At 42.4% G+C, this 144,179-nt stretch overlaps 1 protein-coding gene across 3 annotated transcripts; it reads right to left on the reverse strand.

The window, feature by feature from the left end:
• Positions 1-26,251: 26,251 nt before the first annotated feature.
• On the reverse strand, positions 26,252-80,838 carry LOC147441827 (LMBR1-like membrane protein). 3 transcript variants are annotated; one of them, XM_086528219.1, is made up of 14 exons: positions 80,539-80,837; positions 80,367-80,443; positions 74,737-74,898; positions 73,918-74,128; positions 73,678-73,764; positions 73,430-73,569; positions 61,191-61,271; positions 60,702-60,766; positions 28,232-28,407; positions 28,026-28,156; positions 27,843-27,933; positions 27,529-27,742; positions 27,300-27,406; positions 26,252-27,211 (listed from the first exon to the last, which is right to left on the reverse strand). In XM_086528219.1, the coding sequence occupies exons 1-14, from the start codon at positions 80,704-80,706 to the stop codon at positions 26,675-26,677; spliced, it is 2,247 nt and encodes a 748-aa protein (XP_086384345.1). In that variant the 5' UTR covers positions 80,707-80,837; the 3' UTR covers positions 26,252-26,674. The 3 variants fall into 3 exon arrangements, with proteins under 3 accessions (XP_086384345.1, XP_086384348.1, XP_086384347.1); XM_086528222.1 differs by lacking the exon at positions 74,737-74,898 and having other exon boundaries at positions 80,539-80,838; XM_086528221.1 differs by lacking the exon at positions 61,191-61,271.
• Positions 80,839-144,179: the final 63,341 nt, after the last annotated feature.

Below are 144,179 nucleotides of genomic sequence, written 5' to 3' on the forward strand. Positions count from 1 at the left end.
TTGAACCCCTGCAACAAATTGAGAGTTGTGTGGTTGTGTACACACACGCACGTGCACGCACACACACATACACACACACAATGCAATAGTACCTGCATCGCTAAAATTGAGCTTGCTTAAACAAACCCGCAACACTAAAATTGAGCTTGCATAGGCAAAAACAAGTAGTGTTGGAAATTTCAGAGGGCATTGAAGTCAATCAAGCAAGCTTGGGCAACAATACAACAAGAAAGGACATTTAATTAGGTAGCTTTGGGTAGTGTTCAACCTCCTTGAAGCGAGCACTGTGTAGAGAAAGGCTTGTTTTGTTTTTTTTTTTGAAAGCTAACCATAATCAAATCATGTGTATCAAGAGAGATAGAAAAAAGGGAATTCTTGAGTTGTCTTAGAAATTCTATATCCACAAGGTCTTGCAACATTACAATATGCAGGGGGGAAGACAATGATTACCCACTACCATAATATTTGAAACTTAGCAAGGAGGATTCTCCGGTACTCACTGCCTTCCCCCCTGCATATTGAAATGTTGCAAGACCTTATGGATATAGGATTCTTGAGACAACTCAAGAATTCCTTTGTCTTGGCTGTCTTGATACACATAATTCGATTAAGGTTAAATTTCAAAAAACAAAACAAAACAAAACAAGATTCTCTCTACACATTGCTTGATTCAAGGAGCTCAAACACAACCGGAAGCTACCTATTTAAATGTTCTTTCTTATTGCACTTCACAAGCTTGCCCAATTGTCTTCAATGCCCTTTAGAATTCCAGCACTTGTCGTTTTTTCCTGTGTTAAGTTATTTTGATTTTTCTATGATCACTGCATCTATGGAAAACAAACTAAGACCACCTTTTCTATTGAATAGGAAGCATTTGCAGCCACTAGAGCTTATCCATAGTGACATTTGTAGTCCTATGCCGACCAAGTCTCTAGGAGGAGCTAGATATTTTTTGGCCAAGAGAAAGATATGGGTTTATCCTTTGCGCCATAAGGATTTGTTCTTCTCTACTTTTTAGAAATTCTAAGCATTGGTAGAAAATTAGTCTAGCAAGAAGAAGGTCAAAATCTTGAGGATTGATAATGGTGGAAAATATGTCTCCAAGAAGTGAGAATTTTAGTAGTGAGAAAGGTATTAAGAGGCATCTAACTGCACCTTTCGCACCTAGATAGAATGGAGTTGCAGAAAGGATCAATCGAATAGCCATGCTTTCTATGGAAAATCTGCCTCAAGGCTTTTGTTCAGAGGTAGTACTGACAACAATACATATCATTAATCAATCACCTAGTATGTCATTGAAATACCAGATTCTAGAAGAAATGTGGTCCAAAAACAAGACACGTTATGATCCTTTGTCTCTTTGGATGCCACGCATATGGACATGTGTCCAAGATATATATAAAAAACTAGACCCAGAGTCATTTTCCTTGGATATGGTGTAGATGAAGAGAATTGATATCTTCTTTGGCACTTGGAATCTTGTAAAGAAATTTTTAGTTCACATGTTATCTTCAATGAATCAAAGATGCGCAAGAAACCTATCAAATAGATTGAGTATATAAAAGTCACATTCAAGGACATTGCCTCAAAATTTGTGAAAAATATGAAGACTAGTGATGCACCTTTCACTAGTAGTGCTCCACTTGATAGAATGGAGAGTAGTAGTCAGGCTTTGAAATGATCTATTAGATCCTCCCATCCACTTGAGTGGTTTCAACTAGGGTTGGACTCTGTCTGCTAAGTGACTGTGATGAGCCATCTTGTTACAAAAAAGTCATGCAAATGGATGACAAGGTCAAGTGGGAGCAGGCCATGCAATTTGAGCACAACTTGATTGTCAACAATGAGACATGGGACCTGGTTGGATTGCCAGAAAGAAAGCACTCCTTACCTTGAAAATGGATTTACGTAGTAGAGATCAAGGACATGGAACTTGCCCAAATGTATGTGAAGACAACCTTTCTTCATGGGGATCTAGAAGAGGATGTTTACATGAATCAACTTGAAGGTTTTGAACAGCCTAATAGGGAGGAGCCTATATGCAAACTTAAGAAAGCACTTTATGGCTTAAAGCAGGGTGGTTCAAGGGAGTGATATCAAAATTTTGATGCATTTATGTGGTCCCGGGGTTTTAGGGTGTATACAAAGAAGCTTAGTGATGGTTAGTCATTCTCATTTTATATATAGATGACATGATCATTGCAATAAATTCCACTGAGGAAATTGCCAAATTGAAGCAAATGTTGAGCAAAACCTTTGGTATGAAGTATTTGGGCGAAGCAAGTCACTTTCTTGGCATACGTATCAAGAGAGATTAAAAAAAAGGAATTCTTGAGTTGTCTCAAGAATACTATTGGTAGGGTTCAAGCCAATGGCTAGACACTCATCACATTGATCCTACTAACCTTATCTATTACTTTGATCATATATAATAACAAGGATAGTGAGGTAGTTCAAATCCTCACTGAGAGCACTCCGTGTTTGCTCCTCTTCTCCCTCTCACTCCACACACATTGTGCACTCTTCAAGTGGTATCATTTGATTCATTAAAGATCACTTGTGAGTTGCAAATAAATCTCCAATTTTTGGGTTTTAGAGACAATAATCCATCTTTGCATTTGCACAATGCCAATGAAAATGCATTTGCGTGACTTGGGGTCCAACTTCTTTCCAAGCTCTTTAGGCACATGTGAGAATGCATCACGCCCAAAAATACATCATTTTTCATAATTAGTATGCTTGTCTTTCCACATCTCCTACATAATCTTGTAGTTCCATGGTGTACTAGACAACCTATTGATTATATGCACCGCTATCATAATAGTCTCTCCCCAAAACTCTTGAGGTAAATTTGTCATAGATAGCATGGAAGTGACCCTCTCCTGCATAGTTCTATTCATTCACTCAAAAAATCCATTTTGATTAGGCGTATATGGTGTAGTAAACTATCTTCTAATGCCTCATTTGCTAGAGAACTTCTTCAAGTCACTAGAGACGTACTCTACTCCATTGTCAGTGCACAAAGCCTTCAACTTCTTTCCTGACTTGTTTTCTACCATAGCTAGGAGCTTCTAGAAGACATTAAAGACTTTGTCTTTCCTCTTCAAGAGGTAGACCCACACCTTTCAAGCAGAGTCATCTATGGAAGTCAGGAAATATAATGCCAAAATATAATGCCCCCTTATAGACTTATGTGACATAGGTCCACATAGATCACTATGAACCAAATCTAGAGGATTTCCTAACTTCCTATCCAATGGTGAAGTGGTAATCCTAGTCTATTTCCTGTATATGCAATGCTCACACAAACCAAAATTAGAATATTTAAACACATGGATATAGCTAAATGCTACAATTGTTTCATTTCCTTTTGACTCATATGACCAAGTCGGCTATGCCACAACTCACTAGTGTTGGATGCGAGATTGGCTGAGAAAGCTACACGCACACTCACTAAGTGATTGCCATTGGAGCTGCAAAGCACAATAGTCAAAGCAAGAAACACTCATGACAACTATATTATTGAAAAGGAATGAGCCTTTTACGAGGCTTTATTACAAACTAGAAATTTCTCCCCAATCAACGGAATTCTAGCCGACCTACAAAAAGCGGTTTGATTGAAAACCTTCCAAACTTAATCTACCTAATAAACCATTGATATGCCCTAGGAGGACAATAATCTAACAAACCCTCCTTTGAGCTATGTGCAATGCTAGAGGCTCTAGGTTTTGATGACAGAGAGTGAATCATTACAAAAAAGACGTCTTTAAAATATAGATCATCAACAGTGTGAACTCAAAAAACTAGATGGCCCAAAAAAGGCTTACCAATCTCTATTTACAATTCCCATAGGATGATTTGGAGGAAAAATAAGATGCGTAAAAAAGTGTGGACTAAAAAGCCCAATCCTTGTCGACTTCACAAAATTTTGCAATTTCTTGTGAAATGTTTGGATCTTCAATGTTTGATTTTGCTAAACAAGCTTTCTATGCCATCGTCTTTGCACAACAATAATCTTCTAAGTGTCCCTCCTTGCCGCAAAAGGTACATTTGAATTTTTCTTAGTTTTCTGGGAAGTAGCTGGTCGTCCTTTGGTATAAAAAGCTCCTTCAATGACTTGGTCAATCTTCTTGTTGAGCCTACGCTCTTCTTCGAGCAGTGATGCTTTGACATCTGGAAGTTTTGGTGTTAGTACGTTTTTTAAAGTGGTGATGAAATAATCATCTTCAATGAGAAGTACTGCAATCTTAATGTAATTATCTTCAATTATAGCTTGGATTCCTGTTAGCTGAGAAAGTAGGCTTTTGAAATTTCTTAGATGATTTTCCATTGAGATTTGTGGTTGTTTAATCAGTGCAAAAAAATCAATAAGTATGCTGATTTTTTAGTGTCTATAGTCTCCAAAAGAGGCATCTAATATATCCCAAGGTTCCTTTGATGTGGTGCACGATCTAATGTGGTGCACTAAGGTGTCATAAACATTCTCACCTATAATTCCCAAGGCCTTATCAATCTTAACTTCCCATTGTTCACTACCCTCTCTAGAGCTTGTGCCTGTCTCTGTGCCTTTTACAATGTTCCACAGTCCTTTCTTCAACAATTGAAACCTAATCTTTGTTTACCATGTGTGAAAATTAGTGCCAACAAACTTTTCCTTTTTTGCTAAAGGTACCATGACAGATTCTTACTCTTGTTAGAGCAATTTTTATTGTCTTACAATGTGACAGTTAAAATTAAGCAAAAAGTGATGAGAATTTGACAAAATTGAAATTCTAACAAATAGATTTTGCATACATTTTGGATTTCAATTTAACATTTAGTGGACTAGCTTCTAAATGATCCACCACCGCTTGTTGGGTAATATGTGCTTCCTTGCCATCCTTTTAAAACAAACACCTTGATGAACTGAGGGAGACATGACTTCAGGTTGTTGAACGTTTTCTTGAGGATTTGCCGGTGAAGTGACTAAAGCAGTGGACGAATCGGAGGATATGCTTTGAGCCAAATGGTGGTTACTACCTTTTGAAGACATGAAAAAAAATTTCAAGAGCTTGTAGATAGCTACCTAAGTGTGTGTGCTTACTCAACTTTACAAATGAAATAAATGCTCACTTTGTGTGTGAGCACTGACTTAGTTAATTTTACTTCTAAAAGCTCAATACCCTTTCAAAAAAGAAAACGAGCTCAAAGAATATTGCCAACAACCGTCCAGTATGGGATTCGACGGTGTGAGCTTAGCGTTGTAGCAAAATCGAGAGTAAGAATTTCCCAAGCACTCTTAGTGAATCTGTATGGTTGGATTGATCAGAGGTGCTCACCCACATGGCCTCTTCTTGAGCCAGCGCTGCATTTAGAGCATGTGTGCAAAGTTGATTTGCATCAATGTTGCAATGTTGTTGAGAACCAAGTTGAGAGAACCATTTTAATGGTGAGTAGAAAGGCCTTGCTTGCTGCAAAAGTTGAAGGATAGCTTTGAGACAACAACTTCAACAAAGGCTTACAGAGGGAGAATACACGTATTGCTCAATTGCTGAGAAACCTCAGGTAAGGAGGTCACCTGGCTCTGATACCTTGTTGAATGTGAGATTGACTAAGAAATCTACACACACACACACACACACACACACACACACACACACACACACACACACACACACACACACACACACACACACACACACACACACACACACACACACACACACACACACACACACTAAGTGATCGCCATTGGAGCTACAGATCACAATACCAAAAGCAAGAAACACTCACAATGATATATTATTGAAAAGGAATGAGCCTTTACATAGGCTTTATTACAAACTAGAAATGTGCCCCAATCAAGGGAATTCTAGCTGACCTACAAAAAGCGGTTTGATTGAAAACCTTCCAAACTTACTCTACCTAATAAACCATTGATGTCCTAAGAGGATAATAATCTAACAACTAGAAGGCAGCTAGGCTACATAATAGAGTTCTCTTTCACATAAGAGACATACAAGGCGTGTAATAAGCCAAACTTTTGGCCTTTGAGCATAACCAAATTACCTTTTTTGATAACCCAAAAACCATTGCTAAACACTGTAGTGTATCCAAGATCATCAAGCTGTCCTACTAAAACCAAGCTCTTAGCTAGCTTTGGCACATGTCTAACACCTCGAAGCATGACATCAGTACCACTATGTATATGCAACTTCACTTCTCCAATGCCACATATCTCAAGCTAGACTTTTGGCCTAAATTTTGGTAGAATCTCCTTTGCACAAAGATCAAAATTGCAACCAGACAAAATCACTACAATGTCACTGCAAAAGAGTGCTATTTGCAAACTAAAGGACTCATGGGAATAAATCTGGTAGAGTTTCCTTTGTACAAAGATAAAAATCTCAAGAAAAATTGATCAAAAAACTATAAAGGTACCAACAAACAGTGCTCAGAGAAATTGTTGAATAACTGCCAAATTAGCATCAAAGCACCTATACCCATCTATACATGTCCTATGGTGAGGCCACAAATGGGGATCTCTAGCAACCTAGTCCACCTCACACTGGGTAATCCAACCCCTAGTGCTCAGCTTCAAAAAAACTCATGCAATGAACCTCACAAAAGATTACGCAGACACGACTAGCCACAGTCCCAAAAAAAGCTCTTTCAGATTGAGTCTCAAAAAATCGTTGCGAGACTACCAAAACAAGCAAAAATCGGCTCCACAACAATGTACATTAATATTATCCACAACAGAACATAGCACAAAACTAGCTTCCTAGACTCCATACACAATCACTCTCAAGTGCTAGTCACACATAAACCATATGCATCCAAAATCCCCCTGGAGCTATAATTGTTGTTCCTTGCCAAAAGATGTGCACAAATAAATCTGTTGTGTCAAGAGAACTTGTGACTATCCCTTTGCATGTAAAATTGTGTCTAAGATTTGTCTCTGAGAAGCCATCAACAATTATGCATGAGCTATACCACAAAGAACACACATCAATGCCAAGAATGCATACGTCAATCCAAATTTGTTCTCAAAAGCGCATAGAAATGCTACCAATAGCAATCTGTAACATGTCTCTCATTTGTCTCGCTCTCCACACTACCAGAAAGAATATGTGAAAAACTATACTCAATGTCATCAAAGGCTATGCCAATGTTGAGTGTCACTCCTCTATGGAAAAGGTACCTCACCCATGCATGTCGATATCGGAGGAGCTGTTGTCGATGCCGCAAGCCAAGAAAATAGGTTGTCGATGTGCCGAGAATTGGAATGTGTGTGTGTGTGTGTGTGTGTGTGCGTGCGTGTGTGTGTGTGTGTGTGTGTGTGTGTGTGTGTGTGTGTGTGTGTGTGTGTGTGTGTGTGTGTGTGATAATACACACACAATCCCTCCCTCTTTTTGTTGAATCCCCTTTCTCTTCTTCCTTGAGAGTCTGTGTATTCTAAGTCTTCAATGTTGAAGTTGAGATAAATATCTCTCTCTCTCTCTCTCTCTCTCTCTCTCTCTCTCTCTCTCTCTCTCTCTCTCTCTCTCTCTCTCTCTCTCTCTCTCAACCCAAATGAACAACCTGTCACGAGAAAACAAATTTTGTGCTTTTTATGTTTTACATATCTACAGTTCAAATTAGCTGACAAGTTCTTCTACAAAGTTGTAGAGCTCAAATAGATCTCCATTTTGATTTTTTAAAAAAAATTAATCAGAGTTTTGCAGTTCAAGTTATTAGCAAATTAATTACATGCTATCGATATGCCCTAAATTGAGCAACCTACTTCTCTCTCTCTCTCTCTCTCTCTCTCTCTCTCTCTCTCTCTCTCTCTCTCTCTCTCTCTCTCTCTCTCTCTCTCTCTCTCTCTCTCTCTGAGCTCATAGAAAGCTCAATCTCTCACCCATCGTGGCTTGTGAAGTTCAACCCCTTGCCACCTTCATGTGTGAGCTCTAAGTGCCGAGCTCATAATGCCTCCATAACCATGGAAGCTTTGAGATTTGACTCATTACAGATGTAGCCAATCTGAAGCTTGCTTGGAAGAGGGAAATGCTAGGAGAGCCTACTTGCTACCAAGAGGCCATTAAGATGGAAGATAGCATGAAGTGGGAGTAGCAATCTGAGTATAACTTGATTATGGCAAATGAAACTTGGGAATCTTTAGAGTTGTCAGAGGGCAAACAGGCCTTGCCCTCTGGCAAATGGGTATATAAGAAGAAGTACATGACAAAAGATCCTAAGCATAAGTAGTATAAGGCTAGATTGGTTGCTAAGGTTTTCAAGAAAAAGAAAGGCATGGATTTTGATGAGATACTTCTTTAGTAGCCAAGATGACTACATTACATCTTGTGCTTAAACTAGTCGCCACTTAGGACATGGAACTTGTCCAAATGATGTGAAGCAGCAAGAGGGTTTTAAATTCAAACCTAAAAAGCCTACAAGGGTAGAACTGGTGCTACAAGAAAAGCCTACAAGACTAGACTATGTCTTGTGCTTAGACTAGTAGCCATTGAGGATATTGAACTTGTCCTAATGGATGTGAAGCAACTAGAGGGTTTTGAAGTCAAACCTAAAAAGCCTACAAGGATAGAACTGGTATGTAGATTGTGTAAGGCATCATATGGACTAAAGTAGGGCTCAAGGCAATGGTATGTAGATTGTGTAAGGCATCATATGGACTAAAGTAGGGCTCAAGGCAATGGTACATAAATTTTGACAAGTACATTCAATCCCAAGGTTATGTAAGGAGCCAGGAAGATCATTGCTTGTATACCAAGAGGTTGAACGATGGTTCCCTCATCATCCTAATACTCTATATGGATGATATGCTCATTGTTGGGAAATCCAAGGATGGGATTACTTTATTGAAGAAATCTCTTAGCACGCAGTTTGCTATGAAGGACTTGGGAGATGCACATCATTTTCTTGGTATGTGTATCAAGAGGGATAAAAAAACGGGGAATACTCGAGCTGTCTCAAGAAACCTAGAATACTCGAGTTGTCTCAAGAAATGTATATCCACAAATTCTTGCAACATTATAATATGTAGGGGGGAAGGCTGCATTGAGTACCCCAGTGCAAGAATAGGAAAAACTTAGCAAGAATGGTGCTACCAAGTCCGACGCCGCTGAGAAAACAGAAACGACTAGGATGCCATATTCTTTAGCAATTGGGAGTCTTATGTACGCTGGTATAGCCAAAGCGTGTCAACCAGAGTAGAGGTCAGAAGCATGTATATATGTATGTCTACAGGTGCAAGCTAAAGGGCTAAAACAAGTACCAAGATCTTGAGCAGGCAGGTGATAGCGGAGAGGTATGCCTAATGCAATTTTCTAGGCAAAAAGGGCTCCAAAATGGGCCAGACATGATGGTATGTAAAGATATCCAAAGGGCTGGTTTCTTGCTTGGGAATTTAGTGCTTGAAGTGGTCTACGAGCTGGTCTAGATGGCTCACCAAATGAAGCTACAAGGTGAAAGATATGGCAATTCAAAGTTGGAGTGGTTTGCAGATTCCAGACGGATAGGCAGGTGGTGACATATGGTCAAAGCTAGTTTTAGTGAGAAGGTGTGAAGTTCTTGTTATGGGGATCATGTTGATGCTTTTGGCTTGGCAATTGGAGCGAGAATATGAGAGATATGACCACATGAATGTTTGCCAAGGGCTTGTTCTCTGGCAGTTTGGCCACATTGGGAAATGTGTCATATGAAGTTTTTTGAAGATCGACAAAAATTGCAAAGGTAGCTGATAGCATTGGAGCTAGCACAAAGTGATGACTCTTCAAATGAATCCGAGAGCGTGAAGATATTGCAAGTGGAAATTTGTGCCAAAGGACGGTGATAAAGTGCCATAGGGTTTTTTGGTTTTGGAAGCCTCAGTTTGCCAGAGGGTTTTTCAGTTTTGGAAGCTTGGGAAGGTTGAAGTGCAATACAAATAAGGTGGGTTCAAATCGGATGTGGTAAATTTTTCAGGAGGATTTGACGCCTTGGAGATTGGAGCCTCGGGCATCAACTGGCAAAGCAGTGAAGTTGGGGGAAAAATCTTTTTTCTTGCTAAGATTTTAGAGGAGTTTATTGGGGGCTTATGAGGGTAGAGGAGTGTGGTTGCGACACGTGGAACACTACATATCCCTCATGCGGATTTCCAATCCAAGAACGCACTATATGTATAGTGCAAGGCACCCCTATAGTAGGTATCAAGTGAAGTTGGGAGAGAGAGACGAAGCTCTCCATAGAGGTTGGCTATGGTGGCTCTTTGATCGCTACAGTGGACGTTGCCGCGGCCTTGTTGGGCGGCAATATGGCGGGTTTTGGTATGCCTGCTAGTATTCGATGGTGTCGGGCGGCCGCTCTAGGCGGTATTGGGTGATGACATGGAAGTTGGCATTGGGGAGTATTCTCAAGAGGCGCGCGCCCATAAGGGCCCAATCATTTTTATATGAGGAGAAGGTTTCCCTTGGCTTTGTCACGGTGCCATGACAACAAAAAGGGGGGCTCAGAGGTGATTCACCTGCAGAGCTATGAGAAAGAGGAGAAAGGTGGTTGAGGTCCCGAGTCATGCAATGTAATGCTAAATGTGATATGCCAAGTGTGTGTAGTGTGTGGAAAATGCTAAAATAAGCTCAAGTAGAGCTGCACAAGCATGAAAAACAAATTTTTTTCTTTTTTAAGATTAGAGTCTCCTACAAGAGAGTTTTTCTTAATTTGTAAAGGGCATTTTTAGCATTTTGTTTTTTTGCCAATTGGGAAGGTTGTTGACCATGGAAGTTGTGCAAAGCCAGGAGGGCTGTCGGTTTGGGATTTGAGCACATCGATGTGTGTGCCGACAAAGCCTATTGTATATGGTTTTTTGTGGAGCAAAGTGGAACCACCATTGCCATTTTTTGGTGTCGATTCCCATTCTCTTCTCTACTTGTGTGTGTGTGTGTTTTTGGGCGTGTGTTAGTAGGTATGACCATCGTGTTGTGCAAAGAGGGATAAAGAGAGGTGTTGTGTGTGTGGAAATATATGAATTGAGCAGTGCGGAGTGATTTGGGCTGGTTTGTGGTGTTGCAGTGAGTGTGTGCATCAGGCTATGTGCAAATGGTGGTTTGTATGTGGATTTGTGGTGTTTGGTGTGTGTTTTCTAGTGGATTGGGGCGATGTCGAAGCCCTAGGATATAAAGAGGCAACTTTTGTGTGTATTGGGTGTGCTCCCTTTCCATCTTCTGGTGCCTCCACTAAGGAGCATATTGATGCTTCTATTTGAACTTGGAAGTGGTGTTTAAAGCCAATAGATGGCTGATGGTTTGTCAACAAGTGAAATGTGCAGTGATCGGATTTGAAGTTGGCAGAGATGGTGGAGCCAAGATTTGGCCCCATATTCATAGGTGTTAAAGACCCTAAAGACTGGGTAGCGAATTTTGAGCTATGGATGCTATCTATGCATGGCTATGCATATGGTGACATATGAGGAAAAGTTGCGGACGGTACCGCTGCTGATGCACGGACATGCAAAGGTATGGTTTGATGGCCTAAAGAGTGGTGACTGAAGCTCATGGTAGGAGCTACAGAATCAAATTTTTAAGCGGTTTTGGAAGGTGGTTTCTCTAGAAAAAGCAGGTGCAAAGTTGAGGGCGTAATGCCAAGATGTAAGTAAAGAGTTTTAAATTTTCCTTGAGAAGTTTGAAGTCTATTGGAAGCAGTTGGAGGTTGCTATGGGGGTTAAAGGAAACCAATACTTAAATTTGTCAAAGTTCCTAGAGTCCTTATGTCCAAAGATTAGAGAAAAGGTAGAGTGCGGTGCAAACAGCTCCTAAAGCGTGTAGATTATGTGCCTGTGGGGGGCAATAATGTGTCCTGCGGTTCAACCAAAGGTGGTGCCAATTGCTCAAAATTTGGAACCTATTGAGGTAAGACCAATGGTCAATTATTCTCCTTGGAGAATTCCAATTTATGGTGTGCCGATGCTGATGGACAATGAGCTTGTCAACAAGGATAAGCCTCTTATCGAAGAGAACCGGTGTGAAAAGGAGCTAGCCGATGTCAAGGTTCAAGAGCAAAATGAAGAGGTAAGAGATCCTATTTTCATGGAGGTTATGCCTGGGGAGGTAGCAGAGTGTAGCCAGGTTGCAGATACCAAGAGCCTCGAGGTAGATGAAGAAAGTGTGTAGAGACAAGAGGGTGGTCAAGCTTTTGTGGACCAGAAAGAGGATGAGATGCAGATATAGAGCCATCTTATGATGATGAAGGTACAAGATCATGTTTTTGGGAGACAAGCAAGGAGGATAGATCAGATGAGTCCACATCCTATGGCAAGGAGACAAATTCTGATGAGCCTATGTTGGTAAGCATAAAGCTGCCTTGTTGCATGTCTGATAACATGGTGATAGAAATGTGAAGGAAGAGCAGGTCAAAGTGTCTGAGCCCGTGTAGGAAGGTATGCAATTGAAGGTGCTATGCGGCACCATGTTGGTTCATTGTTTTATGGAGAAGGGCAAGGTTGTGGCTATGGATAGCTAAGCGGGCATGCAAGTCAACAAAAGGATGGTAATGAAGTGGAAAACAAGGGAGTTGGGAACTTTTCTTGTGCTCTTGGTGTGTCGGATGTGTTGATCAAAGGGAGCAACTGCAGTTGCCTATGTATTGCACGAGTGATGTTGTGGATATAGATTCTTTGGAGTAGTATGCATTTGAGGACGAGTCTGATTGGGGGTTTGAGGACCCTGTGGTTGCTATGGATGGAGAGTTGTAGGTGCTCTTTGGCGAGGATACAAGTGATGCAAGGGTTTGCCCCTTCAAAGCTATAGTTACCTTTGGATGAGAAATGGTCTGCTACTATGGTTGAGCAGGCAAAGATAGCTGTGAAGGAGTGTTTGTATCAGCAGCAATGCTTTTTGGAGGAGATTTCTTGCATGGAGAGCCTCAATTTATATGGTTGGGAGGGTGGGTCAAGTATGTTACTTATGCTTGTTGAGAAAGGTGGTGAGAACGATGGTGCTCTATTTGAAGATGCTTGTTTGCCAATGAAGGTATGCCATGTGTGGCTTATGAGCATGATGGCCTATGTGCTGGGGTGCAACATTATGGGAAGCAGTTTCAGGTGAATGGAAGAGACCAATGCAAGGTATTTGACACAGGTGGAGACTATGCTATGATGCAGGGGGTGGGGCAACCCACTTGAGGGTTGGCAGTAGGAAGCAAGGATTGCTCATGGTGTTTTCTAGTTGTGCGGTTTGTAGATGAATAAAGATTTCTTTTGGTTGAACATAAATGTTCAACAAGGGGGTTGGGCAATGATGGTGCAGCCAAAGTGTGTCGACCATAGCAGAGGGGGCACACATGGATATGTATGTCTATAGGTGCAAGTTGAAGGGCTAAACAAAGTACCAAGATCCTGGGAAGGCAGGTGATAGCGGAGATGTATGTCTAATGCGGTTTTCTAGGGCAAAAGGGCTCCAAAATGGGCCATATGGGATGGTAGGTAAAGATATCCGAAGAGATAGTTTCTCGCTTGGGAATGTAATGTTTGAAATTGTCTATGAGCTGGTCTAGACGACTCACCAAACAAAGCTACAAGGTGAAAGATATGGCAGTTCAAAGCTGGAGTGGTTTGTAGATCCCTGACAGGCATGGCAGGTGGTGACAAGTGGTCAAAGCTAGTTTTAGTGGATAGCTATGAAGTGCTAGAGATGGGGATCATGTCAGTGCTTTCAGATTTACAATCGGAGTGAGTGTGTGAGAGATATTTCCATTTGAATGTTTGTCGAGGGCCAGTTATGTGGCAATTTGGCTACATTGGTAAATGTGCCATCTAAATTTTTTTACGGCTTGACAAGGTTTGGACAACAAATGGAGCTAGCAAGAAGTGATGACGCATCAAACGGAGCCCCGAGCGTGAAGATATTGCGAGTGGAAGCTTGTGCCAAATAACGGTGACGAAGTGCCAGAGGGTTTTTTTCCCATTTTGGCGTCCTCATTTTGTAGGCGTGAGAAGGTCAAAGTGCGGCATGAACAAGGTGGATTCAAAGCCCATGTGGTGAATTTTCAGGAGGATTTTATGCCTTGGGGATTGGAGCCTCATGCATCAACTGAAAAAGCAGTGAAGTTGGGAAAAAATCTTTTTTTTTGCTAAGGTTTTAGGGGAGTTTCTTGGGGGCTTAAGTTTGGAGGGGTCTGGTTGTGCCACGTGGCACACTACATATCCCACATGCGGATTTCCAAGCCAAGAATGCACGGTATGTATAGTGCAAGGCGCCCCTATAGTGGGTATCAAGTGAAGTTGGGAGAGAGAGAGAGAGAGAGAGAGAGAGAGGGAGCTCTCCATGGAGGTCGGCTATGGCCACTCTTTGATCGCTACGGCCGGCGTTGCCTATGGCATCACTGGACGGCCATTTCGTGGGTTTTGGCGGGCCTGTTGGTATTCAACGATGTTGGTCGACCACTCTGAGCGGAATTGGCTGATGATGTGGTAGTTGGCATTGGGTAGTGTTCTCACACGGTGCTCATAAGGGCCCAATCTTTTTTTATATGAAGAGAAGGTTTCCCTTGGCCTTGTCACGGTGCCGTGACAACAAAAAGGGGGCTACGAGGTGATTCACATGTAGAGAAATGAGAGAGGAGAAAGGTGGCTGAGGTGGCGAGCCTTGCAATGTAATGCTAAATATGATATACCAAGTGTGTGTAATGTGTGGAAAATGCTAAAATAATCTTAAGTAGAGCTGCACAAGCATGGAAAACTTTTTTTTTCTTTTTAAGATTAGAGTCTCCTATGAGAAGGTTTTTCTCAACTTGTCGAGGGGGTTTTGGCCATTTTGCTTTTTTGCCAATTAGGGAGGCTGTTGAGTCATCGGTGTGTGTGTGTGGACAAAGCCTATTGTATATGGTTGTTTGTGGAGCAAAGTGGAACCATCATTGCTATTTTTTGTTGTCAATTCCACCTTCCCCCTTCTCTTCTCTGCTTGTGTGCTTGTGTTTTCGGGCATGTGTTGGGAGGTGTGCCCCCCCGAGGTCATGTTGTGCAAAGAGGGATAAAGAGAGGTGATGTGTGTGTGGAAAGCTATGAATTGAGTAATGCGGAGTGATTGGACTAGTTTGCGATGTTGCAGTGAGTGTGTGCGTTGGGTTACGTGAAAACGATGGTTTTCCTAGGCATTTGGGGTGTTTTGTGGGTGTTTTCTAGTGGATTGGGGTGATGTGGAAGCTTTGGGCTATAGAGAGGCAATTTTTGAGTGTGCCGGGTGTGTTCCCCTTTCCCCCTTTTTGATGCCATGGTAGCCACGAGACTGGAAATTGCTTTTGCAGTGGGAGTGGTTAGTAGATTTATGGCAAATCCTGGTAGAAAGCACTAGAAAGCAATGAAGCACATTTTGAGATATTTGAAAGGTGCAATAAACAAGTGCTTTTCTCTCTCTCTCTCTCTCTCTCTCTCTCTCTCTCTCTCTCTCTCTCTCTCTCTCTCTCTCTCTCTCTCTCTCTCTCTCTCTCTCTCAGTGTGTGCGCGCGTGCACGCGCATACTCACTCACACCCACATCATGAACGTTACTCTCTCTAATCTTTTGTCTTTGTCTTTTGGTTTCTTACACAATGATGTTTCATGCAAATGCAGAATTTCAAGAGCCCATGTTACTCCAAACCTTAGCCTCTAAGTATACATGTTTCAAATGTTTGGATTTGCAAATAAGCAGAGCATGTTGGATAGCCTTACACACAAGAAGCAAAAGTGGCTAAGGTGGAGATGTCCATTGAGATGAGATTCTACCATGGGAACCCCACGGTTGTACAACATACAATTCTTGCTAATATCCCAACTTGTATAGAAGATATTCTCCTCATCTTGATGGTTTATTTGACATTAGTGTTGTGTTTAGATTTTTTGTGACCTAATCTATCATTGCAAGTTCAAGGATACCTCAAATTCCACAAGGAAGTCGCTCAATGAGGCGATTTGTTATTCTGGGGAAAATTGCTCCAAATACAAAGGAACTCTACCCAAATTTTTCAAAACGATGTGTCTCAAGCATTGTGATTTCTGTCATGATTATTTCATCATAATGTGTGCTCCAATGTTTTGAAGAATGTAGGATGACCAATGCCTACATTTTGAAGGATATTGAAAAAATCAAGGGTCAAGGGTTGTCAGAATATTATAAGCTCCCACCAGACCTAAGGAGGAGCCCTTGAAAGACTATGGCTACAAGTTTGTCTCCATTACTGATTCTATGAATGGAGAGGTGTTCTACGAGCTTCAGTGGGATGAGCTAGGGAGGAGCCAACTATGCTAAAGATAACCCATGACAAATTATAGTGCCTGGCATACAATGTTTGCATTCTATTTTTGTAATGTGTCTTTTTGTGAGAGTGGGATGCATTCTACATGAAGAATATTATTTTGCATCTTGTGAGCCTGAACAATGCAAAAGATTCTCAAGTCTCTTGCTTTGGAGATTATAAAACATTCAAGGATACATGAAGAAGGAAGTATATTGGGCCTACATGTACACAGGCTTTCTTGGCAATTCTCAGGCTATAGGTTGAATATCGCAAGCTTCCATCAAATCTTAATGACTATCATAAAGCCTCTATCAAGAACCACACATACTACGGGTTTTACTTGCATGGATGTTTTTGTGATCACAATTGCTTTTATTGCCATCTAGTCTACAAAATAACATTGTGTGCTTTTGGGTTTGTCATGCAGGCATTTGTGCCTTTCTCAAATATGGTGAAGTCAACCAAGGACAAGATAAGTCGCCTAAGTTGAATTTCTTAGCTAGGAGAGTCCTCTATAGGTGTCAGTGTTTTGCTCAAGTATAGCTATAATTCGATCACTTTAGCTAGCCAATCTAGCTAATTCAACAAACACCTTTTTTTTGCTCTATGCTAATAGACAATGAAAGATGGTTTTTATAAAACTGTGTGTAAATTTTTTGTGTTTGCTTATGGTCTTTGGATTGGGTGCCTTAAACTTCCACGTGGAAGTCCCTTACAAAAGGATGGACCTTGAATGTTGAGAGGATCTATGTACAATCAAGCCTTTAAAAACCAATGGAAGGGTGGCCAATTTTGGATTTGTTTTCTTTGTTGATCCACCTTAAATTTATGTGGAATCCCATGGTGATGGTTGGCCCTTGTTTGATTTAAAAAAGTGTCCTTGATCAGGGGGTGCTCTATCATTTTTTCTTTTGAGAAGTCGTCAATTTGTGTTGTGTTGCTAACACATGGTTGCAAGTGGTTCTTACACTACATTGAAGAACAAACACTTTCCATGCTACTCTGGTAGCCAAAGAATGGATTGATGTGAAGGATGAGAATACCATGTACTCCTTGACAATCCAAGAGTGCGGGATCATAGAATGGGAGCAAATTCCTACCCTTGGTGGCTCAACTACCCAATTGGGCTCATCTCAAAGCAAGAGAGAAAATTGAAAGTAAGTAAGGACATTAACTTGTTTTTTTCATCCACCTCTAACCTGTTCACTAAATGGTTGATGCCTTGAAGATGTGATAGCTATAGTTGTCTTTGTGTTGTTCTCCTAGAATTTATGAAAGTGCATGGCAAGGCTTCCACTGACAAAACATGGACCTATAATGTTCCATATCCATCTGGGCTAGAATTATTGAATCATAGGTTGCACCTACTACTCAAAGCAATTAGAATAGAATTAACATTGTTCCTTTTGAATATGTGTAGGAGAGGAAAGGTAAGAAGTCTCAATACCCTCGTGTCTTTCTTGTCCCCTTATGTCCCTCCACCCTTGTATTGATGTCGTCTTTGCTTAAGGGTATGTTCCATTAATTGAATGCTTTTTTATTGTAATTTGCTCAAGTAATAAGCCAATGGATCATTCTTGCATGACTCCAAAGCCTTGGCAAAAACTTTTGGCCTAGTTAATTATGTTTCTTATATGATTTCCAAGCATGACATCTATGGCATTATCCTTCTTAGCAATTGTGCAAGTTTTTAGTGCACTACTATTATTAATGTGTTGCTTGTGGACATCACTTGCATAGATAGATTTGCATTGGGTAGGTATCTTTAGTTTTCCGTTACTTAACCATGTTACTCGCTTACTTAACCATTACTTTTGTTTTCCATTAATTAACTATGGTACTCACTTGAAAATTTTGTAGTGCCTCTAACAGTGGCATGTCTCCACACAAAAGAGACACAAAGATTGACTTTTATAGTGGACATGGCACACTATGTTGTAAAGTTGTGTGATAGATATTTGTAGATTTCCCCACAAGTTTGATGGGGGTATGCATTGGCTTTAGTGTCAATAGATGGTTATTTCATGTGTCACAAGCTAGGTATGTGTTACGGGGCACATGCCACTTTTGAGTTTTATCAGTCTTAACATGTTAGGATACGTACAAAGGGTATGCCTATGCCTAAGTGCAATGTGTTTTCAAAGAACTTGGTGATCATCACCATGAACTTGGCATATGAGTACCCAATAGACAAGGGATTGTTGGTTACTATGTGCTTGGTAGAGCACATTCAAGAGCTCATTATAGCATGGCCTTCTTCTTCATCACATGTGGATGCTTTTTGCAATACTAAGGCCTACAAACACCCTATCACTCGAGAGGAGGTGAGAACTTAGGACTTGGTCTAGTGGTCTAGTATTTGTTATTTGGCTTTGTGATTTTTTATTATGTTGGATGTAAGCACATGCACTTTTTGTAATCTAAATGCAAGTCCTTGACCTCACCATTTTCTTGTGGCATCTGAGGGACAAGCGGATACCTTCACACGACTAGAAGGCTGGTGATTTAGGCACTTCACTTAGCCTATTGGAGCTATATGCTATATGGGCTTCTCTAGTGCAAGGGGTCCCTACAAGGGGTGATGCAGAAAGATTGTTATTGTTTTATAGGTGATGTCTGTTATACTTTGCATGGGAATATTTAGTCTAATGTATTTTGATGAGCTATGTTTTCAATAAGTGACTACTTGCTACTTTCATGGAGTGATGATTGTGAGATGTGGTCGCCTTAGGCAAGCCTTGATTGTGCATCGAGATCGATGACCAATTGCACCATGAGTGCCTCTCGACCATTACATGTGGATTGGTCCCATATAGAGAGAGGCCCTAGTTTAGGGGTAGCACTAATTTCTTTAGATATGTGACTTGAGGCCTTTTACTTTATTTGGGACATTTTTCTTGTACCAGTGGTTGTACTACAAGTTTGTTCTTGGTGTGTTGGCAGACTGCCATACTCTTTTGGGCTATGGTTTATTTTGCATGCACGTCTCTTTCTAGTATCAAATGAAGTTATGTGGTTTCCATAGGCAGTACTATTGGCTTTTTTAATCTCCACACAATTCTAGTTATTAAATATGCATGGTGGCCTCTTTGAATGAAAAGCAATGATTGTTCTATAATGTCACTAGACAACTTCTTCTTCTCCTTCATCCCATTGTTTGCAATTTCTTAAGGTATTTCACCAAATTTTTTATTTGCAAAAATCATGAAAATCTCACTATACAACTTCTCCTTCTCCTTCACTCAATGAGGGATCATGATGGCTCAACTTAAATTTCCATGAAACAAGCCTAACCAAAAGGTTTACAAGTGGGAACACTCATTGTTTAAAAGACTAAAAATTTGCAAAAGCACAAAACTTTAAAGCATGCAAATTTTAAATCTTGCAATATTGCTTGGTAGACACATACTAAAATAATAAGAAGACGTTGGATCATGTGTGGCATGGTTCAAAAGTAATTCTTTGACATACCACAAAAGTATGACACTCATAATTTTAACTAATGTATTGTCTTTGATATCACCATAGTTCCTTTGACAAAACAAGATGTCATTTGATTTGAAGTAGATATGGAAAGTACAGTGATACTAACTCCAATAGCTTAGACTCAACATGCATAGCAAGCAGCTATTAATTTTTAGGCAACAAGTTGAGAAAAAATCTATAAGCTTTAACAAGTTATACATACTCACCTTTATTGAGTATCCCATGGATGAACTCAATAAGATGCATGTCGTCCCAAGTAAAGACAAGAGTACAAAATCATTAGTATTAGCAATTAAAAATATTTGAAATAGCTATGTGGGCAAAGTGTACACACTCACTAATCCACCTTGTTTAGTCATTAGCCCATGAAGATCTATCAATATTCAGTGAAAAGACCAAAGTGCAAGCCTAACGATAGGGGTTAGGAGTTGGCCCTTGATATTTCCTCCTAGCATTCTTTGCAAGTTGTTTACTTCAGGAGTAAATCTGCAAGTGAGACATTCCACGCAGGTTACACGCTATCGAAGAAGCCAAAAGAGTCAACTAGATAAATCATCAAAGGTGTTAGAGAGTGTGATCAAAACTCAATATCCAAATAATTTTTATGTCTACAAGAGCATGTGCAAAGTTTAAAAATGAGGTCACAATTTCATGTACTTAAACACGTTAATAGATATATGATATTAGGCTTCTTATCTCAAAAGATTAGTATCTCCACCTAATGGTCATCCTTAAATCCTCATAAGGTGAGACAAACAATAAAGTAGTTGAAGTATTAATCTTTGTTATTTCCCTCAATTCAATCCCATGTATCATTTATATCAAAAGCTTTCCAATCATCCAAACTTGTTCAGCTTGTCAAAAGGCAGCAATATGGATAGAAAATCCTTAACCCAGTGTCAAATTACCTATTTTTATTATTGTCCAAGAGTTCAAGTAACATAACAAAAATGGTTCGCTAATTCAAATTCCAAGAGGGTTTTGGTTTTTTAAGTATTAAGAATAGGAATTAACTATTCTACAAAACTTACGTAGGTAAAAACATGAGCTATAACCCAAGACGGTACCTAACCCTAACGTGAAATCCAATTTATTACAACAACACAAGTACCAAAAGGGAATAAACTTGGATCCCTCCAAGGAATGATTTAAGTAATTCAATCATTCCATATTAGTAGAAATTATAGCTTTGTATTTATTATTGTATGACAAATAAGTTACCATGTCTCAAAGAATCCTAGATATCAAGTTCCTTCTTATACCACTTCAAAGAATATGACCACGGAAGTTCAAAACCCAAACTTTCCGGACGTGAAGAGTGCATTTGACACAACACTGGGTACCAAACATCCCCCTTGATCAATTGATCAAGTATTGTTTCCATATCTTATTATGATGAATTCATTTAGCTTTACAAGAAGAAATAAGATTTATGAGATTTAAAAAAATTCTAAAGAAGATGAGAGTATATGGATGAAGATTGATATACGTAGAGAAAATCAAAGGTCCAAAAGTATAACTTTTGAACCATTTCTTTGATGGAGATTTTCATTGCTTTGTTGGCTTCAAAATGGGGGTAGAACTCAAGCTCCCTTATAGATCACCTCATCATGATGCCTTTGGGTTGATCATCTCCATTGTGGAGTCTGAAGCAACATGATTACTTCTTGAAAAAAAATGTGCATAAATGATGTGGGATTTTGTGAATATGTTATTTTTTATGTTTGCTTCTAAAATAGAAAAATCAACTTAAGTTTCTCTTGAACTCTAAAAAATAGTAGCTAAAATGGATTTCTATTTTCATGAAGAGTGTCCATCACATAATTGCAGTATTTTCATTGTTTGTGAAAATCAAATGAGTATTTACATATTTGAAATATCAAATCATAGTCTAAATGCCGAATATGATCAAGAATAAGTATATTGAGAACAATTTTCCTCGATAGAGAAACAATTGTCATCAATTGTGGAAATAAGAAAGAAGTGCATGTCTATTAGAATATGTGCCATCACTCGGCTAGGTATACTGAGTTAGTGTAGTGTAGTTCTAGTATTAGTGACAAAGATATGGGTACTAATTAAGTTGTTCCGGTGATAATGATTGCCGTTGATGGTAATCCATGAGTAGCACATATTGAGCCTGGCATCTCAACACTCCCCTTCAAGATCAGTCCCATCTCTTGTACTCAAGCATTGCTCAAAACCACCATAACTTCTCTGCTAGAAGGGCCATCGTGAAGATTTCTTCAACTTGCTACTTTGTCCCTGCGTAACTCAAGATTGATGTCACCTACCAAGACCCTCTTTTGTGATGAAGTGGTATTGCACCTCCATGTTCTTTATCCTCACGTGAAACAATGGGTTTTGAGCCAATTGCATGCTGTCACAATAGATGACAACCGACCTCTATACCCATACCCCAAATTCGTGAAGTAGCAATTGTAGCCATGCTACCTCACATGCCACAACTGCAACACCTTTGTACTCTACCTTTAAACTTGATAGAGCAATTGTGGGTTGCTTCTTGCTGCTCCATGAGATAACATTACTCCCAAGTTAAACCATGAGTCTGCTAGTAGACCTGCGGTCATATCTGCTACTAGCCCAATCTGCATCTATGTAGCCATAGAGATTCATTTGTACTTGATAGAGCAATTGTACGTTGCTTCTTGCTGCTCCACATGATAGAATTACTCCCAAGTGAAAACATAAATCTACTATATGCTACTAGTCCAATCTACATCTATGTAACCATAGAGCTGCAAGTTTATATCAACCCTTAAAGGAATGTATGATCCAAAATAGCACTCACATAGTGTAATGTGTGCATCACTACATCCAAGTATGGGTTCCTAGAAGATTGCATAAACTGACTCATTAATTCAATTGTGTAACTCAAGTTTGGACATGAGATAGTCAAGTATAGATCAAACTACCCACAATCGATAGCATTCTCAAGTACTTGGCTTGCATCACAACTTCAAATTGTGATCGAAAGGAATTGCAATAGGCTAACAGTCAACCATGGCATACTTTGTTAACATGTCCAAATCATACTTGCCTTTGTATTATCCATACTGCTTGTGTGCAAATAATCTCAATACCTAGAAAGTAACACAAATCTCCCAGATCTTTCATCTCGAATTTTGGAATAAATAGAGCATGTACACCCCCTACTTTAGACACATTATCACCACCAATAATCAAGTCATCCATGTCGATACAAATAATCACAACACATATAAAGAATAATATATATCAAACAGGTAAAAAAAACAAAGAGATTGAGGAATGCCACAATCATTTCATAAAAATCTATAGGTGTTTGCTTCAACCCATATAACGATCTCTTTAACATGTAGACAAGGCCACGTAGATTCTTATTCACATAACCTTGTGGTTGCATCATATACAATCACTAGTTGCTTGCTTCAACCCATATAATGCTTTATTTACCCTATAGACAAGGTCACATAGATTCACATTCACATAACCTTGTGGTTGCATCATGTACATGACTTCATTGAAATCTCCATTCAAGAAAGCATCCTTTACATCCGTCTATTTCAACACCCATCCTAAAGCTCCAATCATTGCAATACACACACAAATGAAAGCCATCTTGGCTATAGGTTTGAACATCTCCTCATACTCAATCCCATAAGTAAGTGCATAACCCTTGGTCACAAGCTTTGCTTTTTACTTACTCAAACTGCCATCAAAATTGTGCTTTGTCTTGTAGACCCACTTACATCCAATTGCCTTCTTTCCCTCTAGCAATCAAACCACCTCACATCAAGGGTAGCCATCTCCTCATCCATAGCTTGCTACCATTATGCATCCTTAGAAATATACTCAAAACAAGGGGGTTTTACCTCCTCCATATGTACAATGGCGAGCCATATAAGTGTCATAAGTGTTGGAATTAAGGTTTCAAGGAAACATACATAGCTTGGAGAACAAGAAGCTCAAGGCACACAACAGAGTATATTTTTTAGTTCACAATGGAAAGATAAGTTAGCCCTAGAGTGATAAGCGTATATACAATGCACGGGGGGAAAAACCTCATAGTGAAGGAAAAAAATCCCCGACGATACTATGTGTGTTCACACACATCACTACCACATTTATGGTAACAAATCCCCCCTGGGAGTGATGTGGTGAACTAGAGCTCACACATATTGTATAGGGAAGTGCCATGCCCTAAGGACATGATCAATCCACAAAGGGAAGCAAGCTCCAAAGCTTTGCGAAAAGCTTCAAACTTCTCATGAGGCAATGCCTTTGTGAATAGATCTACAAGGTTGTCATGTGTCGGCACATAAGCCGAGATGGTCTCTCTTGCAGAGAATCTCTCTCTGACATAGTGATAATGCACCTTAATGTGCTTTGTGCGAGCATAAAAAGTTGGGTATTTGCAATTGCCAATGCACTCAAACTGTCAAGGTAGATGATGTTGGTAGTGTCCTCTCCAACACCCAAATCATCCATTAGGCATCTGAGCCATACACACTCATCCATAGTTGTGAAGACTACCTTGTATTCAATTTCACAACTTTTTTCAGCGGGTTGCATCTTGCTCAACAATGATAGCATGGACTGCATAGCATTAAACAAAAACCACTTGTGGACACTCATGTGTCATAAAAACCAGCCTAATTTGAATCCAAAAAGCATGTAAATCTAGTGGCGATGATCCCCCCTTAAGAAGATGTAAAGTGCCACTCAAGTGGTGAAAGCTCCTCTTGATAGCCTACCAATGCTTCCTTGTGTTATGCATAAATCTGCTGACCTTTGAGATTGAAAACTAAATATCTGGCCTAGGCCTTATCTTCTCAAAGAATTATAATTTGGTGCCCTATGTAGAGAACTAAAGACTTATTCACCTCACCAATTAGTTTGAAGAAATTTCCATTTCCAACCCTTCAAATGTATGCTATACTCACTTTAATCAAAGAGTGTTTACCCCTATACATTAGACACCACCCAAATGCAACCATGTATCAAGATATCAACATGGACACTTTGATTTAGTCGAGCCATACAAGGTTGACTGCTATGAAAATTTCATTTCGTACGATTAAGGTGACTTGAGCCCAGTGGAATAATTTACAAATTGGACATTCAATTCTTCTTCTTCTTTTATAAGAACAACTTATAGTTGGGGGAGGTCTCATAAGAGAAATGTTGGCTTTTAATCCAATATCTAGTAGCACAAGGGTTGAGGTGTCTACCGATACAATAGTCAAAATTTAAACAATGGCTTAGTAATGATTTATAAGAACTACGTAGTGGGGTGCCCATTCTTGTTTCAAATTAGCTAAGTCTATCGATAGAGCAATGGATTGATAATCCATGGGTTGTAAGATTGCAACGTAGAAGTGGGATGGAGAATGCCAATCCATGGCTTTGGTCTCACATAAGACATTCAAGCCCTCAAGGGAGTTGCCTCTTCTTGTGTGCCATTGATTAGCTCATTAGGAGTCAACTGACTGTTTCCATGTCCTAAAAGTGATGGCCCTTATCTTGCAATCTCACTCATTAAAGGTTTCAAATTGTTTGTTATCGTCTCTCTATTATGTGTATTTTTTGTAGACCATTTTATCATTTTGAGTAGTGGAGAAGCATCTTTCGAACTCCATCTCCATTGGGTGTTCTCTTGGTTGTGTGCATACTTGAGATAAAGATCACTCCTCTTCTATTTTTTCACAACTTCAAACACATTACAGGACATTAAATAGAAAAGAAAATTACTGCATTGAGATATTTGTACAACTTTGAAGGTTCAAGCTAGAATCCAAGCGATACTAGACCAAGAAGATGTCCAAATGAAAGACCCAACATCAATGGAGAAGCCAACATATGTACATGCAAAGCAAGTCAAAAAATATACCACTGCAACATAGAGAACCAACTCTTACAAATAATATCCTTATCATGAAAGAGACAATTGAAAGGCTTGGTATAGATATCCACAATCAACATAGCTAGTGACAACACGATGCTTTAATGAATAGTAGGCAATATCCTTTCAATAATTAAAAAAATATTATAGGCTTTTATATAGAATATCTGCAACCAGGATAGCTATCAATAACATGATGCCTTAAAGGACAAAAGTCAATTGGTCACCTAGCACTACTTAACTAATGACCAAACTCTACATATCGTTATAAAGATCTTTAATTTACTTGGCTTTGGTGTCATTGCAGCTCAAGAATGATTACTCCAAGAAGAGTAGACCTGCATTATCCAAGCAAGAGGGGAATCTCCCTCAAGGAGGGGGGGCAATGGAGGTATCTAAACAAGAAGTGATTAATAAGAATGAACGTATCCCAAAACATGAGACATGTCCACAAAAAATACGGTGAGCTTCCCAAAGCGTTCATTCAAGCTTCCCAAAGCGTTCATGCTAATTCTACTATCGGCTTTTAATCTGTATTTCCATGCCACCTGGTTCAAAAGTTGTCTCCGTCATCCCATTCTATTGACCCTATCATATGCAGAGGTAACTGATAGGTGCAGATTGTCAGCAGAGACAATATTAGAACGCTCGAGGACTTGTTAGGCGCATGTGAAAATAATGAGTTGTTTATGATACAGTTAATTTCTCATACTTCAAATATATGCAGGAGACCATTACTCTGGCAACTCATTGGTCCGTTTACAAGCTGTCACCTGTGTTGCACCAGCCATGTTTAAATTCATTATAATGGTGGTGCCCAAAAGTCAAACTTAGAATAGCATCGACTTCCCCCCGTGATCATCAGGGTACTATAAACAATTTACAACAACAGGATGAATACCCCGATCACTTGTAAATCTGCTTGCTGTTCGTGCTCCGCTTCCTTAGTGCTCTTCTGGGCACATTTACCTGTGACCAGCAATATCAAATGACAAATGTGTGAGCTTTCTCCACCCGCTATCACAATTATAAATATAGGGAGAACTGGAAAAGTGCTATCTTGGGGCAGAATTTAGAAGGCTCAAATCCATGGCATCATCATCAAAATCTCGACTGCTTGGCTTTCGCTTCAAATTCTCAAAAATACTCTCCAATGTGTCTGCTGAGGAAGGCTGTGGCCTTGCTAGGCGAGGGCGGGTTTCATCCGTCTGTCTTAAAGGTGCAAACCTCTTGCCTGCTAGATTTGATTTTAAATCTTGAAACCCAGACTTCAAAGCATCCCACTTTAATCCGGTAGAGAAAGGGCCTGCTACAGTTGTAGGTTGCCCATTCATGGTCGTTGAAGGGTTTTCCTGGTCGCTCCTCGTATTCATACTGTGGGTTGACCTTGCTGATTCTGAGGAATTTAGAAGAGCCTTGCTCTTTCCTGATAAGTACTTTGCTGCAGTTGAGCTTCTTGTGGCATAAGCACCTCGGTACTCTTCTGTCGGTTCAATCTTGAGATTACCATTGGCTCGTGATCCATTTTTGTCAAATTGTGGTGTCTTGTACTTGGATTGTAAATCCTCTTTCAATTTTACATCAGCAGATTTCTAGAAGGAAACCATAAAAGGGAAAAAAAAGAGATACTTTCAATCGATGAGCCAATACTCCTGACAGAACATTCAAGTAACTACTTACCATCAACATTGCCTCAGCTTCGATGTCTCCACTTAAATTGGCAAAATTTCTTGCAAGAGGGACTACATTCTCGCCGATGCTATGTCCCTGTTCCATCCAACCTCGTTCTGCAGAATGCAAGCAGAAAATCAAATATCCATAGAAAGTACCTTGACCTGTGACAAAACAATAGTAAACCCATAGCAAACCACTAAACAAGACATGCTATTGTATATAGAAGCATTCCTGCCTTTATGAAGAATTATAAGGCCTGATGTGTCAAATCCATCTGCATCTTCAGTGTCTAGCTTAAACAGGAATTTATGCCAACTGCCAAAAAAATTTATTATCCGATCAAAAAAGTTGCTTGCAATGAGGATAGTGTACACCACCATGAACAAGGGATATATTCTATTGAAGCTGTCGTTAAAAAAAGGAGCTGCTTCATCCATCTTCCCCATTCTCTGTAAAGTCAGGACAACTGCATGAGAAAGCCTTCCCTACACTTGTAAGACCAAAAACTGACAATAAATTGCTGGATCTATTTTCAAGTTAATGCACCACCTTTTCAAATGTGGTCTCAGTATTTCCATCACCGAGACGCAGTAAATTCAGGAAATTATAGGCGATTGGAGCTGCATAGCGAGCAACCATTCTACACCAGATACAAGATATGATGACATTCTCAGATCAGTATAAAACGCAAGCAAAAGTCTATTAAACTGATCTTTAGATTTGTTGACTTACGAGCATATCATCAGTAGGCTGACTGAACTTGTGTATTTTGGAGTCAGATAATAGAATGTGAACATCCCCAACTTGAAAAGCGAGAAATATGTGCAAGCGCACATGTACATGAGAGGAATAAATGCCACAGTCTACAGCTTGCCAAATAACAGAGCATAATAAGGAAGCGCAAACCTCAATTAGTACATAGTAGCAGCAACACAAACCTGCACAAGTATCTCTTGCTGGTCCAAAGCCTTTATTAACAGGGAGAAGAGGGACAAATCTACTTTGTTTGGCAGCAATGTCGCTTCCGCAAACAGCAGCGCGAAACTCATAGAACCCAACGCAAATGCAAGTGCACGCTGCAGCAGTTGCTTAAGAGAGCAACGCCAGAACCATTCTGCCAAGAGATAAACAATGATGAGGGGGATTCACCAAAATATATAGAAACCAACAAACAAGTAATTTCCACATTCAAGCTCAACACATACATATTTACACACACTATAACTGACCTTCAGTACCCTGGCGAATGCTCAGATGCATGAATAATCAAACCAACATAGTTGAAAACCAGAATACAAAGCAGAAAGGGTAAAACCCTTATAGAGTCATAAGTCCAGGTGAGAGACCTTTCTGATTCCACTCTGTGCAACCACAAAGGCAAAACCCCTCACAGACATGCCTGCACTCACAGAGTCTTAGTGTGAGACCTTTGCTAATTGCATTCTGTGTGCTCTGCAAGGGGTTCCAAATTCAGCACCAGTAAGCTATTTGAAGGGATACTGTTTTTAGCTGTGATAGCTTTTGGCGCGCCCTGTTTTTGGACTTCTGCTTTTCATCGGACTCTTTATAAGTGAGCCTTGAGGAACCAATCTGTAGAGTCGAGTATGGTTACACAGTTGCAGAGTAGCTCCTCTGGCAGTTGTACTCTGTAATTATCAATTCAAAAGAAGTGGCGCCAGACTTTGGGGCCAGTGCATTTGGAAGCGGAACTCTGCCGCTTTGTGTCAACTTCTCTTCTTCTGCAATTCAATTGTTAAAGTTCTTTTAGTTCTCTTCGTGTGTTGTTGAAGATTCGCGTCCAAGTGTCCAAGCCAGTTACAGTGGTATCAAAGCTCAGTCAATTCTTCTCCTACAAAGGATACTATCCAACTTTGTGGAGCACAAATGGGTTCCAACAATGAATCCAGCAAAGAGGAACAGAGTCCTACTACATTTTTGTAGACGAAGATGAGATTCCCAATTCCAGCGAGGATACATATAAGACCAACCGGGACTCTAACAACGGCAGCAAGCTATCTTACAAGGGGCAAAGAATTATGCCAGTTATTTCCGTCGGAAATCTACTTTTGAGAATCTTGCAGCAAAGGGATCTAAGATAAATAGCAGACGTGTTCACTTTGAAGATGATCCCAACTCTTCGTGTTCTTCCACTTCCAATCCAGCGAGGGTGAGAAAAGACGGTCAAAGAGAAGAAAGAATAAGAAAAGCAAGTCTAGAAAGCACAAGAAGCATTCTAGCGTTTCGGAGGACAATACATCTTCCACCTCTCACAGATCGGATAATGATACTTACACTGTTCGGATGATTTTTGGTAAAAAGAAGAACGATCTGCTACGAGCTTCCCAATATGACAACATGGAGAAGAAGGGGCGAAAGGTTTTCAAAAATGGTGGCCAGCCAATGAAGTTTGATACTTTTTCAAGCTACAAGGATTCTTCTCGAGCTCCTTTCATACAAGAGTTTGACACCACTTTGCAACTTTACAAAAGCTAAAGTGCAAAAGGCGGCATCTTTCCGAAGGTAAATGCTCTCACATGGTGGTCCACTCTTCTGCCTTACAGCAAAGCACCAACCAAGTGGATCAATTTTAAGAAACTGTTTTCTTCAATTTGGTTGACACAACAGTGCGAGACCCGACGTCATTACAGCTCGGAATCATTGGCTGCTGCAAGAAGATGGAACTTTGGCCATATATAGGAAACCTTTTTGGGATACATTTTTGCCGATTTCTTCTTTTCGGAAGGTGTCCTTTATAAAGAAGATGGAGTGGTGGAATAGCTCACTGCTGCTCACGCCCCCCCTGCGCACACACCTGCAAACCCCCCTCGCCATTGCTCACACCTCCTCCCTCCTCCCTCGCGCTGCGCACTACCCTGCCGCTGCCTACTCTGCGCACAGTTGCTCCCAGCGCGCAGCCTGCCCGCCTCAGCCCCACGCCCACCCACCCCAGCCTCGCGCCCGCCCGCCTCAGCGTCCTGCTATCTGCCTTCACGTCACTTTCTCAGCTCGCAAGTAGACGATATTTCAGCCTACTGTGAGTATCTCATCACCATCGCCCTTCTCGATTTAGCAGCAGACACAGAATGGCCGCTTCTGCTCCACCTCAGAAAGACCCCTCGCCCGACACCACGGAGCCGACCCTTCCACTTGCAAGCCGCTTCGGTTATTTGCAAGATCATTGGCACTCGGCCCAGCGGGGGTGAGGTTCGCAATCTACTTCAGGCCCGCCTTCTCTCCGATGTGGGCAAGATCACCGATGTCCAGATCCTCGGGAGAGGGTACTACCAGATAGAGTTCGAGTCTCAGATGACGGCCAAGGTGATTTCGATGAGCCCGCTCGGCATCCGAGCAGCTCGAGCTTACTTTAGACATGGCATCATGGTTTTGACCCTCCTACAGATGTGCTTGGCGAGGAGGCCGACTGGCCGAATTCGGTCAGCTTCCCAGGCCTGAGGCGAGAGTACCTCCCTCTTCTCCCCAGGATTGGTTCCATGTTCGGGACAGTTCTCGAGTCTCCGTGCACTGCAGCTTTAGTTGTGGCCAAGGCCGCAGGCTTACCTACTGTGTGGGTTCTTGTTCGAGACACACACTCCCTCCCGAAGGTGGTACTGCTGCCTCGGGTGAGTGGGGGTTGGATCGAACAGAGTGTGGAGTATTCGGGTCTCCCGAATCAGTGTTTCATTTGCAGACAAATGGGCCATTTAGCAAAGGCTTGTCCTCGCAGGAGATCTCGACCCATAGCGCATACGCAGCCTCCCAAGGCTACACATGCCCAACAACCAGATACACAGGACGCACGGGCTGGTACCTCGACAGAGACCAACGATCAGACAGCTGGCGTGCCTGGCCGCCGCCGACAGAGCAGGCTCGCCCCACTACTCCCCCTGGTGGCCGACCTTCTGCAGCTCAGCAACACTGGGTTCCGACAGGGAACCATTTTGACCCCCTTCAGCAGGACCCGCTTGAGGAGGCTCCGTCCACTTCATATCCTCCGCCTCCACCTCCTCCTCCCTCAGACGTTGCCGCCCCGCCTCCTCCCAATCCTCCACCTCCACCCCCGCTTCCCGTCCCTCCTCTCTCCCCAGCGGGGCCCACAGCCTCATCTCCCGACCCCTCCTTCACTCCTCCTCAGACGCAAGGGACTAGACACGTCTGCCACGAGGCGATCTCTTCGTAGTACTTTCGCTACGAGCAGTGTGGCTCGAGAGGGACAATCCCATCTGAGGCCGCCTTTTCTGGTACAGACATCTCCTTTTGCAGCAATCCCTAGATAGCTTTGAGGGACTTCTTCGACAAGAGCTTCACACGGTTCCTGGGTGACTCTTCTCCTCACCTGGAGGAGACTTGCTTTCGAGTCCACGTCCTCTTTCTTGCAGCTCGAGGCATTGAGGCTTTGGACACAGCGGTGGGTTTCTCCTTCCCGTTGTGGGGTAGGGATCCTACAGAGTGGACCCTGCACACAGTTCTTGACTAGCTCCAGATTCAGGGTACTGAGTTCTCACACCACACTGGACTTAGGGGTGACAGATCTGGTACAGACACTTTGGCCTCTTGCAAAGTTTAGCGTGACGCCACCGGATGCAGCGGGTTGCAGGCACGTTGTGGTGCATCTATTTGCTGACACTCAGAGATCCTTGCTATGTATTTTGTACATGAGGATTCTTGGACAGAGGATGTAGCTCTACGGGCTGCTGTCACAAACCGGAGCGCATAACAATATAAAATACATTCAGATAAATAGAATTTATCACTTATTACTGAAGCAAAGGATATAGAGAGAAATAGATAGAGAGAGAGAGATAGAGAGTGAGAAGATCGACACAATACTGGGGACCAAAAGATGGGCTGGCCCTCCCCCCGTAATAGTATCTTTATTACTGAGGAGAAGTCTATACAAGAACTTGAAGCGAACGTATTACCACGTTCGTTCTAGAATAAGACTTGATGGTTCCCGGAAGCCTCGGCTTCTGATTCCTAGGGCAAAACCCTATTCCAAGGAACTTCCGTTCCTTATTCCAAATCCTTGAGAACCAAGGTTCTCGCCTCTGGATCTAACCTTCTAGACTCAGGGCATGACATCCCTGCAACTCTCTTTTCCAACTCTGTTTCTAGAGTCCTCTTCCCGCAGAACAACTCTGCTTTCCCGGACACGAAGTCCTTACTTGGGAATCCCAACTTCCGGATCACAACTTGAGAGACTACCTCTCTCCGATCCGTGGACCTACTTCCCAAACTCGGGTAAGAAACCCTTGGGCTGATCTCGCTCTAGTTCCTCAAAGCGCTTTTCTCCTACAGAGGCTCATGCCTTCCTCTGCTCCTACTCCCTCAGGAAGAGGAAGTACACCTGCAATCCAATACTCAGAGATCATAACATGAAAATCGTTACCTTCAAAGTCTCGATGCTCGAAACACTCTCGAAAAGCAATTCCCCTGAAGAGGTCTCTACATAGAAAATCCTCTCTTCCAAACCTACACACAAAAGAGGTGTGTTCTCGGGTTCCTTCTCGTGAATCAGCCCCGTCTACAACGTTTATGGGCTGAAAACAGAGCAAAACAGCAGCTTGTCGCGATGTAAACATGCTCCGTAGGCACTTCTTCGCGAGGGAACTCGCGCACTCGGTCTTGGCGACATCGGGTACACTTGGGACAGTCGTGGGCATCACCGGCAAACGTCTTCTTTGCAGGTGAACTCTGCAACAACATCTCCTTCTTGCAAAAACTGATCCTCCTTCCCTAAGTGAGGGCATGTGATGCTTTTATATCTCCTGACCGCGTAGAGATCGTGGCCTTTTTTTTTTTTTTTCCTTTGCGCTGCTCTGCCAGAAAAAGAGAGAGAGAAAACACTGGCTGATCTGTTACCTTATTTATCGATGGCTGCCCACTTATTAAGTGGGCGGCCGGCATATTTTAAAAATAATCTGAATCTGCCCAAAAACTCAATAAAACCTTATAAGTTAAAAACAATGCTTTCACAGCACTTCCCAGGCGTCCCTGGATGTAATCACATGCACAGTTGCAATGCAGACATAGACTTCCTCGCGGGAAAGCATCTGCTTTCCCGAAAAGCAATCCCGCTTTCTCAAAAAGCATTTGTTTTTCCTCAATGTTTCCTTTGAACCCATCTTCATTCACGTGCTTGCTTTTCCTTGTGCACAATTCTAACACAGTCCGGGATTTCCTCCTGACTATGAATATTCCCTTTCCGATGCACCCGTCACCCACCTTGTGATGCATCAAGAATACCCATCACCTAGTCCTTTCCTACCGAACTTACGGTACAATCTCCTTCACGATGCTCTATGTCACCCATCCTATGACGCATCAGAGATGTTCGTTCCCGGATGGTCGGATACTTCTTTCCGATGCTCCCTGTTACCCATCCGATGTGACGCATCAAAAGTACCCGTTCCTGGTGGCCTTACATATATTCCCGTTCTCAGTGCTCCCGTCATTACTTTGAATGATGCACTAGGAATACTCTGTACTCGGATGTCTCCAGTGAGAAAAACCCTCACTCAAAATTCCAATAATTCATTTAAAATTATTTTTCCTGGTGTTCCAAGCGAGAAAACCCTCTCACTTATAAATCCAAAAATTCATTTAGAATTATTTTTATGTCAGATAAAGCCAATTTAGCAGCGTCCCTCTCACTTATAAACAGTTGTCCTCAACTGTAGAGGTCCAAATGAAATGCCGGGGAGAAACTCCAAATCTTGCTCAATGGTGAGTTAAGCTGGTCCTTTCTCAGTAGAGAACTTAAAAAGTAAATTAAACAAAAAAATTCATAATTCAATACTTATCTTACCAATTCATGTCCTTCCTCTAGTACCTCGAAGATATCCTTCACCATTCATCAAACTTACGAGCCATGTAAGAACTCGTCATTCGCGTCTTTCCGAGAATCTGTTAACTCAATTCCACCTTCTCAATCCCGAGAAGAATAATCCTCCTAAAAATCAATTTAGGTCTATGTCCTTGCGCATAACCTTGCGTTATTAGTCCTGAGGATATTAAACCTCTTTTGTCCTCCCGCATAGGGCATGTCGAGAACATTAAGCTCATGTGAATCTTCCTGCGGCAGACAAAGTGTGTCATCTTACCAAAGTAAGTTCTTATTCCGGGCCTTTGCTTTGGGTAGGCCAATTGTTCTGATCCAAAGTTTCCTTGTCTGAGACTGTTAACTTGATTCCGTCTTCTCAAATTCGAGAAGAATAATCTTCCTAGAAATCAATCTAGGTATATGTCCTTACACATAATCCTGCGCTGTTAGTCCAGAGGGTATTAAGCCTCTTGTGTCCTCCCACATAGGGAATGCCCAAGTCATAGAGCATTAAGCTTGATGTCTTTCTTTCACAATTTGTGATCACCTTAAAGAAGGTTCTTATTCCGGGCCGTCGCTCAACGTAGACGGACGGTTCCAATCCGAAGATTCCTTGTGCACGGTGGCACTTCCTTCCAATTTTTTCCTCCTGCAAGTTATTACCACCAGCAGTGTTTTCCAGATGCCCATTAGAGTCTCTTCCTTACAGAATCATAAAAAATGATTCACCTTGCGAGCATCAATGACGCCTTGCAAAATCTCAAGCAGATAGGATTCTAGCCATAGCATTTTCTCAACGTACGTTCAAACCCGGTTCACAATAGAGCGAACCCTCTTTGATTCTCAGGGATGTTCTCCCATATGTAATTCTTACCATTTTGAAACGGTTGGCGAACTTTATTCTTACGAACATAATAGTTCGAATTTATTCCATCAACGTGTAAATGCTACTTGACATGCTCATAGAGAAACATATACCGCAACCAAAAGTTGCTACTGTAATGGTAAAAGCACATAACGTACTCAATGATCAACGACCATCAGAAAACCTCTTCTCCGTAGAGAAACACAAATTCCTTCTACCGAACACATCTCAAATAGAGATTCTTGTGTCGAAATATCCTTGCGCGCAAAAAGGCGCTCAAGAGAGTATAACAAACTCTCGTCCAGTTCCTTGGCATAGGTCTGCATCTTCATGTGTTATCCATGTACTCAAAAGTGTACATAATTCTTAAGTTGTGTTAGAGTTTCGGTGAACCTGGGAAATTACCTTCCCTTCATAAGATCCTTAGAGCGAAGACGCTCAACTTGACGATCCCTTGGCTCGATCTTAGAGCAAAACCCGCTCATCAAATAATCTAGGATTTCAATCCTTGGATTCCTCGAGCACAGGCCGTAGTCATCACTTGTTCCTTCCCTTGTAAGGAGAGTGTTCATTCACTTGTGCGAAAAGCACTACATGTCTTCCCTGACCCGGTAGGGGGTGTTGATTCATAAGGTACTCAAGCTTAGTGAAAGCTTTTCTTGGTTGAAATCTTGAAATGGTTCCTTCCTTTTTGCCGTCCTACCCGCAGTAGCAGGTAATTTGTTGGTGAACTACCGGATATGAGATCAATAGTTGACCTTCCGAATATTTGAGCAGACCAATCCATCGCATAAAGCAATGTTTCAACTCAATTCTACTCTCATAAACACTCGAGAGTGATTGTTCTGGTTAGACACATGCATATCTCCTGCATAAAAGCAATACGCAGTTTATGAATTCCTCAAAGATTTAACTTTGATCAAAGACCTGCCCTCTCACTTAAAATTTGAGGGTCTTCTATTCAAGAACTCAGGAGTTAGATTGAATTCCCTTACTCCAAACTTTCTCCGGATAGCAATGTATCCTTCGAGAAGAGGTAACAAAAATTCATTGTTTTTGTGTTCAATGGTTCCCGTCCCACTGTGGGGATTAGATTCTATGTACACTGAGGTGTACACTTTCAGCTTGTAATGCCGACTCCACCATCTGCTACAAAGTATCTTGCGGATGCGTTTAAAAAAAATTCGGGCAAAAGTCCTTCGTTAAACTTCTTTATCATGTCTTCCTCAAAGAGGTTCAAGAATGGAGCCACCTTGGAAAGAGTGAACAAATACTCATTCACATAATCCATGACTCGCTCGTGCTCCTATCGGACAAACCGATCCCAATCTTCTTTGATGCCTTCCTCAAAGCATAGAGGAAAAAAATTTGTCCAAAAATTCAACCTTGAATTGAATCTAAGTCTTGTTGTGAATTCCTTGCAAAGCTTTGGTATACCACCAAGTACTTGCAATTCCCTTGAGGTGTTTGGCCGCATGCCTCACCTTCAACACTTTTCAGAAATTACCGTTTGCAAAGGCAACTTCAAACTGTCGAATGAAAGGTGTAGCTTTTGGGACATATTCTCTTCCGTCAAAAGTATCAAACTTGACCGGAGTGTTCTGAGGTCTAAAGACCTTCATATCCTTCCCGAAATATTTCCTGGCTATGGTTTTGGATTGATGTTCATAGATATTTTATCAGTTCTGAAGTATCTTGAGCATTCCGCTCCTTGGATTCTCTAGGTTCTTGAGCATCATGCTCTGGTCACCTTCTCAGAGAATCCCAAGTCTTGTGTCGACTTCTTGCAGAAAGAAATTTTTTTTTCCAACTCTGCGAGCTTTTCCTTGCAGGACTTACGGTTCCGCCTGCTTTACTTCTCTCTTGGCTTGTCATGGCTTCTTCCCATATCTCCCCAGAGTCGTCCTCCTTTATAGAGAAAGAGAGGAGACCATGCTCTGATACCACTGTCAAATACATTCGGATAAATAGAATTTATCACTTATTACTGAAGCCAAAGGATATAGAGAGAAATAGATAGAGAGTGAGAAGATCGACACAGTACTCGGAACCAGAAGATGGGCTGGTCCCCCCCCCCCCCCCCTAAATAGTATTTTTATTACTGAGGAGAAGTCTATACAAGCACTTGAACCGAACGTATTACCACGTTTGTTCTAGAATAAGACTCGATGGTTCCCGGAAGCCTCGGCTTCCGATTCCTAGGGCAAAACCCTATTCCAAGGAACTTCCGTTCCTTATTCCAAATCCTTTAGAACCAAGGTTCTCGCCTCTAGATCTCACCTTCCAAACTCAAGGCGTGACATCCCTGCAACTCTCTTTTCCAACTCTGTTTCCAGAGTCCTCTTAGAGGTTTGCCGGTGATGCCCATGACTGTCCCAAGTATACCCGATGTCGCCAAGACCCAGTGCGTGAGTTCCCTCGCAAAGAAGTGTCTACGGAGCGTGTTTCCATCGCGACAAGCTGCTGTTTTTCTCTGTTTTCAGCCTATAAACGTCATAGACGGGGCTGATTTACGAGAAGGAACCCGAGAACACACCTCTTTTGTGTGTAGGATTGGAAGAGAGGATTTTCTATGTAGAGATCTCTTCCGGGGAATTGCTTTTCGAGAACCGAGTTGCGTTTCGAGCGTCGAGACTTTGAAGGTAACGATTTTCATGTTATGATCTCTGAGAATTCGATTGCAGGTGTACTTCCTCTTCGTGAGGGAGTAGGAGCATAGGAAGGCATGAGCCTCTGCAGGAGAAAAGCGCTCTGAGGAACTAGAGCCAGATCAGCCCAAGGGTTTCGTACCCGAGTTTGGGAAGTAGATCCACGGATCGGAGAGAGGTAGTCTCTTAAGTTGTGAAAAGTTGGGATTCCCAAGTAAGGACTTCGTGTCCGGGAAAGCAGAGTTGTTCTGCAGGAAGAGGACTCTGGAAACAGAGTTGGAAAAGAGAGTTGCAGGGATGTCATGTCCTGAGTCTGGAAGGTGAGATCCAGAGGCGAGAACCTTGGTTCTCAAGGATTTGGAATAAGGAACGGAAGTTCCTTGGAATAGGGTTTTGCCCTTGGAATCGGAAGCCGAGGCTTCCGGGAACCATCAAGTCTTATTCTAGAACGAACGTGGTAATACGTTCGGTTCAAGTGCTTGTATAGACTTCTCCTAAGTAATAAAGATACTATTACAGGGGGGGGGGGGGGGGGGGGGACCAGCCCATCTTCTGGTCCCCAGTATTGTGTCGATCTTCTCACTCTCTATCTCTCTCTCTCTATCTATTTCTCTCTATATCCTTTGGCTTCAGTAAAAGTGATAAATTCTATTTATCCGATTGTATTTTGTTATGCGCTCCCGTTTGTGACAACTGCATGCTCGGCTTGGGCCTGGGTGGGACAATCACTCCATACGCGCTTGTCTAGAGGTCGTTCGGATGCGGATTACTCCCCATCCAAACCGGCCTCAAAGATAGCGAGGTTAGTAGCTGTTGCAGCATCTGTTTTCTCTCACCGACTCCATGACGATCATCTCATGGAATGTGCAGGGATTAGGAGGGCCCCAGTTTCAGCGTCAGAGGGGTCAACTGCGTCAGGAGCTTTAGCGATGCCTTGTGGGTGGTGAGATTGATATTCTTATGCTACAGGAGAATCATCTGTGTGAGAGCCACATTAGATGGTGTGGTCAGATTTTGCGTGGTCACTATGAGACGTTTTGGTCAGCTGCATTTGGACCTGGAGGCATCCAGGGAGGGGAGGTATGACTATTGTGTATTCTTTGCAACAGGCTATTGTGGGCAAAGATATTATTGTATCAGGCAGAGCTCAGGGTTCAGGGTTGCCTCATGGATTTCCTGAACATTTATGCGCCTAATGTGGCAAGTGCACGAGCAGCGTTCTGGTCTCAGGTTGTGAAGTCTTTGCCGCATGCAAAGCAATGGTGTATTGGGGGGGGCTTCAACATGTTGGAGGACCTCTCTGATCGGATTGGAGGTGGCCATGTCACGGTGCACACGACTCTACCTTGTTCTCGGGGGGGGGATCATAGACCCAGCACAGCAGAGCAGAGCCTTCTTGGGAAGTTTGTTGTCAAAGGACTGTTTCCAAGGGAGGAACCCTCGAAGGAGGTTTTGCTTCAGCGGCTTGGAGCTACAGTGCCTCAGGCTGGAGGCCCTTGGAGACCTTCCACCAGATTGATTTTCACAGAGATGCGCAGAGTTGGCCTGAGCAGGAGACTAGAGGACCATTTTGTTGTGAGCCTGCTTCACTCCTGGGAGCAGCTGCGGAGAGGCCTGGAGCAACACCAACCTACTTGCGAGGAGCGCCTGAGACAGCCCCTTGTTTGGAAACCCCATGGTCAGCACTCAGAGAGGCCACTTGGTTGGTAGTAGGCCTCATGTTTCTTGGGGTCCCATGGCAGAGGGTCCAGCACACTCTCTAGGTCACTGGCTACACTTCTCAGGTTTGTCAGAGGAGCTTCAAAGCATCCAGCTACAGGGCATGAAAGGGGTGCAGAGCATGTGTCAAGACATCATAGAGGCAATACGAACTGAGTGGCTTACACCTCTCGAGTCAGTAGCGCCCAGAGGGATGGGTGCCTCCACACGATTGGAGGTCCTCATCGCAGTTCGGGCTTGCTCAAAGACTGTACCCTCCATGTTTTTTGAGCTACAGGGCAAGGGTCGATTACACAGAGTCTCGATAGAGGCCCAACAAGTTGCAGAGTGTTGTTTTCAGAGGATCCGAATTGTGGGCATCTGTGGGAGGACTTGTGTCATAGATCCTGAATTAGCAGCTTTTGAGAACGGCCACAAGAGGTTGTGGGCTTGGGAGAGCTCTCCACTAGCACGAGTGCAGTGGGATCTTGGAGAGTAGTTTTGGAGGGACCCTTTCTCCTCAGTCGACCATCCAGGTATCCCTTTCTTTCAGTAGACTGTTCGACTGGGACGTCACATACTTGCAGCACTGAGAGAGGCTCGTCCTGCTACAGCACCTCATTGGCAGGAGGAGGGTCTCACAACTGAGTTCTTGTCAGCTTTTTGGGCGAGGTTGTGGGACGCCAGACAGCCGCAGCGAGTCACGTTGTTCCAGTGGCTGGTTGCACATAGAGCTACAACAGTAGGAAGCTGGGTTGTACACAGTGGCCTCTCGGTAGCATGTGCAGCTTGTGACCATCCTTTGGAGAGTCAACATCATTGCCTTTGTGATTGCCCTATGGAACAGCATTTTTGGCTTCAAGTCCTTCGACTAATGCCAGCTCTTTCCAAGGCACAGCAGTACACTTGGGGGGCAACTGCTTGGTCCACTCTCACGGGCCCTCTTGGTCCACTCTCACGGGCCCTGCATTACAGTTTGAGCTATCCTCCACCAGCAGGATGATAGTGACACAGGGAGGTCGACCTACACTCCAGCCTGCTACAGCTTACTCCACAGGAGTGGTGCAGTGAGAGAGGTGTGTTGGGAGCTCGTCTGTGGCTCGACACTTTGGTTCATCTGGCGGGCCCGCTGCTTCCGCATCTTTGAGGCTCACCTTGTGCCACCATCGGAGACTATTCGAGACTTTTGGCTAGAGCTGATCCATACTCTCAGGGGACAGTTCGAGAGACTCAAGACAGCTCCGACCGCATGCGAAAGCGTAGAGAGGCGTTCCTTCGACTCTGGCGCCCTGGGCCTTTCTTCACCATGGTCTAGGGTGTGCTCAAATGGCACTACCGTCCACCTGTGTGGCTTTTCACTCCTCCCATCTCCTGATTTAGCCTCATTGTACATATGTTGTTTTTTCATTGGGAGAGTCTCCCCTTATGATTGTTGTAGCCCTCTCTAGTAGAGGTGGTTGTAGCCCTATCGACAGTTTCATTAACCAATAGAAGGATCTCTTTCTCGGGAGAAAAAAAAAGAAGATAGAGTGGTATTGCTATGGATTACCCAAAGAGATCCGAGGATACTCCTTAAAACAAAAATCCACGAGCTTCTAGAGCGTGCAATGGATAGTTTTTCCACGTTTTCTGGCTCCTTGACATATACTACAGGCGAGCTAGCGTCCAAGCATCGAAGAAAGACTCTGGTAAGCAAGAAAGACAAGAAGCAGAAGACGAAAACCACACAGCCTAAACTCACAATAGAGCAACGTGCAGAATACTACAAGAGCAAGGCAATTGTAGAGAAGTTGGGCATATTCTAGCAAAGTGTCCAACGAAAGAAAATGTCACAAACTGCTCACATGTCAAGCCACTGAAGAACGGAGCCAACCGGTAAATCCTGGCCGAGGGGCCTAAACCCTAGAAGTAGCAGAAGAAGTAGAAGCGGCACAAGAAGTTATACCACCTTGCAAACTCTTGTCGAGAGGCCTATTTTTTAAGAGGAGTTCCCACCAACTTATGGGACCCCGTCCGATTGACCTAAAGAGATTGAATAAAGACGGAGCCACACACACACACGCACACAAAGATTTGCATGGAGCCTGATGACGTGGGAGCTATAAAGACACCTACGTTTTGCGTTGCAATGCCAAGTGGCAGACTATACAGACTTCCGCAATTTGCGCTGCTGACGTGGCAGGTGTACAGATTTCCGTAAAAGGCACTGGCAGATTTTGGCACTAGTGATTTTGGACCAGATGCTTTTGAGTTGATAGCTTTTCATGTAACTTCTTTTGAGAGGCCAAGGGCCTTTAAATATAAGCCAAGGGCTCATTCTCTCGCACGCTTCAGTGTGAAGGTGCAAAGGATGGAGTGCCGGCGATGACTGAGTTCAAGCAATATAAAGAAATATCAAAAGGAACGCCAAGGTTTGGGGCCAATGCTCTCTCCGGGTGGAACCCCACCACTCCCATCTCATGTCGTGCATCTCCAAAGTTGTTCAATCTGTTCTTTTCCATTGGCACCGTCCCCGTGACAGAAAAGGTGAGGATAAACCAGAGAACAAGCAAAGAACGGAAAGACCAAGGCAGGGCTTGTTCTTGATTTCATCGGAACGACCTTTGAGCATGGGGATGAGAATATTGAGCTCAGGAAGACCCAATCTTTTTCGACAGCAGAGCCAAGGCCAACTTCATCTCACCGAATATGGCGACTCAACTTAAATTGCATGACATCGGAATTACACCTATTATTAGTAAAATTTGGTTACATTGCCAAGGGCACGTAGGGCAAGAGGACTTCCATATCATGCCTCTTGAGAGGCATGACGTGCTTTTAGGGATGCCTTGGCACCACAAGCACAATGTCGTGGTAGAGTATCAGGCGAGAAAATTAACGTTGAAGAATGCTAAGGGTAGAGAAATCATCCTTGATGTAAATTTAAAGGGCGAGTCAATCATGAAGACTATAAATCACATGAATAACTTGAGAGATATGAACTGCACTTAAAAGGACAATTTATCCGACCTTTGGCTTTTCACTTGTCTCACCTTTGGCTTTTCCATTGTCCGACCTTTGGCTTTTCATTTGTCCGTCCTTTGGCTTTTCAATTGTCCAATCCCTTGGCCCCACTTTTAGGGCTGATTTGTGACAATCCAAGTTCAAGATTGGCTAGCTCCCACTATTGTACATGATATACGTAGTTTGTCTGAGATTATGTTCGTATTATCAGAGATTCATCTTGGGCTTTGCTAATGTACTCCATGATCTAACAAAGAAGATCCCCTTCAAGTGGGAAATGAGACAAAAGGCTTTCTTTAATATGCTTAAATACCTCTTGGGCCATGGTCCTATTTTGATAGTACCACATTTGAGGAAACCCTTTGAGGTACAATGCGATGGTTCAGGTGATTGCATCGAAGCAGTGCTTAACCAAGAAGCCCATGCAATGGCTTCTCAGAGTAGAGGCTTAAGGATTCACAATTGCATGCCTCGATCTACAAGAAGGAACTTATGATTGTGATTCATGCCTTATCTACCTGAAAGCATTATCTCTAGGAGAAATTTTTTTGATCAAGACAGATCATCAGATATTTCCTTGCACAATGGAAATTGTCTAAGAAACCGATGAGATGGGCAAACTTCTTGTCCATGTTTCATTTCTAGATCCTCCATACGACTGGAAGTAAAAATGTGGCTATAGACGCACTGTCTAGACACTCGAGAGTGAATGCAATCACTTTTGTATATCACCAAGAACTGGAATCACGACATGTATCCAGACAACCTTGACTTCACCTCTATTTCCAAAAAGCTACAGAACGGTGAGAATGAGTATCCCTATTCTATTTGGGATGGTTATCTCTACCACCACCAAGCGGCACCATTGAGAAAGAAAATCATGGATGAAATAGATGCTTCGCCTTATGTTGGTCACCGGGTTATTTTACCTACGACCTTAGCCTTGGAACGGTATTTCTTTTGGCCAAGCCTAAACGCAAACATCGATCAGTATGTCAAGAAATGCTTAGTTTACCGAAAAATGAAGTACGATCAGCACAAAACGCCTGGGTTACTCCAACCTTTGCCAGTGTCTGATAAGCCTTGGGAGATATTATGGATCTTCCTAAGACTGAGATTGAAAATGATGATCTGGATATTATGGATCTCCCTAAGACTCGGACTGGAAATAATGCAATCTGGATAGTATGGATCTCCCTAAGACTCAAACTGAAAATGATGCAATCTGGACCATTGTAGACAGATTCAATAAACAAGCTCACTCTATTCCAATCAAGAAAAAGATCAAAGCGCACATAATATGGGTAGGAACTTTCTAGCACAGATTTTCAAGCATCATCATGGGATGTCCAAGTTTATTGTGACTGATCAAGATCCTTGCATGACAAGAAACTTCTGGCATGCCTTGTTTGATAACCTTGGTACAAAGTTGAGCTTTTTGTCTGCATATCATCCCCAAACCGATGGGCAAAGTGAGATTGCCGACACTACACTGTTGGATATGTTGAAATCCCATGTGTTGGACAAATGGTCTGACTGGGAAAGTATTTGCTTCTTGACGAGTACGTGTATAACAATACCATACATTCTTTTACAAGCAAAGCTTCTTTTGAGATTCTTTCCAAGATTTGGACACTATCTATGGGCAAGTCTAGAGAGCGATTTTGCGTTCTGAAGAAAAACATAAGAACGCTTCAGACAAGCACAGAAAGAATTTAGACTTGACAGCCGGAGACTTGGTATTACTCAATCTATGTGTGTGTCTAAAGTAAAGAATTTCGGGTGAAAGCCAAAGCCTACCGCCACATGGGCCGGTTTCATCATCTATCACCTTTGTTCTAAGTGGTCGTGCCACACAAAGAGCGTGATGAAAATAAAGATATCCATCTTTAATAGAGTACGGAAAGATTTCAATACCAGTTTGTAGCTATTGCCAAATTTCACCGAAGTCGGAGTCATCAAGGTACATCTCGGATAGAGATTCTAACTCTTGATGATGTATGCTCGTTATAGCATTTACTTGGGGCCGTGGAGAAACAGCATCTGCAACTACATTTGAAGTGTGCAGTATTTGGAAGTGAAACATGGATAGGAAATTGGCCCATCTCATATGTTTCTCAGACAACTTACGTTGGGAGAGAAAGTATCGAAGACTTTGATGATCCGTCTTGATTGTAAAATCTGCTCCAAGAAGGTAGTGCTTCCAAGTTGAGAGAGCATGAATAAGTGCCATAAGTTCCTTCTCATAGATGGAAGCATGAAGCTCCGCATCACAAAGTCGTCTACTTTCATAAGCTATTTGCGTGGCCTTCTTGATTGAGACTGAGCCAATGCAATCACCCGAAGCATCACAATGTACTTCAAATGGTTTTCAGAGATCAAGCACAACGAGGATTGGTTCATGGGTGAGAAGGTACTTAAGCTTTTCAAAAGCCTTCTTCTGTTAAGCCCCCCATACAAAGGATATATTTTCCTTTGTAAGATCGTGGAAAGGTGCAACAACATGTGCAAAACGGCTAGTAGGAACATAGTTCAAGGAAACTTCGGACATCATGAACCGAAACAATCTGAAATAGGTTGACCTTTTGCTGGGTCCCTGCGTGTACTTGATTGTGGGAGACTGTGTCTCAGATAGTGAATCTCTGTTAAAAAAAAAATCACTCTTCTTAATATTAACTTGAAGTTTATGTTGCTGTAATTCTTCGAACACAGTTTGTAAGTGCCGTGCCGTTTATGCTCTTCCTCTGTGTGAGAGAAGACCAAAATGTCGTCAAAGAAGATTCCTGTGAATTGTCAATGAGGACGAAAGACTCGATCCATCATTCGATTGAAAGTTGTTGGAGTGTTAGTAAGGTTGAAAGGCATTACAAAAAACTCGTACAATCCGTGGTTGTACGGAATGGACTCTTATGCAGAGTTACCGGGGAACGTCCCTTAGCCCCCGTTCCGGCGTTCCGAGGGACAGTTCCCTTCCCGGAACGTCTAGCCCGGAACGTCTAGACGTTCCGGGTGGCCAGTGCAAACCGGAACGACTGTTCCGGAATGCCCCGGAACGGCCAATGGCTACAAACAAATTTGGCAAAAATTAAAAAAATTGAAGTAAATGTTTGGGCTTCTTTTTGAAGTGTGCAAGGCCTCAAGGACTCATAAAATGCACCCCCCTCCCCCTTTCTCTCCACAAGGTAATCCTCAAGGCTCAAGCTCTCTCCCTCTCACACTCTCAAGATCTCTCCCTCTCAAGACTCACTCTCTCAAGGCTCAAGGCTTCAAGCCTTCAAGCTCTCTCTCTCTCTCTCTCTCTCTCTCTCTCTCTCTCTCTCTCTCTCTCTCTCTCTCTCTCTCTCTCTCTAGTCATAGTAAGGTTGAATGGTCTTCAAAACGAGTTTTTTGTGAGTATTAGAGTCAAAGGACTCTAATACTCCTTGTATTTAAACACAAGGAGCTAAAAAATGCACTATTTGGGTGTTTTTTATACCTCCCGTTCCACGCCGTTCCCATTCCGGACCCGTCGCCGTTCCCCCGTTCCGCGTTCCGGGTAACTATGGTCTTATGTATGTCTTCTAGAGCAATATGAATCTGATAGTAGCCGCTCTTGAGATCTATATGGCTGAAAATTCTTGCCACTTGTAGCTTGTCTAAGATATTATTGATTCAAGGAATCGGAAATCTATTCTTGATCACATCCTTGTATTGGAGTAACTAGAAAAGACTCTCAATCCGAGTACTTCCGATCTTCAGATTCAAATGCCCTTGCACTGGAATAGAGTTTGTGGTCGACCCCTCTACGGCTGAACTAGAACTAATTGGAGTTCTCAACCTCTTGGGAGTGAGACCAAGAGATTCTGAGGTGTCCAGCGAGATGAAGTTATCTGACGAGCTTGTATCAAAACTGCCCCACCCCTTGAATAACTGTCTTTTTTCTTTCTCCATCCTGGTGTTAGCTTGTTTGTTAGAGACTGAATTTGATGCAAGAGGACGAGAGCCTTTCTTAAGTTGTAGGCAATCTGGTTTTCTATGGCCTTTCTCACCACAATAGAAACATTTGTTCTCTCCTGTGTAGGCCTTTAACTGAGAGGGAGTGAGGAATTTACTCTTCTTAGCTCCTTGTGGCTTCTTTTCTCGGCCTTCGGGCTGATTAAAGGCCGCTTTCGTGTGGGAGTATCTGTCTCAGTAGAGAGAGCTTCTGCTTTGCATGAAAGGTACTAAACTCTTGCTTGCCTCTGCCGTGTACCCCATCTCTTCAGCTCCGATGCCCAGCTTCATAGCTAGCTCAAGTGAGAAAAAGTTTGCTTTCGTACTTGGATCAAAGAAGATGAGTGACGTCTGATCTCTAACTTTACCCCATGCCCTGCATAACTCGCTAGCATCTGTACCGGGCCTGTCACCCACCATATCTGGCACCAAACCTGTCGTGGGTTTAGGCCTCTTGCCTTTCTAGTCCTCTTTATCATCTGAGTCAGCTGGTCTTTTCCTTTGTGGACAATTGGTAGCAAAGTGACCAAGCTACTCGCATATAAAGCATTTGGTTTCAACCATTAGGGCCTTCTTTTTCTCAAGCGACTTACGCACAAAAGGCTTCCTTTTCTGTTTCTTTGCCAGCCTCCAGAAGTCCTAGCTGAATCCTTGTCTTTGGTGGCCTTTTCTGACCCCTGTGACGCTTCAGGAGCCGTTTTCACAAAGGGCTTCTTCGCTGAATTTTTCTTTTGCTGGCCTCCTTTCTCGTTGCTCGGAAACCCACTGTCGTCTCCTTTCAACAATGCAAGACCAGTGTTAGCAACTCCATGAGTTTGGTGAGGGTAGCCACTCTGTTCTTCGTACAGTAGTACCGAAGCCCTTTAGGCAGCTTACAACAATACTTCTATATTTGCTCTGTCAATGGCACAAATCTATAGGAGGTCACTGAGAGTAACGCTTTACAAAACCTCTGATTGTACTCCAGCAAGCTCTTGCATGTAGCCGAAGTAAGCTGGTGCCAATCTGTCATGACGTCGGCTTCAAATTCATTTGACAGCCAAGTAGATGCAAACATTTGAAGTAGACCCAAGTGGCGGGTGCATGTCCTTGCATTAACAATGTCGTCCACCGTGTAAGCGCATTGTCCTTCAAGAAAGTGACAGCTTTCCTGACCTTAGAGGCCACTGTAAAATTCCCTCCTGCATAAGCTATAAGTGAGAGCCTTTGCTTTATCCTCGAAGCCACTGAAAGTGCTAAACTTTACCGCTGCACCGCCTTCTTTGTAAGCTTTCGGCTTTTCCAATGCCCCCAAATTGTCATAAGGAATTGTCTGCAACATGGACACTGTAGAAGGCACATTGGCACATCTTGGCCATTAACATTCTGCGTCAGAGGTGCGATATTTGGCTGCTGTTCAGAAAAATCAGCCATGCCAAAATGAGCCTGTGGCACCCCAAACTGGCCCTGATTGCTCTGAAAACCTTGTTGCAGGCCGATGGTACCATACATGGTTTGGCATCATGCCTTGCATACCCCCAAACACTGTTCCTGGCATGTACAGCTGACTTCCAGGCGCATAACCAGCCATACTTTGGAACACAGATCCACCCCCAAAATACCCAGGATGTACCGTGGGTGGTGGAAAAACTGGATGCATTGCCTGTTAACCAGTTCCCTGTCCATTCAAGACAACATGCAGGCTCTGAAAGGTGGCGGGCTGAACTGGCATAGCCTATGGAATAGGTGTCCTAACCACCTGTTCAAGGACGGGAGGAACCTGTTTTGGAGCCCCTGACTCCGCAACATACGATATCCTACTGAGACGCATGAAGTACTTGGGCTTGAGCCTCAACAAGCTCTGTTCGCAGTGTAGGTTGCCTATTTTGTTGTGGCACTGGTGACGCTTGCAAGAACTCCATAAACCTTGGGTTCTGCGCCAGTTGCGAAAACACGTTCACCGCGGCAACTAACTGAGTCCTGAACGCATCATCCTCAAGTTGCCCAATCATAAAGCCCTGTACTGAAGGGACATTCACATCAACAGGAGGTACAGACTGACGTGGCCGTGAGCTCTCGCCAATCTCGAACACCATAGGAATTTCCTGTCTGTCCTTCGAAGAGGAACCCTCTTCCATAATGCCTTTCCCTTTGTCGGCCATAGTGTAATCACGCGTTCCTGTAGTCTATGTCTTTACCCAAAACAACCGAAGCTCACTTCTTGAGGAAAAAGTGATTGATGTCCTGGCAATGGAACCTTGAAACAGGCCCGCGGAGCAGTAGGCTTTGGCTTTCACCCGAAATTCTTTACTTGAGAGACACACACAGAGCACTTTACAAAGATAACCTCCGACGGGAATTAGCACTTAAGCACACACACGGCTCAAGAGCTAGAATGCTCCGAGCAGACGCCGACAACCTGTAGAAATTGGCCCCCTTTCGGTATTTCTTTATTCTTCAAGAGGGTAATTACAAAGGAGAGTCCTGGGAATTCTTTGCCTGTATCCAGCTAGATACCACTTGTTCTAGCAAAATTTCGTTAACATAACAGCCCCAAAACTTGCCTGAATCCAATTCCCCTTGAACTCACTTCCATTGGCATAAACCCTCTGATTTCTACCCAAAAACAATAAATTCAGCTCATGTATTTACTGGTTTTTGCCCTGTTTTCAGCCCTAAACAGTCCCCGAACTGTCCTCTATCAGTGGGGCACTTTTCCCAATGGTTCTGCCGTCCATATGGCTGAAAAACAGTCAAAATTCAGCCCATAGCCAGCGCTGAAATTGCACCTGTACGGTGAGGTTATCACCCTCACCGGTGCCTGCTTTTGGAGTAGCAGTTAGCTACTCCTGTTCCTGCTCAGAGAGGCTCTTCCCTCACTAAAAACGCATGTAACCACACAAGTGTACATGAGTCAAACGAAAAGCCCTCTTGTGGGGCATCACATTATTGCATGTAGGGAAGAGAGAGAGCAGTGTGAGGTGTGCAGGACATGACTTCTTGCGCCACACTGTACATGAGAGGGAAAGCTTGCAATCAATAGCTCTTAACCTGTGGCAGGCTGCAAATGAAGCCCAGAAATCGAGCGCTACCTTCTCTTGCATGAGGAAAGTCCACCATAGAGTGCCACTTGGCACATTTACAAGCCATTTCCCGTTTCATGCTTGCTGCTTTAAAATCTCCGGCTTGGTTGCCCAGTTGACTTTGCAGTAGAGTTCTAAAATGTTCCCCTTGTCATTCCAGAGATAATGGCGCGAACAGATTTCATGGCCCAAAATAGCAGTTCCCTAAATTTTGGGGGATGCTTCCGTTGGACTCCCATTGGTCATCTGACCATCTATCCCCATTGGGACCGCATCCAAAAATGCAATGTGGCCCAACTGTCGGGTACTTTCCTTTGGTGACCCCACCTTGGCTTTATGCCTTTATTAAGTTCACTTTCTAGTATCCACCAACTTGCTAAGTGCGACGGGGGGGCCTACATGATCTTGAACTGACATCCTCTTACTAAACGAATTCTAGTGCCGACCAACTTCCCGTCCGCGGGTGAAACTACCGTATGTCCGACCATTTGCAACTTCAAAAAGAGGGTCTCAAAAATAAAACAAAAATCATTGGAAAGAAACCAACAATTAAGGTTCACAGTTGCCACGTCCTCTCACATAGTTAACAGTTGCCACGTCCTCGCTCGTGAAATACCCCCCTCTTGAAATCGCAAACGTCCTCGATTGCATACCATAAATACATGCCACTGATGATCTTCTGTTGTTAGCACTCTGTTATCATCACATGTATCCGCAAGAAAGGTCCGAACACATAGATACAAATGACTTAATGAGACCTTCATACTTTTGTCATTTCCATCTATTACACTGAATTCATATATGTACATTTGATGTGCTAGCCCTATCACTACCCCTCCTTTGCACACGTTGGGTTGGGGCATAAGTAGGTTGTAACCCATAGGCTTCCAGGTAAAGTTGCAATACATTTGGTGACTCTGACAGTTCATGCTCTTCCATCCACTTTGCATCCATAGGCGGATAGTTCTTGAACTTCACCAAGTAGCGTCTTGCAACCTGTCCTTTAACTTTTTTGTCCTTATGTGCCAAAACTTGCTCAGGTACCAAGATTTCATCAAGTTCCTCAACTTCTGGTTGATCCTCATCTAGCATATCTTCTGGCACATCACCCACGAAGGGTCTTAGAAGACTCACACGAAACGCATTATGAATCTTCCACGCATCATGCAATTTCAGCCTGTAAGCCACATCGCTTATCTTGTCAAGCACTTGAAAAGGCCCATAGTAACTCATGCTGAGCTGAGAAAACAGCCGTTCCTTGCCCTTCATCTTCTTTAACCTTTCCTTTTCGAACCTTAACAGAACCCAATCACCAGGTGATAACAACAATTCACTACGGTGAAGATCAACGACCTTTTTTTGCTTTGCCTGAGTCTTCTCCAAGGCAACTTTAATTTTCTTATACATTTCATCCATGTTTTCAACATATCGATCTGCCTCAAAGATCTTGTGCTTTGTATGCAAAATAGGAGAAACTTTTTTGCCGCCGCCAACAATCTCAAAAGGTGCCTTGCCAGTTGACAAATGCACCGTATTATTGTACGCATACTCAAGCATAGGCAAATACTGTTCCCACTTGCCCTTATTATCTGACATCTGACACAGCATTTTAGCAGATCTAAGACAGTAGAATTAGCCTCTTCTGACTGTCCATCACTTTGTGGATGAAACGAAGACGAGAACTTGAGCGTAGTGCCCATGTTCTCAAACAATCCTCTCCAGAACAAACTTGTCATGCGAGAATCACGATCACTCACAAGCGATTGTGGCATACCATGGTACTTAAACACATTGTACATGAACAAGTGTCACAAACTGGTGACGTGGCTGCCTTGTACACACGGGAAAGCAAGAAAATTCTGCATTGCTGACGTGGCAGGCAGCGTACGACCTCCCGAAAAATGCGGCGCATTTTGCGGGACTGATGGCGTGGCAGCAATGTACGGATTTTTGGCAGCTTTTCCTATGCAATAGGAGCTGCTTTATTTCTACGCAAGAAGGATAGAAAGCTTTAATTTTTTAAGCTGCTTTATTTTACTAAGCAAGAGAGCTTGTGGGAAAAATTGCTTTATTTTGTGAAGGCTTTTGATTTACAGCTTTTGGGGCTCTGGTTTTGGCATCCCTTGTAAAATCTTTATAAGTGTGGTCACGCTTCCCACTTCTCAGAGCATATGGACACAGTCTGAGAGTGAGAGCCTCCCACTCCCTTGTAATTTGAGTTGCAGATTAATACAAAAAGAAATACCGAAAGGGGGGCCAGTCTTTGGGGCCAATGTCTCTAGGCACGGAACTCCGTCTGGCCGTGTCGAATCAATTGTGAACTGTGAACTGTTTTGAAGTAAATTCTACGTCTCGCGGTAGAATCTTGACTTGGTGTCCAAGTTTGTTATAGTGGTATCAGAGCGCGGACGAGTTCTCTTCTACCGGGAAATCCGATCCTTTTTACGCGGCACTTACGGATTCAAACAGAGCTCAATCGACTTCCTCTACATCTGGAGATGCGGGAAGAGATCACGAAGAAGATTCACACGAGTATAGCCCGCCTCGGCCTACTCTGGCAGAGCTTGAAGAGATGGAGCGTCGACGATTGATCGACGATGCAGGAAAGATGACGTTAAATTTTGAGAAGGATCTGAAATTTGCAAAATGTATGACCCAGACCTCCTTCGACGAGGTGTATGCAGAGTGGCAGCAAACCACAGAACCACCCCCCAAACCAGTACTCAAGAAACCTCCTACTCCAAGGATGTTTATTGAGCAAGAATTAGAAGAGGTGGTTGATGCACGGATTTCTCAGTTTTTTGACACACGGAACAAAACTAAAAAGCACAACAAAAAGCAGAAGAAAGAAATTCACTTCCCGGGTTATTTGGGTCGTCAATCTGCTTTTGCCTTGGCAAGAAAGCAGAAAAAGAATGTCAGATTTGAATGAGTAGTTCTTCTTCTTCTGATAGTTCTTCCAGCTCTTCTGACTCGAGCGAAGAAGACAGAAAAGGGAAAAAGCGAAGCAAAAAGCAAAGCTTCGGAAAGGGCAAGAAAAAGGCATAGAAGTCTAAATCTCGCCCAGTTTCTTACAGTTCTACAAAGGACTCCTCTTCAGACAGTTCGGACTCCAATGATCACAGATTCTATGCAAAGAAGAAGAATTTCTATAAAGCCAACCAGTATGACTTTCTGGAGGATAAAAGCAAGAAAGCCAGAGAGTTTAAAGAAGGTGGACAGTCAATTAAATTTGACACGTTTTCTGGATTACGAGATGCTTCGAAGGCTTTGGCCTTCATACAGCAGTTTGACATAGCTTTCTCTGGAGGACATTACTCAGAGCACTCCAAGATTCACAGAGCTACCTCTTACTTCAAGGAAAATGCTCAAACTTGGTGGTCCACGCTTCTATTGAACAAGAAAGCGCCAGTTAAATGGCTGAAATTTAAAAGGCTTTTTATTTCTTCTTGGTTGACTCGAGAGTACGAACGTGACATACGAACTGCTTGGAACCATCTTCAGATGACCAAGAGAGATTCATTGGACGCATATTGCGAGAGATTCTGGAGCTCTTTTCTACCAACGTCTTCATTTAAGAAGATCTTGTTCAAAGGACAGATTGAGCGGTTTACCTTGGGACTTTCTACAGAGATCCGAGATCACTACTTACAGCAAAAGTCAGACTCCATTCAGTAATTGATGAGTCATGCAAAACGGGGTTTTGTCATTCACTAGAGCAGTTTGACCTACCCCACAAATGAAATCATGACGCAAAGGACCGAACGGACTTCGAATAATAGTAGAAAGAAAAAGAGCAACCCAGAAAAGAAAGAAAAGGATGCACGACCCCAGCTCACTCTCCGAGAGAGGGTCAGCTATATCAAAGAGGGGAAGTGTTTTGAATGCGTGGAAACTGGGCACATCTCCGTAAAGTGCCCTAAAAAAGCACCGAATGAACAGGATGAAGAAAGGTCAAAGAGTTCGAAAGCAACTGAGGAACGTGGCAGAAAAGGCAGATAAAAGCAAGATTGGTACCACATTGCGTGGAGCCTGAACCGAACCAAATGAATGAAAGTACAAAACTTTGCCGCTTTTAGGGCAAAGTGAGATCAGGAAGCCCTCTTTCTTTTTTGATGAAGGAGCCAAGGCCAACTCCTTTTGGCAGCTCGATTTGGAATTACGCCCGACAGGCTGAGGCCACAGACGGAGGTAGTTCTAGCGGCATCCGGACAGGATGTTGCCATTACACCGATCATTGGCGAACTTCGTTTGCAATGTCATGGGTGTTTAGGGCACGAGGATTTCTACGTAATTCCCTTGGGAGGTTGTGACGTCCTACTTGAAATCCCTTGGTACCACAAGAACAACGCCGTGATTGACTATCTGGCCAAGAAAGCGACTTTGACAAATGAAGGGCACAGACATTGTACTTGATGAAAATTCAGTTTCTTTACCTTCTGGAAAGTATTGAATGATGATTGAAGGTCAAATAGGTTTTGACCTCGAAAAAAGAACGCCAAGATTTTCTCCACACTCATGCCGATTGCTTTTCAGAGGGCCTGCCAGGCGAGTTGCCACCAACTCGTCCTGAGGATCGTACCATTGATCTGATACCTGGAAATACACCACCGAACCGACCACCTTACCGTGTGAGCCGAGCCTAGAGATACACTATTTGGGACACATTGTCTCAGCATCAGGAGTGCAGATGGACCCGGCCAAGATAGAGACTATCCGTGATTGGCCCGATTTAAAGAATGTCCATGAAGTTGGAAGCTTCTTGGACTTATATTCTTACTATCGGCGGTTCATCAGAAAGTTTGCATAGGTTGCTTACCCCTTTGCATTTGTTGACATAGAAAGGAGTTCTTTTCTCGTGGGGACCCACAGAGGTGACTGCCTTTCAGAAATTGAAACGGAATTTGACTACAGGACCAGTTTTGACTCTGCTGGATTTGCAGAAGTCGTTTGAAGAATATTGTGATACTTGTGGTCGTATTCTGGGTGCGTCTTAATGCAAGAAGGCCATGTCATTGCCTACGAGAGCCGATTGTTCTCAAGGCCGGAATTAACAGCACAGATTTATGAGAGAGAGCTTTTGGCAGTTATCCATGCTCTTACTCAGTGGCGACATTACCTACTCGGAGCGGATTTTACTGTCTTCACAGACCATCAGAGTTTACACTACTTCTTGTCACAGAAGCAGCTATCAGAAAAGCAGATGCGGTGGGCGAACATCTTGTCACAGTTTCACTTTCAGATTGTCCATGTGCACGGACAGAAGAACTTGGTGGCAAATGCTTTGTCTCGGAAGCCGTTGCTTCTGGCTATTTCCGCGATACATCATAGGAGCTTCTAGGATATGGTCGAACAGTATGCCACAAATACAGATTTTGTAGATATTTTCACTCGGATATGGAACGGGGAGATAGTAGCGGGATATTCCATTCGGGAAGGCTACTTGATGAGGAAAACCATGTTGTGCGTTACACAGCCGTTGAGGGAAAAGGTTCTAACCGAATGCCATTGTCCGCCTTTTACGAGTAACCGCGGCATTGTTACCACCTTGAAAGGGGTAGAGAAATACTTTTGTTTGGCCGAGACTCAAGAAGGACGTGGACGATTTTGTACGCAGTTGCTTGGTATGCCAGAAGGTCAAGTTTTGACAGGCATAAAGCATAGGGATTGTTACAGCCTTTACGCACACCCACCTGCCCCTGAAAAAGTATTGCAATGGATTTCATTTTTGATCTCCCGAAAACACAACGTGGGCACGATCGTTTATGGCCCAGATCTTTAGATTACATGACATGTCTGAGACGATTGTTTCAGACAGAGACCCCATATTCTCGAGTATGTTTTGGAAGGCTATTTGGGAGAACATTGGCACGCGGTTGCAGTTCTCGTCATCGTTCCACCTGCAGACTGACGGGCAATCTGAGATTGCCAATTCCGTGGTACTAGATTTATTGAAGTCTTACATCTCGGATCAGAAGACTCAATGGGAAAAGTATTTACCTTTGGTGGAATTTGCCTACAATAACACAATACACTCTTCGACGGGGAAGGCGCCATTTGAGATTATTGAAGGTGCTACAAAGGTTCCACCCTTCCTAAGCACGAAAGATAAGATTTTTGAAGCCGATGAGTAAATGCGTGACTTGGACACGACTTTTGCCAAGGTCCACAAGGCTTTGCAAAAGACAGTAAAAGGCAGCAGATCGCCATCGTCGCGATGTGAAATTGAAGGAGAACGATTGGGTGCTCTTACGTATTGAGAAGGCACGCCTGAGAAAGAAAAAGGGAAAGGAGAGGCTTTTTCCAAAGCTTAGTATGTGATATTACGGACCTTTCCAGATTTCCGAAAAGATAAATGATGTCTCCTTTAGACTGAAGTTGCCCGAAACTTGGAGGATTCACAATGCTTTTCATGTGAGTCTCTTGAAGCCTTTTAAAGGCGATGTGCCCAAAGATGGGGAGCCTGATGAGCAACCTAAAGTGGAAGAAAACGAGGAGATCCTTGTTCCCGAATAGATATTGGCACATAAAGACAGAAAGATTAAGGGTAAAGCAATAAGGCGGTTCTTGGTTAAATTCAAGAACTATCAGGCATTGAATGCGAAGTGGATGGAGGAGGAGGACCTAGCAGATACTCCTCAGATTGTAAATCTTTACCTCGAAGCATTTGGATTAGCATAGTCCATTCTAAATGGAACCCCGAACTCGGCTTGGGCGAAATCTAATGCAGCTGGTATGCACAAGAGGGGAGTTGCTCCGCACCTTCGTCAACATATTGCATCGATTTTCAATACTAAAGTCACTGGTGTCTCTTTGAGTTTCACGGATAGTGTGAGCTGACAGTATTCTGCCGTAATGACTTTATGAACAGGAATTCCCAACAATATGATACTGATTTGTTCTTGACTTGTTTAAGTGCAGGAACTGATAGACGAAATGACTGTAGCATTTTGGTCTGAATGATCTCGATAGACATGGTTGCAATAGGGATTAGTCAATCGGGCATCTATGAGGTCCTAAGTGGATCTAGATGCGATTGCTAATTGCGTTGCCGATAAATCATGGTCTGAGATCTGAATGTTAAATGTGATTTGTCATGTGATGTCCCGTGATATCAAGTGATGTCCTGTGATGTCGTATGATGTGACTGTCGATTGGTACATGTGCTAGATGTGTGTTCCTAGTTCGTCGGTACTAACAGTCAATGTTTGCTAGGACAGTTTATGGCTTCTGTCTGTTTTGCAAGCGTAATCGAGGGCGATTACAATGCTTTCAAGAGGGGGGTATGTCACAAACTAGTGACGTAGCTGCCCTGTACACACACACACACCCGGGAAAGCAAGAAAATTTTTGCATTGCTGGCGTGGCAGGCAACGTACGGCCTCCCGAAAAATGCAGCGCGTTTTGTGGGACTGATGACGTGGCAACAACGTACGGATTTTTGGCAGCTTTTTCTACGCAATAGGGCCTGCTTTATTTCTACGCAAGAAAACTGTTTTGAAGTAAATTCCTGTCGTGTCGCGGTAGAATCTTGACTAGTTTCCAAGTTTGTTACAACAAGCCTTCCATCTGATCAGATTTTATCTTCTTCCTGATCGAGATAAAATGGGCCTACTTGTTGAACCTGCAGATAATGGTCCATATACCATCATTCCCCACCGGGCCGTGTCGAATCAATTGTGAACTTTGAACTGTTTTGAAGTAAATTCCTTCGGTGTCGCGGTAGAATCTTGACTTGAAGTGTCCAAGTTTGTTACAACAAGCGTGCCACTTGATCAGATTTTATCTTCTTCCTGACAGGGATAAAATGGGCTTGCCTGTTGAACCTACATATAATGGTCCATATACCATCATTTCCCTGTTGGGGTTCTTGGAAGATCAAAGATAAAGTCCATAGCAATGCTTTCCCATGGCTTATCCGGAATCGGCAGTGGTTGTAACAACCCTGGTGCCTTTTGCCTATCAAACTTGACCTTTTGGAAAATCATGCATGCTCGCACAAAGGCATCCACCTCTCCTCAAGGTAGGCCAATAGAAGAATGTCTCTACCGCTTTAACTGTCGCATCAATACCACGATGCCCTGCATACAGTGCGACATGACTCTCTTCCATGACCTTATGTCGCAATGGCCTAGTGACATGAAGTCTGCCATGCATCATCATAAAATCATCTCCGAGGAGGTAGTGCTCATGATGTTGCCCCTCTTGTAACTGTTCAAAGATCCTTGCAAAATCTTCATCAGTAGCATACTGTTTTTTCATGTCATCCGGCTCATGATGATAAGGAATTGACACAGCTGAAATTTGTGGCTTCCTTGATAAAGCATCAGCCACAACATTCTTCTTGCCTTCCACATGCATAATTTGGAAGTGGAACATAGAAAGAATGTTTGCCCATCGTATATGCTTTTCGGATAACTTTGACTGTGTCAAGAAGTATCGTAAGGTCTGATGGTCTGTTTGGACAACAAAATCGGCACCTAAGAGGTAGTGCTTCCGGCTAGAAAGCGCATGAATCACGGCCAAGAGCTCTTTCTCATAGACTTGCATAGTCCTCTCTGGCCCTTGCAAAATTTGGCTTTCATAAGCTACTACTCGTCTATCTTGCATTAGCACTACTCCGATGCTACTGCCACACGCGTCACACTGGACAACAAATGACTTCCTGAGATCTGGCAAAACAATTACTGGATCTGAAGTCAACTTTTCCTTTAAGAGACTAAAAGCTGAAATCTCTTTTTGGGTCCATCTGAAAGTGACCTCTTTCTTTTGCAAAGTGTGAAGAGGTGATGCTATCTCTGCAAAATTCCTGATAAACCTTCTATAGTAGGAACACAATCCCAAGAAGCTTCTGACATCGAACACAGTCGTCAAGTCTGGCCATGTCTTAATAGCTTCGACCTTTGCGGGATCCATTCTGACACCATCCTTTGAAACAATGTAGCCAAAAAAGTGGATCTCTTCCAGGAAGAATTCACTTTTCTTAGGATTGACAAGTAGCCTGTGACTGTGCAGCTCTTCGAACACAATGGTCAAGTGACGTCTATGCTCCTCTTTCATTCTTCGAATAGACTACCGTTCACATTGGCCATACAATGTCCAACCATTTTCAACTTCAAAAAGAGGGTCTCAAAAATAAAACAAAAATCATTGGAAAGAAACCAACAATTAAGGTTAGCAGTTGCCACGTCCTCGTGACATAGTTAACAGTTGCCACGTCCTCGAGACAGATGAAGCCCGTGCTTCTCCTTACGCGCGACACAAAGGCATAATGTCCAGGCCTTAAAAAAAGTATTTTTATTAGCCAACACTACGAGCTGACATAGATAAATATGTCAGAGAATGTCTACCATAATGATTTTAAGAACGAGTAAATTTTTTGATGCAATGTGCCATCTGAAAATTTATCCGTGTCCAGATAGTATGATAAGTAGAGCAACATTCGGACATAGTGCAAAACAGTTCAGAGCAAGCACATGAATAAGATGGTGTCCCCAGTTCGCTCAAAAAAGTTACAATTTAATAATTTGGTGGTGGCCGCCCAAGAAACTGACCGGCTTGACACAGTGAAAATACACCCCGGCGAGAGGCGACAAACTCAGTCAAGAGAGACATGAAATAGGTCAAGATAATAATGCTCCAGAATGATCAGAAACCGGAGTTTTAATGCTCGTTTTTTAATCCAAGGTTTGAAACCTTTAAAGATGGGTGGCCGGCCCGATCTAAACACGGTCAAAATCTTAAAACATTAAAACAAGGCTAAAAAAACAGTAACTAGCTTGAGTTTTTAGAAAGACCAACATTGGCAAGTTTCTGAGACCTCTCTAACGCCAACTAGCATGGAAAAATCCTACGCTAGGCCTCATAAGCAGGTAGCCCTACCATCTGAGACCCCTCTGCAACAGTCACACACACACACACACACACACACACACACACCTTTCTCTCAGCTCTCAGTTCAGCCCTCTCTCTCTCCCCTCAACGATTCCATGTTCTGGCGTCCGTGAAGGCCATGCAATGGCAACACATGGAGAAGGTAGAGGGCAGCCATAAGAGCTTGTGTGCGTCCCTGTGGGGAGTAGCCGCACTTAGACAAGAGCAATATAAATTTTAGCTCTCCGCCGAATTTCAAAAGCAGCTTTCACCCAAGCACTCGCTTGGGCATCCCCTAGGCGAGCAAATAACAGAAGGGATCCCTCCGACCAGAAGATTCCATAGCGAAGCAGAAATAGCCGTTCTCGGCTACAGGTAATAAAAATTTCGGCCAAATAGGCTCATGAATACATGCATCTTTATGCAACTTTACCGGTTTAAGTGCTTGTAACAATTCACGACTAATAGAAAATCTCCTCAAGGGGAAGGGGGGAGGGGGAGGGACCAACCCATCTTCTAGTCCCTAGTGTTGTGTTCTCTTTCTGCGTTAATTTCTAAGTTCTGCTCCGTGTCAATACGTGAAATTAATTAAACTAATCACAAAAGTATTTAAGTGCACGCTTTCGTTTTTGTGACACCCACTTTGGCAATTGCTCTTGGATATTTGGGATCATTTCACATCCTTCACCCACCCAAATGCCTCCATTTCCTTTTTAGGGGCTTTGATATTGGACCTTGTGGACAATGCACTTGGAGTCTTAGGAACTATCATATATTTCTTTAAACGCCAAGGATTAAATCTCTCTTTTCCTTTAGTTTCTAGCTACATGCATCTCCACCCTATGTAGGTTTGAGTTATGGCCCACTCACATGCATTGTGGGTTTTCCCTCAGTTTAAGATTCTCCACGAATAACATATAGTGTTACAAGAACATAAGAGTCTCTCTGTTTGTTCTTTCGTTTTCGTGCGAGCGTGTGCGTGCGCAAGTGTGATTCATATCTAAAAGCTTGTGTTGTACACACGATACCTCAAATTCTCCAAAGAACATTGACAAGAGACCAGCTATTGTGAGAATATGCATAGCTGGGAAAGGAGCTAAGAGGATCCTCACTAAGAAAAAAGTCATCAGGGCTCAAGACTAGCTCTTAGGTTAATAAGGAGTAAGTCCCTAAAAACACAAACTATTTGTTAACAAGTGACAGCAATGCCGAGGAAACTTAGCCCACCTTGACCAACGAAGAGCAAAAGCAATTATAAACTACAACTGAAACTTAAAAGATTTCAACATTAATGGCAGATGACAGCAGAGTAGCATATTTTGAAGAAAGAAGGTACAAGCGACACTCCTTTGGACAACCGTCAACCATTTTCGACCATGAAGGTTGCAAATATTTTCAAGGATTCAACCAAGACTTACAGCACAACAGCAAGCAAATGTCGCAAATTTCAGACATAGAAGACATTACCTGCCATTTCTAGGTAAAAAGAAACAGGGCCAGACCGCATTTGATGCATACTAGATACATATCTCCTGCAACAATCAAGCAAATGGTGTTGTCTTGCAATTATCTTCAATCTCCGTGCAGAGGCCAAAAATAAATTATCAAGAGCTTACATTGACAGACTTAACTATTCTATGATTAATTGACAAACACGACGAAGGAAGGTTAGCATCGTGCAGCATTTACTATGACAGTCATCTTTGAGCATTCAAAAATGAATACATCATACATGGTGCATTGTATTTCCCGTTTGACTACCCTTTGCTCACATTCCAGCATGATTCCGAACTGCTGAGTAATATAGAAATTTGCAAGTTTGTATAGAGATTAAACGTGCAAGTCTATTGGAACCCATAGTTTGTGCTAAATTTATCAAAAACCATAAAGCCAGCAGTGATTCTCTACTCTTTGATGTAAGAGCCAATCATAAAGTTAGCGGACGCATATACTCACCAATTTTGAGACTTCCCATTTTCATAATTCTTTACCGTATCTTCCAGCTCCAAAGCTTCACGTACACGCAAAATGTACTCACTGTGACCAATTCAGAAAATACAAAATATCATTAAGAGTAACTATTATTACAAGCATAGAGAGCCAGTTAAAATCACTCCAGTGCACATAGCCTTTGAACCAAGAGGAGGGTGACTTTGGGTCTAGTACTCCTCAACAATTGTTATTACCACATGCATCACAATGGGTTCCTTAGCTGTGCTTGGCTAATGAGAACCAAGCCTTTAGGACCACTACTCGACTTCAAGGAGGAACATTGTCATGTCCCCATACATCAGGATGGGTGCCTAAGCTGTGTCTGGCAACTGTGAACCAGGCCCTCAGGTTAGGGGTGTTACCGAATCTTATGAATAGAGGACCCTTGGCTCATTCACCACTTTGGCCATAAACCCTTAGCAGTGCCTGCTCGTGTGTGGCTCGTGATATAGGATGCCGGTCCTTGAGCAGTGGCACTAGGCCGGAGTAGCTACAAGCTCCCATGCTCAGAACATCACCTCCAGAGCCTAAGACCTAGCTCACCACATCAGGCAAACAGAAATCGTGCTTCAAAAGAAAGTGTAGGCACTGGTGGGCTGGATACATTGATTAGAAGAGCATGAATGCTTACAACAATTCAATAAAACCCTTCACAATACAAAGGCCATGAATGACATGAAAGTAGTACTCTGTGTGATTACCTTTCCACATCTACAAGCTTGTTATGAAATATGGAGTCTGGACATGACCAGAAGCTATCTTTGTGTACGTCGACAACAATCAAAAAATTGTCCAAGATGAATATGGGCAAGAAGATAATAAATGCTTACTTGCAACAGATCAAATATCTCCTTCACAAACGAAGGCCTTGAATGACGTGAAGAAGTGTTCAAGATGAAGATTGCAAAAACTCAACAATCTTCTTCTTAATACAAAGGCCTTGACAGTGGTACTCTTTTTTTTTTTAATCTTTCCAGATTGTCACTAGGCATCAAAATGAGACATTATGGAATAAGGTGAACGTGTTGGAAGACATCTACAAGCTGGGCATGATCAGAAGCAATCTTCAGATTCAACACCTCATAGGTGATAACCAATGTCCACTGTCAGGCACAACAAATGATAAATGTGAGAAGATATTAGAAGAATCTTAATATTAGACAATGGTATATCTAAATATACAAGCGTCAAGTGAAACTAAAATTGTTGCACCGAGAACTGTAGTCTGTTGGAAAGACATCCAAACTAAGTACGTTCCTTGAGAGCCCATTCCTCAAGAGCCTAAGGCAATTTTGGAACAAAACAACCCAACCGTCGTCAGTTGGCTCGTGTCTATAACTAGTTCTTACTTAGGTGAAATGGTCCCCCTAAATATTCACTGCTTGAGAGTCTATACAAAGCTTTGAAGACTCGTTTTCCCCAACCGTCGTCAGTTTGCTTGTGTCTATAACTAGTTCTTACTTAAGTGAAAAGGTTCACTGCTTGAGAGTCTATTAGAGCTTTGAAGACTCAATTTCCATACCTTATCGATGAAGATACCAGTGATCCTAGAGGGGGGGAACTATCTTATGTCCATACCTTAAGAAACAGGGCCTAGTCTAGGATACTAAATGGGATGAATGTCATGTGTCCAAGCCGACACTGGTATGACGCAATCAATGTCACCAGCTACTTATATATGGAGGTCAAGTCCTTGTTTGTGACGATGACCACCACAAGTAGAACACTTGGAGAGTCTGTGAGGCCAGGTATGCATAAGGTCACCCCAAGCGTGTGAGGCAGGTGATAAGGGACACATGCACAGCCTTACAGTTGCATGCCTATGACCTTCAAACACCCCCCCCCCCAACTAGGGAGTGCTTTCGGATGGTGGCGACGGTCCAGTGGTTCGTTAGCGCTTGTCCATGGGTGCGGGAGATCCTCCCACATACATTTAAAAGGAGTTTACTTACAATTCTGAATTATTTAAAATACTTGTGCAATATTTATTGTGAGCTATGCGTCAACATGGGCATCAGGTTGTAACACCAAACAGTCAGTATGTGAGCTGTGTTATCCAGCGATACACAGGAAGAAGCAATCTACTTAGCAATATTCTATGAGATGGAAGGGCATTTAACTCATTACATAGATATGCTTCAGCATTTTCTAATGGCCTGCTACTCCTACCAAGGAATGTAACCGGCCCGTAGACTCACTAAAGCGCGGTAGACTTTGGCTTTCACTCGATCTTTACTTTGATTAACTTTACCTGTACTTCACAACACAGCAGAACTCCACAAATAAACTTGAGATCGAACTCAACACTTCACAAAAACCACGACTTGGCAGCTAGAGTGCTCCCAAGTAGACAGTGACACCACGTTGGCCCCAAAGGTTGGCGCCCCTTTCAGTATTTCTTTATTCAGTCAAACAATGGAGGAAAACCTGTGAATTCCTACGAGCTGTCACACTTTAATTGGGCAGAAGTTGACCTACTCTAGCCCACTTTTCGGGAGCATAACTGCAGTAGGAGGCTTCACAGACAAAATCCCTATACCCTAGGTGATTTCCCACGCACATAAGAGCACTTTGACAAACCTCGCAAGAAAATATAGCACGCTGAATCTCTGCTTTTCGCCTCTAAAATGCACCAGATCACCTGTTTCGTAGGTTCCCTGGCTTCCCCGAAGCTCCTGGGACTATCAGGGATCAAAAAGGGTCGAAACCCTAAACTTGCAGAAAAACACAGCAGGCTATAAATCCCTGTTTTGGGCTCCGTTTTGCGTGCCGGTCACACACATCCGTAGCAAGCCCTCCATCTCCTGCACCTGTAGTGCTACTTGCCCTTTGATTTGGACGAGACTTCTCGGGTGAAATCTCTCCAAATCAGCCTGTACCTGTGGAGGATTAGCAATTAGCTAAACTAGTACCCATGCAAGAGGCTCTTGCCTCGGCAATCGCGAATAAACACACAATTGTACATACGATGAGTAGCGCTTTCAAAAGGGCAGAGAGGTGCACGAGAGCGGAATCATCGTGCTACATAGAACAGAAGTGTCACAAACAGATGACGTGGCAGTACTGCCCAAACAGAGGGTGATGACATGGCAACAAGTTGTACGGACAACAGAATGACGTGGACACACAATACGGATTTTCGCAATCGGCGCTGACAGGTGCTGACGTGGCAAGCTATACAGACTTCCACAATTTGCACTGACTGCTTTTGGGGGCAGATTTTAGACCATATGCTTTTGATAGTTGATTGCTTTTGAGTTTACTGCTATTGGGACTCTGCTTTTGGGGCATCCCTTGTAAGAATAAATAGACCCTTTGGGGCCTCGCTCTACAGAGCATCTGCACGCAGAGTCTGAGAGCAAAGGACCCCTTCGGGTGTTGTACTTTGCTCAAGCTTTAATATAATAAAGAAATACCTTCCTTAGCAATTACAGGATCCAAAGTCATCTTTTCCTTAAAGAGATTAAAAGTTTTTTGCAAAGCATGTAGGGGTGAAGCAATCTTGGCAAAGTTCTCGATGAACCTTCTGTAGTAAGAACATAATCCCACGAAGCTACGGACATCATGCACAGTCTTCAAGTCTGGCCATGTCTTGATTGCTTCAACCTTGGCAGGATCCATCCAGACATCATCCTTTGACATTATATGGCCTAGAAAATGGATCTCTTCCAAGAAGAATTCACTTTTCTTGGGGTTGATGAGCAACCTATGACTACGCAACTCTTCGAACACAATGGTCAAGCGACGCCTATGCTCCTCTTCATTCTTTGAACAAACTATCATGTCATTAAAAATTGTGCCAACAAACTTTTGTTGTGGGCGGAAGATCCAATCCATCATCATATTGAATGTAGGAGGAGCATTTGTCAGACCAAATGGCATTACTAAGAACTCATACAGACCAAAACGCAGTCTTGTGCACAGCCTCTGGCCTGATACGAATCTGATGGTACCCACTCTTAGGGTCCATCCAGCTGAAAATTGCAACACGCTTAAATGATCAAGAATATCATCAATCCTTGAAATAAGAAACGTGTTCTTGATGGTATTCTTATTCAACGCATAGTAATCAATACACATGCGCCAAGAGCTATCCTTCTTCTGCACTAGAAGCACTGGGGAGCAAAAGGGTAAAGAACTAGGTTTAATCAACCCTTTTTCTAACAGCTCCTCTACTTGGCTCATAATCACTTTTTGTTAAGCCGCACTAACCCTGTAGGGAGGTCTATTTGTGTTAGGTGCAGCGGAATGAATGTTTGAACTTTGCTCAAGATGAGTGCTCCGTCCGAACTGTGCTCAAGGTTCCTTTTTGTTCTTATGGAAGGTAGAGCCTTCCGTTCTTAATGAGAGAGTGCAATGATCATAACAAAGTGAATGGACACTGTGCATGAGACTGAGAGATAGAGAGAGAAGAGAAATACGACACCAAGACGTTGTAAAACCCTCCTCCGAAGGCACCACTCTCGTCGGCGAGAGTAGTCTACTATTGATTGCACAAACCGATACAAACTGAATGCATGTGACTGATGCACGTCTAGGCTAGGTCGATGTCGACGACGGGGATGACGAGACCGACGCTATGGCTGAAATCTGCTACTCTTTATCTACTGTCCCAAAAACGCTATTGCTGAAATCGGAGGCTGAATGGCTGTTGTCCTCAAAAACGCTAATGGCTGAAATGATTTGACACTAAAACATTGATGTGGGCAGGTTCTTAATGGCTGAAAATCTGCTGTTATGTCCTGCTAAAAACGCAAGGGTTGTGGGTAATTCTGATATGCTGAAAACGCCAGCAAGAGGGGTGGTCTATGGCGATAGTTCCTTGGAGGAAAAACGCTAGGACTGGGACTGTCTGGCGATGAGGCTAGGATGAAAAACGCTAGGGACTGAGTATGCCTGGCGAGGATGCTTGATGAAAACGCTAGGGGATCTGAGTCCCTGCTTGGAGGGAAACCGCCACCAAGGGAAGTTCTTGCTGAGACGTTGCATGTTGAGCATTGGTGCTCCTGCTGCCTCTTCTACCAATTAGTGCTAGTCTAGGTTTGCTTATATACAAACTTACTCAATTTGCCCTACCTACTTTCCAACAAAAGTCACTTAAAAATAATAAGTGAAAAATGTCAAAAATAGGAAAAATAGGCTAAATGCACTTGAAAATTCCCCTGAAGGATTCTGATGGATTCTGATGGGAATGCTTATGATCATGCTGTGTGCAACCAGAGGATATGCATCTACACTAAGTGACTGGACATGCACGGTCTGCGAACAGGCTCACAAAAGTGCCAGATCACTTCTAAATCTAGACTGACTGGACTGACTGAACCCTTGTCGTGCTGTAGCTCGTCCACGAACACATAGGGTTGGATGTGTCACGTGACATCCCCTCCTTTTCAAAGTGAGGTACTGGTACCGAACTGTATGACGTCGAGGGAGATCGCCAATAGCATCCGGAATCCTGGAAGGGACTCTTCGCCGGCCCACTCTGATGTGTGGGTCGTGCGGTACTTGAACTTCATAAAGGTCTGCAACACTTGCTTGTTTGGGCTGCGCCAAAAGCGACACATAGTCTTTTGTGGCTCCTTCGATGCTTCAACTTCATCGAGAGTCATGCTTCTTCCTTCTTCAAGAATCTCCATGGCTGAAAATTCCTGAAACCACTTCCAACACAAAACCATGTAAAGTGATTATCTTGTCTTCCTCAAAGACTGTGCATGCAATGTAGATGAACAAAGAGACAGAGTGCCAAACCGTTCACCACACACACGCAAACAATGAGATCGAATCTTTCCCTTATGATCTAAAGCAATCACCTGTGGCAATTCACAACGGAAATGCCCATGCTTGGTGCTCATACTTTCATGTGCTCTTTCTACGACTGTGTCGTGCCAAGGAAGAGACATGGAATGTGAATTCCTTGAATGCATACCTTTCAGCTTTTCATGAACAATCCGCATGCATTTGTGCTCATTCATGAGTGAAACGTGCTCAACGTACAATATGTAAAGCTTAGGGAAAGGGATCACATAAAAACGCTTACTAAAATACAGGAAACGATCACGAATGAAACACTCGTATAATGCGTGCTGACGAATCATTATCATTCGTGCTGACCTAGGCTCAAGAGCCAAGATAATGCGTGCTAAAACTCAATTTATGCAAATTTATCATTCAATTTATCATGCTTCTCATAATCATGCAAATCCTGTGTGTCATGCTTTGGAGAAGAAGAGACTGATAGAGTCTCCTTCTCCTGAATCCGTTCAATCTTCGCCTACACATTAGCAATGAGAGAGAGAGAATGAACAACTTGCTCTCCACGAATGACAATGGGAGAGTCACTATTGGCATTGAGAGTGAACGTATTTTCTGCCCAATCAATGAGAGGGTTATACAAACAAAACCATATCAGATCCTGAGAGAGGAGAGACAAAAAAAAATTCTACGGAAAGTAGCTTGTTGAACTGTAAACAACACAACAAGACACTCTTTCGTGATGAGAGAGTCCATACCAGGAGCAAAGCCAAAGACCTCGAGAGAAGATTTCTGACTAACCTCTAGGCGGGCTTTCTCAACAAGAGAGGGACTGATCACATCATGCATACTACCTGGGTCAAACAATATGACAAAACGCTGCCCCGTCAGATGACCATAACATTTAATGAGAGACTCATCAATGGGAGGGTCGGGAGAAACTTGGGGCACACTCGTGTTATCATTAATTGCATTGACAGAGGAAGTGGGTTCTGTGGATTCTTTAGATTCATTAGAGTCAAGCTTAGGACATGTGTTGTATGGCAATTCTTTCGTTTCTTTCTTCGCGCTCTCGTTCCATGGCTTCTTGTCGTTCTGCTTTTCTTTCTAGTTGTGTCAATGCAACTCGATTCATTTCTTGGTGTTGTGCCATCATCTCCATCATCGACTTGACCATCCCCTCCATAGAATTTGGTACAACTCGTGGCGTAGATGGGGAAGGGGGTCGGGAAAGCCTCCTGGTGGGGAAAACTCTTCTTTGCCACTCCCATGCTCATCACCTGTATGCGAAGTATCCATTCCGCTTCGGGTGATGACCATGCACTATGATCTTTGGTTCTTAAGTTCACGAGGAACTTGGGTTCTTGCGGGTCTTGGGTTCTGAGGGTCTTGAGGTTCTTGAGGGTCTTCTTTTCCTTGCAATCTGTGTTTGAGAAGGATCTTCTCTTCACCCGAGTTCTGCTCTTTTCCGCGGGCGCACCCCTTGGCGGCCTTGCTCTCACACCAAGGTTATTTTTCCCACCTCACGTCGACTGGCCGGCCGCTAAATGCACAGTCCACTCTCAATGAGTGAAAAGAGGCACACGGGGAGGCTGGACAAGCCCTTCTTTCTTGGGATTCCTGTCACTCTTCAAAAACACGATTAGGAATCGACACGCCCAAGCAAACTTGGGTTCGTGCGACCGCAACAAGCAAAAAAAATCTTGTGATTCTTGTGGTTCTTTCCTTGAGTGATACAGAACGCTGCCAAAGCTCTGATACCAATGTTAGGTGCAGCGGAATGAATGTTTGAACTATGCTAAAGATGAGTGCTCCGGACTGTGCTCAAGGTTCCTTTTTGTTCTTATGGAAGGTAGAGCCTTCCATTCTTAATGAGAGAGTGCAATGATCATAACAAAGTGAATGGACACTGTGCGTGCAAGTGTATGAGACTGAGAGATAGAGAGAGAAGAGAAATACGACACGAAGACGTTGTAAAACCCTCCTCCGAAGGCCCCACTCTCGTCGGCGAGAGTGGTCTACTATTGATTGCACAAACCAATACAAACTGAATGCATGTGACGGATGCACGTCTAAGCTAGGTCGATGTCGACGACGGGGATGACGAGGCCGACGCTCTGGCTGAAATCTGCTACTCTTTATATGTTGTCCCAAAAACGCTATTGCTGAAATCTGAGGCTGAATGGCTGCTGTCCTCAAAAACGTTAATGGCTGAAACGATCTGACACTAAAACGCTGATGTGGGCAGGTTCTTAATGGCTGAAAATCTGCTGTTATGTTTTGCTGAAAACGCCAGGGTTGTGGGTAATTCTGATATGCTGAAAACGCCAGCAAGGGGGGTGATCTATGGCGATAGTTCCTTGGAGGAAAAACGCTAGGGCTGGGACTGTCTGGCGATGAGGCTAGGATGAAAAACGCTAGGGGCTAAGTATGCCTGGTGAGGATGCTTGATGAAAACGCTAGGGGATCTGAGTCCTTGCTTGGAGGGAAACCGCCACCAAGGGAATTTCTTGCTGAGAAGTTGCATGTTGAGCACTGGTGCTCTTGCTGCCTCTTCAGCCAATTAGTGCTAGTTTAGGTTTGCTTATATACAAACTTACTCAATTTGCCCTACCTACTTTCCAACAAAAGTCACTTTAAAAAATGTCAAAAATAGGGAAAATAGGCTAAATGCATTGGAAAATTGATTCTGATGGATTCTTATGGGAATGCTTATGATCATGTTGTGTGCAACCAGAGGATATGCATCTACACTAAGTGACTGGACATGCACGATCTGCAAACAAACTCACAAAAGTGCCAGATCACTTCTAAATCTAGACTGACTGGACTGACTGAACCCTTGTCGTGCTGTAGCTTGTCCACTGGACACATAGGGTTGGATGTGTCACATGACAATTTGGTGGGCTACACCCTGGGACCAAATCTATCGCATGATCCTCAGGCCTCTTCGACGGCAACCGAGACGGTAATGAGTCAAAAAAAAAGTCACAAACTCTCGCAAAAATGTTGACCTACACAGATAAATTTGACTGACAATTATTTGAAACATCACGTGCAAAAATCAAGTACGCAGAAAGATGATTCTTAATTACAAAAGTGATAGACAAAGCCGATACAATAGAGACAGACTCCCCTTTAAGCTTTACATCCAGGATGTGAGTTTTGCCCCTATGCTGCAAGGTGACCTTTTTGTTGAAGCCATCCAACACTCCATGTACAATGGTGGGAATCATTTGTGTCCCTTGGTACAATGGTGGGAATCATTTGTGTCCCTTGGCCATTGACATTTTGGTTCCCTGGTGCCATATTTGCTTGCTAGTCAAAAAAACTAGTCATACCAAAAGGGGCTTGTGGCACCCCAAACTGGCCTTGATTGCACTGAAATCCTAGTTGTAAGCCGTTATTGCTATACATGCACTGCATACCCCAAAAGCTTGTGGCACCCCAAACTGGCCCTAATTGCACTGAAATCCTAGTTGTAAGCCGATATTGCTATCTATACATGCACTGCATACCCCCAAAGATTGTTCGTGACATGTATTGTTGGTATCCAGGCGCTTAACCTCCCATGCTTTGAAACACAGATCCACCCCTGAAGCCGATTTGGCATCATGCACTACATACCCCCAAAGATTGTTCCAGACATGTACTGCTGGTTTCCAGGCGCTTAACCACCCCTGCTTTGAAACACAGATCCAACCCCTGAAATACCCAAGATGTGCCACAGTGGTGGAAAAACCTGATGCATAGCCTGGAAATAAACTCCCTGTCCATTTAATCCGACAATTGGCCTCTGTAAGGTGGCTGGCTGAACTCATAAAGTCTGTAGAATTGGTGTCCTATCCACCTTTTCGTGGACAGAAAGAATTTATCTTGGAAGCCGAACTGACTCCGCAACATGTGACTGCGCCCTGCCCTATTGGGACGCATAAGGAACCTAGGCTTGAGCCTCAATGGGCTCTACTGCATGAAAATTGTTTTGTCTACTGTGACATCGGTGGAGCCTGCCGGAATTCCATAAATGTGGGATTCTGCACCAACCGAGAAAACACATTCACAACAACAATCGACTATCCTATACGCATCCTCCTCTAGTTGCCCAATCATAAACCCTTGAACTTGTGGAGCATTCGCATCAACAAAAGGTACAAACAGCGGTGGTCAACAACCCTCGCCAACCTCAAACACTGGAAGATCAGCATGTCTGTCCTGCAAAGAGGAACCCTCTTCCCTGGTGTCATTCGTCCTGTCAGCCATAGTGTAATTCCAAGTTCATGTGCTTGTGTCTTCACCGAAAACCAACCAAGGCTCAGTTCTTGAGAAAAAGTGATTCTGTCCCGATGATAAAACCATGTAACCGGCCCGTAGGCTCACTAAAGCAAGGTACTTTGGCTTTCACCCGATCTTTACTTTGATTAACTTTACCTGTACTTCACAACACAGAGGAACTCCACGAATAAACTTGAGACTAGAATTCAACACTTCACACAAACCACGACTTGGCAGCTAGAGTGCTCCCAAGTAGACACTGACACCGCATTAGCCCCAAAGGTTGGCGCCCCTTTCAGTATTTCTTTATTCAGTTAAACTATGGAGAAAAACCTGTAAATTCCTACGAGCTGTCCCACTTTTATTGGGCTGAAAATAACCTACTCTAGCCCAATTTCGACAGCATAACTACAAAAGGAGGCTTCATAGACAAAATCCCAATACCCTAGGTGATTTCCCGCACACATTAGAGCACTTTGACAAACCAAGAGAGAAAATACAGCACGTTCAATCTCTGGTTTTTTCCTCTAAAATGCACCGGATCACCTGTTTCACAGTTCCCTACTTCCCCGAAGCTCCTGGAACTATTAGGGATCAAAAAGGGTCAAAACCCTAAACTTGCAGAAAAACACAACAAGCTGAAATTCCCTGTTTTGGGCTCCGTTTTGCGTGCCGGTCGCATCCGTAGCGAGCCCTCAAGCTCCCGCACCTATAGGGCTATTTGCCCTTTGATTTGGACGAGATTTCCCACGTGAAATCTCTCCGAATCCTGTACCTGTGGGGGATTAGCAATAAGCTAATCGAGTACCTGTGCAAGAGGCTCTTGCATTGACAATCGCGCATAAACACACACACAATTGTACATCCAGATGTGTAGCCCTTGAGCAGGCATCATGTTCTGTATTCAAGAGGGGAAAGAGGTGCACGAGAGCGGAATCATCGTGCTACATAGAATAGAGGAGAAGGCAAGCTTTCCATTAAAGCTGTAAACCTGCACCCACTACTCACACACACACATATTGTAGCCTTTGAGCTGGGCATCACGTTTCTGTATTCAAGAGGGGAGAGAGGTGCACGAGAGCGGAATCATCGTGCTACATAGAACAAAGGAGAAGGCAAGCTTTCCATTAAAGCTGTAAACCTGTACCCCTACTCACACACACACATACTGTAGGCTTCACAGTCAAGAAGATCAGCCCTTCTCTCTCAATTTTGGGTGCCCCCAACTGATGTGGCTTGCTTGAGAGCTCTGAAGCCGCCAAGTGTCCAATTGGCTCTTTTGAGTTAATTTCCTAGTACCCACCAACTTATGAAGTGTCCCACTTTTACTGCTCGGATTCCAATGCTAATCGGTCCAACCAACTTGTGGCGACTAGGCCTTCACTGTTGCAGGTGAAACTCTCGGCCATCGGCCATTTCACACTGGCCATACAATGTCCAATCATTTGTGACTTCAAAAAGAGGGTCCCAAAAATTAAATAAAAATCAAGGTAAAGGAATCAACAACTAAGGTTAGCGGTTGGCACAGCCTCGTGATAGGGAAAGTATAAATACTGCAATGTCCTCATGCGACCGACTCCATTGGACATGATCCTCCAACGACAAAGCATACACCCCTCACTGACCACCTTATTACCGGCAAATAGCTGAATAGGGTTCACTGTACTTACGCATAAAAATAGAATATCGATACAAGACTCTTGGAACAACAACAGCTCAAGCAGAGGACTCCTAAACACATGATAAAAGGAGTTACAGACTCCAATTACTTCCATCTCCTCGTGTCCCACATTTCATATCTACCAACCACTTCCTTTAAAAATTTACCTAGCCATATAACTTGTCTACGAATACATCCTTACAATCTTCAGGCTTTTTTGTCTTAATGACATAGTCATTTCAGATTCTTTCTTCGTTCCTTCTCTCTGTCAGCATCTGTGCATTGAAGCCCTTCCTAATTATTCAAAATCGATTCTGCTACACTCATGGGAAAGTAAGAGGCAGCACAGAAGCATCATGAACAGCTGGAAAACAAGAGCCTAGCCAGGATTCCCTTTTTCAGTTTCCTCCATAACGTACAGCACCATATGATGGTAAGAAACAGCACAATCAACATAAAACTTATATTTCAACCTCCAATGCAGCCAGCTTGTCAGTTCAGAAACAAAGCCTGCTTTCACCTCTTGAAACGGCAATAGAAATAGCGGGCTTTTCGCAGCCTTCGACGGAGAGCAGCCATCGATTTTTCATCGGCATCATAGTCCATGTCGCTTTCTCCCATTCTTCCTCCAGAAGGTTTGAACGAAGGATCCTCATCAGCCTGCATGATTTCACGATTTGGAGCAAATCAATCAAAATCACTTTTATGATCTGCAAGCCAGTACTTCGCAAAAAACGATCTAAAATGTCCAGAAACGGAAACACGGACCATTTGCAGCAGCATATGGTCGATCACATCCATGTATGGTCGTAACGGATCCCTCCTTGACATTTGATTGGAAGTGGCTTGAGCAATCTGGCATAGGTGCATAAATGGTCACAAATAGAGGCCAACCTGCAGAATAATGGAGCCTAATGTAACAGCACAAAGACTGTGAAGCTTAAAAGGCCTTAATGACCATGCTTCACAAACATATGAAATGTCAGGATGAATAGAAGACAATATTACCACTATCGCAGTTGATAATTCTTGATGAGCATCATCAAGACTCACTGCCACCTTTGCCACACTATGCGAGAGCCGTTTGTGACGATAAGTCCAATTTGCATTTCGCCAAATACTGCGAGGAATCTCTAGTAAACCGAATCCAAGAAGAAAGGCGCCCGTGACAAGACCAAAAGTATTTGAGCAGGCAATCGCAAGCCCCATAACACGATTCCTGTCAAGCAAGTACAAATACTGCTATAAAGAGACAGTACATTGTCAATACAGTTAACTTTTATAACTGTCAAACTCAAATTCAATGAAAGCACAGCACACTGAAAACTATAATATCATGCACCTGCCTCAAACGATGCAGGCAATGCGCCATATCTTTTGACAACCTTGAGCCCCAGGTCTAATCTTATGATGGAGTAAAAATTACCAGACATAGCATCTATTAAATTCTCAGCTTGCACAGCCTTGCCACAATTCCTTTAAGCATATTGTCCAAAGAGTTAAGGTCTTTACCTACCTTTTTAGTACGTCAGCTTTTAACGCTCTTTGAGCGAACGGCAAGAAGTCTATCCATCCTTTACTTCTCTATTATTCAACTGTTTAACCTTAACTTGTTTCTGGGGACAGAGCCTTCCTTCGACTACACTTCACAACTTAACAATGCTCACTGCATCTACATATGTGACTAAATGCCCAGTGCAATGTTCTCTAAAGCCTACCATCTCCTAGATGATGCAAATAAAATCTTTCCCATAATTAACATCCCAGTAAAAAATATACCAGTTACAGTATCTCAAGGTTTTTCTTTCTTTGAGAAAAACGCATTACCATTGCAGCTTGTGAAGTATTAGAAGAATGGCAATTCCAAGAAGCCCCACTGTTCCAACACTCAAGTAGAATACCAAGTTAACATGTATACTAGTTTTCAATCTCTGAGTAACAGTAAAATCGCCAGCATCTTCATATCCTTGCAGAAGAGGAACAATAAGCCTGCGAATTGCAGCATGAAGTTATAGTACCACATATGTCATATATCTATATCTCATATATAGCAGGATAAACAGCAGTTGAAAAATAACTTCTTGGAATTAAGATACCACATTCACCGTCTGAAAGCTAAAAAAACAAACTGAATTCTTTGAGAGTCACAAAAAACGAAGAAATCACCGACTATTCCAAAAGAAAAAATGAACGACTCAATGGTTTATTACTCCAAAGACATGAAAATCATACAATACTACAATCAGCCTCAGAGCAGTGTTTCCTTCTGAGTTGAGCATGCAACTGTGACTGATGCAAGAAAGGCTCTGAGACCTGCTTTTATAGCTCAGGGCTGCCAGTAAGAATAGAAGCGAAAGCACCACAGCATCCATAGAATTGTGTCACCAAGAGGTGTATCTTGGCATCTACGTATCTTATGTTTATTTTTTATATTTTCCCCTGAAGCTTTTGATACGGGCAAGTAGGCAAGGCCTAAAGGTCCCAAGACAATGTATTGCCAATGTGAAATGGGCCAAGGCCAAGGCCAGTTGGCCTTCAGCATGGCTTGTGTATGAGCCAGTCAGCACTGAAATCCGAGGTGTGGGCACCACTTTGAGGGCTTGGATTATGTTTTTATATGTGGACAAAGTCAATTATAAGGTCTTGTCCTCTTTATTATCTGAGTCAGCTGGTCTTTTCCTTTGTGGACAAACTCTAGCAAAGTGACCAGGCTGCTCGCATATAAAGCATTTATTCTCAGCCATCAAGACCTTTTCCTCGAGCAACTTACCCACAAAAGGATTCCTTTTTTGTTTCTTTGCTTTGATTGATGCGTTGTAACGAAAGCCCCAAATTTCAGCAGTGTCAATTCCGTACCATTGTGAACTGGGTGGAACAGTTAAACTTGAAAGGGGTTGAGGCATTTTTCTATTGGCCAGCGTTACATCAAGATGTTGACACATTTGTAAGATCATGCTTAGAATGCCAAAAAGTCAAATTTGACAGGAGAAAGCAATTGGGATTGTTGCAGCCATTGGGAAAGCATAGCGATGGACTATCTTTGATCTTCCAAGAATGCAAGCAGGCAATGATGGGATTTGGACTATCATTTGTAGGTTCATAAGCAGGCCCATTTCATTCCTGTTAGGAAGAAGATAAAGCAAGAACACATGGTCAAGATAATCATGAGCAATATCTTTAAATATCACAGGATGCCTCAGTCAATTGTTAGTGACAGGGATCCACGTATGACGAGACTTTTCTAGAAGGCATTGTTTGAGAACATGGGCACTACGCTTAAGTTCTCATCTTCGTTTCATCTACAAACTGATGGACAATCAAAAGAGGCAAATTCTACTATCCTAGATCTGCTCAAATGTTATGTGACAGAGCACAAGGCAACTTGGGAACACCATCTCCCATTGGTTGAATATAATAACATTGTGAATACGTCAACAGGCAAGGCACCATTTGAGATAGTGGAAGGAGGGAAGAAAGTCCCACCCATTCTGCAAACCAAGGCCAAGATATTTGAGGCAGACAAGTATGTGCAAGATAGGGATGAAACATACAAGGTGCTCTCGAGAGAACTCAAGCCAAGCAAACGAAAGCTACTGATCATCACCGTCGTGAACTTGTAATTTTACTTGGTGATTGGGTACTTTTGCGCTTTGAAAAGGACAGCTTAAGGAAAGGCAAGGAATGTTTGTTTCCTAAGCTCAGCATGCGATATTATGGTCCTTTTCAGATTTAAGAAAAGATCAGTGACGTAGCTTCCAAGTTGAAGCTACCAGAAGGTTAAAAAATACATAATGCTTTTCACGTTAGCCTTCTAAGGCTCTGTGTTGGTGATGTGCCAGAGAATAAACTTGAGGAGGAACAGCCCGAAGTGAAAGAATTGGATGAGATTCTTGTTCCTAAACAGATATTGGCACACAAGGTAGGTTAGAGGAAAGGTTGCAAGACGCTATCTGGTGAAGTTCAAGAACTATACATCTTTGGATGCTAAATGGATGGTTGATTCACCTCAACTATTGCAACTATATCTTGAAGCCTTTCATATGGAACCCACAGTGACTTGATGTAGCCCTTTGGAGCCCGGTGAGAGCATGGTTCATGATGCTGAAAGGAGAAGTTATGCAATTGTATCTACTCTTTCCATACAGAATTTGGCTAGAGAAGTTTGTGCTTGAGAGTACACCATAAGTCTTCCATGCTTGATATATGTGTGATAGCCAGGTTGGTGGGATTGTTTAATCATCCAACGCTACATTTCTGGAAGCATGTATATCTTGGATTCCCATCATAGAATATATGTGATATCAAGAGATATTGTCACAAACCGGTGTGGCATAGACACACACCCCGGCTGGCTGCGGCTGCAGGCTGAAGTGCTGACGTGGCAAAATTTCAGGATTTTTCGCAAGCTGCTGACATGGCAGGACTGTACAACAGTTTCCGCAACTTGCTGATATGGCAGGACTGTATGGCAGTCTCCGTAAATCGCGGCAGAAAAAAGCGGCAGCTATACGGATCTTACGTTGGCTGATTTGCGTGGAAAAAAAAAAGCAAGGAAAAGACCTACGCAATGTAAAAGCTCGTGAAGCTTGCTTTATTTTAAATGATTTTTATGGGCAACTTTTGGGGCTCTGCTTTTGGCATCCCTTGTAAACCTTTATAAGTGTGGCTTGGGCTCCCACTTCTCAGAGCATCTGGACGCAGAGTCTGAGAGTGAGACCCTCCCCCTCCCTTGTACCTTGAGCACAGATTTTAATACAAAAAGAAATACCGAAGTGGCGCCAGTCTTTGGGGCCAATACCTCTTGGCACGAAACTCCGTCGGGCCGGTGTCGAATCTAATTGTGAATGTGAATTCCTGTCGTGTCGCGGTAGATTCTTCACTTGGAGTGTCCAAGTTTGTTACAAATATCCGCATGTATTATTGGCATGCAAGCAAAATTGCTTGCAGTATTTCAAGGGTGGGGTATGTCACTAGGAGGTGTATTTTTCAGGTTGCCTTCTTTAAATATGTAGTACATATTTTTATTTTTTTTCTTTTTACTTGTTTCCCTGGAACCCTTGAAAAGGTGCAAGTGGACATTGCATGGCAGTGTGAAACGGCTGCGGCCGAACATGTTTCTCACATCAAGAGTCTAGGTCGGTCAGTTGGGACTGGTTGGGCCAGTTAGCACTGAATTCTGATGAGTATGGAAGCATGTGTGCGCCAAATGGAATAGGCCACTCGGTAAGTCACAACTTTATTAGTTGGTGGGAGCTAGGGAATTAACTCAAAAGAGGCAAACTAGACACATGGCAATACGAGAGCAACCTGCAAGTCAACACACTTCCAGAGTCACTCATCCCAAGAGGGGGCTCCCATTTTGAGACTAGAGGCTGATTTTTGAACATTAATTGACCTACAGAGTGTGTGTGAGTAATGGATGCAAGTTCACAACTTTAATGGAAAGCTTGCCTTCTCCTTTGTCTCATGTAGCGCGATGATTTGCTCTCATGCATCCCTCTCTCCCCTTTGCACATATGGTAATGCCCCACTAGTTGGGCTACTCAGATGATTATATACCGTTCTGAGGGTTTTATGCGCGTTTGCCCAAGGCAAGAGCCTTTTGAACAAGAACCGGATTAGCTAATTGCTAATCTCCCACAGATACGCACAGTTCCTTCGCAAAAGATTGCGAATTTGGAGAGTTTTCTCGCGTGAGAACTCGTCCAAAATACAAGGGAACTGTCCCATTGCGTGCGGGAGCCCTAGGGACACGCGTTGAAACCGGCTTGTAGGGCAGTAGACTTTCGCTTTCACCCGATCATTACTTCGTTAACTTTACGACACAAAGGAACTACACGAATAAACTTGTGACTCGAATTCAACACTTTAAGACATTTCACGGCTTGGTAGCTAGAGGGCTCCCAAGCAGACAGCGATACCCTGGTGGCCCCAAAGACTGGCCAAAGACTGGCGCCCCTTTCGGTATTCTTTATTCTTAAAACACTTCAGAGAAACCTATAAACTTCTACAAGTTGTCCCACTTTTATCGAGTAAAAATACCACTACTCTAACCCAATTTTGGCAACACCTCCCATACATAGATCAGCTGGAAATTTGTGATGGAGCTATCATGGAGCGGCAGACACCTTAGTCATTTAGGAACTGATTGAGGAAGAATGACAAGGGTATAAGTGTGCCGCTTGTATAGCTAAGATAGATAGAATGTTGGAAAAGACAAGAACATGCCTCATAAGTATACATTCTAAGGATATGTAATGGTTGCATGACAAAGTGAATTGTCTGACTTGTCTGTCAATTGATTCCCCTGTCTTCAATCTTTTTTTCCCTCCTAGTAGGATAATATGACCTTGGAATGTACACTTACCGAAAGGTTCAGTGGGTGGGTGGGTGGGTGGGTGGATCCGGAGGGTTAGATGGCCGGAAGTTGATCTCAAGGTATTTATGTTTAGTCTATCAAGTAAGGGATTCCAAACTACGGAGTGGGGTTTAAACGGGACAAGGGATTACGAGTAGTAAGCAATCACCGTCCTCTTAGGGGAACGTGATAACTGCCGTGCCCAACTTGATCGACAAAAGGGGTTATGGCTCTACTTTTGTTGCATAGATAGACCATCACTCTTTGCGCTATGTCTGTGATCAGGGTGATCTCAAAGGCCGGAAGGCTAGATGGGTTGAGCTTATGCAAGAGTTTGACTTTGAGATTCGTTACAGAAAAGGATCCAACAATCAAGTTGTTGACGCACTCGGTCAAATTCTTGAAGTTACTACCTTGTCTATGGCTGAAATCTCGACGGATCCACTCTCTGAATTGAGAGATTCAGAAACTCTCGCTTCTCTCCCACCACAAATTGTTGTCCCTCCACCCTTTCTTCGCCACCTAAAGAGAGGGGCTCCTCTTTTGCGATGGCCATGAATTTCCACCTAGTGTCCATCATCACTCCCCCTGCGCCCACCTCCTACTACCTAGATCTGCACCTACTTGATGTGATTCTAAACGTGGTCCATTTCAACCTCCAAGTCAGAGCACAAAGCGTCTCTCTCTCTCTCTCTCTCTCTCTCTCTCTCTCTCTCTCTCTCTCTCTCTCTCTCTCTCTCTCAATGATTTTCTCCATCTAAACCTGATTTTCTATCAAAACCAGTCCTCTATCTAAACCTGATTTTCTGTCAATTCTCTCTCCAGAGAAGACTGATTTTCTCAATCTAAACCTGACTTTCTATCCTAAACAATTTCCTCTCCTTATAAATTCTCTCGGAAGTCTGCTAATTTTATCTCTCTAAAACAGTAAAAGCTCTTAGTTCAATAATAGAATTGCAAAATAAGCATTAATAGTAAAACAATTCGGAACATGCCATAGAATCAAGTAAAAGTTCTCTTACGAAGAACATAAATTTTAAATGATTCAGTAACTGTTCAGATCTTCAAAGAGCTAACACAGGTATATTTCTACCCTTACCAAGTAAGACAGAAGGTACTCCAATAGGACCAGCTCCAGAGCAGATTGATACCAGAATTGTTGCCATTTGAAAGAGTCTGCATGCAATTAGCGCTATAACATACATGCACGCGTAAACACACATCAAGAACCAAGTCGAGACTAATGTACGCAAAGCAAGGTGAATAAGTACCGTCCATATGTCTGCGGGAACAAGAACAATTATGGAGAGGGAGCAAAACCAAGTATAACCGACGGCTGTGAGGACGTAGCGTGAGACATCAGGCCCAGCAAAATACCTCAAAGTCGCCACCACTATGCCCAGGGTGAATGGCAATCCGATCGCGTAAAACATCCACATGCCTTCAGCAAAGGGATGGGCAACAACGCAGGCAGACAGAGAGAGAGAGAGAGAGAGAGAGAGAACAATGCCTGATGCTCCAATTTAAGTAATTGAATTTTTAAGAAAGTAAGGCTCACCCCCCGAAGGCAGTGATCACGCAAAGCAAGGGGAAATGTAATGCTATACCCACATCTTTCCCAACTATAGTTATCTATTAAATAGTAAATCAAGCTATTTTTATTAAAGATGTCATGTGATCAGCAGTACAATATCTGTTGCAGCAAGTAAAAGGTGACTAAGAAATGGAAGGGGTTTCTTCAAGCACCTCTTAGCAAAAATGCAAGGAATTTCTCTGATGACATGCATCAACGGTCTGAAAATGCAAGAAGTTGTATGGGGCTAATGCTATCCCTTAAGAAAGCCCTCCATATGCATTGTTAAGAGCCTATGGGGGAGCCCTTTGTTTGTCTTTTCACCATAGTTGTTCATGCTTATTGAGGGGGGGTGCTAGTATTAAGAGCCCTTTCAATTTTTTATTGTTAATTGGAAGGGGTTCTAAAATGAAAACAAGGTCTCGAGAATAAAGGCCCCTTACAAACACCAAGCTTGGTTTCATATTGAGAAAAGCCTAGCTCCCTCTTCACCTTAAGCACCATAGCTTAAACATTCACAAGGTACAAAAGGAATGTGTATCCAAGTACCTTTCATGCATGCCCAAATATATAGACCAAAACTACATCTGAAACCATTAGTGGCTTCCAAAGCGCTTTATTGGATTTTGTAAATGCCTCAAAACTAACATCAAAAGAATGCTTTCTCTTGGATACTATAAATGCTTCGAGTATTAGGACACAGTTTGGCTTGTTGAAGTATTAATGTGACCAATGGATGTTGGACATGTCATTCACCTTTAAAAGCTTGTTATGATGATCCATAAAGGAGAAAAACATCAACTGCACATTGCAATTCTCCAGTAAATACATTTTGGAAGAGGAAGGCTAGTGTGGTGCTTTATTTGTCTTGTTATGAGAGCACCAATATTTTTTTGGAGAATTTTTCGTGTTCAAGCATGTGAACAATAACTGCCATTATGTCTTCATGAACCCACCAACTTGTCATACCTATGTCCAACCATAAACTTGCTCTCTACTTCTCAAAAAATGTCATACCTCTATCCAACCACAAACCTGCCTACGTATTAAAAAGAAGGACAAATACCCACTAAGCTTACTTGCTCTTCTCTTTCCCCTCTCTCTTGTGGTGTCTTCATGAATACTCCCCTTCCGTAGAACCCTTCCCTTCCACTGCTTCTTAACATCCAAATCTACATTGACGACTTGTTGAGGTTGTGCACTCTTGCTCCCATATATATCGGTCCAAGGAAGCTCTCTACCTACCAAACAAATCATGGCTTAGATCTTTGATGCTAGCTTCAAGATTTTGTGAAGGCCTTTGAGAGGCCAAAATCCATATATACTCACATGTGCACGTTTATATGATGGGCGAGCAATTCTAACGGGCAAGTAGGCAAGGAAGTCAAAGAAGAAGACACCGCAAGGAGGTGCAAGCAAAGAGATGCTACTATGTCTAATCAGAAAGAGGTTACTACTGATAGTAGCATAAGCCCACAACCAAGCTTTGACAAGCAACGAGTATGAATTGTAGGCTCCCAATTGCACTGCTCATTACTCTTTCCTTGAATTGCACACATGTACACACACACACACACCACACACACTCCTATAAGCTTTTGCAGCCATTGAAGTACATCCATAAATCCCTATGTTGAGAATGCATTTGTCTTTGTATACCCTTACATCTCTTGGAGAATTATGCTCCCAAAGCAAGGATTCCGCACTCTCCATAGCATTGAATATTGTACTGTTGTACTAGAAATCCACCGACAACTACATTAATCAAGTCAAGTGACACAAAAAAAAAGAGTAGAGAGAGAACAAAGGACTTTGAAAGGAGTATATATCTACCTTTGGATATGTGTCACAACAAGTGTCCTACCCCAAGGAGAGTTAATAGGCAAGAATCTATATATAGCATGAGCCTTTATATTGTTGGGTTAAAGGCTTGTGGCCATCTACCCACAGTGATAGACCCAACAGCTACTACTAACTATGACAAACCATTTACTCTTCATATATGCAATAAAGAACACACACCCTGATGCTCCTCAGATGTTCCTTCCTTGAGCATGGTTCTCCCAAAGCAAGCTCTCTCTTCTTCCTCTTCCCTTTCCTGCACGCACGTACGCACATGGGACACATCGCCCTCACAATTGGTATCAGAGCCCGGCTTGATGGAAATCAATGAAACCTCAACCTTAGAGCAGCGCTGGAGTGGAAAGGGGCACATAGAAGCAACATTTCTAGAATCAACAATAAATTTCAAGCAAGTAGAAGGGAGAGAGGGAGTTTTCCAGAATTCAGCAAGAAAAGAAATACGCAGCGCTAGAGTTCTTCTTTGGAGCTCACGAACAGCATCTGAAAAAGGGGAATTTAGTGCAACTTATTTTTTCTTTTTTAAGAAAGCGTGGTTGTTTGTGTACACACACACACACACACACACACACATGCACGCACATGCACACGAGCTTGTGCATAAGCTAGAGCACCGGTAGTTTTGGAGTGTGTGCAAACATTGGCACACAGCAGGAGACGACCCGGCCTCAGATAGTGCATCGTAGAGAGAGAGTGGGCATAGCTCTCTGGCCTCATCACAAGTCGAGTGAGAGGCACTCTACGGCTTTCCATCATTTCCACGCTCGACACATACAAGGATTTTCTTTGACATCAAAGAGCGGGTCAAAGCATGAGTAGAGAGCAAGAGAGATATAAGGTCTCTTTGTGGTTCTTGATTATCGACATCGTGTTCATCTCCTGGCATCGATGAGCCAGGCTCTTAGACTCGACATCCATTCTCCTCCAACACCATCTCGGTCTTGACCTTTGTTAGTACCTTCGACATCGGCGGCCTTTCTAGATCCACCATTGATACCCATTCTCAATTTTTCATGGCATCCCATACATTGGATTGCGGCATCAGTGATGGATTTTTTACGACCTCTGTGTTTTTGACACTTTCATCTGGCAACGAAAGACAGCATTGGCTTCAGATATCTAGCTCTTCTGCTCATAGGTCTGGGAGCTTTAGAGCCCACATGTGTTTTCTTTTTGTGGCCAAACACATTGACAGGCATTATTGCTCGCCTTAGAGTGGTTTTGCTTCTCCTTTTGTATCAAACTTATGTATGTCTATTGTGGTCACATTTGATGCACGCACTTATCTCCGAGCTTTAGATAGACACAGGTAGCGACTCTCATTGTTGGATACAGGTACAAGGTCATCACAAGCATTTTTGGCATGATTTTTTTGGTAGTAATTTCATTGTTGATGCATTTTGTTTTTTTGAGCACCTCGAGTGCCATTGAGCTCTTTAGAGAGCAGGTATCGATCTTGTCTACTGCTTGCATTAGTTTTTGGGACCTGTTTGTGCGCGGTTCTTACTCAAGTACTTGAATTGTAGAAACTGCTTTATCTACTTCATGTGGAGCCATTTTTGGGCATTTTTGGTAGTCCCGGCCGTTTCTGAGACTTAGATTAGAAGAGCCCTTTCTGAGACTATGGCTAGTCTCTTATGTCTGCTTAGCTTTTTGGAGGGTCCTGTGTGAGGGTTTTTTTTTGAGTTGGGGTATTCCCTACCTATGCATTTTGTAACACTTTGAGCACCGTTTTGGCTTGAGATTTTGCTCCCGATACAAAGGAGTTTATAGACAATGAGAAAAGATCCTAGTTGAAAACCAAAATTGGAGTTAGAAACTTGTCGTTATTGACAAACATAGTTACCACAGTAACTGTAGTGTGTATAGTCAGCCAGTAATCTAGTCGGGTATCTATAAATAGGGCCTGTTACTCATTTTGTGGGTTGTTGTTCATTCTGAAGTCTACTGCGACTCTTTTGTACTCATTTGGCATTTGCTCTGAACATTATTTGCTCTCGTGACTGTATGTAATTCTAGTTGTATACATTCAGTTCTGAATATATTCTAGTTCTAACTCCAGTCTCTTATCTTCTATTTCCACTTCAATCTTTATTTGATCGAATGTCATCTGGAGTCTAATCTGAAGTTTGTATGTCTGATCTGATCTAATTGACTCTAATTCTCCAACCATCAGAAGTGACCATCTCATTCCATTTTGGTGATCATAGTGGTGAGATGAATAGCTCTTGACCGAGAATCTATCTCCCATTTGGGATGAGTTAGCTATTGCAGTTCATTAATGTCACCAACAAAGAGTGGGACGTGGAAGAAGATCCACTAGAAGGCTCATGGAGAATCAAGATTGTATCAGAACCATTCTCGGGGAATCAGAGCGAGGATTTGATACTGGGCCTACCTTCGAGTATGATAGAGTTCTGTCGAGACAACGGTATTCCAAAACAGTCGAGGGATGCTCTCGGTTGAATATGTATCAGAGGATAGCTAAGGGAAACACTGTCTAGAATGCAGGACTAATAGGAATGAACATTGATGTACAATTTGTTCAAAAGTGAATTGGTCTTCTATCCAAACCGTTTAGTTCGAAATGTCAGCTTTGTCACTCCAAATATCACTCAAAGTACCATTGTTGAGCAAAGTATACTGCTTGGAGGTCCTTTCAGAGGCATGATGCTTGTTTGCGTGAAGATGTTTTGGCAATTTTGGAAGTTGTCAAGGAATGGTGGAAGCAAACCTTGCTCTTGAATATCCAATCACATAAGACTTGTGGCTATTGTCAGAAGAGAGATCACAATGTTTTGAATGCTAAAAATTGTCCGTATTCGATTCTTCAAACTTTGGTGGATATCCATATGCAACTTCAAAACCAATTGGATGACAACATGCAGGTTCAAATAGAATTTCTCAAATCGTAAAAAACTTCATTTGGACAAATTTTGCTTCAGAGCAACAAGATTAGAAGGACCAAAAGTGCCATTCTCAAGAGTTGATGATGGTGCAATTAAGTATTCCACATTTGAATGAAGAATGGTAAGAAGTATCACATGATCTGATGACTACTCTTGCCTTTGGCAAGACACACATGGCTTGTGAGGAATTGGATCGTTTCCAAGACTTGTTATAGAGAATGGAATATGATACTAATCTTGGGCAGGACGTTCAAAGGTGGTGGAAAAGGATGTTGAACGATGAATATAAAGGCATTATCAGGATCAAAATGCTGGAAGATTATCTTTCATATTGACGATGGAGGATGCACGACTTTCACCATAAGTGAGGGTAGTTCCCAAGAAGATGGAGGCACTCATTACAAAGGAAGTGATGGTGATCCATGAGGAGGGGAATGTACTTGTCATCTATACAAGGGGAGTTCAAGAACACTATAGTATGGTAGGTGTGTGTGGTTGTGACCAGGGAATGCCGAATGAGAATCTTATTTCTGCAATTGTATGTCAAAACATGAATTTTAGTGAGAACAAAGGAGTTCAAAATGGTGACATGATGTTACCAGACCTAGTCAACCAAGGAACCATATCTGATCAACAATAAAATTAGACCTTGGGTAATGGGAACCACTTATGAATGAATCTCAGAGATAATTTCTCTAGCTTTTCAAAATTAAGCATAAGCTATTGAGGTTAGATGATTGGGGTAGCATCATGTTACAAATCAATTCAAAATCTAAACATTTGGTCAGTAATTCTATTAAAAGTTGTTTAGTAGGGAAGTCCAAAATCTATGAAGAGGCAGTGGCTAGACACGAACTTCACGAGGTGAGATTCCGGAAGATGAACACCACAGTTTAGGGAAGCAAAGATGTCGATTTCAAAAGTGTCTGATAACCAACATTCAAAAGAATGAGTTGTTGCATGGACAACGAACCAACAGATAGGAATTCATATGGGCATCCTCAGAACAAACAAGCCCAGGCTCACGCAACTGTCTTCAAGAAATCTTTCAGAGCACTAGCTAGGAGGATAAGATTTCGGTCTGAGATATTTGAGAAGGCCAAGGATCGGCAAAAAATGAATCGCTTGATTTTTTAGCAATTGTATAATCCCATTTTAGATATGGAAAATCAAGACAGTGTATCATCCATTAGGATTTTCAATGCTAGGGGTCTATAATGGGGCCAAAATCAAGTTGTACTATCCCACATCAAAGGAAACCCCAGAACCAGTATCCCACAACACGATGAATTCATAACCAAATGAGGAACCTTTAGACTTATTGAATAGCATACTAGAAGTACTCCACGTAGAGAAAAGTCAAAACCAATAAAATTGTTGGGGATGGTCCAAGTTCAAGATCGAATCAAGGAGGAATCGAAGGTGTCTGAATTGCATAAAAGTAATTGGTAGGTCATTAATGATCAAATCCTTTTGGGGACCGACCAATGCATGTGCACGATGTCAAAAATGATGGGTAGAATTGCTACAAGCGAGTGGTGCATTCATGGCTCGAATTAGAATAACTATGCAATGCATGCATGATCAAGTTGTAATCCCTCAGTGTCTTGCGCGATTAGCACCTTGGTCCGCAGAGCTCCCTGTGCCATCACCTATGTCACCATCATCCACGTCGCTCAATGTGCGTGCATCACCATCTCCTTTACCTTCCACATCATTCGCTACACAACAGAATCCTCTGAGGTGCTCTTGTTCTCACTCCCCTTCCTCGTCAAGTGAGTTTTCCTTCTCTACATAGGGTCTACCGCAGGGTTCAGAGATGGGGAAGAACAAGCAACTGATGTCGCAGGCCATGCAAGAGGCAATTGATGCTAAAATAGTGGAGCTTGAAGTGCTTCTACATCCAATTGAACAAGAATGTTATGTGCCACACTATAATATATGAAAGTATGTATTTCAGGTTAATGAGAGGACGTTGCTCAGGTTGGGCATGGAGGTGGTGCTTGAGGCCACTAGAATGAGCTTTGATGCGGGAATTATCCAACGAATAATGGATATATTCAACCTAGACACAATTGTAGTTGAGATCAAAGGAAGATCATTATAGGCAACATCGGTAGCACTAGCTCATGGATTGCACTTACCTGTTTCAACAAAGGAATAGCCATGTTCAATTGAGGAAGTAAGTGCATTTTTGAAAGAAGAAACGCAAGACTGGAGGGTAGGGTATCCCAATGTCAGCATTCAATACAAACCAACATATAAGTTTGTGGCAGAGGCTATCAGTTTGAAAAATAATCTAACGTATGTTTCAAAAATTCTTTTCAGCATGCTCTTAGCAAGGATCAAAAACCCTAAAGCTGAAATTAGCCTCATTATTTTTTTGCATAGCAGTCTCATGCAGCCAACTGCAAAGGTTAAAACTTGGAATCTGTTCAAAGAGTGGTATGCCTGGAAATTCTTATATTGGGCCACTTGTATTCTGCCTCATATGAATGCAACCACTGCTTGGACAAAGGCCAAAGTGGAGGGAATTTGGGTTACTCATAACACTGAACATGGGACACATGAGGATCAGGCAAGTGAATTGGCTCTGGTCACATCTGGTTCAAAAAGGACAACAAAACAATAAAAAAAAGATAGGTACATCAGAGCCAACAAAAAAGAAACAAAAAGCGACAAATTTGCTAGCATAGTTGAAGGCCAAGCACAAGCCAACAATCGATTGATTTGAAGAGAGGCACAATCTAGAGTTGACCAGATCAAGGGGACTTCAACTGATAAAGTTATTGAACTGCCGAGTACACCTCTAGAAACTATTGGGGACAAAGGGTAGGAACAAGCCTAGGCTAGTACTTCAAAGAAATGCTTTGGTAGTACTGTAATGTGTAGAGCATAGTGAGTTCTTATTAGGTTTTTACAAAAGAATATGTGTACATACCTGGCGGCCCGCCCACTTACCTAGGCGACCACATTGGGCTTTATACCCCAACAACCTCCCACTTAAAGTCCAATGTGGTACTTTAAGTGTGAGAGAAGCTACTATACAAGCTAATATACAAGAGATGTAGAGAAGTGATGTACTACCCTACACCTAACTGCTTGCGAAAATGCGCAAAGCTCTCTGAGGGAAGTCCTTTTGTAAGTAGATCAGCAGGATTTTCTATGGTGTGAACTTTGACAAGCTGAAGTTGCTTATCCTCGAGCATTTCCCTGATGAAATGATACTTCACATCCACATGCTTTGTCTTTGAGTGATAAACTGGATTGCGAGCCAATTGTATAGCACTTTGACTATCACAATATAACACAAGCATCTCTTCTTTGATTCCCAAATCTGTTACTAGTCGATTAAGCCAAATTGATTCTTTGCATGCCTCTGATGCTGCAACATATTCAGCCTCTGTAGTAGACTGAGTAACACAATCTTGTAATCTAGAACGCCATGATACTGCTCCACCAGCCAATGTAAAGACATACGCTGACGTAGACCTTCGGTTGTCTAAGTCACCTGCATAATCTGAGTCTGTAAAACCCTTTACACTTAGCTCCTGACTCCCATAGAATATACGCATACTCTTTGTAGCTTTCAGGTATCTCAATATTCCTTTCACTGCCTCCCAATGTTTCTTGCCTGGGTTTGACATGTATCGACTTACTACTCCCACTGCAAATGCAATGTCCGGGCGAGTAGCAATCATTGCATACATCAAACTACCCACTGCAGACGCATATGGAATCTTATCCATTTCAGCCTGTTCTTCCTCAGACAAAGGACAATCTTGTTTGCTAAGTTTCACATATGGTGGCAATGGAACACTCAGTGCCTTTCCCTTCTCCATATTGAAACGTTGCAAAACCTTGTCAATATACTCTGTTTGAGATAACCAAATCAACTTCTTTAATCTATCTCTCTCAATGCGCATACCAAGTATATGACTTGCCTCACCCATGTCTTTCATGTCAAACGATTTTGCCATCTTTGACTTCAAAGCTGAAATTTCTTCCAAGTGCTTTCCAGCAATCAACATGTCATCCACATACAAAATAAGGATCAGCCAACTGCCATCCTTAGCCTTCTTTGTATATAGACAGTGATCGAACTCACTACGTTTGTAGCCTTGAGAAAGCATAAACTTGTGGAATTTATGGTACCATGCCCTCGGTGATTGTTTTAAGCCATAAAGACTCTTTAACAACTGGCATACCCAATCTTCCTTGCCTTTCTCAACAAACCCTTCTGGTTGCTGCATGTAAATTTCCACATCTAAATCACCATGCAAGAACGCTGTCTTGACATCCATTTGGTGCAACACCAAATCTAATATGGCAACCAATGCAAGAAAGCATCTCAATGTAGTCATCTTGACCACCGGAGAGAAGACTTCATCAAAGTCAATGCCTTGTTCTTGCTTAAAGCCCTTGGCAACAAGCCTTGCTTTGTACTTTGGCTGACTATCATGAGCGGTGATCTTATACCTGTAAACCCATTTACAGGGTAGAGCCTTTTTCCCCCGTGGTAATTTAACTAGCTTCCATGTCTGGTTTTTATGCAGAGTTGTCATCTCTGACTGCATGGCCAATTGCCAATTCCCGGAGTCCTTCATTTGCACTGCTTCCTTGTAACATGAAGGCTCATTGCAATCAGTCAACATGACATAGTTCATAGATGGAACAAACCTATCAGGAGGTCGCGTGACACGTCCAGATCTATGCACAATAGGTGGCTCAGGCTCAGCCACAACCTGTGGTTCCACTCTATCCTGTCCTTGCTCCTCTTGAGCCCTGACATTTTGTCTTGCACGTGCAGGTCCATCTTCTTGGAAGACAACTCTTCTAATCTCCTCAACCCTCTCTGGTTTAGAATGATATTTGGATTCATTAAAGTGAACATCATTGCTGCGGACAACCTTTCTGGATTCGGGATCCCAAAGTCTGTACCCCATCTCACCAGAATTACCATAGCCTAGAAAGATGCACTTTCTACTCTTTGGCTCAAGTTTGTTCCTAAATTCTTTTGGAACGTGAGTATATGCCTCACAGCCAAAGACTCTGAGATACTTGTATGAGGGCATTTTGCCTGACCATACCATCTCTGGCACTGAATCCTTCTGCAAAACTTTGCTAGGAGATCTATTTACAAGATGAACAGCTGTTGATACAGCTTCAGCCCAAAACCCATTTGGCAGCTATGCATTAGACAACATACTTCTGACCTGCTCTTGTATGGTCCTATTCATCCTCTCAGCAACACCATTTTGAGGAGGATTGTAAGAAGCAGTAAGTTCACGTTTTATACCTTTTGACTCACAAAAGTCCTGAAAGTCCTTTGAAACATACTCTCCACCATTGTCAGTGCGTAAGCATTTAAGCTTCTTGCCACTCTGATTCTCCACAAGTGTCACAAACGTTTTGAAAACACTAAACGCTTCATCCTTGTGCTTGAGAAAGTAAAACCATACTTTCCTCGAGTAATCATCTATAAATGTCATAAAGTAAGAAGCTCCCCCTAGAGATAGGTTAGGCATAGGTCCACACAAATCACTATGAACAAGTGCCAACTGTGTATCTCTTCTACTGCTTCTATGCTTATGTGGCTGCTGTGTTTGCTTACCATACAGACAATGTTCACAGAATTCAATATCATTAAATGAAAAGCCAGGCAAATAACCAGAACGAGACAAGATTTCCATTCCCTTCTTGGACATATGTCCTAACCAGCTATGCCACAAAGAAACGTTCGGCTGCTTGGTTACATTGATTACATTTTTAGAGACATTTGATACATAAATCATGTAAAGTCCTCCAGAATTTACTCCATGTGCTACTGTCATAGAACCCTTGGATATCTTCCACATGTTCTGTCCAAAAGTGGTGATGTAGCCAACATCATCAAGTAAACCTGTGCTGATCAAGCTCTTTGCAATTGCAGGAACATGTCTCACATTCTTCAGCATGAAAGAAGAGCCATTCTGAAACTTCAATTGAACATCTCCAACACCTAAGATCTCACATGTCTGCCCATTGCCTAGCCGAACATGATCTTTAGTGGTCACATAAGAAGTAAACCACTCCTTGTTTGGAGACACATGAAGTGATGCCCCTGAGTCTATAATCCAGTCACTCAGTGCATTTCCATCAGATGCTGTAAGAAGAGCTGAGTCCATTGTATTATTCAAGAAGTAGATGTCTCCTGACACTAGACTGTCATCCTCTGCAACAGTGTTTGTCACATTTATTTCTTGAATCTTCACTGAGGACTTGTTCTTCTCACCATGGTCTTCAACTTTCTCTTTGCCTTTTTCTGCTTTCCATTCTCTGCAGTCTCTTTTCATGTGACCCTTCTTACCACAATGGTAGCATTCTATGTCACTCTTGCCTTTAGCACTACGGGACTTGCTACGAGACTGATTCCTCTTTCCACCTTTCTACTTTTCTTTGGTCCTTCCCCTGACAACTAAGGCCGTTCCTTTGCCTTTGTCCATTGTCTTTCTATTGGTTTCTTCAGTAAGCAGACTTCCTTCTACACCTGCTATGTTCAAACCATCTGGAGGTGCAGAATTACTCAAAGCTGTGCGAAAAGTGTCCCAACTTTCCGGCAATGTGATCAACAGGAACATAGCTCTAACAGGTTCATCAAACTTGACACCTTGAGCTGACAACTAACTGTAGATGGTGTTGAATTCATTCAGATGATTGGACATAGGTGTCCCTTCTTTCATCTTCAAGTCAATAAGCTTCTTAAGCCAGTATACCTGTGAAGCTTCACTGTGCTTCTCATAAGATCACTCAGCTTTAACCATGCTTGATAAGCCGACATCTCGTCTGCTACATTGAAGTAAACGCTTTCTGCCAAAGTCAGCATAATGGTAGAAAGTGCCAATTCATCCATTTCGCTCCATTCATCTTCGTCCATATCTTCTGGTTTTATCCCCTTGAGCTTTATAGGTTTTATCTGCTTCTTTTGTACCAACACGTGCCAAATCTGCTGCTTCCACAATGGGAAATTGGTTCCATCCAGCTTCTTGATATTGTAAAGAGCAGTGTCCTGTGATCCAGCCATAGCTACGCTTCACAGTAGTTTACTTTCCCTGGAAAAATTCGGCAGAGTTTCCCCTGTAAACTGACCTCTGAACCAATATCAACCTGTCAAATGAACCAAGAAAGCTTCAGATTCTGCAGAAATTTTGGCAGAGTCTCCTTTGTAAAATGGCTCTGGTGTACTAAAAACAGACCAAAAAACAGCTCAAAAAATCATTGTCTCTCTAACACTGTAAGCTGTGGGTAAACATGTCTTGCACCTGTACTGTCTCTGACTGTCCTGTCACTGTCCTGTAAGCATAGACTGCGACAATGCCTCAACGGCAGTAAAGCAAAGATGCAATCCCAACTGTCTAACTCACAGTCAATACATCCTAGCTGCCTATCTAAGGGTGCTCGAGGGATCGCTCCAAGACCTGTATCACCGAAATGATCTCAACATTCGAGAATCCCCCAGCTCAATAAAACCTCACTCGACCCTCAACAAAGGCTGCAGTAAATCTGACAGTACATAGACTTCCCACAAAGTCATACATCCACAAATTTCCCACTGTATGTTGTAACCGCTGCAGCGGTTGTTTGCTGCGTGACTCACAGCCAGCAAACCCTCAACAGACATACATCATCTCTGACAATACATCCCATGTGGAAGTACCTGCAATGTCAGGATGAAATCTGGAATATCAAGCAGCAAACACAAGCTACCTGATGAACTAGTGGATGTCGCCTACAGTCTGTGTGTAGATGCGCCCGTGTCGTATGTGACACGCCTCCAAGAACTGTGAGCCGTCCTTCGATGTGTAGACAGCCACAAATCAACACTCTGGGAGTGTTGATATCCTCAGCACTTGCAATCGTAGGCCGAAAACCCCAAATTTGCAGAGTCGGATCTGCACCCTTCAAGACCACGTAGTCGAAAATGGTTTGCGCAGACCTTTGTCGAAGCCTCCTGAAGTGCTGCCCCGAGCCTCGATCTGAGCTCTGATACTAGTTGAAGGAGTACGAGCGGAAGTGCGACGCGAGAGAGAGTGTGAGAAGAAGAGCACGACGATATGGTGAACTCGCTCTACTGTAATGTGTAGAGCATAGTGAGTTCTTATTAGGTTTTTACAAAAGAATATGTGTACATACCTGGCGGCCCGCCCACTTACCCGGGTGACCACATTGGGGTTTATACCCCAACAAGAAGGATGCAGTTGGTCGAGCCATCACAGTGATGATGATGATGATGGACAACCCCCTCCTCCAACACATGATTCGACTATTGGTAGACAACAAACCGGCAATACACAAGGAGAAAAGGGGACAAGCGGGCAAGTAGTGGATCAGATCCAGTTTAATCAAACTCAACAACATACTCAACAGGAGTCCACAAGGCAACAACGAGCTCAAGATGCTCATAGAATAAGCAAAGGCAAGAGTATTCTCATAGATTTGGATTCAAACACTGATTTGGACTCCATCAAATGTCTGTCTAAACAAAGCATGTAAGGAAGCAGAAGGCAATGAAAATTCAAGAATTCTTGCATGAATGATGATTCTTATTTGGAAATAGAGAGATACCAGGTTTTATGTGGGAGCCAGAAACATGATACAATAGTGGTAAATGACTAGTTATCATGAACAAACTACTTGTCAATTACCCCTCATCCCAACACCATTAAGTTGTTGGAAGGAGTACTAGAAGATTTAATTATTGTTGATGATGTCATGTTCAATCCTCAATTGCAATAGCCATCCACTATGAACCTTGAGAGTTTAGGACTCCAATTGGAAATACTATTGGGAGATAGACCACATATAGTTGCATGAAGGATCTTAGAATGGAAATCAAAGCCATTCTTGTCAAGATGCAGATTGCCATACGGAAAGTAAAGATTTTATGGGAGAACAACGCCAACAGCAACAGAGGACCTAAAATTAGAATGAGCCTAAGGGAAGAGATGGATCAAAAAAATCTATTTCATTTGATTCAAATTTTTAGAAAGATATTGCTGCAAGGGAACCAGATGGTAACGAAAATCATCAAATTTGTTCAGGATTCACCAATTTTGCTCTATGCATTGCCTATGAAAGATGAGAAATTGCCAAGATTCTACCCTACTCTAATTCCCAAGTATAATGACCAATTGATCAACAGCTGTATCTGAAGATAGTGGATCAATTGAGACAGTGGTTTGAACATAGTAAATCCATGTGGGTAGCTTGGAATAATGTCTTGAATGACACTGAACATAAATCTACTATTTTTGAATTGAAGAAAGATCTCCATAACTTCCAAAGGGATGATGAATCAATGGCGGGATCAAACCTGTATATTAATCTAATGTTTTAACGAGCTCCTTCAACTGCCATTCAAAGCTTCCAAGTTTCCAAAAAAGGATTTGGCAAACAACTCAGCATTGGAGCCATAGTTTAAAGAGATGATCAAGATATTGTTTGAAGAACAAATCAAAGCCAACCAATCCTTACCCTAAGGTTAGATCCGTATCGCATTAGTTTGTCACAAACTAGCTAGAGCGAGACTTACCAGAGGTAGGAGTACCATGTATGATGTTGATGCTAAAATTTGGAATGCTTTGGTGCTATATGAAGTGGAAATGAGGACTGATTGCAGGGAGCAGCTAGAGTAGGAAGCCATTTATCGGCTTATTCAGAAGGATAATGTCGGCACCAATGCTCAAGATACGGGTCAACCTCTGGCAATTCAGGTTCCACCTCAGTCCGTTATAAAGGCCACAAGAAAGAAGACTCCAGATAAGAAGAAATGGTGACATTCCAGAGATAGTGTACGGAAAGCCCAAGAACTAGCCTTTTAGAGAAGTTTGAGGCCTGCTACAAAAGAGCAAGCTAGAGGGAAATTTGGTGGATTTAGACCATTTCCCTGAGGATATCAGTCATTTTCGGAAGCATACCTGGAATTTTGGAATCCTCGAAAATTCAAAGAAAACGGAGGAGGGAATGTAGACACTGGAAAAAGAGCCTAGTCAAAAACTAGAACTACAGTTAGGAACTAGTAGTTATCGAACATAGTTACCGCAGTAATTGCACAGTGTGCAATTAGTCAAAGGTCCAGTTGGGTACTTATAAATAGGGCCCATTACTCATTTTTAGGCCGTTGTTTATTCCAGAGTCTAGTGTCACTCTCTTTACTCATTTGGCATTTTCTCTGAGCATTATTTGGCTCTCGTGGCTGTTTCTAATTCCAATTGTATACAATTAGTATCTGAATATATTCAAGTTCTAGTTCTAGTCTCTTGTCTTCTATTTCTAGTTCAGTTTTTATCTGATCATGCCATCTAGAGTCTTAATCTGAAGTTTGTATGCCTGATCTGATCTGACTAACTCTAATTCTCCAACATGGGATATCTATTAGAAGTGACCAGCTCACTCCAGAGGTTTTGTCAAAATTTTACTAGGTTACCTCACCATAGTTTTTGGGCGTTCTCGCCATCACAGTGCTCAAGTCTTGCAAGAATGGCCTCTCCTTCTGAGAAGGACATTAACAATATTAGAAAGTTTGATAGCACAAATTTTTATATGTGAAAAGAGGAAATCTAGGATGTGTTAATCCAAAAGGGCTTATTGGAGTCAGTGTATATCGTCTGAATAAAGTGTGTGTATTTCACCATAGTGGGTAAAGCTACAATTATATTCTTCTGGTAAAAGCTATGCGGTACATATGAGATCAAAATCACAACTTACAAGGTGTACTTGATAAAAAATCTCTTCAAGATTTTCATGAGAGAAGGTAACACGGTTTTTGAGCACTTGAATGAATGAGTTCAATGTACTTTTCAATCAATTGACATCATTGGGACTGGAGTTTGACAAAAAAGTGTGGTCTATCTTCTTTTTGTGCTCTCTACCCTCTGCGTGGGACATATTTTTCACAGATATTAACAACTTTATTTCTGAGGGCGAGTTGACCTATGATGTTATAGTTTCTAGTTTACTTAGTGAAGAGATGCGCAAGAAGTCCATGGAGCCTGCAAAGCAAGGTGATACATGTATTGCTAGGGGTAAAGGTCAAAGAAATTGCACTCATAACCTTGCCAAAAGCAAGGATTGTGAGAATTCTTATAGCGAATTTAGAGGTTCTTTTTGCAATGTCGAGTGCTAACATTGCCACAAGAAATAACATTTAAAGAAAGAGTGCATGGCCAAGAGACAAGAAAAGTTTAAAGACCGTAAGAGTCTGATAATAATGGCAAGGGAAAAGCTAAGATTGAGGAGCTTAATGTTCTAAAATCTCCTAACATTATAGATGTGCTTGAGGTCCAAAATTCCTTAGATGTTCGAGTCTTTGCAGCATAATTTAGTCTAGATGCTCTTATTGCACAAGATGCTAGCTGGGTCATCAATTTTGGTTCAAGTTTCCATGTAACTTCTCATAGAGAATCTACGTATACACATATTTGTGGTAAAGTCAAGCTCGATGATGTCTATGAGCTTGAGATCCATATCATTGGAGCTCATCCATAGTGATGTTTGCAGTCCTATGCCCTCAAGTCTCTAGGGGGCTAGCTATTTTGTGACTTTCATAGACGATTCTAGTAGGAAGGTGTGGATTTATCATTTGCAACATAAGGATCAGTCTTCTCTACTTCCAAGAAATTCTTAGCATTGATTGAGAATCATTCGGGCAAGAACATCAAAAGCTTGAGGACTGATAATGGTGGAAAATACGTCTCCAAGGAGTTTGAGATTTTTTGTAGCAAGAGAGGTATTAACACCTTACACACCCAAGCAAAATTTGCAAAAAAGATGAACTGAATGATTCAGGAGTGAGCCACGACCATGCTCTTTGTGGTGAATCTGACTCGAGGTTTCTGGGTAGAGGCAGTATTGACAACGGTACATATCATTAACAGTTCACCTAGTTTGCCATTGAATTACTAAATTCTAGAGGAGCTATGGAAAGAAGCCACATCATGATCATTTGTGTGTCTTTGGATGCAAGGCATATGCGCGTGCCCAAAGAGCTTCGACAAAAGCTAGACCCAAAGTCACGCAAGTGCATTTTTTCTTGGTTATGGTGGTTGGACAATGTTATACTGACAAACTGTGGTGAGCCATATTGTTATAAAGAAGCCATGCAAATGGATGACAAGGTCAAGTGGGAGCACACCGTGCAATGTGAGTACAACTTGATTCTCAACAATGAGACATGGAACTTGGTTGAATTTCCAAAAGTCAAGGAGGCCTTATCTTGACAATAGGTTTACAAGAAGAAGTTTACATATGATGATCCCAAGCCAGATTGGTTGCTAAGAGATTCAAGCAATAGAAGGGAGATGAATCCTTCTTGCCCATGGCCTAGTAGCCATTGTGGAGATAAGAAAAAGGGTATTCTTGAGCTATCTTAGAAATCTTATATCTAGAAGTTCTTGCAGCATTTCAATATGTAGGGGAGGAAGGCAGTGAGTACCCCACTACATTCATATTTGAAACTAAGTAAGGAAGATTCTCCCAAATTAGATGATGAGAGAGAAAAAATGGAAAGTGTTCAATATTCTTCGATTGTACGCAACCTTATGTATGCTACGATAGCTACAAGGCTAGACATTGCATTTGCAATAGGAGTGGTTAGTGGCTAATATTGGCAAGCAGCATTGGAGAGTAGTGAAACACATCCTCAAATACTTGAAGGGTATAATGAGCACGTGTTTATGCTTCAGTAAGAGCGATACAGCTATTGGTTACACAAATGCAAATTATGTGGATTGCAAAGATGGTACGAGATCTAGGTCTGGTTGGATTTTCATATTTGTTGAAGGAGCCATTTCTTGATGATCATCTCTCCAAGATTATATGTGTTCTTCCACTATAGAGGCTAAGTATGTAACAATGTCAGATGCGAGCAAGGAAGCTATAGGTGGGAGGTCTAGATTATGTGGGCTGCAAAGATGGTAGGAGATCTAGGTCTGGTTGAATTTCATATTTGTTGGAGGAGACATTTCTTAGAGATCATCTCTCCAAGGTTATACGTGTTCTTCCACTCTAGAGGCTAAGTATGTTGCAATGTTAGATGCCAGCAAGGAAGCTACATGGTTGGCACGTTTAGTGGGAGATTAGAGTGATATTTAGAGTTTTAATTTTGCATTGTGATAGTCAGAGTGCCATTGCGTTGGAAAGAAATCATCTGTTTCACTTCAATTCAAAACACATTGAGGTGAGAAATCATCTCATTTGGGATGCCTCGACGGATAAGTGATTGGAGCTTGTCAAGGTCCACACTAGTGACAACCCAACAAATTCTCTTACAAAGAGCCTAGCTCCGGAGCAATTTGCACATTGCATAGAGTTAACTGGTGTAGGGTGATTAGATTTATACAAGGGTGAAGCTATTGTGCTTCACAATTGTACATACTAGCTTTAGTCATAGCCACTTATAGCGACATTAGCCTTTAAGTGGGAGATTGTGTGGTTGTCCACCCACAATGTCTGACCCTACAACTGTTGACTTTGACTAACCATTTACTCTGCATATATACAATAAAGAAAATACATTCATATGCTCCTTCCTTGAGTGTGGTTCCCTCAAAGCAAGCTCTCTCTTCTTCCTCTTCCCTTTCTTGCATACTTGCATGCACTTGGGGCACACCTCCCCTCACACATATAAGACAATGGGGTGGTGATTTGTCAAACTGTAGCCTGATTGGTTTAGGGGCAAGGGCTCGAGGGAGGTGCTTGAAGGTTTCTTGGTTATGCAAATACTTAGTCGATTATCTCACATTTGTATTAGAGCCTTGGATTTTTCCTTCGAATGGTGCCACAAGTTTCAAGCAAATTACTACAAGGAAGGGTTGATTGTGACTATTGAGACGCTTAATCAAGCATTTTGGCTTAGCTTTAGTTTAATCATTCAGTTCAAATTTGGATCAAATATTGATTTTTCTCTAGTTGTTTGTATATAACATGTTGAGAACGAGGCTTGCATGGCGAAATTGGGATCATATTTAGATCCTTTATGTCATTAGTGGGTATCTAGTTGTGTGGTTGACGCATTAACAAGTTGTATTTTTGATTTGAATAGTTGCATGACTCATTCAAAGCTAATTGCATAATTGTATGCTTAATTAAAAGTTAATTCTTGCAATTATGTGTGCACACTTAATTTGAGGTTATTTTCTTCTTGCATGACGTGCTGGTCCAAGCATTGGTTCCATGCAAATCCCTTATGATTGAGATTACTGGTTCTGTGTTATTCTTTCCTTTGTGGGAAACTAACCCAAGAGACCTCAGGGATCTATTTGACGTGTCTTGAACTCAAGACCTTTCAAACTCTTGCATTCATCATTGTAATAATAGTATTGACCTCTTTAATAGTAATAACCTAAGAGGCTAAAATTTTGTGTTCTCATGTGTACCCGCCAATTGTATATAGATCTCTAGACCTCGGGATTTTTGCATGTCGATCTTGACTCCTCCATTCAAGAGTACACCTTTTTGATGAGGTACATTGTGATAGAAATTTGAACCCTCTTGAGTGGTGCTTGTGATATATTCCCTAAGCTCTATCTGAGCTTGTGCTTGGTGTGTTGTTTTATGCTTCTCAAGAATGTTGCTCAAGACCTGTGAATCTTTAGCATAATAAGCCCCAAATGTTTTTGGTATGTGTAGTCTTCAACCAAAGAGTGTGATGCTCTTTAAGAAGAGAGTGAAATAGAATAACCAAAGATCGTGGTCCAAAAAGATCTTTAGGAAGAAAGTGAAATCATCCCCCAGTCTATAATAATTTGTATAGCGGTCTCAAGCTCTTGCTTACATTGCTAACATAACCACTACTTTGAAGTTATCTATGTGCATCTCTCGTCCTATATCGTAAGCTAATGTAAGGAGAGTGAACTGGCCCCCTAATCCTTAGTAAGCAATGTAGCGGCATATGTGATTTCATTATGTCTCTTGCTTACATAACAAATACAACAACTGCCCTAAACTTATATATGTGTATCTCTCAACCTATATTGCAAGATGATGTAATTAGAAGATGTGTATCTTGCCAATGGCACATCTCAATCCATGTGAGAGGTGGGTGTCCATGTATGTAGGTCCAATGACGAGGCAATCATGTGTATTGTGAGGAAAATGTTCCCAATAGAAGGACATATTAGTCCCCGAATCCTTTAAAGATGTAAGCCATGTCATCTAGGTATGCAAATGAGCAGTCAGGTTGATCTTGCAAGATAATGTTGGCTGTCTCTAAATGGCTCAATACAAGATATGGTGCATCAAGAGGATATTGAAAGGCGGCTACCATGTCTATGCTAAAGACATGAAGCTAAAACCAAGATGAAAATTATTCATACCAGTATGAGGTGCCTCCCTCAGTCCCCAACTGTCCACATACTCCAAAGCTAGTCCCGCACATTGATGGCAAGGGAGCTTACACATATTATTTATGAAAGTTATTGATTTGAACAAGAGAAGTCACCATAATTGTGTCGAGCAACCACACATGCAAGTAAGAGAATGCCAAGACTCCATATCTTGGAGCGGCCAAATAAAATAGGAGCAACAGATGGCCTCACACTAAAATGGGTTAAACTTTGATCCTAGCCTACACACAAGAGATCAACAGGAGCGAAGCAATGTCAATTTGCTATAAATAACCACAAGAGGGTCATCTCCTCTATTAGTTGTGAATGTGCTACGCTTTTGGTCAACAAGTGGATCCAACTCATGAAACCACTTGATTCCAAAGAGAAGGTCACACCCCATGAGAAGAGAGACTGCAAACTTGCAAAGAAAAATTGCAAACTGTACAAAAAATTTCACATAACAATGCCCTTGATTAATAGACAATGTAAGGCTTGTGTGGGTGAATTGATACAATGAGCTCAAGGTGGTTTGAAGCTTGGAACAACCATGGTTGTACACAGTAGAGAGAGAGAGAGAGAGAGAGAGAGAGAGAGAGAGAGAGAGAGAGAGGGATAAAGAAAAAAGCATAGCAATACAAAAAGTACAATACCTATACAACATATGTTTTTGATTCATATACAAAAGGAAGGGTTTATGTACAAAAGGTCTCACAGCCAGTATCCGACAGCTCATATCTCCAGGTGCCTTTTCAAATGGCTACCCACATATATGTCATATGCGTCACATCAAAAATTGAATTAGATGTCGAAGGAGTTCCCAAGCCCACCTTTCAATCCTCCCCTTGGGCATGCAATACATACTGAAGACCCAATTATCCACATAGGATGACACTATCCACACAGGATGACAAAATCTATCCACACAGGATGATGAAAATACCTCCCCTTGAACTAGAGAAAGTAGAAATGGATCTTCAAAGTACATCTGTAACAAAAGAAACTTCCCCTTCATCCTCAGTTTCTTCTTCTTGGACTATATGTGCTACTCCTGTCACTGGCTTCTTGCCTTTGTTGTTACTGTTATGACCATAGCGGTCATCCTAGTATACCATACTTGACCAAACTTGAATGGGGCCATAGTGTATACATATAGAACAATCCCATAAGCTTAGATGACCATTTGATTGAGGTCCAGGGGGTCTGTAGATAATAAGCTCAAATTTTTCCAAGTGTCAAAAAATCAAGTTCTGACTTCACAAGAGGCTCCCATATAGGGGCTATAAAGATGTACTTCAGTGGGAATAAAAGAAAAAACCATTTGGGGCTTATGGAAATAGAAAACAACATGGAGGGCCATAAAGCATCATTTTTGACCTATGGTAACAAATCTACTCTAAATGGAACCAATATTGGAAGGACAGATCCCTACAAACTTTGGGACATGCTCATTAGCTCAGGATTGAAGAAAATGACCACCACCAAGGGTCAGAGGCAAAACTGCCAAAGTTAGAGGACCAAGTGGGGAGAACAACACAAGGGAACAAAAAAAAAATCAAAGAGGGGCTAAGAGCTACTTACTAGGTCTATAGGACAAGTGTATGTTATTCAAAGTTCAATTTGTCAAATATTGCAAAGCTAGATAATAAGCACGCTTATTATCTCCAGGCCTAGAAATGACCCAAACTTGCATGTTTTCTCAACAGACAGCTTACACATGTTGCATTACACCCAAAAAGGCACAAAAATCACTTTTACTTTGTTTTCAACTCCAAAAAGCGCACTTGTGCTTCCACATTTTGAGTTTTACCAAACACCAAGCATGTTTTTTTGTGGAAACAAAAAATGGAGCATATTCATACATGATTGAAATGAATCTATTGCTTATCTGATATGCAATTTGCACATATCTCCCACAATATCAATGCTATTATTTGCTCACACTACTTTACTTGTGGCTAGGATATCTTAATCAAATTTTGTATGACAAATTTTCTGCGACAATGTTGTGTTATCTCCAATGTTATGTATCCGTGCTTACAAGATATCAATCTTTAGGATATTTTGATTGGCTTGAAATCCAAATGTTGTGCTAGATTTTAAGCTTGCCTTGAAGAAAACCAATAAATTTTTTTGGAAGAAGTTTAATTACAACTTTTTCGTGCTTCCTATGTTGTGTACTATAGAATTTGAAAAATTCATCTTTAAGATATTCTCACTAGCTTAAATTTAAAAAGGCAAACTAAATTTTAGGAGGAAAATCGGCTTAAAAACTCAATGAAATTTAATTACACTCTTTTTCTCAACTAAAAATTAGTCACACTACATCATTGTGTACCAACCCAATGAGGCTCCCTGCCCCCCCCCCCCCCCCCCCCCTCCCCCCTCTCTCTCTCTCTCTCTCCAAGCAGTCACGAAAACGCTTGCCTTTTGTGTATTTTTTTTAAATCTATATGTTGGATTTCAAGCTTGTTGTGACAAAAATACCTGATAGAATTTTAGGGTTCAAAATTTTGACACAAATAGTAGAGTTATACTTGTGTTGCTTTACTCTTATTTGAGCTGTTGTCTTCCAAAATTTGTACGTTATTTACGGTCGCTAATTGTCCTAGCGTATAAGATCCAAGTCACACCATGTGCAAGATGCTAATAGGTGGCACCCAAAAGCACTTGCACGTGAATGCAAGAAGGTGGAGAGAATTAAGCTATATTCCATGGAGGCTTTCTAATGGAGGAAACTCTTTATGAAATCAAGAGAGTGAGGCTTTTGCAAAAATAGCTTAATACCAAGTTTTTAAAGGTATTAATCATATGATACTAGAGTTTCTACAAACCTTGACAAAAACACGCGATTGCTTTAATTGGTTCTTGCCAATCCCCCTATTCACATCGGATGCAACCTAGCTCCAATCTTTGCTATGATTTAAGCACTCCATAACTCCTCAAAACACTCTGTGATGCCATAGAATGTTTTGAGGAGTTTCATGAGAGAGAGCACCAAGACTCTATTGCAGGTGGGTTTATTCTTCGCTTCCTGTTCATGAAATTTTGGTGATGGTGGGTAGATTTTTGTCCAATTGGAAGTAGGGTTTGCATGGCAATGAAGCTAAAATAGGGACACTTGTAGAGGAAGAAGAGGATGAGGCCTTGCAACTGCAAAGGCTGGTTCTGGCTATTACCCATCACAACTGTTATGGTGCACTCAGGGTGGACAACACATGATGCTTGCCTATGTTTGGACACTCCTATTACTTGTCCAATTGACGAGGAAGAAGAGGATCACGCCTTTGCCTATAGAGGCTGCTTCTAGCTATCACCCCTCACATCAGTTATGGTGCCCTCAGGGAAAACAACACGAGATGCTCCTATTGCTTACCCAATTGCTGAGCCGCAACTGGCCTCATAAACCTTACAAATTTGCTAATGGACCTCATGAGTGCGTCTGCCTTATGATCACCCATTGTGGACGTGACCCTTAGGCATCATGGGTCATGCATATGCGCCCATTCAAAAATCATGTGGCTTGCATTGAGATCTTCAATCCCTATCTTTTGGTAGGATATCTTTTGATGCATTGTTAGTGTTTTGATGGCATGCAATATGAAGAGGACATGCATGCAACGCCTTGATGCCTGTTGCTCTCAAAAGCTTTGGTTCTTTCATCTGAGAGAGAGAGAGAGAGAGAGAGAGAGAGAGAGAGAGAGAGAGAGAGAGAGAGAGAGAGAGAGAGAGAGGCCATGAGGTAGATTCTCAAGAAAAATTAAAAACATTCTTGAAATCAGTCATGATTTCTTGGATCATGGTAGATTTGTCAGGAATCACGGAGCATAACAAAACAACAAGAAATATTTCACAAAATTCAATAAGAAAAGTTCCAAACACACATGAATCATCCCACTCTGATGGTATAGGGCGGAAGCATGATAGGGTAAAATGCTATGTAAAGAGAAAATAGCTAAGGCCCATAGCTTAACTACTCTATTATTGAGTCAAGTTGTGGGTAGATATATAGCTCTTGAATAAGTAAAGAGCAACCTCCACACACAAACAACCATCATTACCCACTTAGTGGCCTTGTCAGCTCACTTATTTGAAATCAGGCGCTTGTCTTTCCTACATGCAACAAAGCACCACTTTCTTGATAGTTAGTCATCTTTGTTCTATGCATGAAGGTCCTTCCCATTCCCCCAACATGCAAGTAGAGAAAACAACAAATATAGCTAGTTGCTTTGCATTATTGATTAGCCATACATTTGACCACATTATTGCATGCATGTCAGTCATTAATGTTATATGTTGTCAATTATTAAGGTCATTTGAAGGTTATAGAAGAGTTAATAATCAAGTTGCAAAGCTAGCCTTAGGGCTGAATAGTGCATTTGAGACTAAATGGTCATCATGTATGCTTCATGGAGCTTTTTTCTAGTTCTTTTGTTGTTATAGTGTGATATGTTACACTAATATGAATTCTTAATGTGCAAAGTTCCTTAGCTTTGTGCCAGATTGAGCTTGAGAAGGAATATGGGCACTCCCAATTTTGTGTTGGGTTAAGAAAGGAGGTTGAGTCAATGGGGCACAATGCCTTTATGGCACCCCCTCCCAAAGTACACAAGGGATCAATATCTGCAATCTGTATTGGAGACTGTTGTGCACGCACAAATGTGGCACTGATTTTGATGCAACTGCACTAGGTGTTTTCTTTTTCCCTTGTTTGCATGTTTACGACATGTTGTGCTTTGCACACATTTGCTTAAAGCATGAAATGTTGGTGCAAGCTAAAAGCGGTGCCAAGCAATGCAAAGGGTGCCTACGGGGTCCAAGTGTTAAAGCTGATATGCAAGACCAAGGCAAACAAAGGCTCGTGGAAATGTATGCATAATGTGGTTTTTTCGGCAAAAAAGGCTCCAAGAAAGGCCAATTGGGAAGGTAGGTCCAAGTGTTTGAAGGGTCATTCTAATGCCCAAGAATGTAGTGTTCAAAGTGCTGTAGAAGCCAGTCTAGACGAAGTTCAAAGTTAGAAGGATTTGTAGATCCTCGACGGGTAGGACCGATGGGGGCAGATGACTAGAGCTAATGTCAACAGATAGGATTGAAGAGCCCAAGTGGATTGAAGAGCCCAAGTTATGGAGCACGCTGGTCTTCTCGGATTATCAATTGGAGCTCCAAAGGGAAAGATATGGCCAGTTGAATATTTGTTGGGGGCCGGTTATGGGCCCGATTGCTTGCATTGGAAAGCATGTCAACTGGGAGGTTTTGGGCCTTGATCAGGTTAGAGAATGAATTATGCACCATATGGAGCTAGCCTAAAGTTACAACGTACCAAATGGGTGCCTGCTTAGGAAAATACGACTTGTGGAAGTTTGGTCTAGCTAGCGGTAGGGTAATGCTAGATAATTTTTTCAGTTTTTGGCGACCTCAAAAGGCGGGCCCAGGGAAGTCAAATGGTATTGATATTTGTGTGGTGTTGGGGTAAAGGCGCTATGCCTTTTGCGCGAGGCCAGACGTTTGATGTCCGGCCGCTCATCCACATGTGTACATACCTTATTCTTCATATAGAAAGAATAAGGAGCACCTCACTCACACTACTTCGAGAGGTTGCTCCACCCATACCGATCTTGTGATCTTCCCCTTCCATGCAAGCATCACATTGTGCATGCACGTATGCACACATGTACACTCACAAGTGGTATCAAAGCTTTGGTTCGGCACTGGCAGTAATCTCTCGACAGCGATGACGGAGCTCGGTGCTTCACGGCACCAGATCGAGTTGATTCGATGACGGATCCGGCAGGGATTGGAGGAGATTGGGCAAGGTCCTCTCGGGCACGTACAACCCCTCTCGGGCATGTGGGAGATCTTGAAGATTCTATAGGAATTAAGTAAGGAAAGAGGAGATCTGCGAGAAACAAAATCTTGAATCATTTCTCTGCAAAGCTTGTGGAGTGAGCAAGGAGAAGCCAAGCACCGAAAGTCGAGCAAGGAAATTAAAGCCTTGAAGGCTTTTGAAAAACTCTCAGGCAGCCTTAGCTTGGCTTGGAGCATTTGAAGCTTTAAGATGCAAGGTAATCGAGCAGTACATAGAGCTGAGCAAAGTAAACAAAAGCAAAGCCTTTTTTGCTCACTGGTCGGGCAACAGCAAGAAACAAGCTCGGAAGGGTTTGAGAAGATCTACAAGTCGACAAAAGCAAGGGAATTGGGGATACCAAGAGTCGATTTGCAGAGGCAAAAGGGGGCACACTTGGGATGTAGTAGCAATTGGGCAGCAGGTTGTGAGCATGGTCGCAGAAGGGGCAGCGGGCAGGCCTCGACCAAGCAAGGAATACACAAACACACACACTGTTATACTCTTATGGCTATATAAAACAAACCACCCCCACACACCCCCAAACCTACCCCCCCCCCCCCCCCCCCCCCACCCCACCCCACACACACACACACCACTTGGATCTAGCCCAGATCTTACTGGTTCACTTTAATCGAAATATGACATTACCCTATTAAGCCCATGGGGCCTAGCCCTTGAATAATAAAATAAGATATATAAAGCCCAATGGAGTTCTGAGCGTGATTAAGGTTTCTTTCCTCATTCCACCGTGAAGGCAGCCTCTCCTCCCTGGCTTTGGATCTCCCCATTCATGGGTATCTGCGTGCCGTTTTGTGCTACCACACACTCATAAGGGAAGGCGGCCTGACTCACTCATTACTCCAGCTCAGAGGACTGACAGACCATCCTCCTTTTGCTATTTAAACAGGTGAGGGTGCATCTCTGCCCCTCACTTAGCTAGTGTTGTTCTGTTGTGTTTTTCTGAGAAGTCTTACTGCCTGCTTCACAAAAAGGAGCTATGGAGCTCACCACTCAGGTGTCTCAGGTTTTTCTCTACCCTAGCTTGCCTCGTTACTGGTTCTATTGGAATTTTGTACAATAGGCTTTCTTTTGACATTGTAAGGTTAACATTATATGTTTTAGCATGGTGACGGTTGTTTTACCTTAGGTGTATTCTGCGTGCGTTCATGATGGACTTTTACAGCTGTCGGGGACTGTCGGATTTCACACTGTGTGCAGCTGGTGTTTTTATTGCACATAAATGATAGGTTGTATCATTTTACTCAGCATGGAAATTGGTGGTAAATTGTCATTCATTGAAAAAGGAGGAATTGGGTTTTGCTTGGCTAGCTTAAAAATGGAATTCGCTTATTGTAATAGGGCTTTTTCCCGAGTGCTAACATATTTGTATTAGTTCTCTTGCTCTATTGGGGTGACTGCTTAAAGATGGTATGGTTTGAAATTGGATTGATAAGCATGGGGTAATGGTTCACTGGTAATTTGGTGATAACACAACCTGGTAAAACTCATTGTTTGGTTTTTTGGTATACAAGGAATACTGATGTGGCTTTATGCGCACTGTATGCAGGGTTGGTAGGCCCGGCTGCATATGATTGCTGTACCAAAATGTTTAAATTAGGTGGTCTATTACCTCTATCGCATTCGCTAGGCAGTTTTACTATTTTGTTTATAAATATTCCAGGACCTGTTGCACCTAATGCTTTGTAACATACCCCATCTTTCGTACTAAAGAATCTTTACCTATTTAAGGTAAGAATACACTTTGGGACTGTTTTTTTGACTACATTTGACTGCATATTATGTACCCCTTGGATTGGCATGAGGATGATATGATATCGGGTGACTTCTTGTGTAATGATTGATAATGGCTCTATGGTTTTCGGAGGCTTGGCCTGCCGGCTGCATATGAATATTGAACTACTCTTTGGATATTTTGGTTACTTCAAAGGGCTCCTTGCCACTTAACGTGTTGAGAGATTTATTTGGTAATAGCTATACACACTATAAGATGTTTTTAATTCCATATACCATGATGAACATTTTAACTCTATTTGACCTAAACAAACATAAACTAGCTTATTATTTTAACTATAATAAAAGTTTTCTTGAGCTTCGATTGAGTTTCATTAAATCTTAAAGGATTTATTGATAGGGAACTATGACATTTGGATTAGAAGGGGTGGTGGCATTCTAATCAGAATAATGCTTTTTTCTAGTAACTTGGATTAGGAAAAAGAGATATAGAAGAACATTTTTGCAATCATATACCACTAACCTTGTTAAAATAAGAAAAGTTCATAAGATGGACATGGATAACAACTGGTATGGTCCATTGATACATGTAAAACACATTCAAAGCTAACTGAATTGTTGTCTTGTTTGGATGGATGCAGGTAAGGACTCTATCTTGTCTTGGAAGGTTTTTTTACTTTGGCAAGCTATCTTACTCTGGATGGAACACTCATTGATGACTTGGGAAGTTCATTTACTTTCTGCTTACTGAAAGGGGATCTCTTTCCTACAAACATTGTACTTAAATGATTCTAATACTGAGTTGTTTTTGTACATATCTAGTCCTTGTTCCATTGCCGGTTGTCTTTTGAATGTAAAAATTCAATTATGTCTTATTATCTAAGATTTAACAGCTACACACACACACACACACACACACACACACACACACACACACACACACACACACACACACACACACACACACACACTATGTGTAAGCAGCAAGCAAAGAGTAATTCAGGTAGACTGAGCAGGACCGTCAGTGCAGAGCCGGACATAATTGAAAGGCTTGAATCTGGCAGTGCTGGTCAACATTGCAAAGCGAGGCAATAGACAGCACGTAGCATGAGCTTGAGAAAATTGAGCAAAATCAGGCACACACATTCTCTCTCATCTTGTCTAACATTGTCATTTTCTACAGCTCACGAGAGCCTTGCCAGTTTCGATAGTGAATTCTTTTTTTTAAAAAAATTTCCAACATTACACACTTAGAGTGTGTGCAAGAGATAGCTCCCACGGGGTTCTCGACAACAACCCCCCCATCCCCCCCCCACCGAGCCTTTCGACCTACGATCCCCTCGAGCACCCCCCGAACCCCGACTCTCCGACTGAAGCTCAATAGCTGAGAGTGAGAGAGAGAGCGAGCGAGCATGAGATAGAGATAGTGAGCGAGTGTGAGGTAGAGAGAGAGAGCCCTCTCTTTTGGCGTGCGCTCACGTGCACACACAGAGGCATTCGAGCATCGCCCAGCATCCACCCGACATCAGAGTTCTCCTTGGCATCAGAGACTCCCGTCCGACGGTGTGATGCGACCTTGGCATCAGCTTTGGACACTGATTCGGCATTCTTCTTGGCATTCCTCCTTTACGGCTCTGAGCATCAGCTATTGGCATCAGTCTTCAACATTGATTTGGCGGCTCAACTTCGTTGACATGCTTTACAACTTGGCCTCGATGGCTTAGCACCGTCTTTGAGCATTGACATCTTGGATCTCCCCTAGCACCCATTCCGAAGCGGATTTGGCTTCGACGTAGTCTCCACGGCCATTACGGCTTTGACACTTTTCCAAATTTTTGGCTTCAACGGCACATACTGACACATACGGCTTTGACGGACCATTCCAAAGCAAGTTTTTCCCTCGAGCGCACTTGGCTCTTGGATGGAGTTTTCAATCGACGTGTTTACCAATCGATGAGGTACTAGCTGCTAGTTTTCCAGCAGTTTTGCTCACAGGTTGCAGTGCAGCTTGTGTGGAGCACTAAAGAGCAGGTTTTTTGTATGGTCTTGTGAAGTTTCATACTATGTATGCATTATGCAGATATAGTTTGAGCTAGCTATAGCTTGCAGGTAGCAGGTTCACAAGTTTACAAGTGTTTTTGGATAGGTATACGTCCATAGAGCCACTCGGTCAAGAGTGTTATGTATGCTGTTTGTGGATTTTGCTATTGAGACACTGAGTGTCTATTTTCATGCATATTTGGTGATAATTTTTGAGGTTTCACTCAGTTTACAAGGGAAACTCTGTAAGATTTTTCCTAGATTTCTCGCCATACTTTGGTTCTTAGCCATTCACTTATGGTTACAGATATGTTTGATAGCTTAGAGTCGACAATGATGACTCTTGAGAGACGGCGGTCTCGTTCTTGCCGATACTTGCTTTGTTGGCATTGTGGTCACACAAGTCACATTAGGCACCGTTGTTTCTGACGTATGAGATATCAACATAGATCTATGCATGGTGCACATGAGGTTTTGACACATGCTAGAGCAGTGGCTTCATATGCCAATGACGATGATGTCACATTTGCCTTTAGCGTTCCTCTTGATTACATGTCTCTGAGCAGTGACACTTCTCCACATTGGTTGCTAGATGAGGATGCACTTTTCCATGTCACACCGCATCATGACTGGTTTAGCACCTTCTATAGTGGGAGTTTTGGTTGTGTACACTTGGCCGATGGTTCGGTGTTTGACATAGAGGGTGCATGAGATGTTTGTTTGTCTTTGCCCAGTGGTGCATCATACACGCTACGACATGTGTGCTATGCTCCTCAACTGAGATAGAGCTTAATCTCAGTGAGATAACTAGTAGAGTTTGGTTGTCAGATACTGCTTAGAGAGCAGTCTTTCCAGATGCATTGTGGTTCACTAGTAATTGTCAGAGGAGTCCGCAACACCTTGGTGTATCCTATGCATGTCTGAGGTTCGAGATGACGTAGTCTTGATTTTGTTGTTGGTGTGCTTTGAGCGAGAGACGAGATGTTTCTCTTTCGCAAGTGAGCTCCACCATGCTCACGGGACAGAGCTTTTAGCTGTGCAGGACGTGCTAGTAGACTCTATAGAGACAGAGATAGAGTGGCAGTGCTCTAGTGAGACACAACAGGTGTTGTTAGACTTTTTGCAGGTAGAGGTAGAACAGGTCTGCTCTCTAGAGGTAGACAATGATGACATACATGGAGTTCTTTAATATGCTCATGTAAAAGGCTAATGAGTTGGTACTAGGAAACAAAGTTTTTCCTACGATTGACAGGGACGTAGGTTTTCGATTGTCGGTGTTGACACATCCATACACGATGGGTAGTCCTGATGATGTAGTGATTGCAGATAACATAGGGGAGGCGAGTACAATCAGGTTTGTGTAGATTTTGTTAGCAGTCGGGCGTCTCATATTTGACTTGTTAGTGGCAAGGCCCGATCTAGCAGCTACAGTGGGAGCATTTGCACAACAGGGGTTGTCATTCATGCGATGACTGACACTAGCATGATGCATAGTGGAGTTTTGCAGACTATATAGAGTAGTCTTCGAGATTTACATGCAGGCTCTAGTGTAGGTACACACACTCACCTACCATAAGAGCTGATACGACTGCATTTAGATCAACATAGTGAGCCAGTGGGCATAGGTGGAGAGGGTCTCACCTAGTTACTTGTACATACTAGTAGTTTAGCTAGTAGGTCTCACTTATCGATGCATCGCCTTTAAGTGGGAGATGGTTGGGGTAAAGGCGCTTCACCTTTTGCCCAGGGTCGGCGGACGTCCAGTGTTCGGCCGCCCGTCCACCGTGCACATACGCATGCATCCATGCACACGTGCACTCACATGTGGGTTGTAGCTAGGTATTGGGTCTATTGGTGATGCTCAATGTTTGGTGGCTTGGTTATTGAGCAGTAAAAGCCAAGGTTGTGAAGGAGGGCCCAAAAAGGGGCTTGCTTGTGGGAAGTTTGTGAAGCTGGTGGAATTTTTCAAGAGGTTCAAGGTCTGGTGCTCTATGGCGCTTCCATGTGGCGGTCATATCATTTCACATGTGCAAGAGACCCCCCATGGGGCATGGTATTTATATCACAAGGCGTCCCCATTCCTAAGCAACAAGTAGAGAGAGAGGGGAGCTCTCTTGGTGATCGGCTATGGCTGTTGGTGGCCCTCCCTTGTGTGGGCATTGTGCACGACGACGGCGGTGGATATTAGTGGTGCTAGTGGCCACTGGGTGGTGTCGCTCGTGCGATGAAGGTGATGACATGGCCAATTTGGTTGGCAGGATTCCCGCGGGCTCATAAGCAGCCATCCTTTTTGATGAGGAAGAAGTGTGCACTTGGGTACGACACCGTGACAACCAAAGTGCACTCAAGGGGAGAGTTCTCAAAAGTGTGTGTGAGAGAATGAAGGGCTGAGGTGTCGGCAACTTACCAAGAGTGCTAAAATAGTACCCCCCAAGTGCATAAAAAATGAACCCCAATTCAAAAACTGGGATCCTAGAGCTATATGGGTCAAAAGAACCCACGTTTTTTGATATCTTTTCAAGTGTAGCCTCCCCTATAAGAGGGATTTCAAAGGCATTGTAAAGGGATTTCTGGTGAGGGAGTTTGGGAGAGCAGTTATTCCCCAGGGTGAATCATGGAAGCTTTGTAAGTGCTTGGAAATGAGAAGCTCACCTTCCCCCTTCTTGGTGTTGATTCCCCCCTCCTTCTACTCGTGTGTCTTTGCTTGTGTTTCCGGTTGCAATGCGGTTGAGGGCAACCTTGAACCAAAGTCTACGTGTGCAGAGAGAGAGAGAGAGAGAGAGAGAGAGAGAGAGAGAGAGAGAGAGAGAGAGAGAGAGAGAGAGAGAGAGAGAGAGAGAGAGAGAGAGAGAGAGAGAGAGAGAGAGAGAGAGAGAGAGAGAGATTTTGTGTGATCAACAACATGGAATGGAGTCATGGGGTGTGTGACAAGTGTTGGAGCTTCCCATAAAGCATATGTGTGTATTAATGCGGGAAAACAGGTTTATACAAGTGAAACTTTATGGATTTTGAAGGTGAATCCAGTGGGTTGGGGTGTTGTGTTTATCTTGAGCTGTAGAGAGGCATTTTGTCGTGTTCTCGGTGTGTACCCCCTTCTCCCCTTCCATCTTCTGGTGCCCACACTGAGGAGCACACTGATTGCTTCTGCTTGGTGAAGAGAAAACAAGTTTTTGCATTGGTAAAGATGGCATCTTGGAGCTATGGTCCGATTTTCACAGGTGATGAGAGTCCTGGCAAATGAATTGTAGATTTTGAGTTGTATATGCTGTTGTTGTGTATGCTGAATGAAGACAACACGATGCAAAAATTTTTGTTGGTGATGCGTGGCAAAGCAAAGTGTGGTACAAAGTGTTAGAAGGTGAATCGAGGCTTGCTTGGTCGGCTCTACGGGTGCGGTTCTTACATGACTTTCATAAAGAAGCATCCCCAGTCAAGATGGATGCCAAATTAAAGGCGCTAAAGCAAGATGTAGGTGAGGAGCTTGGTTTTTTTTGGATCGTTTTAAAGCTTTTTGGGCAGACTTGGCGGAGATGATGTACTTCGCTAATGGAGATTACTTTAAACTGGACAAATTCATGGCATGCCTACATCCTAAAGTGAGGGAAAAGGTAGATTTTGAAAGTCCAGAGGACTATAATGGTGTGATAGCAATTGCAAAGGCAAAGATCAGGAAAATCAAAAGAAAATTGAGCAGGGAGTGTCGGGCTATGAAGCAGTGATTCCTGGTCAACCATAGGGTCCCAAGGATGCTGCTCATGAGGAGAACCAAGGGAACCGAGGTGTAGGGGTTGTGCCGCAAAATTGGGTGCGAACTATGCAGGATTTGTCCGAACAAATGCAGGAGTTGCTGCTAAGCATGAGGATAGAGGACACCCAAGAGGAACAACGTGCAGGGCAAGGTCGCTGCCTGGTAGGTGCTATAATTGCGGTGAAGAAGGGCATTATGCGCCAGACTGTCCTCATCCACTGAGGGAAAGAGGTGGTATCTTACCTGCTATTTGGTAGAGGGAGAGGTCAAGCACAACTTAATGGACCAAGAGAGCAGGTGGTTGAGAATCGAGTGCGACCAGCTCCTCCGATTGGAGATGAAGTTCCTAGGGTGAACATCATTGATGTGGATAATTAGAATGTCAAAGTTTTGGCCAACAAAAGGGAAAGAATGGAAAGGGAAACAAAAATTGAGTGAGAAACTAGAGCCTGTAAAGGCAAAGAGAAAGTGTACAAGGGCAAGAAGGAGCCAAAAACTAGCAAGAAGAGAAGGCATCACAAGATCAAGCAAGTAGACTTCTAGCTAGGGTGCGACTACCCCAATTATGATTTGGTAAGTGATGTGCAATGTTATAATAATCAATATCTAATTCTCCTAAATGATTTTCTCATGTTAAACTGATCATTTAATATGGGGAGGTGCCAGGGGAGAAAAAGCTAGAATATTGGTTAAGCTAGTAGACCGGCCATAGTGGGGATCCAAAGGAGGGAAAATAGGGATCCAAAAGGGGGACCATCTGCAAAAGAGCAATGTGTACCAATGAGCTTAAAAGACCCTAAGGTTCAGCCCATTAAGACTTCCAATATGCTAAGGTTCCAAAATTCAAAGGTTCTGCCTCGAAAGAGACGCCGGTTTTGTAACGTCGAAATAAGCATCGGTATACGTGGCGTCGGAACAACCTTTCAAATGACCGTCGGAACACACTATGAAATAAGCATCGGTATTTTTATATCATATTCCGACGCTTGTTTAGAAGTCTGTACCGATGCCTATACCGTATTCTGTACCGACAACCAAACCTGCAAAATTTTTTTGGGCAGAGAGGGCTGGGAACTGATGCTTTATGTACTGCAAAAGCTATTCTAATGAAATGCTCACTATGTTCATTCTATTTTCCACTACATACAAGTTACTAGACCATTACATTGGTATCTGAGCACAAGGTTTCTCTTTTCTTGCTCAAGAAGGGAGGTCCTCAAGCTAGCTATAAATGGTTGGTACTATTAATTGCATGTGAGTAAGTAGAATAGGTATTTTTCAGCCTTGCAGTGCGCCTGCCTTTGTGCAGTTAATGGGGCATTACCGTCAAGAGCTATGGTCTTAATAGTGGAGTCCTACGGGGCTTGCCTATGGATTAACCACTATTGAGTTATTAGAAGCTTGACAGGAGTCGGTGCTGTTTTGGTGTTGAACAACCCTCTCTTCTATTCCTTGCAATTAATGGTATTCGAGCCATGGGTACAGTAGCTTGAGTGCTTTTTCTAAAGGGGTAAAGAGGAGTAGCAACTAAGGCTTGAAGTGCCAAATTACACCTAAAACGTTTACACCTAAAAGTTGTTAGAATGGTTGACAATAGTAAAGAGAGTGAAATTAATGTTGATAACTTTGATTTTGCTACTGAGAAAGCTACTTATCATGCCTCGATGCTTGTTCACTATCTTGTTTCTAGGTGTCAACAAGCCATGGGCAATCCATCCCTCCAAAGTGAAGTGCAACGGCAGCTTCGTGCTCATGGGATTCTCCAAGCTCCCCACCATGACAAGAGAGCACCTAGGAAGCCTCCTTGCGAGACTTCCAAAAGAGGCCTCTCTCCGATTTGGGAAGAAGAAGAGAATCCATATGAAGGGCTCAAAAATTTGCTCCTTGATGACGCATCTCCTTCTCAAAGGAGAAATCAAAATTTTTGAGTCGAGTTTCTTTATTTTTAAGTGATTTTTTTATTTTTTATAATTCCTTACTTAAATTCCAAAATAAATAAATAAATAAATAAGAATGTCAAAATTAAAATTTAACTTCAAACACCAAATATCCAAACTTAGTGGAATGGATGGAAACATTTGGATGCATTTTGATGACATTTTCAAATGACCTAATTGGTTGGAGACTCAATCTAGAGCTCCTAACAATTAGAGGGCCTAAAAGTGTTAGAATCCAAAACAATTTTACTCGAGGGTGAGCTCGAGAGAAGATAATGGGTAAGTTAGTGTTTGGGGGCATATGGAAGTCCAAGGTATGAATAGTTGGCCAACATGGCCATTTACAAGCTCATTTCCACTGTTGATTGTGTGAGAGAAAGCTAGAGAGCCTTTTTGTTGGTGCCTTTCGTGAGCTTCTACATGTGACACACGGTCTTGTATTCATGGCTTCCAAGTGTTTTGATCCCAAGTTTGCTTGACAGATAGTAAAATCATCATTGGACATGGGAAAAAGTGTGGGTTTTTTGAGTAGGAAACCATCTATCCCCGCTAAGCCATCAAACCAAGCTTAAATAATTTTGAATTGGGGAATCCCCATAGGGAATAAAACCCGTGCATAGTCTATTTTCAACCTCATTTTACTGCCTTCTTAAGATTATTAGGCGAGATTAATAGAGAGGTCCATATGGGAAAAGTGAGTTGGCATCATTATGTAGGGGGTATGTGAAGAAGATGAGCCAAGTTAGAGCTAGGGACAATGGGTAAAACACTCTTGTTCCCTTCAAAGCTACAAAGCATCATTTTGCAATAGAGGGCAAAGTAATGACCCAATGGACACCAAAGTTGATATGGGGACTTACCATGACATTTTTAACCTACCCCTAACTCTACTAAATCAACCACATTGTTGAATGGGTGTCAAACCAATAATAAGTCAAGTCAGAGGCTTCTAGCATCAAGGGAGGCTTCTAGCATCAAGGGACCATGCAAGGAATCCATCAAGGGACCATGCAAGGAATCAAGGAAACAAACCAAGACAATAAATAAACTTTTAATAGGCTAAGAAAAACCATGCATGGCAGAAAGGGGCACACAAGTCATTTTTTGGCAAGTTCACTATTAAGTGTGCCTAATAAGCCACCCTTCATTTTTGCACAAACTGCTTCTCCCATTGCTTGTACATGTTTTTTCACTTATACTAGGCATAATGCCCGTGCAACACCTTCACTAAAATCCAAAATCATATAGCAAAGATGGAAAACTCCCCTCCTAAATAGCCAAGAATGTGCACACAATAACCCTAATCTATCACAAGGGTGTTATGATCTTAGGGAACCATCACCACACGATGGAGCCAAAAAGTTCAAGATTTGGCATACCCAACTATTAGGCGTGCCTAATAAGTAGGTATAAAAAATAAAGGATCTTGCATAAAACCTCTCCATGGAAAGTTTATACATCATATTCTATAACCCTATGACAAGTTTCAACCTAAATATCCATGCACACGTCAACATATCACTTAGCGTATCGAATAGCCAAAAAAGAAACACTTTTTAAGCCTAGTTTACCCACAGTTTTGATCCAAACCCAACCAAAATTCACCCAACCTATCTGCGGTACCTAAGTAACTATAACAAAATAATAGCACAAGTTTTGAGCCCAAATACATACCTATAACTATTAGGCAGATCTTATAGACAATTGATAAAATATTGGTTTTTTGGCTTGATTCCACTATATACGTTTTTTTATTTGTTTATTACAAGTATAAATTAGCCTAGAAAGTTGTTCACAACTCCTATAACCATGACTTGGACTAAAATATTGACCTTGGTCACGGTAACATGGGTCATTCCATCAACCCTGAGCACCCCAAAGAAGAAGCCCCTCAAGGAGAAGGTAGAAAAGCTCCGCATCTACCTCACGGCACAACAACCTTCCATTTGTAACATGCAACGGATCCCGCACAACCATGGAGAAAAATGGTAAACCGTGAGAATCTTCCTTTATAGGACTTTACCAAACTTCAAAAAAGAAAAAATGTGGCCTCCATCTACTCATGTAGCTCTGTGAGAACCCTTCTTGGTATTTTTATGCATTGCATACACATATATCACTTCCATTTAGCATCTACTGCATGCTCGCCAAAGCTCGCAAGTTTCCTCTTCCAACTGTAGAGGTGCAACACCCTGTCGATTCCTACTAGCTTCAAACATCACCCACTACTTCTGCAAACCTTTTTTAGCTTCAATAAACACTTGCAGACACAATTCCCAATGTTGTTGAATCGGCTCAGAACCGGCCCATGGCAAAACTTCAACTGATCATATCTCCCTCATTTTGGCTCCCATGTCCATCCACTAAAACCTGATAAAGTTGAACAGGCTTATGATACTTTGAAAAGGATTTCACTCTAGCTACTTTGAAAAGTCTTATCATAGGCTTCCTTGAGGGCTCTATGCATCAGATGGGCTTTCTAGATGCATGGATTAGAGGGGCGTCAGCTCTCTATAGGTGCATGCACACAATCCGGTACTACTTGGTAGGGGGAAGAGGAGAATGTTTCATGCTCACATGGTCAATTCAACATGTATGCCCTCTTCCTCCCTTCCTATTCCTCTTCTACGTTGAGATGATTAGATCTTTTACTTCCTAGGCAATTGGTTTGTGTTGATTGCTACTACCTATTCAGGGAGATAATATTTGGATGATGAGTTTGCTAATGAGTCATCATGTTTTTGGAGGTACGAGAGACCAATTTGCACAAATGCAAGTAGTTTCTTGAGATTTTCTATTGAGTGTTGAGAGCATTGTAGACGATAGTGGCTTTCTGGGTTGGTTGTGCTCCCATGCCGATTTGTTACTTGGAGAGGGCTTTAGGTGGATCCCCCCAGGGACACCAATTTGATACTTGGGATGTCAAGTTGGTTTGGATCTCTCATTAGAGCAGCAAATTGCTCCTCTCCTCCTATCCATCAGGAGAAAACTGCTCCATTAGAGCTTGACATGGCTTTCTCTTGCTAGCAGGACTATCGTTGCCAACAAGGTGCTTTTGGCTACTATGTGGTACATTACGTCTTGCTAGATTCTATCAAGTTCCTGCAATAAAAAGTTGGAGAAGTTGATCAAGATCTCTTTCTAGTTTGGATAAGACACATAGTTTTCTCGGACCAAAGTTTTTTGGGAGATCATTACTTCACTTGCTCTCAAGGAGGGTTGGGCTTCATCCACCCAACATGACAAAGTAGAGCCTTCCTTGGGAAGGTCATTATCAAAGGTCTCCTCCTAAGGGAAGAGACTTGGAAGGAGTTGTCGCTTCACCAAATTCATGTCTGGGTCCCATTGAGACAGGTAGGGGGGTGACCCATGGAGCCCTTTCACTCATTGGATTTTCAAATTGATGCGTAGAGTGGGCCCGAGCAGAAGATGGGAGGAGCATTTTTCTTTGAGCATGATTTGGTCTTGGGAGTAGCTATGGAGTGGCCTTGAGTAGCACTAGTCCACATGCATTGAGAAAAGCGTGAGGTAGCCACTTACACACAGAACCCCTTGGTTAGCAAAGAACAAGGTCACATGGTTAGTAGTTGCTGAAAATCAGGAAGCAATAGGAAGTCCAAAGATCAATCACTCATTGCTGATTGAATCAGCCGATGAAAGTCAAATTGGAAAACAGAGTCTCAAGCTTCCCTCCATAGAGACACAGTTAAATCAAGATGAGACCATGACAAAAGCAAGACAAAGATCTTCAATAGAGCCAGCAATGAGAATAGCTATAGTTCTTAGCAGTACAAAAGGAGCAAGTGTCAGATGCAATGCTCTACTGGATAAAGAAGCAAAGTGCAATATGGTTGCAGACAACATCCGGAGTATTTCTAGAGATTACTCAAGGCAAGCCAAATAAGAGAGAAATCATGGGTAATGCTACAAGTCAAGAAGAAATGGTTGCTACCCTTAGCATCCAAAATCATAAGAGCAGGTAAAGTTTTAGGTGAAGCCTTCAAAAGAAATACTTGCAGATGTAATCCTTGGACATCAATGGTTAAACCAACACAAGGCCTACAAAGAAGATACAATGCTAATACTCTCTTCTTCAAGAGGTAGCCAGCAACATTTACAGGTACCATTAATGCTAGATTCAGAGTTGCAGAAGTCACAAGAATCGAAGACAAATCTTGCAGACAAAGATAAACCTAAAGTGGACCTTCCACCGTTTATCAAAGAAGGTGTAACATCATATGCCTCTACATCAAAGAACCCTCATGGATCAGCTTCTTCAAGCAAGGTAGGCTTTCAAAACTTCAAGTCAATTGCTGACCCAACTGAAACCTCTAAGGAAACACCCAGAAAAGCAAAGATATCTCAGCCAAAGTACTCAAGAAAGCAAATGAAAGTCAAGCAAGTGTTTTTTCCGAGCAGTTTAGTCAAAGTCAATGATCCGGTTTGGATTAAAGACTGGAAATCAACATAGAGAGACAAACACATGGGATGGATAACATCACAATGGAGCTTAAAAGCACAGGAGTACTATGGAGGTAACATACAGATATGGATACCAAAATCGCAGGTTAGGGCATATGAAGTAACATCAAGTCCTTCCCAAGAAAGAGGGCCCACAAGGTATCAACCTCGACAATATCCTAGGATACCTAAGAAGCAGGTATGAACAACATCGAAAGATGCTAAAGTCAGCCACAACTCTCAAGAGGATACATAAAAAAGATGGATCTCAAAGAATCTTCATCTTAGGCAAGGATTCTATATAGGTTATACAAAGATTTGGCTACCAGTCAACGACAAGCCAACTGCAACTACACCAGACCTGCATGAAGATCTAAAAAACTTAACAAGACCTATAGCTCAACAAAGTCAACAATGGAGATACAAAGGTCATCAAGAGATTTGGATTCCTAAATCTTCCAATGCTCCTAGTCAAAAGCTAGATGCCAGCAGTGAACAGAGGCCTACAACAACATCAAAGACTCCTACAAGCAGGCCTAATTGGAGAATCAAACAGATAATGGAGTCTTCACAGTCAAAGAAGGACCACCCAACCAACGTGAATGCAGATTCAAAGAAGATAAAACAGGGATGGCAAAAGAAACCTTCAATGCCAACTTGGTCCTTCACTAATCCTTCTTTTGAGGATTCAAGCTTATTTTTACCTGAAGAAATGTTTGTAGTAAGCACAAGAATGTAAATAGTCAAGTCTCCAGGGTGCAAAAAACACTCTTTGGCATAGTCAAAGTCAGGCTGCTGAGCCATAAAATGAGCAAAGCATTAGTCCCAAAGCTTCAATTCAAATTAAACTCTGTGCTAAGAGTCATAGTTATTAGGCTTATGCTCAAGTTGGAAGAGTTGAGCATATCTAAAGTCATGTTGCTTATGCTGGATGAGATGAGCATAAGAGTCAAAGTCTAGTAACTTACAATTGGTGGAGTGTCGTAGAGTCCCACACTCATGCATAGTGCACAGTAAGATGAAAGCACATACCTCATCAATTAAAACCATTCTTAAAGAGGTGCCACCTTACAAGGCCATGTCATATGCTTTTATAGCTACTCATCTTTTTGAAGAACCCCTCAAAATCTTTCTTACATATCATATTGTTTTCCATGCATTTTTGCGTATGCATAAATAGGATGTCCCATCATTGGACATATGCATTAGACACTCTTTTTGCTACCACCTATGCACCTTGAGTGGACTACAACAGGCAAACCAATGTCATGCTAACCGACAAGTCATGCAGTGAAGTCAATACTAGGCGAATAGGAAGCTTGGGGGCTGCCCAATGCTCCCTATCGCTTGGTGTTGACCATGATGTTAAAGCCATTACAAGCAATAGCAAAGACCTTGGGACATGATAACTGACAATGGAAAGACAAGTCATTCAGTGGAGTCAATATTGGGTGAATAGGAAGCTTGGGGACTGCCCAACGCTCCCTATCGCTTGGTGTTGACCTTGGTATAACCGACGATGAAGACCATGGTGATGTGATTACAAAACTGCAGATGAGGCAATATTGGGTGAATAGGAATCTTGGGGACGACCCAACGCTCCCCATCGCTTGGTGTTGACCTTGGGGTTAAAATCATTACATGCGACAGTGGAGTCATCACTGAGCGAATAGGAGGCTTGGTGAGAAACCAACGCTCCCCATGCTTGGTACTGACCTTGCAAATTGGCATCGGCCCAGTAAACTTCAATGAATATCACATTGTTTAATTCCATATCTATCATAAATAATCCCTTGAGTACTTTATTAATATTTTCCATGCTAATAAGTACTCCAATAATGCGCGTATCGCAAAGGCACTTTCTTCCCGCTGGGTTTTTTTCCTTTGGTCATCCAGGTATTAGACCCTAATTTAGAACCTCATCATTCTACTTCCCTTGCACATACTTTTCATAAATAAACAATAGCCTCTTCATTATGCTATTACAACGAACAAATGCAACATTATCTCTCACATCAGACATATTCAGACCAATCAACAGATGCTGCAACAAATTGAACCTCATCAACAAATTTAACGACAAATGAAGATGATCAGCCCATCAAAAACCAGTCAAAAACCTTCCATAACCTTCACGGACACTTTTCAATAGTGCCCGAGGACGGGCACTAAAATCGGAAAGGGGGAATCTTAACCGAGTCAACATCAGTTTAACAAGAGCTGCTAAAGACCAAAGACATAAGGATGCACATTGAAGATTAACATAAAGAAGCAGTGAAGATTGGAGTTACACATTTTCCACATTTTCCCAAAATGGTCATGTATTGTAAATTCCTGATTTATTTCAAGCCATTGTAATATTTTTAATGTGTTACGGGCTCAATGGGAGTTCTAAGCTGTAAAGAATGGCTCAGTTAGTGTACCTAGGTTGCAGATCCAGTAAATGGTGGAGTCCTAAAGGCCTTGGGTGCCCAGACAATGCATATTTTTACCCTAGGTATATAAGGCAGTGTGTAAAATAAATTAGGGTTCTCAAGCTCATTTGTAGAGAGCACTCATTGGTGAGAGCTCTTGAGGTGTGTGGCTATGGAGTCCTTGAGCTTCTCCTTGCTCATGTGACTTGGTTAACACTAATCAATGCTTAATTCTCTTTCACTATGCCTCTCTCATGCTTCTTATGATTGCCTATGATGCTTTGATTAGCTAGATCATAACTAATTAGTGGTTAATCCCTCTCTTATATTGTGTGATTGCCCTCTTTTGCTTGTGTGTGCATGTAGGTTTATTGGAGTGTGGTGCTTGATAGATCTATGTGTGTGTGCTTACGATTAGCGTGTTGCATGATAGGATTAGTGTTGTGTGCATCTTGCAATCGTTAGTGTGTGTGATTGGATTGATTGGAGGTGAAGGGAAGTGGATGTGGAGATTGCCCATCATTGTGGCCTAGCTCCTCCATATTCTGAGAAGCTCACCTCATAGAGTCACCATTCGTGTTGCCATGATTAGCTCACTAATCGTGTGAGTGTTTCCATGCCCTATCCGGATAGCTTATCCCTCCGGGTTGATAATTTTGTTGGTCATTGGAGCTATGCAATGATGGGAACCCCCAACAGTGTTGCTTTAAGTGGATCCAAGTTATGGGCATAAGTGACTGATCGGTGTGGTAGATCGTGACCCCTCAACTCTTAAGTCAAGAAACTGGTGGTTATGGGCTTGTGAGAGCTGCCCTTTGGTGTGAGTGTTGTGGGACCAGGGAGAGTGGTTTTGGTGAGATACATTCACTCCACCCAATCACACAAGGGTCCCTTTTTTCAGTACACACGGATGGAATATCTCATACTAATAGTGTAAACAGATTCCCATTCTAGTCATTGGCAAGAGGAAGGTCTCATGACCAAGTTCAAAGAATATTTTTGGGGGCGCTTGTGGGATAACCTACACCCATGGAGAGTCATTTTGTTCTAGTTTCTAGCTACCCATTGAGCTATTGTAGTTGGGAGTTGGTTGGTCCACAATGGCCACTCTATGTTGTGTACATCCTGTGACCATCCCCACTTGAGATGCAATGCCACTGTCTCTGGGACTACCCGATGGCGCAACAGATTTGGCTTTGGATACTTCATCTAATGCCTACGCTTTTGACAACTAGCCAATACACTTGAGGTGTTGCATCTTGTTCCACCCCTAAAGGACTAGCACTTCCTTTTGAGATGGCTTCAGTCAACATGAGATTGTGATACACAAGGGTGGAGCCACACTCCAACCTGCTACAAAGCTCATGCCCCAAGAATGGAGCAGAGATAGAGAGTGTTCTTGGCAGCTCCTAACACTCTAGTTCATTTGGAGAGCATGATGCTTCTGCATCTTTGAGGCTCGATCCATCCCATTGGTGGAGACTGTACATGACATCTAGTTGGAGCTGATCCATACACTCACAAGACAATTTGAGAGGTTTCGATCAAGGTAGATCACACTACATGTGGGAGCCCCACGAGGCCTTCTTGAGACTTTGACAACCAAGGCCCTTCTTCACCATGGTTCATGGGTTACCTAGATGGCAATCCACCCACTAGTGTGGTTGTTTCCTCCTCCCATATCTTGATTTGATTGTTATTGTACATATCTTACTTTTTCATTGGGAGAGTCTCCCCACATCTTGATGTAACCTCCCCTATTAGAGACAGGTTGTAGCCCATCGGGCAATTTTCTTAACTAATAGAAGGATATTTTTCTTGCAAAAAATAAAATAAAACAAGAGTTAACTCAGATCTCATGTAGATGGTCTAGCAGTTTCTTTAATACATTCTTGAAAGAAAATTCCACCTGAAATATGGATGCTTGAGATTGGCAATGAGACAACTTCATGGAAGATTCCCCCTTGATTAGTGGTCTTGGATCATATAAGCTCTTGCAATGAGATAATCTATATTTGTAGGAGCTCAACTATATTTCTCATTCAAGCCTAACAAATGCATGTCAGTAGCATGCTAAGGATCAACATTGCCAGAAGCAAGTGCTTCTTTAAACACTTAACTATATCTATCAATCGGAGAGTCTTCATCAATAAACTCCACATATTGGCATATGCTTCAAAAGGATCTTCTTTTGTACAAAATTCAAATTATGTTGTAGGCATTTCCATCATATTGAGCCACCACAAAGCACTTTACCTTGGAGGTAAATCAATCATGAAGAGGAATCACCGAAACACACTTACACTCTTTGGTCTAGAGCATTTGAACTAAATCAAATACACCCCAAATAATGAGGAATCATCCAAATCCTACACTCGCTAGGCACAAGACAAATATCGAGGCACATTGTGCATGAATGAAGCCAATCAATAGCCACACACACCATATAAGTTCTCTTCTTCTCCTGAGAAAGGAGTCAACTTGGGTAGATAACAACGTCCAACATGTGTTCACATCAAAAATGCATTGTTGTGATCCATGTTGATGCACTTACAAAGAGAAACACCAATTTTGCACACTATAGGAGCCTTTTCTCAAACTTCCACTCACAAAAAATTGATTCTAAGAGCCTTTTCCCATCGATGAAAGTGGCTAGATCATTGCTGAGAAGCACAAGTAGATGCGAGAGAGGAGGTTTGACAAAGGACCAATATGATGTATGAGAAATGTGTCTAACAGCGTTTTAATTCTTTGGAATATTTTGAGAGGCTATGTAGGTTTCACACTTAGTGTCCAAGTTCCGTTTTCAAAAACTTACCTTAGGTTAAATCAAGAATCAAATTCTTGAGGTGATGTGAACCAAAACTCCACAATCCTGAAGCATGTTGACAACTTCCAACCCAATTGGTATCTTCTCTGAGTTTCCTCGGTCCATGCTAGACTCTTCTCTCTATCCACGCTCAAGAGTACCTACTGGATTTTTCTCTCTGTCCACGCTCAATTAAGCTGAGGTTTTTCTCTCTAGCTACCTCGGTAGGCCTCTCTCTCTCTCTCCCTCTCTCTGTGATTTTTGCTCTCTTCTATCTTCTGGTCTGTGCCTCAACAGTTTAGATATAAGTTCTGATTTGCATTGAAAAGACTTAATAAACCATCAATTATTTTCAATAATGCTAATTTTATCTTTGAAAAATCAAGGAGACAATTTTGATTTTCTTCAAGGTGTAGGGAAAGGACGTCGTGTGTAATGTGTGCAACCTCGTGGCGACCGGCATTCATGACAAGCCACTAACGCCAATCACCATGTGGACACAAGAGGTCCTTTCTCGATCATCAATGGTCCACGACAAAGGGGGCCGAATGCGAACTACGCTATTAGGGTGAGGATTTTGATGAGGTATCGACTTGAGCAAACTTGTCACACGAGTGAAGCAAGAAGCACAGGTCGAGGGCGAGGCATGCACCGAAAGAGTGGGTGAGGGATGAGCTGAGCTCTCTCAGTTGGATGGGAGAGGATGGAGTGCCATCATTTTGTCTACTGCCCATGGATGTTGGCAAAGGTGGGTATATAGAAGGTGGCGTAGAAGCTTGTGATGCAATTTCTGCAGGAGTTTCAAGAGATCTTGATATCAGCCTTTTGTGCTCGAGGTTTTGTTGCCCTTTGTGGAGGAAGTTTCAAGTCAATTTCTCTAAGAGGATCTGCTACCCTTTTTGTAGGAAGTTTGGATGCAATTTTTGGAGGTAAGGTTCTCCATTGATTTGGCTTTCTTTCTATAGGTCATATTTTTGTGTCGATTTTGTGTAGTTTTCACACACATTCACAAGCACATACTATCTGTCACGCACAAATCATTCAGCTTATGCCATTTGTCTCATTACACCATAATTGCTACTCATAGTAGAGATTTCTAGGGTTTCAATTGCACTTCAGTACCTCTAGTTACGATGAGCTGCTTTTCCTTATGTTGTTGCTACTAGCAATGAGATAGTTCTAATTTTCTTCAAGAAATCAATAAGATGACATCACTAATTTTTGAAACAAGGTGAGATTATATTGCAACTTCAGTGTTGTACGTACAAATGAGAGAAATTTCTTCAAAAATCTCTCAAGTTTATTGAAAGAAACACAAATCAACTGTTCCATTCTTTTTTTTAAATAAAAAATCAACTATCTTAGTGGCCAATCCTGTGATGGTCATTAAAAATCAACAAAATGACCCTACATAATTTTGGTTTTTTATAAAAAAATGAGTAAAAACTGCATAAAATCTCTAATTTTCTTTAAAATTCAGCAAAAGATATATGAATTCTCATCTAGACACATGCTCATGACAAGAAGAAAAACAAAATAGTAATTTTAATCAAAAGCCTCCCAAAAATACATCATCGGACATAAAAAATCTATCCACCTTATAGCATTTGCTAAAGACGTGGGCTTGAAGTAAAGATAGCAATTTCACTAAAAATAGTCTTGAGTAAAAATTGCAATAAGTCGGTGTGGAGGGTCGATGTGACAATATCAAAAGGCACTTACAACTGCAACATGCGCAGTGCTTGCTCTTGAGTTGTGAGAGAAGAGAATTCTCGTAAAGTAAAACTCTTTTGATTAAGCTTGAATAAGTAAAGAAGTATAACAAAGGAATAGGGGTGCCAAATTAGGGTCAAATCCACTCCCATCAATAGTCCCATGGAATATATAATTCTACACATGAGAGAGAGAGAGAGAGAGAGAGAGAGAGAGAGAGAGAGAGAGAGAGAGAGAGAGAGAGAGAGAGAGAGAGAGAGAGAGAGAGAGAGAGAGAGAGAGAGAGAGAGAGAGAGAGAGAGAGAGAGAGATTGAACTGTCGTCCATGGAGGTCAAATATGACCTATGGGATCAAAAACAAAAAAATTACAATAGTGCTTCTAAATGAAGGCATTAGGTACCTACCAGTTAAGGACTTAGTCTCCATAGGCCAGGAGGGGGAAGCCAGTTTGGGAGTTCGAAACCCCTGAATGATAGCTTTACCACTTTGATAGACCACCCATTTGCCTTGTTTGCGAGCTTCATGCATCTCCTTGAGCTTGCTTGTTTTAGTCTTCAATTGATTTGTAGTCAAGTCTTTGACGGTCCAAAGATTTTGTCCCTTGAGAAGGTGAGATTGGCGTAGCAATTGTAGTCACTCTTCTTTGTTTTTGAAGGTGAGGATACAATGCTTAGGTGGAACTTGCCTATGTGTATCGTTGATCCAAGTGATGATTTTGAGCTTTATGTGAACTGGTTGAAGAATACCGTTGAGCTTGGTGATGGCTTCTTCAAGGGTGTCCTCATCGGTGCACCATGGTGAGGGAAGTCCCCCGATCTTGACCTTGAGTCAAAGGGATTCTTGTAGCTGATACACTTTAAGATCGCTTGTATCTTAGTGTCAATATTCTTGGTGATGTTGTGTATTGGAGACAAAGAGAGAGAGAGAGAGAGAGAGAGAGAGAGAGAGAGAGAGAGAGAGAGAGAGAGAGAGAGAGAGAGAGAGAGAGAGAGAGAGAGAGAGAGAGAGACTTGAAAGGTGCATGTAGAGACGTGCATTTTGTTTCCACAAAGCATTACAACTCCTCCATCCCACATGGCCCTTTGTCATTCTTGTCAATTGATACAAATTCCATTTGGTGTTGATCTCCAAACACTCTGCCTCTACACTTGCCGTATTTCTTAAACATTGATCCCTACACTAGGTTCTATGTACCCTAATCTATATTGTTACACAAACATGAAGTAGAGAAATTACGAGAAATGATCTCTTTCTTTGCCATGATTGTTGAAGAGAGGCCTAGCATATACATCACCCTCTCTGGTAGAGGTTCACTGCACTCAACAACCACACATGTTGGAAGGGGGTACACACCCAGAACACAATAAAATGCCTCTCTACAGCTTAGCGTAAACAAATGACCCCAATCCACTGGATTCACCTTCAAAATCCACAAAGTTTCACTTGTATACACGTGTTTTCTTACACCATACACACATATATGCTTTATGGTAAGCTCTAGCACTTGTCAACCACCCATGACTCCATTCCACGCTGCTAATCACGCAAAACCTCTCTCTCTCTCTCTCTCTCTCTCTCTCTTTCTTTGCACAAACAGACTTCGGTTTGGGGTTGCCCTCAACTGCATTGCAACCAGAAACACAAGCAAAGAAACATGAGTAGAAGGAGGGGGGGGAGGGGGAATCAACACCAAGAAGGGGGAAGGCGAGCTTCTCATTTCCAAGCACTTACAAAGCTTCCATGGCTCACACAAGGGGAGAACTACTCTCCCAAACTCCTTCACCAAAAATCCCTTTACAATGCCTTTGAAATCCCTCTTATAGGGGAGGTTACACTTGAAAAATAAAAAAAGATGGGTTCTTTTGACCCGTACAGCTCTAGGAGCCCATTTTTTGAATTGGAGTTCATTTTTAATCCACTTGGGGGGTACTATTTTAGCACCCTTGGTAAGCTGCCAACACCTCAACCCTTCATTCTCTCTCACACACTTTGAGAACTCTCCCCTTGAGTCCACTTGCTCCATGACAACCAAATTGCACACTTCTTCCTCATAAAAAAGGGTGGCCACCCAGTGGATGCCAGCACCATCAATATCCGCTACGACCGTCGTGCACAGTGCTTGCATATGGGAGGGCCACCAACGGCCATAACTGATCACCAAGAGAGCTCCCTTCTCTATCTGCTTGTTGCTTAGGAATGGGGATACCTTGTGATATAAAGACCATGCCCCATGGGGGGTTGCTTGCACATATGGGATGATATGCTCGCCACATGGTAGCACCACAACGCACCAGGCCTTGAACCTCTGAAAAAAGTCCCCCAACTTTACAAAATTTCCACAAGCAAGCCCCTTTTTGGGTCCTCCTTCACAGCCTTGGCTTTTACTGCTCAATAACCAAGCCACCAAACTGTCGAGCATCGTCAGTAGACCCAGCACTCAGCTACAACCCACACAAATCATGGCACCATTTGACTTCCTCGGGCCTGCCTTTTGAGGTTGCCAAAAACTAAATAAGTTATCTGGCATTGTCCTGCCACTAGCTAGACCAAACTTCCACGAGTCGTATTTTCCTAACCAGGCACCCGTTTGCTAAACCCTAACTTTAGGCTAGCTCCATACAATGCATACTTCATTCTAGAACTTGGTTGAGGCCCAAAACCTCCCAATTCACACGCTTTTCAATGTAGGAAATTGGGCCCATCACTAACCCCCGATAAATATTCAACTGGCCATATCTTTCCCTCTGGAGCTTCGATTGATAACTCAAGACGATTGGCGTGCTCCATAACTCAAGATCTTCAATCCTGTCTGCTGACATTAGCTCTGTCCATCTGTCCCCATCGGCCTTGCCCGTCGAGGGATCTGCAAATCCTCCTTACTTTGAACTTCGATATCTTTCACATTGGGGCTCCTTTTGAGGAGCCATCTGGACTAGCTTCTCGATCACTTTGAACACTTGGATGTGCCTTCTCAAATGGCCTTTCTTGGATCTTTTTTTTCCCAAAAAACCACATTATGCATACATTGCCACTAGCCTTTGTTTTCCTAGGTTTTGCATACCAGCTTTAACACTTAGACACACACCTGTAGGCACCCTTTGCACTACTTGGCACAGCTTTCAGCTTGGACCAAATTTTCTTGCACCATCATTGCCCACCCCCCTGTTGAACATTCATGTTCAACCAAAAGCAGCTTTATTGAACTTGAAACCTGCACACTTTGCTAGCACTCAAGCATACTGAAAAAGGCACAACCATATGTATAATATGTACAAAACTGTACATCCATTGTCCCTTGAGACTTTTCAAGTGGGTTTCTCAGCCTGCCTGGCCACAATCTGGTTTACATCAGGCACCAAAGTATAGCTTAAGCTGCACCCCGTTCACCCTGTTTCTAAGCAGCCTGCCATTAGCTCTCATCACTTGTGATAGGTCACATTGATGTCCACTTTCCTCATGACACTACTACAACACCACACCAATTTCTTCTTTAGATAGCATCCTCCACAGCAATTCATCTCGCCCATAGGTCATAAGATCCTCTCCTATCAATGTAAATTTGGGAGACTTCTATACTATCCTCTGCCTCTGCAGCTTGGACAAGTTTTTTGAATACTGGCACGTGCTCAAAAAGTCCTCAATCACTTTTAAAGTCTCCCGACCTACATAAGTGGCTAGGGCCACATATATACCTGTAACTTGCACCTGCACTTTGTTGGTTGCAAGTTGATCTGCCTCTTGCTTCTGCTCTCTTTTAACATGCTTGAATTGAACCTCTTCAAAAAACTTTAGCAACTTCTTAATGGCATAGAACCAATTCTTTAATGAATCCTGTTTCAGCTGCCATTGGCCTAGCAACTGCTTGATGACCAATAAAGCATCACCCTTTACCACCAACCTGGAAATACCAAACTCAACACATAGATTCAACCCCAAGTGCAAAGTGAGGTATTATGCCTCATTATTGGTATGAACATCCTCCAAGTCATAAGCCTTCAAAAAAATCACTTTGTCTAGTGGGTCTAGTATCACCACATCTCCACCTGCTTTCTATATCACCCTCCTATATGCACCATCAAACCACATGCTAAAAGTTTCCACTAAATCAAGCTCCTCTTTAGCTTCATCATGCACCACTCTGGGATAGATTGGCAGATCAACGACTTTGCTGACCAAAATATCCGCGAAGTGAGATCGACTCATATGGTGGATCTTGAACTCAAACTCGATTTCTTGTAACTCTATCACCCACATCATGATCCACTTTCCTGGCTTCAAATGCAACACTACTTCCGATAGCAAATTGATGGTTGTCAACACATAAAAGTTCTGCACGATGAGATACACCTTGAACTTTCTACAAGCAAAAGCCAAGGCCATGACCCATTGCTCCACTTTCGTGTAGGTCACCTCTCTAAGACTTATTACCCTGCTTTCAAAATAGATAGGCCTATAGCTCCTTCCCACCTTTCACATCAATATCGCTCCAATAGCCATCATACCTACCGTCCTGGCAACATAAAACTCATCTTCTCGATTGGATGGACACATCGTTGGCAACTGACACAAGATTTCCTTCACCTTGTCAAAAGCTTCCTAAGCTTCTTCATCCATTCAAAACCATGCACCTATTGTGCCCTTTTTTGAAGGGGGTATATGTAGTGCGATAACATCTAAAAAAACCTCAACATATACTTCAACAGGTGCATGAATGATGCCAAACCCTGAGCATTGGAAGAGGGCTCCATCAGGACTAGATCCTTGACCTTTTTTGGATCTACCTCGATTCAGTTTTGCAGGACCACATGACCCAATAATGATGCTCAAGGCTGCACCAACTTACACTTCTTGGGGTTCAACTAGCCTCCTTCTTTATCAAGCCTTTGAACAAAACTGAAGCTTTGACAAATGATCCATCCTTGGGATAAAGCACCCAATCTCATCCATGAAAACCCTAATGAACTTGCCCAAGTAGGGACCAAACACCCTGTTCATCCAATCTTGAAAGGTGGCACAGGCATTCACCAACCCAAATGGCATCCTACGGTAGGCAAAACATCCCCATGGAGAGATAAGTGTCGTCTTCAGCTGGTCTTCAAAAGAAATCCCTATTTGAAAGTAACCTAAAAACCCATCCATGATGTAATACCTCTCATGTCCAGCTACCTAGTTTGGGATCTCATACTGAAACGGCAATGGGTAGTAGTTTCTCTTGGTCGTTGCATTCAACGGCTTGTAGTTGATGCACACCCACCATTTCCCATTCTTTTTAGGAGTGAACCACCAGGGGAAACCCACTCAGATACCTTCACTGGGTATATATTACCTGCATCCAATAATTGATTTATCTTTTGCCAAAGAGATTCCTTTTGAATTCACCCAATCTCCTTAGGTTTTGTTCTTTAGGCTTATGCCCTTCCTTGAGGATTATATTGTTCTCAACACCCTTTGCTCCTCGTAGATCCTTCTACTCCATCGCAAACAAATTTGGAAAGGAGGCACACAACTGGACATAGCTTTCCTTCTCCTACTTGGTCAAATCGCCACTTAGCATATTGAACACTTCTTGTGTACCTATGCCTCGCACCTATGGTTTCACCTCCTTTTTTGCATGAGAGTCTTCCATAGTGACCCCAAATAGATCAACATCAATTTTGAGCATACTATCCTTGCTTTCCACTTCCTCCGTATTGTATAGCCCTCATCATAGGCGGTCTCCGTCTCGTACTCATAGCTTGTTGTGTCATCCTTGTCTCTTGCCACCATAGGATGGAAACGGCTATCTTTGGTCTTTATGTCTAGCATCACCTGTCTTCCTCTCTCTTTATCAAGCAAGGTAAACACCGTGCTCTCCCAATCCTGTTTGACACATATTGCCAGTAGCCACGGCCTACCCAAGATGATAGTGTATGCATTATCACGTGCTTTCATCACAAAAAATTCAATTAGGCTGTCAATGCCCATCACCTTCACCCTTACATCCTGAGCCACACCCAAACACCTAGCTTTAGCATGGTTGGCCATCCTCATGCACACAATTGACTTGGCCTTGGCTTTCGGTAGCCTCGTGCTTACACTTGTAGACCATTGCATTCTCAGTTTAGGATTCAAAGCCAATAGCTGACCAAAAGTTATGTTAGCCTTTTGGTTTTGCATGTAACATTTAATGGTCTAGTAACTTGTGTGTAGTGGAAAATAGAATGAACATAGTTAGCATTTCATTAGAATATCTTCCTAATGAGAATAACAAGAGTGCTTGGGTGGAGAGAGCAACAAAAAGCATAACACCTAGTTAGATAGCATGAACAATACTTCAAAAGAGAGAGAAATTAAGCAATTGACAATAGTTGAGGACCGGATTTGCATGGATCCGGTCCTCCCTCCAAAAGGCTTTGTATTATGGGTTCTCCCATCAAGAGAGACATTTTACAATACAATTCTTTGTGTTCCTCCAAGACTAGCTAGTGCAATGAAGATGGAAACTTCATGCACTAAGCAAAACACTTATCAAACACAACATTAATTCCCTCACGGTCTCAGACCCAAGACCTCACACACCTTCTTTGAAGATGGTGAGAGCTAGCGGGGTATGAGAGTAGATTGAGAGGAAGAAGGAGTATTCTTACGAGAAAGATGTACATCTCTTCACATAATCACTCATATTAGCATAGCTTAGCTTAGTAATTAGCATGGTAGAGGAGATGAGCATGCATTGAAGCTTGGCTCTTGGTTGGATTTGCATCAGAAAGCCAAGAGTTGTTGTTGTAGGCCTCCCTTCTCACAAGCTTGGAGTAGGTGGTAAGCTTTCCATTAAAGCTTGAGAAGGAGAGAGAGAGTCTTCTTTGCTTCACGCATGAGATTGCATGAGTGTGTGTGTGATAATTCCTTGCAAAAATCAGCCCCCTCTCTCTCTTGGTCGACCCCCCTTGCTAAATGCTCATGCTACAGCCCTATTGGACCTCCCCAAGCCTAGCCAATGGAAATTAAGCAGCATAAGTGATAGCCTTCTGAAATGTGTCCCCCTTTCCCCTTTTGTGAATCTTTAGGTAATTATTTGATTCAACTAAACTCTCATTGGACCCCTTTGCCTCCCGGCCAATAGGAATCAGGCAAGCCATTGGGCTTCTGAATGCTCATTGGACCCATTGGGAGACTGTCCAATAGTCTTCTAGAGAGCTTAATCCTTATTGGTTCTTTTATTGGTCCCGTCCTTAGCTGACAAATCTTGTTAGGTGAGTTCTCTCTGTGCTAACGTCCGTTGCCGCGTAGCCGCCAACATTGGCGCCGTTGCCAGGGACGAAAACCCTAGGTAGGTGATCGAGACTAGTCCTTGAGGATAGGGATTCTCTGGCTTTCCAGAGTCTTGTTTTACATTTAGATAGGATTAGAGGGTGGGGGACTCTCTAGGGCTTAGGAGGAGTCTAGGGAGCGAGTGTCTGGCCTAGATCCTTCGACTTAGTTAGACTTAGGTAGTTTTAGGTATTAGTTAAGTTGTGATTTAGAGAGTAGGAGTTGGAGTGGTAGAGGGGTGAAAGGATAGCTTGAGAGTCCGGAGAGGCCAGGAAGCAACCGAGACACCAAAATCACCATCTCACATGATGAGTAGGAGTAGGGTAAGTAGGACATCATGATTTATGATCTGGAGCACTTCATGCATGTGATATTTGCTATTAGGTTCATCAAAGAGTTGTAAAAGACGGAAAAGAGTGTTTAGAAGTTGATTTGAAGTTCAAATGTTTTTGTGAGTGTTTCTAAGAGAGCTGCAGAGCATAGAGAGTATTTCTGTCAGAAAAAATTAAATTTTAAGCCAGTAGACATGCTACGCGTAGGATGTCTACAGGGTGTTCTGGTGAAAATTTTGAAAATCTGAGCTGACCAGTGTGTTTAGAAGGTAGGTTTTATCCTATTTTCACCTAGAAAGTGGAAGTTTGACCATATCTTGATAGGATAAGGTCAAAAGAAAGGAAATTGCCAGACATCCTACCCAATTGTGCCAAGGCATTATTTTAAGACCAAAACTATAGGATGGCTTCATGAGCATGATCTACATGATTTATTGAGTGCATGAGAAAGGTTTCATCTCAATTGGGTGAGAAAATTGGGTTTTAAGTAGACTTTAGCATTTTTGACTGAAAAAAGGCAAGGATAGCTCAAATTGGGGTCTTTTGAAATCCAAACTAAAATCTAAGCATAGCATTGCGTTGTTGACATCAAGGGGAAGCTGTGGCTCAAGTTTGGGGTCAAACATATCACTTAGAAATCCTACGCATAGGATGTGTTCATAGTGATTTAGCACTCCAAATCCAATTGTGAGCATACCAGAGTGATCAACACCTTTAGAGGAGTCCGTGGTTTGCATTTGGAGCAATTTTGAGCAGTTAGACATGCTACACGTAGGATGTCTACTGCATGATATTGAAGTCAAAATCTGACTATAGGCATAACAAAGTGTTGTATAGCCTTAGGCAAGCCTCCTAGTCAATTTTGGTCCAAATTGGAATTGATTAGACTGGTCAGACCAACATCAGGCTGCTGGAACAGATTTCTGATCAGTTGACCAGCTTATAGGTGTCCATATCAAAAAGTGAGAACAGCTAGGAGAATCTATAGTGCAAATTTTAGCCAAAACAAAGCAGGTAGACATGCTACGCGTAGGATGTTTACAGAGGCTTATTGAAGTCAAAATCTGACTGTGGACATAGAGTGATGTTCCAAGTGATGTCCCTGAGGATTACAACAGATATGGAGATAATGTGGCAAAAGGAAAAATGGTCTCAGAGGCTCAAGAGCCGCCTCCAAAAATTGATCGACCTGGAGCTCTTTTTATGTATGATAAAAAAACAACCACGGTCTCTACCTATAATGAGAATGTGGGAATTTACAAGCATGAGAGCGAGGGAGTAGTCTCTTATTTTCGATGCAAAGAACCCTACCCAAATGAATTAAGCAAAGACAAGGTTCTTTACTTATTCTCTAATGAAATTGCTATTGGGAAGGATATCATTTTTGTTGATAGGTACGGGTGAGAATACAAACGTATTCTCCTAGAGGAGGTAGAAAAGGCAACAGTTCTAGAAACATCAACATATGCCCCCGAAGAAGTGCCAAGGTCCACCGATACCCCTAGCAAGTCGACAAATCCATTTTCAAAAGAGTACGATGCAACATCACATTCTAACCGACAACAAACGTTCAACTACCAGAACCAACAAGCAACCCAACCATCATTGCAGGCATGGCTTCGACAAAGTGCAACATTAGAACAAGACCGAAACAAAGATGGTTATCTAGACTCACGAGGACGAGGACTAAGAGATTTACAAGAACCACCACTCTTTTCACAGTATCAAGGCGAGAGTAAGCCAAAAACTCAAGAGTCGACAGAGCCTAGAAGACAACCCATAGAACGAGTTCGAAGAGATGAACCACCTCTTGCAAGAACCATCAGAAATTATGGCTTACGGGCACCTCTGGGAGAGGAACCCTCCCACTACCGAAGGCCAGAGGAGGTATATCGAGTAGGACGAGGAGAACCAACGATGAGATTTGTAGACCATCGTAGAATTAGACCTTCTCAGGTGCAAAAATGGGTAAACAAGAAATACACAGAAAACAGAGATCCTAGGGATCATGTAGCAGCCTTTGTGTGTGTAATTAGAGCTGAAGAAGTGTTGGACTTCCCTACTCAATTTGCAGGGTTTGGACTTACCCTAGAAGAGGATGCCGCTACTTGGTTTGACTCTGTGGAGAATAGAGACTTTGAGTCTATGGAGGAGGTGTTTGACGAGTATATTGAGGAACTCTCACAAAGGGGGATAGCTCATAATACAGTCTCACAAATCCATAAATTCAAACAGAAAGAAGGGGAATCTGTGCGAAAGGCAACCCTACGACTAAAAAGATATGTGAAGTTTTGCCCTGTGGAAGAAGTGCCAACTCAGTCCAGACTTATGCTTATATTTATTCAAGGACTAAGGAACGCAGATCTCCAGAAGGACTTACATATGAAGAGGAGCACAACGTTAAATGAGTTAACTAAGGAGGCTCTTTACCTTGTAGAAAATTGTGCGGTCTACAAGGAGGGTGAATTCAAGGATCTTGATGATGATTCATCCTTACAACAAAGTGGAAGCAAGTCCGCTAAGACAGCACCGAAAGGAGAAGTAGTTGTAAGCCAGGAGCAGCTTGTAGAGGAAGTGCTAAAAAAGATTAATATGTATGCCAAGCTTCAGGCTAAACAGCCGAAGTGGTGTGCTATTGAACAAAAATGGATAAACCATGTGACGGAGGAATGTTATTATAACAAGGGATATGCGAGAGAGCGACCATATGCTCCCCAAGTTCAGGTAGCATCTCCTCAACTTCCACCCCGATGCCTAGGTATCAAGCAGGCAACCTACCAAGACCTGTAGGTGTAGAAAGACCACAACCAGTATTGGGGCAACAACCACCGCTACCAGGATTATGACCAGTCAGCATAAGATACACACCAACGGTAAACGAACCAGAAGAGAAGGCTTTGGTACCTATGCATACATATTACGAAGATTCCAATGGATATACTACAAATCCTATCTATTATCCACCAGAAGAACCCCCAACGCTAGAACCTTGGAGCATGATGGGAAGTACAGGACCACCAACAGCTGCACAAGTAGTTGGAGAAGGAAGATACAACTTGGATGAACGAACACTAGTGTTCATAGCCAACGGAGGCATGAGCGGTTGGAGGCATGCATACCAACAAAGAGGAGCTCAAGGAGCACCTCAACAGCCTAAGGGACCCTGCTCTACAAGTGTGGTGGAGATCATTGGCTAAGAGACTGTCCTCATGATGAAATCATTAGAGTCAACGCATATTGCACCGAGTGTGGAATTACTCACTTGATTCCTGATTGCCCTAAGAACCCAAGCAAAGGAGAAAAAACTACTTTGAACATGTTGGAAGCAGTGTCTTCCAGTGGAGGGTCAGAAAACGAGACAGTAATACCTATTCAGGTAGTGACATGAGCCCAAGCTCAAAGAATGACAAACGAACCCATAATTGAAGAGCCAAAGACCGATGCCCCAAGTGTAGAAATGAAAAATTAGAGAAGCACTTGGAAAGCTAGAAAGGTGCGTATGAAAGCCAAGGAGGGAACGAGAGCAAACGGCTCTATCCGAGGAGTTAAAACACACGAAGGATATATTAGAGCGGTTAGAGGATCTAACTAGTTTAAGCTCACACACTGCGGCAACCATAGGGCAAACGGCTCTATCCGAGGAGTTAAAACACACAAAGGATATATTAGAGCGGTTAGAGGATCTAACTAGTTTAAGCTCACACACTGCGGCAACCATAGGGTCCAAGGAAATAGTAGAACCCAAAAGTGTAGGATCAAGAGGATCAGTGCTGGCAGAAAAAGTAAATGAGCAGTTGGACGCACTGTTAAAAGCATACGAAGCCAGACTCAAAAACAACCAAACCCAAGAGCAAAGATGGATGACTTATCCATATGCGGAAATAAAAAAACAGAGGTTGGAAATGTGTCGAAAGATGATTGAAACAGCCCAATCCTTGATAGAAAACCCGCTTGGTAAACCTGCAAGTTGGCACGAGGTACCAACTCCAACCCCTATCAAACCAACTCTAGAGAAACAAGTAGACACGAAGGAGAGACTCACGACTGCCTCTGAGTCTAGGAGAGAACCTATCATAGTGCCCAATACAACAGATGAGACAATTGATGGTTTCTGGCCTAAAACCGGGAAGCCAATGAAGCTAACAGGGTGAGCCACCAAATAAATTGCACAAGAAAGGAGGAAAATGAGATCTTACCTCCCATTGAAGAATTTGAGGCAAGATCACAAATGAACTTTGATATGCATTCACAAGGGGGAGACCAGGGTTCAATTAGTTCGGGGCACAGCGGACCAGACTCACTAAAAACTCTATCCTCTTACCTAGGGGAGTATGAAGCTAAGTCTGAGGTGAGAGCAATCCCATCTCAAAGACTTTCTTCCAATAGAGTGATGGATTCACAAAGATTGATTGAGTTATTGTCCACCCCTGTGGCATGCACAATCACGTTCGCCAAACTCCTGAGGTTATGACCAAACATGTGGACCACCGTAGGCAAATTCTTAAAAAAATTTGGAGTAAAAGACCCTACCTTGAAGCTTCAAGAAGGGATTAGAGAATTGGCCAAGCCTCAACTAAACACTAGGCCAATACCTTTAAACAAGGTTGGAGAATATTGCGAGGGAGAAGATGGAAATACCACACTACCAGTAGAGTTCCAAGGAGTAGTTTCCAAAGCTATTCTTGATAGTGGAGTGGGAGTCGCTATCGCCACCAAGGAAATCTGGAAAAAATGGGGAAAACCGGCTTTGAGAGCTACCAGAATGAAATTGCAATTGTGGCAGATGGGTTCATGGAAAAGCCTCTAGGACTTTTAGAAAAAGTAATTGTCACCTCTTGCGGAATCGAGTATGAGCATACATTTGCAATAGTTGATTTCAACAAAAAGAACAATTACGAGATCATCTTGGGAAGACCATTCATGAGACAATTAAAGATGGTCCAGGATTGGGGTTACGACTACATATACCTCAAACACAGGGAGACTGCAACCAAAATATACCTAAAAGACCATAGTTACAAGGATGTGAACCAAACACCAGTGGAAGAGTTTGATTCAACTACATTGGTAGGGTCCGAACTCCCAGCATGGTTAGGGCAGAAAAAAGAGCTATGGATGTGCGGAGCTTCACATTGTGGGAGCTTAAAAAGAGAGGAATGCCTCTTAGAAAGAGCTATTGAGGACAAGGATTACATTCCGAAACCTTTTCCCGAAGATGCCTTAGAACCTCTAGAATGGGAACACATACTAGCAACATTGGATGTCTGTACCATTACAAACAGCTGAACGATAAAATTTTGCGATAAGGATGGCTATGATGTGCTACCCTATTACATGGTAAGCCTTATACCAGCAGGAAATGAGAATGTAGACTCACCAGAACAAGAAGAGTTTTATGACTCCTCTGAGCATCTGGAATTAAATAACGATGCAGATAACGAGTGTTCAGACAACTCAAGCGAGCGTGGGGAGACAACCGCGAATATCAAGTTTTATGAGTTTGCAAATCAACACCCTAAACGCCAGGAACGCTATAGAAAAAAAAGAGCAGAAAACAAAATTAGAGAGAACCTGATGCCCAGGATAAAAGCTAAAACTCACTATCTAATGCTTGTCAAGGTAGAGGATTGCGTAAAAGACCAAATATCAGGAAGATTCTCAACAGTTTGAAGGGAAAGGACGCGTGAGAAAATAAAACAAGCACGAAAGACTAAAATAGAAACAAAATGAAAAAAACATCAATAATCAAAACAGGACAAAACAAAAGACCCAGAGTGGACCAAAATGGAGCGTAAATAGAAATGCCAAGAACTAAAACGGTTGTTACGAGAGGTATGGACTAGTGAGGGAGAAAGTGATGGTAAGGAGGATTCAAAAAAAGGAAACATGAATGTACTATCCCACTATTGAAAATTCACCATCCAGGATAGAAAAATCATAATGCAACACCAGTAAGGGAAAGAATAAACCAAGAATCTTACGATGGGCCGGAAAATGCAAAACGGATAGACCTTGCTGCGCCAGGCAAAGAGCCTCAGCCTCTCTATATAGCAAATGATTTAGAGCCTGAAGAAGAAGAAAGGGTAACACAACTTCTCAGAAGTATAAAGATGTGTTTGCATGGTCATACAAAGACCTCAAAGGAGTTGATCCATCGATATGCCAACATACAATTCCTTTGAAATCAGATGCCAAACCTAGCAAACAACACTCTTACACATATAATGACACATTCGCTAAACAAATCAAAGAGGAGATTGACAAGCTGATGGATGCTGAATTCATGTATGAAATCGAGCATACAGATTGGGTGTCACCCATTGTGGTTGTCCCCAAAAGGAATGGAAAGCTGCGTGTGTGTGTGAATCTCAAAAAAGTGAACGCAGCCATAATAAGGGATAATTATCCCTTGCCGATCACAGAACATGTGCTTGAGAGGGTGGCTGGAAAACGGGCTTATTCCTTTCTAGATGGGTTTTCAGGATATAATCAATTGGCAATTGCAATAGAGGATCAACACAAAACAACATTCGCCATAGAGTGGAGAATATATGCGTATAGAGTTATGCCTTTTGGGCTAACCAATGCCCCAGCTACCTTCCAAAGGTTAATGACTCATGCGTTCAAAGAATACCTGAGAATATTCTTAGAAATATATATGGATGATCTCTGTGTCCACTCTCTCATACGAGAAGAACATATTGACCATTTACAAAAGGTATTTGAGAAGTGCAGAACATATCGAATCTGTCTCAACCCAGAAAAGTGCATTTTTATGGTTAGGTAAGGCCGCATCTTAGGACATATTGTCTCGAGAAATGGCATAACCATTGACCTAGACAAAATAAGAGCCATAGTAGACTTTCCCAAGCCTACTAATGCCAAACAAGTACAATCCTTCATGGACATTGCCAATATTATCGAAGATTCATATACATGTATGCAGTCATTGCACAACCTCTGTATCGCTTATTAGTCAGTTTCGACTGGACTGATGAGTGTGAAACTTCATTCCAAAAGCTTAAGGAAAACCTGGTATCAGCACCTGTACTTAAAGCACCAGATTGGAAAAAGATATTCCATGTTCACATTGATGCATCTGCATATGCAATTGGGCGTATTCTAGCTCAACCTGGAGACGGAACAAAGGAATTCCCAATTTGTGATGCGAGCCGACAGCTCAATAGTGCAGAAAAGAACTACACCACCACTAAAAAAGAGGGATTAGGAATGAGTTATGCTGTAAAGAAATTTCCGCATTACTTGCTTGCAAAAAAATTTGTGTTCTTCACAGATCATCAAGCTCTTTTGTATCTAGTAAATAAACCATGCAATACTGGAAGAATTGTACGTTGGTTTATTATATTGCTAGAGTTTGACTTCACAATGGTAGTAAAAAAGGGTAAAACTCATATACGGGCGGATCATCTTTCAAGGTTACAAAACAGGGAAGCTTCTGAAGGAGTAGACGATGACATACCTGATGCTTATCTTTTCAATATTGAAATGATACCCAAATGGTCTCAGGAAATTGTTAGCATTCTTTCCTTTGGAGGTAGATTTGATAACAAGGAAAACAGATCCAAACAACAAACATTTCAACAAACAAAATACTTTCAGTTGATTGCAGGACGACTGTACCATCTAGGCTCGGACCAAATTCTACGATTATGTATAAATACAAAGGATTCGAGTGTTATCTTGAAGAAGCACACATCCAGGATTGTGCATTTCATTGTTGAACAATAAAAACACACCAAAGATTGAAACAATTAGGAGTTTATTGGCCAACTATGTATACTGACACACATGCTTATGTTAACAATTGTACTATATGTAGTGCCAAATGACCGGTGGATCACATGACATTATTTCAGGTAAACATTGCACCTGCATGGAGTCAATATACCATTGATTTCTTAACAACAAGGACATTTCCTGAAAACATAACAAAAGCGCGAAAAAGGGCTATAGAGTTGGAGGCTCGCGACTTTAATTTAATTGGAAATCAACTCTACAAGCAAGGAAAGGACAATCAACTTAGAATCTGTGCAAGTGAAAGCAAATACCTGCTGATTTTAGAACACGCTCGTGGAGGAATAAGTGGAGGCCATTTTTCGGGCGATAAGACGACAAAAATTGTCTTAACCACAGGAATATGGTGGCCTACATTGCACATGGATGCTGAGGAGTTTGTAAAGCATTGTGACGCATGTCAGTGCACTAAGGTACCGATAAAGAGAGATGAGATGCCACTACGGCCAATGATGGGAGCACGGGCATTTGCAAAATGGGGTGTTGATTTTGTGGGACCTATTTCACCCCCTGTATATTGCACCCATATCCAATATATCATTGTGGCTATGGACTATCTCACAAAATGGGCGGAAGCCAAAGCAACACAAAAAGCAGACGCAAGAACCACTGCACAATTTTTGTATGAGAATGTCTTTGTACGATACGGGTTACCAATAGAAATTGTTAGTGATCGAGGAACACATTTTCTTAATGAAGTCATTGAATATCAGGTAGAGGAATTCAGGGTCATATATAGAAAATTTTCTCCATATCATCCACATGCAAATGGACAAGCTGAGGCCACAAATAAAACACTATGCACTGTTTTGACTAAAATTGTATCAGAGTCACGGACGGACTGGGATCAACAATTACACTCAACACTATGGGCATACAAGGTAGCTTACAAAACATCAATCGGAACAACACCATACAACATGGTGTTTGGTCTAAACGCTATATTACCCATAGAGTTTTTAGTTCCAACCCTACGAGTAGCAAAACGCTTAGAATGGACAGGACATGAGCTCTCTTCAAGAATAGATGATCTTGAAAAGCTAGATGAACT

The sequence above is a fragment of the Adiantum capillus-veneris genome, chromosome 14 (genome assembly GCF_014529385.1).
Source record: "Adiantum capillus-veneris isolate H3 chromosome 14, ASM1452938v2, whole genome shotgun sequence".
NCBI lineage: Eukaryota > Viridiplantae > Streptophyta > Polypodiopsida > Polypodiales > Pteridaceae > Adiantum > Adiantum capillus-veneris.

Excerpts from the sequence above, each read along its gene's own strand:
- LOC147441827 (XM_086528219.1), bottom strand. The coding sequence starts at position 80,706 with ATGTGGATGTTTTACGCGATCGGATTGCCATTCACCCTGGGCATAGTG. Across the intron at positions 27,743-27,842 it reads CTGAGACCACATTTGAAAAG|AGAATGGGGAAGATGGATGA; the intron begins GTGGTGCATTAA and ends CTGACTTTACAG. Across the intron at positions 27,212-27,299 it reads AAGCTGAGGCAATGTTGATG|AAATCTGCTGATGTAAAATT; the intron begins GTAAGTAGTTAC and ends GTTTCCTTCTAG.